Source organism: Mastacembelus armatus, chromosome 4, assembly GCF_900324485.2.
Source record: "Mastacembelus armatus chromosome 4, fMasArm1.2, whole genome shotgun sequence".
Lineage (NCBI taxonomy): Eukaryota > Metazoa > Chordata > Actinopteri > Synbranchiformes > Mastacembelidae > Mastacembelus > Mastacembelus armatus.
Window position 1 is genome coordinate 1,161,944 of NC_046636.1, and position 121,154 is coordinate 1,283,097.

The following is a 121,154-nucleotide window of genomic DNA, read 5'->3' on the forward strand; positions in this document are numbered from 1 at the left end:
TGCCATAATAAAGGCAGTAAAAAGCTCCTCATTAAACTATTTTAGGCCCAGGAGTTGGTGACTGGGACGGGGCGCTAACATTTAGCAGAGGCAGTGGCTGCCAGTGATTCAGTGCCAGGGCACCTCTGTGTCGCTGCTGGCTGCACACGCTTGTTAGCGCCCTGAGCAGACCTGTGTGACGAGACAGGCAGAAAGACACAGAGTGAAGGTGTGAATGAGAAGGAGGTCTACCAATATCCAAATTAGGAAAATTAGGATCCTCTTTGTTTTTGGCCTTCTGTGATACCCTCACCTGCTCTGACTCTTCTGTAGGTACAGAGGACCAAATGTGGACACCAGAGGCTGCTAGTTTCTTTCAACCACGTTTCCCATATGGAAAATGACACTATGCTAAAAACCATCGTACAGGCTGCGTTGGCATGTTGCTTCAGGTGTTTTGTCCTCAGTCTCAGTGATTTCCAGGTAAACACAATCAGGCTGGTACCATTACAAAGTAATCTGGCCTCTGTCACTCTGAGCTGCACTGAGCAGCATGTGTGCAGTGACAAGAAAACACACCTCAGGCTTTCATTCACCACTAAAAACTGTCCTACATGCAGAGACGAGTAAAAGCCTGATGCCTGATGCTTATTGCTGAGAGGATTCTGACATTTTACTGCGTTTGAAAGAACAAACCACTTTTTAAACTAAAATATGAGGATGGATTCGCTCAGATTCACTGAGGCTGTTTGTCACAGTAAAAGATGAGCTTCTGGAAATCGCTGATGCCACAGACGTGTCAGACGTTATGGACGACACCTGACTGAGTGACTGTCTGCACTGAAAGACTAAATAAAAGATCACAGAGGGGACACAGAACAGAGCTTCATTCTGCTGACAGAAAGCAACATGTTTGTGCCAGATGCTGCTGGAGGAATTTAGCTCTTTGGGTCGTTGGGACTGAAAATACAAAGTGTGGAAAATAAATGTGACACATAAAAGACATCTTTAACTGCATCTGCATTAGAGTGGACAAAGCCTGGTGAACAAAAGCATGTGCTGGAGTCAGCTCTGCTCACGTTGGCAGTGGACAGTGCAACGGGACAGAATAGCACCAGAACCAGCTCAGCACTTTGAGTGTTTGGATCCGCTGGAGAGGAGAACTGCTGAGTCAGGGGTTTTTGATTGACGGGAATAATAAGTGGCTGTTGCTGTGGTGGAAAGCAGAGTGTTGGGTAGTGGTTGAGCTGCCTGATAATGATGATGATAGGAAAGAAAGCGGGCACCGGCGGGCTGCTCCGCCAGCCTCTCCTCGGCAGCCGCCGGTGTTTACGTTACATGTGGGACATAACGGCGCTGCGGCTCTGATGTGGTGCCGTGGTGGCCATGTCACCAGGAGACAGACAGACAGACGAGAAGCTCCGAGCAGAGATCAACACCAACAAACACACTGGTGAAAGAGCCTGGCCCCACATTTGATGTCAAAATTTAGACGCTGAGGCGGCGACAGCAAACACGTTTATGAGGCTGCAGCTCAAATTAGATATACAAACAGCAGAAATCACATTACTCGGCTGTCTGTTGTGCTCCATGGGAAGATGGCAGGAGCTGTTCACACAAAGGGATCAGGGTCAGGTAGAAAACAGCAGCTTTACTGTTTCACTGTGGGCCACAAACAACTTCCTTCTCAGTTTGTGCAGCTTTATTTGCATACACCTGTCAGAGCCGAACCAAATAAACACATATATAACAATATTTCTCCAACCTGCAGTAACATGAAAAACCACTGAACCAAAAATAAAGGCAAACTATGTCAAAGACATTAGATCAAAGAAGTAAACGTAGGTGTAACATTAATACATAAAACCAGTCAATCATCAGCTACACATGTGGCGGCTTATTCATGCAAACAAACCATATTTGACGCCAAAGGGCACATCACCAAAGCCTGTGTGTGTATTTGTAGCATCTGACGCTGTGTGAATCTCAGATGTGCTGATCACCAGGTTCACTCTACCACTTTTATTCTTAAAGCCACCACCAAGGATCTGATTAGTCTTCCAACCAGGGACACATTCAATAATGAGCAGCGGAGCTAGTTGGATAAAAAGTGATAATGGCAGATATTTAGGAGTGACTTTAATCTCCAGTGCCACAGGTCTGGTTTAGACCCAGATTAGACCCAGATTAGATCCAAGTTAGATCCAGATTAGATCCAGATTTGAATGGCATGAGTGGCTCTTTGTGATGTTCATATCAACATGAAGAAACAAATTGACCTTTGGCGGTTTTTGACTCCTCCACCCACACGACTTCCATAACGAATCACCTTTAACAATATCCAGTAATAGAGGGTTTTATCCAGCTGTGGCCTTGAGACGCATTGAAATAGGATGAATCCATCATCACTTCCAGATCTGACACTGACAAATTCTTTGGTTTCAAACTCCATTTGTGTCGCTGTGCTTGTCTCTGAACTTCAACATGAGTGATGTGATTTTAGATGCTGCCTGATCAAACTTTTCCCTCCTGTTATCAGTTATTTAGCATCGTTTCTCTTGTCATCATGGATCTGAGGTGGATGTGGAGCCCAGACAGTAGTACACTACACTACACTACACTACACTACACTACAGTACACTACAGTACACTACAGTACCACGTGTTTATGCTTTATAGTAATCCCACAAACTGTACCTTTAAGTTTGACTTGAACCTGCATGTGCTGATGTTTCCACTTTAAGTCCAACCTGCACAGTCTGAAGTGGCCCAGCACCGATATCCACACGTGAACAAACCACGTGCCTCTGTCTATTTGTTATTTGGGTCTTTGTGTGTACGAATTTGTGTGAATGTTTCTGGTCTTTGTAACTGGTTCCCATGGTATCAGACCACCATGTTCCCAGTCCCCCAGTATCAGCTGACCCCGTTTGTGGTTTTAGATGCAGCTCAGGAATCTGTCACCCAGAGCGAAATGCACCGAGATGTTTGGAATCAGACCCACAAAATATGGAGGTGGTTTCTGAGGGGAAAAGCTCTGCGACTCTGTCCCTGGATCTGATTATCTGTGTGTTTGTGCCAGGATATCTTGATCAGTGTGTGTGTGTGTGTGTGTGGGACACTGTACCCCTTCATTTAACCATCTCCTCAGATACCCTTTTCTACTTTTTGCTCAGCATTAGCAGAGTTGGAAGCTGCAAGCAGCAAGAAGCTGCTGTGAAAACAACAAAACAAGAAAAACGACTTCAATATTTTATATTTTGTAAATTTTTTTAGCTTTCAGAGAAGTAGGAAAAAGTATGTAAGATGTGATAAAGGAAGGCTAAAAGGAAACAAGGAGAGAAAACAAGTGTCAAATTTTGACGCTGGGTTAGGGCTTCATGGGGTTTGTGTCCTTATGCCTCTCATGCGTCTCATGTTTTTATATGTTTACATGTTTTTATGGGGACAAAGTGAGGATGTTTAAGGAAAGTCACAACAGTTTAAGACCTTTTGGGATGTAAAGGTGTTTATATAATGTAAAGGTATTAAATTAGCAGCATTTTTTCAATGTCAAGACAAGCTCTGTGAAAGAAAGGACTCATTTATAGTGTTCATTTCTGGGACACATTTAAGACACTTAAAAAAATATGGTCTTTTTTGAATGTGAGCCCATTTTTAGAAAAGTGAAAAGTGATGATAATGGGAGAAAATAAGAACAGTTTGGGAAATGCAGAGACATTTTGATAATGAAGAACTTTGGGGAAATTGTTTCAAAAACAAAAGACAATTTGTAAAACTGCGGACATTTCTAGGAAATTGACAACATTTTGGAAAGTGCAAACATTTTTGGGAAAGGAAGGACTAAGGTTGAGCTGGGTCTAAGTTTGGACTGAATGAATGACTTATGTGTGTGATGGTGGTTTCGGTGTTGGTCACAGTGTGTGTGTGTATGTGTGTGTGTGTCGGGGGGGGGGGGGTTCATCACCATCAAAACTTTCGTTCTTTGGATTCAGTTCCTGAAGTCTCTGAATCATTTATTGAAAACATTTTCCACCCTGCTGATTCTCTCTGGGACAGATAAACAAGTTAAGACATTTTCACATCACAGCCGATTTTTTGGAGACTAAACAGCATCAGAGCTCTTGATATTTTAATAAAAGCTTGTTTACTTTCTTTGTTTTCCATCCATCTCTTTGGATTTCTCTTTAAAGTGCATGACTTCTTGTTTCCACCCACATTTGTATTGTTTTATGTCCCCAGTCCAGCGATCCTAACATTATTTGAGTTAGAAAATAATCAAATCAGTTTTATGTAATTGTTTATGACGAACATAAAAATGGTCTAACAAGGGAAGGTCATAAATTATCACAGCGTTTTGTTGTGAGGAACAATGGCTCCTTATTGCTTTGCATATCCACAAACACGACACATACTTGCTTTAATGTGATTAACTCACTGCAGTGTGGCTTCAGCTCAGGCTCTGCATTTCTGCACCATAAATCTCTAAACTCCGCTCTCAGCAGGGGCTCCCTACCTCCAGCACTGCCAAAAAAAACCCTCTCAAATCCACAGGTCCTGTTCATTAACTTCCCCTCACAATGACATCAGGTGATACGGGTGTGACAACACGACGATGGATGGACCCAGCACAGATAGCAGAGGCTCCAGGGCAGAGAGGGCACTGTTCATGGTGTACCTACCGTATGCCAGAGACTGCTAATAGGCATTTTCTCCCTCTCCCTTTCCTTGATTGGGACCAGATGTGTGTGTGTTACACTCTGGGAAATGACTCAGATGAGAGACAGCGAGGCCTCCAGAGCCACAATAAATCCGTGGAACGGCTAATGAATAAAACAACAGCGGATTAAATGTGCCATAGCTAAAAATAATTTGATTAAGAATCTGATCCAGAGGCCAAATAGTTCGAGGCCATGCTGGAGACAGCTGTATCTTTATTTGAGCTGTGGAGAAGACCACATTTTCCCTCTTAATGAGCTTCTATGAGACTCTGATCCGGGTCTTTTTATAGGGATTTCTGGGCACAGCTCAAGGCCTGATGAATCAGTTGTCATCATCTGTGATTGCCTGTTTAAAAAGTCCCAACCCTTCTGACTCAGTTTTGTCAGGTTCAGCCAGGGTTGGTCCAAAGTCAAAACATGTCCCGGTTCAACCCAATAGCCTGTATCAGCCTCCAGCTCCCTGTCTTTTTATTATTTACATATCTCAGAACCAACACAAGGCTTTTGGAGGCCTGTGCAAGACTTGATAACAAATGCGTAAATGAGTAAGAATGTGTGCTGACATAGAGAAAAAGTCTGAAATTGTTTTGGCTCTGAGAGTGAGAGAGGAAGGTCTGGTTAGCTTAGCTTAGCATAGAGACAAGCTGCATATATTCACTACTACATTTCACCACTAACCTCTGAAAAACTGGATGAACTGGTCCTAAATTCTTCTTCAGGTACTTTATACTTTGAATGCTTCAGTTTATATGGCGTGCCGCCCTTGCTATGCTTCATCTTCCCTGATGCCCCTTTGTTTCGCTGTCGTCTCTTTGTCTTGTCTAACTGCTTGTGTTTTCATCTCAACACAAAGTGACGGTCTGACTCCACACCCTCCTCGCTGCACCCAGGACCAGGCTGAATGTCTGACGCTGCCTGTCGAAGGGCCTGTTGAAATGCCGGTGAGGTCACGGGTGCATATAAAAGCACCCGCACATCGAAGCGGGTGCCAGAGGCAATAGAGCTGGGAGGCAGGTGACACAAGGGGCCATTGTCTGGTCGGGGTTCTACTGCTTACAGGTGGGACTGCTCAGAGTCTGCAGCACAGAGCTCTGTTCAGATGGACAGGGACGCTCTCCAAGAACATTTGGAGGACTTGGCACAAAGTTGGCAAGGCACAGAGCGAGAGCCGAGTCTGGAGGAAACAGTAATGACAGAGGATGATTCTTAGGGTTGATGGCCTTAAATCTTTGCAGAATTAATTGATGACATGAGGAGTCTTTGTTTAACAACTTGGACTGTTCAAACTTCAGGTGACGCTACACCTGCAGATTTTGCCCAGAGTTCAAGTTGGATCTTAAAAACAAAACAACACAAAACAAAAACATGTATTATTTTCTTAGAAAGGAAAAAAACCTTATTGAAACCACAAAGAATAATTTGATGCAGGGAGTATCTGAGCCGACCCGAGGTCACGGCTGCTGCAGTCACTTCGGTGGTGAGAGGAGTGGGTGTGTTTAGTCAAAGGATTTGACATCTGCACTTGATGTTCCACGTGTTGAATGTTGTTTTTGATTCAGAATAGAGGTTTTTTGCATTTCACATTTTAGGGTCAGACTGCATGTACAACAGCTGCGTGAGAACAATAATGAGATTTTGGAGAAGGCGCCTCAGGATCCTGGTTCTCCCAAACCGAGAGAAAGTTTTATTAAAGATCCCAAAGTTTTAACAAAGACCAACGTGTGAGCGGCTCAATAAATGATTATGAATCGTTCTGTGCAATAATGATGTATATATTTTTAATTTGAGGCTGGAAGGACATAATGTAAATGTGACATTGTTTTTCCTTTTCTTTGAGGGAAAATCACATTTGAGAGAGTAAAAACTGATCCTGATGAAAGGCTACAAAGAGGAAGCAGAACAGTTGAGAGGCTGAAGGTGAAACAGTCGACAGAGTCAAAGAAAGACTTTCTTTCCTGGGGGGCCACTGAGGGCAGAGAGGTGCAGAGAGACACTGAGAGCCAGGTTCTGAGGGCGAAGAGAAGGAGAGATAAAGGGAAACAGTGTGCGTGATGTCAGGCTGCTCTTTAGTGCTGCAAACCGGCTGCAGATGGTGGGACGAGAGGTCAGGGATGGAAATTAAGGGACAAATTCAGAACAGCAGCTGAGGGGGCGAGGTGCTGCAACCAGGCTGAGGGAAGAAGGCTGAGGGGTCAGCCTGCATACAAATTTTTTAAACAGCAATTAGAAACTCCTCCTGCTTCCAGCTCACAGCCACAGTGACGACCTGACCTCCAATCATCCTCAATTTCTTTTAGGCTCTGACTCGTCTCTGATTGGCTGTATATTATTCACAGAGCTTCCTGTTTGATCGAGCACCACGGGGCGGCGTGGCTTTATGGACAGCAGGGAGGCCAGAGGTGATGTGCACACTGACTGCACGTGGTTAATCATCCAGCACCACGAGCAAATATCTGTCCCAAACTCCCATCATTCCTGCTACAGAGCTGCGGACACCTGTCAGCGTAATGTCATTAACAACGCTTGTTAACATTACACGGATTTATTTAATGTTCATCATACATCATCTATGACAAACCATTTCAGTAAGACCCATGACTTTGAACACCACAGCACTCATGTGCTTTTACCATGAAGAAGTGAGTCAGAAATGTTTTCAAGCTGTTTCATCTGTAAAACAATTGCAAGGCCTTGTGTTAAGAGGAGCCATCAATAAAAAATAGAGTTTAATGGATTGTTGATTGAATTAAGTTGTACGACACTTAGTCAAGTTGACGTTTGCAGGTCTGACACGTTTGGCGAGCTGGCTCCCACACAGACAATACAGAGGGGAACGACTTCAGACTGATGTGCTGGAGCTTTCTCCAGAAAATGCACCTCGACACACGTGGACGACAGATCCGACACGCTGAACTTCTGAACTGAGCGCACTCATCCTGGTAACCTCCTTCTCCCCTATCAGTGCTGCTCATTCCTCCGGGGGATTTATATACTTCCCCCACCTCTAACCCTCATGCGCCTCCACAGGTCATCTCAGTAATGAGCCATGTGGTCCCCTCTGGCTCTCACTAATCAGGGATCCAAGGCCGTCCCATCCTCAGCCTGACGCCACAGCGGCAAAGCACTGAACCCAGAGTGGTTCTCTCTCTGCCATCTGGCCTCCATGCCTGGCCCTGTCTCCACTCTGCCGACGATTTATGCCCTCCTGAGGTGTTTCGCCTTTTAACTCGTACATAATTGGCCCCCAGATGCAAAAAAGATGTGGAGGCCAGTTTTTATTAGTTGCCAAGCAAAGGTCATTGTTTTTGCATTGCTCTGACTCCTCAGCATTGCCAAGGTTAGAAAGACACACTTAATGTCTGTATACCTCTACTTTAGTTACTGCAGGACAGAAAACATAAAGCTGCACATGACTGAGTGTAATCATGGAGCGCAGAGCTGAGTGAAAGCAGTGTGTGATGTGTGCAAACAAACCACATAGACTCTACTTTCTCCTACAAAGTCCTGAAATACCTTCAGTCCTGTTTTCTGTCCACAGAACCCACCTCCACCTCCGCCACCGGACATGATACGCCTGCTGCCAGGGTGCAAGAGTGAATAGGTGATATTCACAAGAAAAGCACAAGACATGACAGGAATAAGGAACTGTACGGCTTTCTGGTTGGCTGGAGCAGTCTGATTAAAGGTCTGATGTTGGTGTCAAAGTTAAAACCCAAACAGGTGATAAATACCTGTTTGGAAAGTTTGCTGCTGCTCCCTTATTCAGTACAATAGATCACTGCTTTAGTACAGCATGGTTACAGTTAAATATGTCCAATCCTACTTTTCTCATAAATCAAACAGTGTGATTCTGTACAGCTCTCAGTTATGAAGACAGATGATAAAATAACAAACTGTGTCAAGTTAAAAATATGTGTGTGGTTTTTAGCCTTTTAACTACACGTATCTATTCCTCATCTTCTCTCCTGTACCTGAAGCAGCATGACTGGCCAGGTTGTTCTTCACTTTCAACAGATGTTATTGTCATTGTTTCCTTTCAGCTGTGCACAGTTGTGCAGAGGTGTTGCTGGTGCTGCTGGTGCTGCTGCAAATGTAATTAATTCTTAATTAATAGTCTACATGATTCTGGTTCATCAAGGAACAGGTAAACACAGACAACAGGTGTATTTAATGAATTAATTCTCCACTTTGCAGGGCAGCCAGTTAAATTTCATGCTGCTTTCACACTGAGCAGTTTAATTAACCTCCGACCTCTCTGACCAACAGATGTGGAGGAGGCAGTGGATGAGAAATTAGTGGAAATTGGATGGAAAATTAAATCAGCTCAGTGAATAATTTGGCTAATCCATCACCCACTGTGTCTGGAAGTTATCAAAAGCTTGTAATCAGAGTGTGGGCTGCGTTATAAGCAAAGGACGATTTATCCTGACAGTGTTTGATCAAATCCTATAGAAATATGGTCTAAGAAAGTCCCAACGTGAGACACAGAAACACCAAAAACCTCATGGAAACCTGTCACATTAATTTGCAACTTACAAAAATGAATCGCATTAAGAAACAGAAAGTTGTGGTCTCTCATTTAATTGATTATTAGATTACAATATTAGATTGTTATTTAATTTTTTTAATCAGGCGATATCTGCAGCTTCCCCCACGCCGGTCTTTTTGGGTCCTTGACGTGGCGTTAATAAACAAAGATGGCGGAGGCATTTAGAGTTTGACTTGTTTTGAGCTTTATATTTATTTTTATCTGTAGTCAACAACCAGGATATCTCCTGTATGTATTTGATGTTGTTTTGTTTGGGATAGTTTAGATGTGAAGCTGTACCATGAGCGGCTGGGCCGGTTTTTCTGACGAGGAGTTGCGGAGGATGCAGCAGAAAGGTGACGTCTTATTGCTAATGCTAGCTAGTTAGCATGTGACGCTTCTTCGGTTAAAGTTATTCAAATTAACGTTTAGTTAATGTTTAAGCTGAATTATTTTATCTCAGATCTTTGGTAGTAATCATGACTATATGGATTCTCAGACTCAGCGGCGGCCCGCGGTCGCAAACCGGCTCCTGCCAACCGGAGCCGGCAGCAGCTACAGCGGGAGAGGGCGCTTCAGCTAGCCGCCCAGAAGAGCGCAGGACCCGCCGCACCTGCCCTTCCACCCGAGCAACAGCTCGCCAAGCCGCCGCCCAGAGAAGAGCCTCAGCCCGCGGCTCCGGCGGTGGCTCCGGCCGTCAAACAGGAGCTGAAGCAGCAACCGGGAGAGCTAAAGCAGACTGAGAAAACTCATCCCGCCGCAGAGGAGGAGGCCCCGGTGGTCAAAGAGCTGGAGAGACGTGAGGTGGAACTGTTAGTGTGGTTTGTTGTCTACACACCGCAGACTAAGTTTGGTCCTTAAATAACACGCAGACTTTCAGTAACTCAGGCTGCTTGTACACAACACTGGTCTCTGACTGGCCTTAATGTTGAGTCCCCCTGTTAATAACAGTAAGAACAGCTGCTGGTCCAGTCCAGCTGTTGCTTTCACTTTAACCTTGTTGTGTTTTCATCCATGACCCCAGACTGAACACTGCTCTGTAACCTGGCTGTGTTTAATCTGTCATTGTATTATTGAAAAGGTGTTTCTCCAATCGTATCTGGACAGACAGGCAGTGATTTAAAAGACAGTTTATTATCTGTGACCTTGTTTATTTGCTGGTTTGTCATACTCTAAAATGCATATATGTACAGACATAATTGACATTCTACAGATGCTTCACCCTTTCTTCTCTAGAACATGAGTATGATGTTATGTTCATACCTTTAAATCAAACTGCCTTTAAAATAGATCAACTTTATTAATCATCAAGTTTGTTTGTTTTTAATGTGTCTTTGAGCATAAATCTGAATGATTTTAGATCCACAGCTGTTTTCATTGAGTCATTTTGAACTAACAATGTATTTATACGTTAAATTTGTCTGATTACAGTCGAGAAAAGACACGTCTAGAGCAACTGCAGCAAGAGCAAAGAATAATCGAAGAGCAGAATAAGCGCAAGAAAGCTCTACTGGCAAAAACTATTGCTGAGAAGTAAGTACAGATGGCTTGGTATTGTTTTGAGAAACACAATAGGACCAAAACTATGAAAAAAGACAGTGAATTTAATTTATTTAAAAGTTCAATCTCCGCAGGTCCAAACAGACTCAGGCAGAGGCTGTGAAGCTCAAGAAAATCCAGAAGGAGCTGCAGGCCCTCGATGACTTGGTGTCCAATGATATCGGCATCCTGAGAGGAAAGATCGAACAGGCCAGCTGGGACTACAGTGCTGCAAGGTAGAGACACGCAGTGAGGAAATAAAATGAGAGAAGGTGATTCTGACAGGTAAATGTTGTTAGTGAGAATCGACTAGTGTGTACAGGTCTGACAGGTGTGCCAGGTTAGTATGAACCAATCCTGGTAGTATTAAAATCTGGAACTTAACAAATTAGTTTCATCTGTGCTTTTTCTTACTGTCACATTCAGCTATCTTCTCTCTGTTTTGTTGTAAGATTAGAACTTTTACACACCTCAGTTTTGGTGCTGGGGGTGGGGAAGCAGTGTTCTTCCTGGAGCCTCCTTGAAAATGGTTTTTGTTCAGTCCTGTGAAGGTAGTTTGTTCAGCCACTGTGCCTCCAGCTTTATTTTCAATAACAGGCCTGCAGTAAACAAAACCGTGAGAAGTTGTTTTGTTAACGAGACTCCAGGTAATATCCAGGATATTTACTGTAATTACTCTCATTGCAAACCCTGGAAACACTGCCCCCTGCAGGTGGTTTCCAGTTCTAAAACACAGGTTTGCTGTGTGACTCTGCTCCACCATACAGAGGTGAGACATTAATGTACTCATTTTATAATACTAGGAATGATTGGCTGAACTTCCTCAACGGGGAATCTTGAAACTTATTTTTCTGCAGCTGTTTTAAACCAGTATGTGTTAAACCTTCACAGCAGGTAGGTACAAAGATCCAGAAGGAGCTGCAGGCCCTCGATGACTTGGTGTCCAGTGTTTTAGTACGAACCAGGATCTGTGCTCACAGTGATCCAGTGAAACTCTGTGTGTGTGCGTGTGTGTTTGTGTGCGTGTGTGTGCGTGCTCCTTGTCATTACAGATGTTTGTATAATGGGAAGAAGACCTGGCCTTCACACACTCATTACACTGGACTCTGTTTTGATTATGTTGATTTCATCAGTTGTTGAGATTTCACTGAGGTACAACATGAAACCCCAAGGTGAAATTCAGCTTTTAGAAATGTTTGACATCATCTGGTTTATTGCCACACTTTCCAAACAGCATGTGGAATTCTTCACAATGAAAACAGTGTTTCTGTGTTCGGACGTTTTGTATCCTCGATGGGGCTGTGTTTCACAAGTGCCAATACTATATCTTATCCTAACAGGCAGATACCAAGATTTTATGAATTCAAAAGATGTTTTCTATTTAAAAATACATGTTTTACATTGAATAACAGGAGTTTTATCATGGTTCTGCTCAGGCAGAGCCTCCAATTGTTCATTATTGCCATTAATTAATCATTTAATTTTTCAGCTGTTTAGAAAATGCTGCACATCCCAGGTTGTCAGTCAACTTTAACATATTCATGTGCGGCTAAAAATATTTGATTTTAAAAAAGTATGAAACTCAGCAAATTAGAAAATCCTCAGATTTTAGAAGCTGGAACCATAGAACAGATTTAAACAGGTGTTGAGTTTTGTGATTTCTCTTCTTATTTATTTATCTATGTATTTGGCCTTAGAACTGTCATGTCATTGAATTTGCCTGTTCTCTTTAATACATGTCTTGGATTTGTTCTGTCTTGACTTCGTTTCTGCTGGAAGGTGCTGACATTTTGACAAGAAGCAGGTGTGACCAGATGAACATGTTTCAGAATGTGCACTCAGCATATTTGTCACATTGCTTATTATGAACAATCAAAGAATGCCCATGGGAGCACTCGGGTTTGTTACTGTAAATATTCTAAATGAAATAAAACAACCAGCAGCTTTGTTCAGCGACAGAATCAAAACAGGAGTAGACACAGTATTGTTCAGAGGGTCTGTGACAAGTTCTTTTTCATTTTATTTCATTTTTTCTTCACGTTTTGTCACAGGAAACGTTACGAGAGGGCCGAGGCAGAGTACGTGATGGCCAAGATGGACCTGCACAAGAAGACGGAGGTGAAGGAGCAGCTGACGGAGCATCTCTGTGCCATCATCCAGCAGAACGAGCTGCGTAAGGCCCACAAGCTGGAGGAGCTGATGCAGCAGCTGCAGCTTCAGGCCACTGAGGAGGAGGAGGAGGAAGAGGAGGAGAGGAGGAGAAGCTGCGTGGAGGTGCAGAAAGATGGAACAGAGGGAAAGAGTTCAGTGCAGTCATCCAAAGACTGTGCCCCCACAGAGGAAGAGACGGTGAAGGAGCAACAGGGAGGGGACGTCCAGCAGCAGGAGCAGCAGGAGCACCAGGAGCACAGCGCTGTGACTGAACAAGACTGTAAAACACTAGAAAACGGTGTTCAGAGCGAGGCTGTGGCCTCCTGATGCTCAGTCAGCTCTACAATATCTGCACAGTCACAGTTTCTCCACTGTAGGGACCAATAGAAAACACTAACAGTTCTAACAAGGAGCCCTGTCAGCCACAACTTCCTGGTTGGCACCTGTGCTGGATGTTCAGGGCTGGGTGTCTAACACCCACAGGTTTTTGGTACGGGGCATAGTGAGTGTATCCATCACTCCTGCATTTTTCAAGGTTAACCCAATTCAAACCAGTCTTCTCCAGGACATTAACACTGTTCGTCATGCTGTAGTTGCTGTGGTCGAGCATGAAGCATCGTGACTCTGCTGGTTGGCTCATTGGAAACAATCCCTCACGTGTTGTTTTAAACAAATCAGTAGTAGCTTCAGTAACGTATCAGGTGATGCTGCTAACCCCAGCTGGTGTGTTCACTGATGTGTGCACGTGGCAGCTACAGTTGGGTTTATGTTGGAGAAGGGCTGTGGTCATGGCAAACAAACAATGGTTAGAGTTGCACCACTAAAACTAGTCAGATGGGAAGATTGTGGTTCTGGTTAATAAAAAGGCCAATGTTATTAACACAACCACACACACACTCCACAGTTTCTCCATATAGAGCACAACATCCTGTGTAGGTCTGAGTGTGAATTTGTCTAATGAGGCTGTAAGTCCTACAAAACCAGATTTATGGAAACCATCAGCTACTAAAAGTTGTTGTCAAATGTCTGGTGAGATTTGTCTCATCAGTTTCCGCTTTAAATCCCAGTTGTGGGAGTTTTAGCCTGTTTTTTTTTTTTTTTTTTTTTTTTTTTTTTAGATTTTTCTGTGGACATTTCACATTTTTATTACATGAAAAAAGACGAAGGGGTAAAGGATATGGGGAAAGTATTGTTCGGACCATGGTCTTGAACCTGGAGTTAGTACTGAGCCCAGCCCTCGACACGTCTGTACCTGCAGGATCAGCAAGTATGTGGCAGCTGTTGTCCTCTAAGACACAACTCCTCTCGCAAACATGTGGTTTAACACTGAATGTAAATGATCTCACGGCAAAGGTTGAATTCTAAAGATGACTGGTTTTGATTGTTGTTGCTTTGTGGCAGGAATGAAAGATGTGTCCTGTTTACTTCCTGGCAGAAAGTCTGAGCTTCCTGCAGACAGAGCAGAGCTCCACTGGGTTTCTGTGCTGAGCGTAAATCCTGCTGTCTACAGGGCCTGGACGATCATGCGAGCTGGTGCTGGGCTTGTTCCACAAAGCTAATTCTCATCTTGTCAGTGCAGCTGAGGAGCAGCGGGCCTCCCGCGGGGTAAGATGATATCTGTTACTGTATGTAGGGATGTTTCTGCAGAGTCACACACTTTACTTTCTCCCGCTGCACATGGGACGCTGACGGCAATAATAATCTGAAGGTAAACTCCATGTGAGGCCCTGACCAAAGTCTGAGTTATTAGTTTGAGAGTTCTGAAGCTGAGTTTATTCAAATGGAGGAAATCTTTTTCAAAGGTGATATTTAGCGACACACTACATATGATGTTTTACTAAAATAAACTTTCAAACCAGCAGATTGGGTCCTCGCTTTGTTGTTGGGGGATTTGGTGAATGAGTGATGTGCAGGACTGAAGCTTGTGGTCCTGGAAGGAATTTCCACAGGAGAACACTGTGGGACTCCCGTTGCTTTTTCAAGTCGTTTTTAAAAGTGCAGTAAGTGTTTGTGTAAACCGCTCTGAGGTTTTACAGCGCTCCGGTCACATCTGGCCGTCTGAAGCAGCGGCCGTAAAAGCAGCTTTTTCAATTAGAGGGGAGGTAGAAGCTCGGAGAGGGAGAGTGACCACCGTCCCGTCTGTCGCTGCACAAGCTCCAGGGCAGCGTTTGTCCTCATGAATTTCAAATCAAGGATTTGTGTCATTAGCACTCAGCTGCACTATGAAAATAAATTCACAGGTAAAATGTTTTCAATTACATTTGTTCAGGGACAGTTTTCCTCTTTCGTGTTTCACTAATTTATCCTGCTCTCAGAAAAATGTGTAGTCCGTTTATTCAGCAGCTGTGATTACTTTACCAACAAGAAGTAAATAAGGGATTACTCTATATTTTTTTAATTTAATGCGTTTATGCACTGATGCAGTTTGAAAACACACTGATCAAATCATTTTAGTCCTGAGAGTAAAATAAATCTGCAGATCAATTTGTCAAATATTTTCTAAACTCCAGTTTCATGTTTCAGGACCGTCTCTTGGTTTAAAGACACTTGTTGGTTTAGATTTTAAAGACGAAGCTGAAATAATTCAGTTTTTTCACTCGGACTCTGTTGACTCTACTCTGCATCAGTATTTATTACCCTCTAATGTCATTTAGCCACGGAACACTGACCCGGGCCATGAAGATAATTCCACTCCTGATACTCAGAGGACATAAGAGTCGTGTTCAGGCACAGAAGCAGGTTTTCAGTCTCGGTGTGGATCTTCAGTGAAACGTTCATCGAGCTTCATTTAGCCACAGAAACTGTGTGTGCGTGTCTGTGTTTAACTGGGAATGGTAATAAGGGTCCCGGTCCTCAGAGAGAACTCCCCGGGCTGCCTGTGAAGAGAAATGTGCTCTGCATTATGGCGAAGAAAAATGAGAAGATACTGGATGCGGAGATTAACGTGTGTGCGTGAGTGTGCGTGAGTGTGCGCGCATGTGTGGAGGGTTTATAAAGTAAAGTGTGATTTATGTGGCGCTGGCGTTGCCCGACGGCTCCGCAGACCCTGAAACCCGAGAGGTCCGAGAGAGAAAAAGCAAAAAAAAAAAACAAATCTAGTTTTGCTGAAACTCTGGCCTGAACCCTGAACCCTGAACCCAGACTCGGTAGCTCCGACTGGGAACCAGAGAAAAGGATGGAGTCAGAGTCCAGGTTCAGCATTCAGGTGGTAAAAACACTGTCGAGCAAGTTGTATTTTATTTTATTTTATTTTATTTTATTTTATTTTGGGGACGAAACAATTTTTTGTCCGGGTTATTTTAGCTGCGGGATAATTAACCAAATCTCATTTAAGTTCTCAACGAGATTCAAAATTAATCTGGGCCAAAAACAGAAAATCTGATTCTTTCATCGGAAATTTTAAAGGAACTGATCGAGTTTGGCTTCAGGAAAATAAATTCAGTTTGAGTAAAATGTTTTTCTCGACGACATAAATAAAAATATTACAGTTGAACTTTTTTAAATATAAAATAATTATAATTATAATTAAAATTCAGGAATCCGCTGAATTAAAACCACTAACAAATGGCTCGACGGATCTCCACAGTCCAGCTGGATCCTGTGGTTCTGGTTCTGTTCTGCGTAAACTGCGTCTTGTTCTAACCAGGAGCAGGTTTGCAGTTTCATGTCAGACACTTCTACCTGCTTCACAGTCACAAACATCCACGTCAACTTTTCAGCAGCTTCGACTCAAACTGTCCGCTGACGCTCATGCGTCATTAGGGCGCAGAGCTGCGCCAAAACCGCAGAACGGGAGCGAAAGAGTAGGACGTTTATTTTTCCAGGCGCTTTAGGATGAAACGTCTTATCTTCGGTTCTGCCCATAATTATTTTTAAATTGTCTGATTTTTATTGGAGGCTCCTTGGACAAACGCTTTAATTGGACATTGAAAAAACACCGTCTAGGCCGTTCACCCTTTTGTTATTGTGTTATAATATTTTAGAATCAGCTTTAATTAACAAGTTTAGATGCAGGAAATTACTGATTTATGAAAAAAGAGAAAATGAAGCGTCAAGAAGGAAAATTTAACACCGGAGCCGCTCAACAGAAAATATGCCGGACGCGTGTAACTGCGATGCATTTTTAAATTAAAGTGCGCGTATTAGAAATATCCCGTATAAAGGAGGCCCAGGCCTGTATGTAAAATATTTATCTCCATAGAATATTTGGAGTAGGCCTATTTATGTGGTTCTGATAGCAGCAGGATGCAAGAGAAGCATTTGCAGCTTGAGGCGGTGGTCTGTGATCAGCTCCGGGTCCTGGAGTCCGAGATCAGACCCGCTGCAATCAGGCGCAGCGCAGGGGGAGCGTGTGTGCAGCCTGTGCTTCCCTGCACAGGATGTTAGGAGTCAACAACGAGGCCATTTACTCCCAATCAGGGAAATAAAAGAGGACAGGGGCCAAAGCGCTGCTCCGCTCAGCACCAGGGGTCAGTGGACAGCGGCCCGGCCCGGGACCAGCTTCGTCCTCGTCCTCCTCAGCCCGGGGCCACGACTACACAGAAAGAAAACACATTAGAGCAAGAGGTAGTTTTTTATTTAAATGTGACTGAGTGAAGTATTCCGACCCTCATACCACAGAAGGACTGCGTCATAATTCATATATCAGCATGTTGGACATGTTTGTTATTATTTCTGATGAGTTTAATGCTGCGCTGGTTGGAGGTTTTCATCCGAACCACTTGGTGCGGTTTGATGGGAGTTTAATGTCTCACCAAACATTTAGTGACGCATCTTATGGGTCTGATGTGAGAAACTGATTGACTGGAGCTTCAACACGCGCTCCCTCACCTGTAGGTCAGTGCTAACCAGTTTCAAGTCATATCTCAGGACACGACATATATCAACAAACTGTATATATATATATATATATATATATATATATATATATATATATATATATATATATATATATGTATCTTTCATATATCAATGAAAGATCCAGGAATAGCAGGTAATAAAACCAGAATTAGTTTATTTATTAAACAGTTGCTTTGAAAATATTTACACAAAAACAATGTGACTCTATATTTTATGTCATGATGACAGTAAATTACAGTAATCACATTGTTGGAATACTAACATGATTTGTTGTTGTTGTTGTTGTGACTTGTAGTGAATTTATTGCTCATGTTTTGATCTGGTATTGGTTGTCGGGACGTTAAAGAGCTGCCTGGTGTGTTGTGTCTTCAGGTGTAAGAAGCTCTGGTTCTTTCATCATCTTATCTGGAAACACAGTCAGAGTCAACAGTAATAATAATAATCAGGATTATTTATCCATGTCAGCGCTCAGTTCATATCTGTAGTTCAGGGTTTTGGCTCCATCTCTTCCTGAAATCCAAACCAGAGTAAAGACAGAACAGCCCTGTGCTGATTTTGTTTGTGTGTTCTCTGGAAAACGCTCAGTCCCACCTGCATGTTGACTTATTGTGATTTCCATATCACCCCAGTCCTGTTGTTTCAGCAGGTTTATCTGTGGCTTCAGTGTCCAGCCCTGAATTATTCCCGGTTCGTGGCCCTGTGACCAAGTTCCACATCTCAAAGTCACCAAATCAAGTGAGTGAAGCTCCGTGTTCATTTATCATCTTTCCTGTTTTTGGCTCATGCGGTTTAATATTGTATCTGAGAGAAATGGATCAGTGTGTGATTAATGGGCCTCACTTTATGGAAGTTAGAGCTGAGCCCAGACCGGGCCTGTCAGGCTCAGCCTTTAATAAACAGTTGGTTTAGATTTAGGGGTGAAATGCAGTCACACACTTTATGTTGCAGTTCAGTAACACAACAGCGTCTCCTAAAACATTTTGTTTCAATGCTGCAGAAACAACAGTTGGCATCAAGTGCATAAACTCTGCAAACACTCAGGGTGTTTATCTCCGTTACACATCTTGTTCACATTTAAACACATGCATGAAACATGGACTTTTATTTATGACATTATTCTCTTAATTATGACCCTTCAGTTTCGTCTTATCTGCTCAGAATTACAGATTTTCTGTATTTTGTTTGGAAAATTGATTGTCAGTGTAATAGTCAGCATTTGGTTTAGTCAGTGTTCTTTGAGAAATGCTGTCACATGCCACAGGTTGTAAAAATGCTAAAACTCATTTATTCAGTTAATATATTCAAGCTTAAATGTTTAACAGAGACTGAAGAAGATGTGAGATGTAGTTCGAATCCCTAGACCTCCTGCCTGCCCTGAAACATGGCTCCTTCTCTGCAGTTTGAAGCCATGTCAGCAGCCGTGAGTCTGCAGAGCACGGTGCACACACCAACTGCAGCGAGAAAAGGACTAACGCTCCCAAACTGGATGTTTGTGCTGCAGGGTGGACTCTGGGCCGTGTCGGTGCCCTGCAGACTGTGTCCCGGCTCAGAGACCGAGCAGCTGTGACTCTGGGCTGGGTCGGTCTGCAGCAGTTGTTCCCAGAGACTGAGATGATCCCGAGGTCTTTGTTCATGACTCTGCTTTGAGAGTGAGTGATATTTTTATATGAATGCTGTCATTATTGGGATGTTTCTGATTTTTATGAATTACCCTTCACTGTCATGTTTGTGTTTTTGTCTGAAACGTCTGTTGTTTCTATAATTGATTGGACTCAAGCTCTGAGTTCATGTTTCATTCATTACAGTCCAACTTTGCTGATACAATAACAGCAAAGATTCTGATGATCTTTTATATCCGCTCTTTGTTGTGAAGTTTACAAAGCTTTTTTTATTTATCCCTTCTGCTTTTATTTGGCCATAAACATCCACTCACAAAAAGCTTTTCTGAGAAATGACAGACTTGTTTCTGAGTCCACGCCAGCTTTGATTTTAGTCTTTAGAGTTTTAGCACCAGTTCGTGCACAGACTCTTCCTGCGAACGTCAGCTCTGCAGGATGGCGTTTCGCTCTCCGAGATGTTTGGACGTTTCCATTCGCCACAGACAAACTGTAGCAGCCGGAGCAAACAGGCACTTTCACATGGATCTTGGAATAAAGAGCAGAGGCCCTGGAGGAGAAGACTGAGAGTCTGAGACGTGGGGAGGCCTTTTTTTTCCTTCTTCTTCTTCTTCTTTTTTTTTTGCCCTAGCTGGCACCGGAATGGACTTGTAGGCAGGAAAAGAGAATCTGGGGGGAAAACTAATGATGAAAAAGTCTACTCTATCCCTGCGCCTTCATTAAATACATGGAAAGAACCAGAGAGCCACATCTGGATTCAATCCGCGTCCCTTTGATGGCATCAAGTGTTCTTTTCCCAGATCGGGGGGCTGGAAGCTATGGGATGTCTATGGCAGCTCAGATCCCAGAGTCGACTCCTACCATCTCCCAGCCCCCCATCACCTCCACTATCCAGCTCCTTCCAGTCCTCCACCCCCACCACCTCTGCAGCTCAGTTCAGTGCCAGCAGTTTGGTGGAAAGGGACAGTTCAGACTTCTGTACTTTCATTTTGAGGGACTTTCTACTTTCTGTGCGTTTGAATTCACAGAGAAATATGTGCTCCAAAAATATGGCACAAAACATTTCAAACATGCTCTAGGCAGAGGTGTCACAAAGCTGAACTTAGAATTTCTGCTGATCTGAAACCATGAAAATTCCCCCAAATCCCAGAAAGTCCCAGACTGGGACTTTCCAGCAGTTCCTCAGTTTTAGGGATTTTTGCTTCCCTGTCAGTTTGACTCAAACTAAAACCAATTGTTCACTTTCTCTACCACCACCTGCCAAGTCTCACCAGCTCAGATGAAGCCAGGATTGTTCTGATTGGCTGATTTTTGGTAAAGCACCTGAGAATCACACACATTGGCCGGTTACGCTAATTTCACCATCACAGACCTGCAAGGTGCAGTTGAACAGTTTCATTTTGCAGAAGAATCTAAATCATTTACAGACTGAACAGCAGAAGGTGTTTAACAGGTCAGCTCAAAGTTGTTAAGGCAAACTTCTTACCAAGCTGCTGCATATTTACATCTTCCCGTTTAGCTCTGGTTTTGGTCTCCACCTCCTCCTGAGGAAAACATGTTCCTTTAGCTGCTTAATGTTCAGCAGTGCGTCTGAAATGGCGTTTGGTGCTGGGTGGGAGTTCACGGTGGGTTTATCAGAGTCCGATACTTGAAAACTGCAGCTGCTGGAAACACTTTTGCAGCAAGACAAGGAGCTAAAACAGGCTAAAAGGTTCTGTAAAGGTTCTGTAAAGGTTCTGTAAAGCTGCAGAGAATATGTGTGTGAACTGAGCGTCTGTGTCTGTGCACCCACAACATCAGGGTCCATTAACAAGTTAACATGACCCGTTTAATTCAGATGTGCCTTCCTGTTGTTTCATGATTAGTCACCTTAAGCAGCACCTCCATGCTTCCAGATGAAGCTTTTTTAAATCACTTGGTGTGATGATGCTACAAGAATCAGCGTGAACAATTATTTCCACAGTAAAAAGACATTTTGCTGATACAGTGACTCGTAACTGGCACATCTGGGGGCTCTAAACAGCTGCTTTGTTTGTTTACATTCACTGTTTCCGAGGCTGTTTCGGATTCAGCTGAGTCCAGGGCTGCTCTTTTCCTGTTCGGAGCTCTTGAGGACAGAAGGACTGGTGGCAGACCACAGGGCAGTTAGACCGGGTTCGTCTCCCTGCAGCCCCTCACCCACATTCATAGGCTGAAGGTTTTCCAGTCTGCGCAGGGTGTTGGTGGTGCTGATGGTGCTGATGGTGGTGTTTGGCTGATGGGTGGGGGGGTGTCAAACGTCAGACACAGTATAAAGGCTTTGCCACGTAATTACGGGACTCCTATTAAGAGTTAGTGTCCGCCCTCACAGGGGCCGCAAACACACACACAACACACAACACACAGAGACAGAGACAGAGGGAGAGAGAGAGAGAGAGAGAGAGAGAGAGAGAGCGAGAGAGAGAGAGAGAGAGAGAGAGAGAGAGAGAGAGAGAGAGCGAGCCTGAAGGCGCGGCGATAACGTCCTGCCTCCCTCGCTGCCGCTGAGCGAGCTTTGCGCACACACGGAGCTTTGCGCATCTGGTCGTCATCAGCAGCAGCAGCTCTTCCTGCTCAGATGTGACTCAGCCAGAGTGGGAAGAGAGCTCTTCTTCTTCTTCTCCTTCTCCTTCTTCTTCTTCTTCTCGGGACTTCTCTAATCTCTGTGAATGTCGCTGTGAGGCAGCGCAGGACCCAGAGAAGAAGACACCTCTTCTGGCGATCGTGTTTCCCGCTGACGCGCAGCGCTGGATGGATTGGCTCTAGGGTTTTCTCTTTCAGGAAAACTTTGCTGAAGTTTGTTCGAGCCTCCGCGGCTCATCTGGATGTGAACAGACCCGCTCTCTGCTCGGAAGAGCCGAGGTTCCCTCCGCCTGCGTTGAGGAGACGCTGCTTTGTGCGTTCTGCATGCACGGATCTACTTCGCTCGCTTGTTTTTCTTCTCCTTCTCCTAATTACCGCTCCGCTTTTCCCGCTGTTGCCCACTTGCGTCATGACTTCTAGCTATGCGCATGTAATGGACAGGCAAGCTACAATATCCAACCGCCTGGAGAGCCCGATCACGTCTAACCTGGACAACCTTCAAGCCAAAAAGAACTTCTCGGTCAGCCACCTGTTGGATCTGGAAGAAGCCGGGGAAATGGTCGGGACCCAGGCGGAAGAGAGCGTCGGGGAGGCGGGGAGGAGTATGCTGGAGTCCCCAGGGCTGACCAGCGGGAGCGACACGACCCAGCAGGAGAGTAAGTGAAAAGCAGATGAGCACAGGCTGGGACTGAGCAGAAACCAGTCCTCACCCCGCTGTTAACACAGTGAAATCAGTCTCTGGGGTGATTTAGCTCCCCTGTGGAAAGAAACACGTCATTATGCTGGAAAATAGTCGATTTTCACACAGACGTAGCTCGAGCTCATTTATTTTCATTATGTTCTGGCGCGTGTCTGCGCGCAGGGCGCATGAATGGAGCCGTGCAGAAAGCAGCGCGCACGGAAGGAATCCGCAGTGCATCATGTGTGACGGCCATTAATTTAGCCTTAACACTTTGATGTCAGTGAGCTCTGGAGATGTTGGTGGACACGGCCAGTGAAGCAGCCTGACGAGTCAGACCCGGGGCTCATAAATCTCTTCCTCATGACTGTTGACCCAAATGAGGCCACGGGTTTGGATCGCAGCGGTTTGTCTGTCAGACTAAAAACGAAACGGTTCGAACATATTTAGAGGGTGAGTCAGACGATGTCTGCTCACACTGCGGTGATTAGTTCTTATTAATCACCCGGTAATGACAGAAGCCACTTCGCTCACTGCTCGGAGCCGAGTGTGAAGGCTGGAGAGGCGGGTCCTGGTGTCTGAGCTGCCGCTGACAATCCGGCCTCAAACCCAGACCCGATGTTTCCGACTTTACTGTGTTAAAATGCGGAGCAGACTAAAATGTGGATACACCCCGGTGAAAGCGAGGAAACCCGCCGCTCGTCCTCTCCGGCGCTCCATTGAGAGAGTAAATAAACGCTCCCTCCCTCCTCCTCCTCCTCTGAGCGCACAGGGCCATCTGTGGAGGCCGACAGAGACGTTAGAGGCTTTAATGAGTGTTATTGTTATTTTTTAAGGCGAAAAATGGCGCCGGCTGTGAGAAATAGGCGAGCGGAAGTGGCCCGGTCACGTCGTTAATTCACGCTTATTTTGGGCCTGTCAAACACTCTCAGAATATCTGGGCCGAACCATTTGTCTTCATTACCGCGCGTGTCTTCGCTCCAACAATTAGGGAATCGAATAACAAGTGAGCGGATCTGAAACACAGCACAAGGAATCAGAAAACAAATGTTGGTTTGATGAGTCCTGGCTCTTCGTCGTTGCGGGGCCAGATTAAGGCGAGATCCAGCCTGAAATCCTCGCTAATTACACGCTCAGTGTTTTACTGCTCCGCTTTAGGGGCAGACACATCCACGGGCCTGTTTCAGCTCCACAAATGGGCCTTTTTATTCCACATTACAAAACCTCCACCTTATCCTCGGACAGGACGAGGTCACCTCAATTAACTTCCACTGATTTCTGCTAATGAGCTCAGTCTAATGACGCGTTGGCCGCAGGAGGATGAGGATGATGAGGATGATGATTTGCTGGTTTAAATGACGCCCAGGCTTTAATTAAAAGTTTCTGAGCCAAACCGCCGCTGTCTCCACTGTCAAAGGAAACTCAGCGCGGTTTGAACAGGATTTAGACGCTTTTCTCTCACTGCAGAAAAATGACAGAAAATATCTGGAAACGGAACGAAACACAAATTATTCCAATATTTAAAATGATTTTTAAACGTGTTTTAATAGAATTAAAAAAAATCATTAGCAGAGTAAATAATTTGTCAAACCACAGTTTCTCAGTTTTAAATAATAAAACCATTTAAATAAAATATTCAGTAGCTCTACTATTATTATCTGATAGAATTATTATTATTATGAATATATTTATTTTATTGTAAAATTTATTTCAGCAGGTAAATTGTAACTAATTTTAATCACATTCAATAACCGACTCCGTGTGATTTTAATATTTATCTCCGCTCCTCTGACGGTGCTCAAACCAAACTAACCCCGTGTTGCTGCTGCTGCTGCTGCTGCTGTGTCGCACCGGTGAATAATTTGACCTCGGCCTGTAAAACTGCTGCTTTCGCCGGTTTGACATCAGGTCTACGGCCGCACTTCACCGCGTCCCACGCATCATCCCGCATCATCCCGCATTATCCCGCATTATCCGGGTGAAACAGCAAACTGACGCGTCACAGCAACAAAGTCAGAGGGAACCAGATGGGAAAATAGTATTTTGGGTGATAAAATGCGTCCCCATCAACCTCTAATTGCAGAATGTAATATATTTACCACAGCTCACTGTAAAGTCAGTCTAACTCGGCGCAGAGGCCACAGGCACTTTAGCCAAATATTTATTTTCTAAAAATGGCTTTATATTTATTAAATCTGTGTTTAGCACATTTCATTCTCTCCAATCTACCGACAGTCAACAGGCTCAGTTTTAGCATTTTGTTGTAAATTCATACTTTACCTCAAAAATGTTCAGTGAAAACATTTGTGATTGTGACTTTTTGCTAGTTTATTCTGCTGGTTTTCAGCCTGGGGGGTCAGGGCCCCCACAGACTGGCGGTGATGTGAATCTGACAGGTCACAGGATGATTAACTGGACTGTGCAGAAAAAATTCTTCTCCACAAAACTTTTTTTTTTTTTTTACCCTGAACATAATGATTGATTTTCACAATGTCGCCGGGCAGAAAACAGAGCAACACAAAACATGTGTGAACCCACACGAGGAGAAAAGAGAGAATCAAATGTGGCTTTTTCTTTATTTTTTTTGTGAAGTCTGGACTTTTCTGAAACAATCTGTTAAACGGTGTAAAATCCTCAGCAGGGTCTGGTACCTGAACACATCAGACATTTTATATATTTACACGTTAAGGCGCAGTGGCCTGAGAGTGTTTTTAACTTCACAACCAAAACTACCTTTACCTGCACATTTAAGAAAATCACTAAGGTTAAAGGTCAGAATATTGTTTACTGCTCCTGGACATTACTAAGGTTCACAGCTGTGACGGTTTCCAATCTGTGGCTCTGGATCTCCACATGGGCCCTGAGATAAATGTGAAGGTTCCCACTTTTCAGCCAAATGATTTTAGTGTCCAATTTCTCTACTTTTTGCTTTTTATCCGGTCAAAAACTGAATGTGTTTTATTGTTCAGGCCTGTAAAAATTAGAATTTCTTTTATTTGTAAAGTGCCAAGTCACAATCCATCTAATGAAACTGTGAGAAGCTGCTGTTTGGTCAAACTGTTCCAAAGCTGAAGTTAAACAGAAGAAAAGCAGGTGTCGCTCTGTGTTACAGGGTCACAAGGCCAAAAGCTGGAAACAAGGATTAATTTTATCAGATAAAAAAGCCGAGTTTACCTTTAGTTTAGTTTTGTCCTGATGGGCCGAGTCTGCAGGGGGACGTCTGGGTCATTAGAAAACCTGGTGCTGACACACTGCAGCATCTTCTGCAAAGCATGAAAACCATAAATGATCAATTTAAAGCCACATTGAGAATAAAACCTAAAGCTGACAGGACGTTTATATCCAGGGCTTTGAACGCTGACCATGTAATCTCATGTGTCACCTCGTCCAGTTCGGCCTGGATCGTTTCTCCTTTAATTTCATGTCAGGTCTCCAACAAAGGACAAAACACACTTCCAAAATAAAATTCTCACACATACACACAAAACTTTAACAGTATTAAAAGTACAGTTTTTCCTACGTATGAGAAGTTACTCAGTGTAAATAATGTTCGGGCCTTCTGGTCACATCCTCCTCTGTGTGCAGGGTAAATGATCTAAAACCTGAGGAACACAGGCTGACTGAATGAAATATTGCAGCATCAATAATAATCAAACAATACAAGTCTTACTTTGAAAATTTGACTTAAAACATTTAAGGAATCAATAATTTTCACATGAATATTTATATTTTACAGAATATTTTATGTTGTCACCAGCTCACCATTGGCTTTGACTAAATACTAAGGAGGTTCATTCTAGTTGGTATGAACTTTAATTTAAATAACCCGTTAAATAAAACGCCACTAGTCGCACTATGTAAAAAAGACTTAAATAAATTCAGACTATTGGTGCCCTGTTCTCAATGAGCAGCAGTATTTTTGCAGTTAGAGTTACAGTGTGTGTGTGTGTGTGTGTTTCTGGAGAGAAAAGATTTTAACCCAACAACATTAGTTCGTTCAAAAAACAAAACAAAACATAAGACCGATGTGAAACAACTGAAAGTACGACAGTTGCCTGAGGACACAGGAAAGTCCAGTGTCTCCCAAAGTGTCACAGTTTAGTTTAGTAGCCGCAAACCTGAATGTAGGTGTGTGTAGCTGCAGGCTGTGTGTGTGTGTGTGTGTAGCTACAGGCTGTGTGTGTGTAGCTATAGGCTGTGCATGTGTGTGTATAGCTGCAGGCTATATGTGTGTGTAGCTACGGGTAGGCTGTGTGTGTGTAGCTGCAGGCTGTGTGTGTGTGTAGCTGCAGGCTGTGTGTGTGTCTGTTTGCATGTAGCTGCAGGCTGCGTGTGTGTGTAGCTACGGGTAGGCTGTGTGTGTGTAGCTGCAGGCTGTGTGTGTGTGTAGCTGCAGGCTGTGTGTGTGTCTGTTTGCATGTAGCTACAGGCTGTGTGTGTGTAGCTATAGGCTGTGCATGTGTGTGTATAGCTGCAGGCTATATGTGTGTGTAGCTAAGGGTAGGCTGTGTGTGTGTAGCTGCAGGCTGTGTGTGTGTGTGTAGCTACAGGCTGTGTGTGTGTAGCTATAGGCTGTGCATGTGTGTGTATAGCTGCAGGCTATATGTGTGTGTAGCTACGGGTAGGCTGTGTGTGTGTGTAGCTGCAGGCTGTATGTGTAGCTGTAGGCTGTGTGTGTGTGTGTGTGTGTGTAGCTGCAGGCTATGAGTGTGTAGCTGCAGGCTGCGTGTGTGTAGCTGTAGGCTATGAGTGTGTAGCTGCAGGCTGTGTGTGTGTGTAGCTGCGTGTGTGTGTAGCTGTAGGCTGTGTGTGTGTAGCTGCAGGCTGTGTGTGTGTAGCTGTAGGCTATGATTGTGTAGCTGTAGGCTGCGTGTGTGTGTAGCTGCAGGCTGTGTGTGTGTAGCTGTAGGCTATGATTGTGTAGCTGTAGGCTGCGTGTGTGTGTAGCTGCAGGCTGTGTGTGTGTAGCTGTAGGCTATGAGTGTGTAGCTGTAGGCTATGAGTGTGTAGCTGTAGGCTATGAGTGTGTAGCTGTAGGCTATGATTGTGTAGCTGTAGGCTGCGTGTGTGTGTAGCTGCAGGCTGTGTGTGTGTAGCTGTAGGCTATGAGTGTGTAGCTGTAGGCTGCGTGTGTGTAGCTGTAGGCTATGAGTGTGTAGCTGTAGGCTATGAGTGTGTAGCTGTAGGCTGCGTGTGTGTGTAGCTGCAGGCTGTGTGTGTGTAGCTGTAGGCTATGAGTGTGTAGCTGTAGGCTGTGTGTGTGTAGCTGCAGGCTATGAGTGTGTAGCTGCAGGCTGTATGTGTGTGTAGCTGCGTGTGTGTGTAGCTGTAGGCTGTGTGTGTGTAGCTGCAGGCTGTGTGTGTGTAGCTGTAGGCTATGATTGTGTAGCTGTAGGCTGCGTGTGTGTGTAGCTGCAGGCTGTGTGTGTGTAGCTGTAGGCTATGAGTGTGTAGCTGTAGGCTGCGTGTGTGTAGCTGTAGGCTATGAGTGTGTAGCTGTAGGCTATGAGTGTGTAGCTGTAGGCTGCGTGTGTGTGTAGCTGCAGGCTGTGTGTGTGTAGCTGTAGGCTATGAGTGTGTAGCTGTAGGCTGTGTGTGTGTGTAGCTGTAGGCTATGAGTGTGTAGCTGTAGGCTATGAGTGTGTAGCTGTAGGCTGTGTGTGTGTGTAGCTGCAGGCTATGAGTGTGTAGCTGTAGGCTGCGTGTGTGTGTAGCTGTAGGCTGCGTGTGTGTGTAGCTGCAGGCTGCGTGTGTGTGTAGCTGTAGGCTATGAGTGTGTAGCTGCAGGCTATGAGTGTGTAGCTGTAGGCTATGAGTGTGTAGCTGCAGGCTGCGTGTGTGTGTAGCTGCAGGCTGTTTGTGTGTAGCTGTGTGTGTGTGTGTGTAGCTGCAGGCTGTGTGTGTGTGTTGTGGTCCTGGTGCAGCCTCAGGGCAGCGGCGCTGATCCGGCTGAGCTGGGTGTCTCTGTGTAGGTGACATGTTGATCTGTGCCGGGGGGCTGCAGTTTGTTTGTGTGTTCACTTGTGTGTTTGTTTGTTAGTCGGCTCTGGGCCAAGGAGGAAGTGGTTTGTGTCGGTGCGATCAGCATCGGTCCAGCCCTCACAGATACGAAGGAGGTGGGTGGGATTTGATTTGTGCCGCTCACAACGTTCAGCAGCTCCGTCCTTCCTCTCCTGCAAAAAACATCTTAATATTTAACTTTTGTAAATTTACCGTTTTCATGTTTTCAGGCTGTGACCACCAGCAGGTTTTTGTCTGGGTGAAGCGAGTCTTTGACATGGGACAGTTTTTGCACATTTTCTGACGTGAATGAATCTGGCAGGTTTAATGTGGTGCCCTGGTGCCTGTTTGCCTCAGTGCTCACAGGCAGAGGAGAGGGTCCCAGTCCTCGCTGCAGTTTTCACTTTGATTCTGTGCTTCCTGTCTCTGTGGGTATTTTGATGCATATTCCACGTTCAGACCAAACATTTCTTAACTTTTCCTCCTGATTGTGCAGTTTTAGCTTTAAATTGACAGTTTTCACCTCTTTTTACTTTTAGATAGAAAAAGTACATTTTACAGAAGTACCAGGGTCTTGTAGTAATGGTAGTAGTAGTCTGTAGTAGTAATAGTACTCAGTAGCAGCTGTCGGTCGGAGCAGGCTGAACATGGCGGGGTCATGTTTGGTAAAAAGGTCAGATATTTCTGTCAGATAAACAAAATGTCAGCAGCCTCGTGTGTTTTTGACTCTCAGTCTAGAGACCAGTCTGCAGCAGAGTAGCTGAAACTAAAAAGGCTGTTTCCTAAACTGTGGATTCATAACAACGATATATCATGTCATGTGACATCTTTTCTTTTCAGTGCTTCTTACTTTAAAAAACTCACTCTACTCTAAAATCCTCCTGTAGTCGCGTCTGTAGCTAAAGCTGAAGCAGCTGTGGCAGAGCTGAAGGTTCCCGCCTTATCGTTTCTTCTTCTCTGTAGATGAACAGATGAACACGGAGGAGAAGAAGAAGAGGAAGCAGCGCAGGAACAGGACCACCTTCAACAGCAGCCAGCTCCAGGCCCTGGAGAGAGTCTTTGAACGGACACACTACCCCGACGCCTTCGTCAGAGAGGACCTCGCTCGCCGGGTCAACCTCACCGAGGCCAGAGTCCAGGTAGGGTCCTGGTCCTGCCGTCTGATGTTTCTTTCACACGTTCGCAGAGTTTTATTTTGACGCAGTTTCCTCTGGCAGCGGTGATTATCAGAAAGGTTCAGCTTTGAGAAACCGTAAAACTGTCCAGATTGTGAAGTCTGTGCAGTCTGTGCAGTCATGCAGCAGGAAGAGGCCTGTGGGCGTTACACCTCGAGCCTCTCACACAAACAGATCTCTGTAAGCACACAGACACAGAAACTTCAAACTTCTGGAAGATTTGACCGACCTGTGGGGCCTTCTCAGGAATGTCTGACTGAACTCAGGCTTTTTAAAGATTCATTAACTGTGTTGTTTGTTTAATCAACACAGGGCAGCAGAAACAGGCTTTTATTGGACGGAGGTTTTATACGACACCGAAGGAGCTGCAGTCCCAAAACAGACCGAACAGCAGGGAGTCCAGTTTCTCTGCAGCTTCTCGTCATCTGTTAGCTCTTACACTAATAGATTTACTTAATAATCCTACTTAGCGGCTAGTTCTTATCAGGGGCCATTAGCGTGTTTAGATTTCTCATTATGCACTTTCAAAAGAACTGATAAGAACTTGTCAGCCCTCACAAAGGCCTTCTGTCATATTTGCAAATAATCAGTGATGGCTCGGAGTCTGTGAGCAGTTTGAGAGCTCCCCAGAGGACTGGATGTGATCAGCAAAGTGGATGTAATGATTCTAATTTCCTCAGCAGTTTACAGATCAGTGATAAAGTGCAAATGTGCAGCACATGAGGGCGGCAGTGGAACAGGAGCTAAATATGACGATGCAGTTGGCTAAATGAATGTCACACGTCCAGACGCGATCAGTCAACGGCAGAACGTCAGCTCAGCGTCAGGAAACTGACCTTTAACCCCAACTAGCGGCTCACAAGTGAAGCAAATTCATTGCACAAAGACTAAAATAACAAATGTAATAGTGTCTTGGATCATAAAAATCTGTTTTTGTCATGAACGCCCTCCTCTGCTGCTTCATGATTTGTTTAAAATGTATTAAAATTGTTGGAGCGTCTCAGTGTTTGGACATAACTCCAGTCTCTGTTTCCGTCGCTCACAAGGACAGAAAAGAAACTGTTACCTGGAAATGTGAATATTAAGGGATTATTTTCCAAACACATACATGAATTATCTCTTGAGTCCTGTCTGCAGAACGTTCCCTCAGTCTGTGCACATCTCACCACGGGGCAGCGTGACTGCAGCCTGACAGACCAAACCCAGGGCAGAATGAGATCTGCATGTTTATGCTCTAAGAGCTTCTCTTGTGCCAAAGAGATTTAAAGATTTACTGCAACTGCAGCTGTAAACACGTTGGGACTGGACATGTCGCTGCTGTCAGCGGTGTAGAGGAGTATCTGGACAAAAACTGAACTGTGAGCTTGTTTTCTCTGCAGCAACTGTTGTTGTAAATGCAGGTCTTAGCTTGACGTGTTTTCTGCATGTGTGACACAAACTATAAGGACATCCAGTGCAGCGTCTGCAGATCAAGAAGTTCTCTCTGCATTTTTCTGCCCTCTCTTTAATCAGCGCGGGGTTAGGCTTAGTTGAAAGTATTTGCGCTGTGGGCAGAGTGAGAGGGGAAAGAGGAAATAGTGATGTTGGAGGGAGAAGAACAAGCACATCTGTGATTAATGTGTAGCAGAGAGCGATGCAGAAATCCTTTGATAAAAGAGACTTTGTGCTCATTCCTGAGGCTGTGCGTCAGCGGGCTCCTAATAATGGATTTGATTTCACAGAGAGGAACATTAGCACTCCCCCCCCCCCCCAGAGTCACATCTTGATCTGTTTGGGGGGGTGGTCTGTCCTGAGGGGAGGGGGCTGGACGGTGGGACGGTGGGTGCTTCAGGTCGGTCAGGTTGTCTTTGTTTGTTCTACACAGAGCAGGTGGTGACGTCCGACTGGTCTCACGTCAGAACGAAATAAAAGTCACCACCATCAGTGTGTTGTTCTTCTGTCAGTTCTGTTTATGTGACTGTCAGTACTGCTGTTAATAAAACAGCTAATATTAGGAGTTACTGGGAGGATTAAAGAAATCAAAACCTTTGATAACTTTAGATAAATATTGATTATTGTTATGGGGAAAACTATTGGAAACAAAATCAGCCAAACATTTAATAGATGCTGCTGGAAATAAATTATATAGTTTATTACCAATAAAAACCAACATCTGTCAGGTTGAATGTCAAATACTAAACAGTCTCCTGGAATAAGCTCAAAACTCAAAAGTCCAGTTTCCATCATTTCTGTATATTTTATCCACATCTCATGGTCCGACTCTTCTCATTTCCCTTTCATCTGTCGACAGGTTTTTAGATAGACAGCCTCACTTTTACTCTCAGAATCACCTCCTACACTTCACAGAGCTAAATTCTCCCTGTAACAGAAATATTCAAACCAGGCTTCATATTGTTTTTATGGCACTGTCATTTAATTCACCAGGAACCGTCCTAATAATTTCAGACATTCAGCCTGAACATTCAGCCTGAACATTCAGCCTGAACATTCAGCCTGAACAATCAGCCTGAACATTCAGCCTGAACATTCAGCCTGAACATTCAGCCTGAACATTCAGCCTGAACATTCAGCCTGAACAATCAGCCTGAACAATCAGCCTGAACAATCAGCCTGAACATTCAGCCTGAACATTCAGCCTGAACAATCAGCCTGAACATTCAGCCTGAACATTCAGCCTGAACATTCAGCCTGAACATTCAGCCTGAACAATCAGCCTGAATGTTCAGCCTGAACAATCAGCCTGAACAATCAGCCTGAACAATCAGCCTGAACATTCAGCCTGAACATTCAGCCTGAACATTCAGCCTGAACATTCAGCCTGAACAATCAGCCTGAACATTCAGCCTGAACATTCAGCCTGAACATTCAGCCTGAACAATCAGCCTGAACATTCAGCCTGAACATTCAGCCTGGCATGTTGGTGCTTTGGAGTGTGTTTCTATCAGATTCGTGTATGTGAAGGTGTTGGCTCTCACAGTCCTGAGCAGGTGAAATGAACAGGAAGTGACATCATTCATCTTGTTCCAGGTTTGGTTTCAGAACAGGAGAGCTAAGTTCCGCAGGAACGAGCGCGCCATGCTGGCCAGCAAAAACGCCTCGCTGCTCAAGTCCTACTCAGGAGACGTGACAGCGGTGGAGCAGCCGATCGTACCGCGCCCTGCACCGCGCCCTAATGACTACCTGTCCTGGGGCAGCGCTGCCCCCTACAGGTAGGAGTCTCCTCTGTCTTCTGATTGTGACACATTAACGCACAATGTGCTGCTGCTTTACTGCCACTCTCACACTAATGTGTACTAAAATACTGTGCAACACGTGCACACTCAGTCTGGTATGGGAGAAGGCTGAGGGTCAGGGACATCCTCAGGTGGATCTAGTGCACAGCAAACACTGCTGACCTGCTGCAGTGCAAGAAGCAGAACCCAAGTCCCTTTTCTCACATGTACACGACTAAAGTAAGAAATCACACGAGTGTCTCCAGCAGAAAGAAGCACGAACTGATGCCACAATAACCACATGTTAACACCATAGTAACACACACACACACACACACATACACTGCTCTGTTATTGTTTCATTTCCTTCTTCCACCTGCACATTCTCCTCATAGCTCCTCTGACTGTCTTCATCTCCTCTGATCCACCGCAGCTCAGACTGAATGACAAACTGCAGCTCAGCCTCATGTTGGATTCAACAGGGACGGTGCACGGCGTAACACACGTTGAAGATGTGATCATATAAAACACTGTTACACTTCCTGTTCTCAGCAAAAGGCCACGTGATAAACACAATAATATATGAGGCTGTTGCAAAGATGCAAATATTCATCCGACACATGTCGTCCTGAGTGAGCAGGACAATAGAAGCACAAATGTTTCTTCTGTCAGCCTGATGCTTCATCTGCCCATTTTGTCCAGGAAGTCTTAAACACTCATTAGTGACAACACTACACTAAGGAACAAATGTGGATTCATCCACCGCTGAAAATAGTCCCTAACCAATGACGTGTGCCTCCTGTGTGTTTGCTGAAAGTTACAGTGAGCAGCTATTTTTGGAGCTAACTGGTTTAAAAATGAAACCAGATATTTGTGACGCACAGACACAGAAACACACCAGACTGATTCTCCAGGTCACGGCTCAGTCCGGCCTAAGCTCAGGTACAGGTGTAGTCTCCTCAGTTCAAACCAGCTGACCTGAGGTCGTGTTGCAGTTTGTTCAGGCAGAGACAACAATGAGCTGGTTTCCTGAATCCAGATTTGCATCAGATCAAACTGGGGAACTGAGCTGCTGTAGATCGGCGGGTCCTTCTAAACAAACTGGTCTCTGGACTGGTCTTCTCTTCTCTCTGTTGAGCTGATCTCACGTTGAGGCTGGCCTGTGCTGCAGCCTCCACTGACACCTTTTTCCATAACTGCTTGTTTTGTTTTGCACAATTTTCCAACTTTTCATCCCAGTGCATCTCCGACTCCCTCTGCATGGTAAACTTTGACCATTTCTAAGATAAATCGACCTGTTGTCCAGTGAAATCCCCGAAAGGCTCAACTTCTTATCTATAAAACAACCTTGTTGCAGTTTGCTGCCACAGAGACTTTCACACAACCTCAGCATAAACCTCAGTATTTGGATTTTGGAAACATTAGGCCATCCTGCATTCGTTTTCCCACAGAATATTTTGTCGCTGATGCAGGGTAATTGTGCATGAACAGAATCCCTCAGAGAAACAGCTGTAAGCAGTTTACATGGCTAAAAACTGTTACTTGTAAAAAGAGTATTTGTCTACTGTCGTATCACAGTATTTTCTGCTTGTGTTGGCCTAACCGTTACAACAACAAGCGCTTGGTGCCAAAAAGCCATGTCAAATTATCACTGTGCACTACAGTGAATTACAGTTTACGGTTTCACGCTTCCCAGCGCTGTAGTATTACAGTACTGGCCTGTAATTTCACTGATTGTTGCTGTGGTTGGGAACAGAAAAATTCACTAATGCTTTGAAATACGTTCACAGTCACTCAGGAATTAGGAAGTCAGTATTTCATGTTTGATATATCATATGCAGTCTTTCACAGATGATAAACCGTAGTACGCTGCGTTTCTGAAATATTGTGTGTGTCTGAGTCCGACTTCAGAGTAACTGCTGCGTCCACACGGGACAAAGTGTGTGACGGTGACAACAAATGTTCTTGTGTAAGTTGAAATGATCACTCCAAACTTTGAGCATGTTGTGGCAGCATCATTTGATCAGGTTTGATTTGAAAACACTCCACTGTTCTGTTTTACTCCACATACAGCACTTCAGTCCTGCTCATATCTAACTCCAGGCTAATTGTGTTGAATCAAAACAGGCCTTTCGTCGCCAGCTCTCCCATCGCTCCCCTCTGTCAGCGTGAGTGGGGCGGAGCCTGTGACCCTCCTGACGAGGTGATAATGTGAAAACAAACCGTATTAAATCCACCGCTGACCCCTGTGACCCCACACTGCTACACTACACCAGATAATGAACAGTACGCACACAGGCTGGGCTCTACTGGGCAGCATTTTTGGTGACTCTGGTTACACTGGGCATGATTTATGGTAATCCTTCATTGTGAAACTTGGTATAAAATGTCAGAGCGTGCAGCCGCGGCTCAGCCTCACTGGGAGCCTTTGGCTGGGGAGACAATGCGAACACTTCACTGTGTTCGATTTTTAAGCTGGTACCACAGAAAATGCTGCCCTCAGAGAACAAGTAGGCTTCCTCTATACTGCATCCACTTCTGCTCCTGTTGTTAAAGGATCAAACTGCTGTTTTCACACATTTTACCACACTTGCTGCTTTCTAAGGCCTTTCTTCTAAGCAGGTTGTGATTTGTTGTCTTTAAAGGGCTGTAGCAGTGTTTTTGCATGTGTGCTGCAGAGTTACTGACTTCCTGTGACTAATAACGGTGCTTTAACCATGTTTAAGATGTCAAATCCATCATTCAGCGTCATGTCTGCTTTAATGTTTGTTAGTGTTCTGTGAATTGATCTCTGCTCACCACAATAATCCAACAGTGTTTAGCACTTTGCACAGAAAACAGCTGATCCACAGGCTTTTAGAGCAACAACAACAAAAGTCACTCAGGACAGGATAAGAAAGAAAAGGCTAATTGTGAGGACAAGATGTGTTTTAGGTTTAATCTGCAGGAGAAGAAGAAAAGGCAGCGGCCTGTACTATATATATGAAATAAATCCTAAAACAGAAGCAACTTCAGGTTATTGTGAAGGTTTATTTATTGACTCTGGAATTAGCAGCTTGACACAGTCCAGTCCATCTCAGGGTTACAGGGTTAGTTTGACAATAAGCTGACGTCTGTCCGTAATGCATTCTGGGACTGGCCGTTCCCAAAGATTAAATTGAAAGAAAGAAAATTCAAATTTGTCACAGGCGTTTCATTAGCAGACGACCACTGTCCTGGCTCACGTATCCTCCTTGACAAATTTAGCAAAGAGAGTGGTTTTTAGCAGGATTGTGGATCCTGTCCAAAGAATATTGTTTAACAAAACCAAACCATGTGGATAAGAGTTGTTTTCATCCACGAACCACAGCTACGCCCGATAACAGTAACATGCAGGTAGACGTGCCTGGAGACGAGGTGACATCCAGTCAATGTTCCTGTGGGCTCTTCTGTTTTCCTGAGGGTCTTAGGGTCAGATTTAGTTTCAATCACATGACCAGTGACTCCACAGCTGCAGCTCCTGCTGAGCGTTAGCCTGCTGTTAGCCACCGGTGTGTAACCTTTTCTTCTCCCCCCCCCCCCCCCCCTTGTCTCTCAGCGCCATGGCCACCTACCCGCCCACCTGCTCCAACACCAACACGTCCCAGGGAATGAACATGGCCAACAGCATCGCCAACCTGCGGCTCAAAGCCAAAGAGTACAGCTTGAACCAGGTGCCCACGGTCAACTGAGAGGAGGAGCAGCCGGGGGCCCGCACAGGAGGTGGGGGGGGCCCTGTGTGCCACTGGACCCCCGTCTCTGAGATGAGTATCATCTCGCATAATCTGGATTGTTAAGTGTCCTGTCCTCTGTGGAGCAGTGATGGCGCACTCCTACACCTATACGCAAAATGAAGAAGTGATGGCAGGATTTGCCTTTTTTTATTCTCCTGAGCGTCACTGAACTCGTGTTTGTACAAAAAGACATCCAGCCTGGATGCTGTAGCTGAAGATCTGCATAGTTTTCCATCTGTAGCTGGGACTGAAATGGAGGGCGAGTTCTCAAAGATCTTGTTTTGTTTTAACCAGAGATCCCGTTCACCACGGAGACTCATGTATGGACTACATGGACTTGTCCCGTCGTCCTGCGGTGTCGGATAAAATCACACACTAAAACTGGGATCGACAACTTTTTTTTTTTTTTTCCCCCTTTTAAAATCATCAACGAACTGACAAGGACTTCCTCTGACCTTTGCAATTTTTATAAAAGATAGTTTTGTTTTTTCACATTACTTTCCATGTTATACCACTGACAACATTTTTGATGCATTTCGATTTTTATGTAATAGTCCAGTATAAAGGAGAGGCTAATGTAATTCTGAATCCACAACCAGTAGATTCTCTTAATTTCCTACAATATGCTTTATTTGTAACAGAATAAAAACTTGTATATTAATAAAAATGCATTTCAAGCAATGCAGTGGCACAGTGTCCAATTCCCCCAGATCTTAGAAAACAGACCTTTTCCAGTTTTTGAGTATTTTTCCAACTGTGTCCTCAAACCAACTCATGGTTGAAAGATTATCGTAACACAACATGTATGATTGCTATAAGGCAGCGTGGCTTAGACTCTGTTTCAAAGCCTGTCAGAAATCAGTATGTTCATAGCTGAGGCCTTTTGGAAAGCAAAGCGATCTTGCACGGCCCATAAAAGTGAGATTTACAACTCGAGAACAGATTCTCTTCAGACAAAACCTCAAACTGTTCCTGCTTTGTGTGTTTTCTTTTTCCTGATCACCACAACCTGAAATTTCCATCTTAAAAACTGGATATTTATGAGCAGGGAAATCCTCTCCTTAATATGCTGGGCCCCTGGGCCTCGTTTAACTTTGTGGCTGTCATACAAGGTGTTTCTTCTCCGTGGTCCCTCGTAACCTTCGCCGTCAACGGACACATGTCGACCGTCGTCCCCGCACGACGCACACGGGTCGTAAAAGTGGGGTCATTTGAAACCGCATTTGAGGACTAGTACGAACTCTTCTAAGAATGCTAGTTTATTGTTCGCAACTAAACACATGCCCAAAGAAGGTGGTTTCTTTGTCATAGACCAAACTCCATTCACAAAATGTTAGATTTAATTTTGCTTTGACAGTGACAGACATCATGTGCATTTTGAAAGAGTTTCTGCAGCACATTTTGGATTCCTGCAGTCGTCTGCTAAATTCATCATAAAAGCAACTTCAGGAAAATCCAGGAAATTTAAGTCTTTAATGGTTTAATAGTTGTAGTTCATTGCTTCTGCTCTTCAGCTTCCATCATCAGTGTGTCAGTGTCCTGTCTTAGTTTTCCTTGCTGTGAGGGACATATGACACATATGATGTGAAGATTTTTTTATCTTATGTTTGCAGACTCAGATTTTACATTCAAAATCTAATAGGCCATAAATTATTCCAACTGCTCCATAAAAGCTTTGCAGCAGCTGCTGTTGTTGCCTGATGAAAGTCAGTTTCAGACATTTTTTATTGAAATGAGTCTGAGAATGTTTCTCACTTGTGACCCTTCAGCTGTTTGAGAGCAGGAAACCTTTTCATCATTTCATTATCTCCAGTTTGGACAGTTTTACTGCGATGAATTAGGTTATTCTCAGCGTAGGACTTTTACTTGTAAGGGAGCGTTTTCGACTTGTGGCTCTGCCATATTTAATTGAGTCAAAGCTTTAAGGACCTTTTCAGCCTGTTGAAACGGTTGGTGGTGATATTGACGTGGTTTGCTGAGAACTGAGGGTTTTTCCTGCCTTCTATGCCACATTAAAAAAGGATGTTTGTGTTTTCTTTAGGCCATTTTATTTTCTGCTGTTGGCTGTTTTCCTGATCACTGATCCCTGACTGTGGTATGTCCAGTGTCAGACCCCTGTACCCCCCTCCCCTGCCAGGCGCCCGGTCTCACCTTTCACGGCCACAGCCTGGGCTGACCTGAAGTGATTCCAGATGTGGAGATCTCTCTGACCCCCCTCCCCATCACCACCCTTCACCCTCCTCCTCCTCCTCGTCCTCCCCCTGCCTTAGCGCCCCCAGGCCCAGGCCAGCCACTCCATCAGGGCTGACAGCGTCCCCTCGGACAGCGTCTCTCCTCGCCTTTTGACATACAAGGCAGCTCCCCCAGCACCACCACTCCTCCTCCTCCTCCTCCTCCTCCCCCTCCTCCTCCTCTCTCACCCACCCACCCCCATCCTCAGCAGCACATCTGGAGGTCATTACAGAGGAGACAGTAAGAGTGAGGGAGGGGTGGGGAGTCTGCGTGCAGAGTGTGTGTGTGCAAGCGAGCGGGAAAGAGAGCGTTTCTTAACCCTTCTGCCTGCAAACATCCAGTTTTCTCTCTTTTATCCTTTTCCTCTTTCGGGTTTTTTTTTTTTTTTTCCTCCTGATTCTCATTTTTCACCGCCTGTCCCGCGCCGTGCGCCCCCTCCCTGTCCGGGCTGCAGAGATCTTTGTCCTGCTGTCAGTGCCACATGATCACAAATACTTTATTAATGAGTGGTTTTGGAAAAGAGCTCGGCGCACACAAAAAGAGAGAACCTCGGCGCAGCCAGAGTGAAATACTGCACAGCTGTTAACAGTGTGTGGTTTGGGGGAACGACCAGAAGAATGTCTCGAGATGTGGCGTTTCCACGCAAAGTCAAGTTGACTGAGAGGTTGCACTGTTTGTGTGATTAAGTCACTATTATGACACGCTCTTCGTAAACACAGATGCAGGCTCCGATGCAGCCATCTCAAGGTTAACGCTGACGACCATTTCACGGTGGTTTGACGGCCGTGAAGGTCCCTCGCTGGTCGGAGCAGGAGCAGCGTGCAGAATAAAGCTTTTCACGCTGTAGCTAACAATCTGACCATCTGTCCCACTTTTCAGGCTGTGCTCGCTCCTGTGGTCTCCATCTGACTCACTTTTCTTCTGGCTCCACCAGCACGGTGACATTTGGGCTTCTCAGTGAGATGTCAGTGCCACTGCTGGCTGGATTAGCATCAAACTCTTTCATGGTTTTGGGATCTTCAGTGATTCCCTGGCTTCTCTCCTCTGCTCTAGCACATTTGTCCAAATGTTTGGTTGAGCCATTAGAGCCTCGTAGAGATCTTTCACCAAACCCGTCCTTTAGCTGGAGCTCGTTTGCCTTTTCCTGGATATCCTGCTGTTGTCAGGCAGGCGAGCGGGAGACAAACCGTTTATCCAGATCATCATGTCTGTTTTGTTTTTTTTGGAAAAAGGAAACAACGACGGACAAAGTTTTGCTGCTGACACTGCAGGAACAAAAGCTGATGGGACGACGGTGAAAACCTAGAGCATGATCCTTTAAAGATCTGGGCTGATTCATTTGGATGGTTTGACATTTTGATGAATGTCTCACTGTCTTTGCACAGATTCTGCTTCTCGCCACAAATGGCAGTCATACTGCGTTGGTTTCAAAGTACAGGTTGTCAGTACAACCTAAATGTCACATGCAGTATTTTCCCATGCTGCATGTAACACAGTGACAAAGATAGTTTTTTGTCTCGTCCTGGAAGTAACCTAATTATGGTGTGATAAAAACTTCTGGCTCGACTTAAATGGCTGTTGAGACTATTCTGGTCCCGGGTGAATTTGCATTTCAAATCTCTCGGCTCTGCTGAGGTCCAGCATCGCAGCAACCAAAACAACAATTATGGTGACTGACGTGACGTGAGCTCTGAGACACCATCACTATATAATCACCGCCAGGGTTCATATTTCCCTATGGCACAGGAGCTATTTTAAGGAAGAGCTAGTGGAGCTCAGACTCTCAGCAGTGAAAACACACAGTCACATCATACGTCCAGCAGGACTTATCTCTGGACTTAGCTCTTTGTCATAGTCAGTGAAAGTGCTTTAAAATGTGTCCTCAGTCTGTCAAAACCTGAACTGAGGCTCCTTCCACTCCTACTGGTCCAGCTGCAGTGACGCGACTAACAGAGAAACCGAATCAGGAAGCAGAGTGAGTCCGATGATCCGACGGCCGGGCCTGTCCCAGTGTCCATGTGTCACCGCTACAGGAGCTCTTCCCTGATTATCAGCTGTCTCACTCCCTCTGCTGGACACTGGCTGTCCACACAGGAGCAGCTGCTGACCCCCAGTCTGAGGCAAGTGTCAAAAACCCTTCACATCTTCCTCCGATAATCAAACCTGATGCTGCAGAAAACCCAGAAACTCCTTCTTCCCAATTGATTTTTGACTCTGAGTGTGTCCTAGAGCCTCATAGTCGTCAAAGAAGAAGCAATAAAAACAGTAGAGCAGCAGTAAAATCTCACCTGATTCTCTTCTAAATGAGCCTCTTGCTGCAAAATGAACAAAAAGCAGTGATTTCATCACATTCGGGGTCGTTTCTGGAGCTTTTCACCTCAACAGATTCTCACAGCATGAATTTATTTAGACTTTATAGATTCAATTAGGGGCAAAACTGATATAAAGTCAATTTTAAAGTTTCTATACATGTCTGACTTTTAGAGACTTGTCAGAGTCTCTACTTCTCACACTGTGATGCCACATATTTGCGTCAGCATGGATAGTACTGAGGCTTCATGTGTGGCTCTAATTATTGATTATTGATGGGTCCAGCCAAGAAGAGCTGACACAAACACACATTTGAAGGATCACAGTGAAAATGCTGCCTCCTGCAGCTGCTCCATGTGCTTTCCCTGTGATGAATGATGCTCGTGCGTCTTTGTCTCTGACACTTTCCTCCTCACAGCCCACGTCCCACTGACTGACGCCCAGTGTTCTCTAATGGGCTCCATACCGGCCAGTTGGACACCATTATCTGCAGAAACATGACACTGGGCTTGGATCAAATCGCCCCATGTGGGCACGTTACAGGTCTGGGCATGCATGTGGATGTCCGAACAAGGCATACAGAAGTGTGTGTGTCTGTGTCTGTGTGTGTGTGTGTGTGTGTGTGTGTGTGTGTGTGTGAGACAGTTTATGCGTGTGTCTTTTGATCAGTGCTTAAACTTGTGGCTATGAGGAATGTTTGAGTTGGCAGTTTGAGTTTTCTATAATAGTTTTGGCTCAGCTAGGGCTGGTGTGTGTGTGTGTGTGTGTGTGTGTGTGTGTGTGTGTTTGTCTTGAGCTTGGTATAAATAGGGGTGAGCTCTGAAATGAATATCATTGTCACATCTCGTGCCAGAGCAAATTCTCCGTCCAAAACGAGCAATTTGGAGCCGACGCCTGCCGTGGAAAATCTGCCTTCAATTTTCCCCCACTGGTGGCTGTGTGCTCTGACTCTTTTTCTCTCATTCACACACACACTGAGCAAACCAAAGGCCAAGCCTTCCCTCACACACACACACACACACACACACACTAACCTGTGGATCTATCTGGCCTGCAGCAAGTGGACCCCACAGTTTATTTTTTTTTCAATTATCCATTTAGTGTAAGTGGCAGGCGCCTGACGGCTCCACGCCGACAGGAAGTGTTTGTGTTGTCCTTACTGAACTAATACCTGGTTATCAGGTGTGAGTCACCACGGAGAAGTCATCCGGCTCGGATGCTGCTCCTTTGCTTTGTTGTTCTGGTTCCACTAATCATCAGCTCCCACTGTCCCACAGACCGTCTTGACTTCAGTTAACTGTTGGAGCGTTTGTACAGAAACACGACTTCTCATAAATTCTGAGCATGGAGAGTCTTGGCTGGTTTACTGTGAGCTAGAGCCCAGTTAGACACCGTGGACATGTTCTCTCTGCCTGACTCATGTAGTGGAATTAGTGGAGATTTGTCCCAACAAGGATTCGATGATTTTATCATTACAGTGTTTGTTTGTTGGTCCTGATCTTATGGACCTGAGGGACCAAACCTGCGTATTATTTTCACTTCACTTCTAAACTTTGCAGCATTAAAAGTCTAATTGCATCTCAAATGATTCCCGTGTCCTCAGAGGTGCCGTCTCAACATGGGAACATTTGATGAAGATCTTACCAAATGCAAAACTGTGTAAAAACACAGCAGGAGATCCGTTGTTCTCAATTACTGCAGACTGATGCAGAACAGGGACAACTCTCAGTGCTAAACTGACAAGTCTCGTACTGACGTTATCACCACGACAGATCTGACAAATGAAATGACAGATTTAGGTTCTTCAAACCCATTAATATATCTAAATGACTGACAATAAACTCCTGCAGCTGTGCTTTCAAACACCTCTCTGGCCTCTCTGGCCTCAGCAAAATGTCATTTCATTTAAACGTGACATGCCTTAGTATTAAAGAGTCGAGTCAGCCTGTAACAAACCCACCATGTGCACGTTTTAAACACCCAGAGAAACCACAGTGACACCACCTCGTTGTCCTCAGTGGTTGTTTTGTTCTTCCCAAACAGACTATCTGGACCCTTCATGTGATCCAGCATCTGTTCATGGTCTGCCGCACAAGCACAGGAAAGCACAGATGATTTCAGTCCACATGCAGCATGATCAACCAAGCTGAGCTCCAAGTTGAAGCCCAGCAGCCAAAAAAAGCTCTGATGCAGCAGTTTCCAGATTTTCTCTGTTCTGATCTGCTGTAATTACGACTCTGAGTTTCCACGACAGAGACCGACCCGGCAGAGCAGAGACAATGCCACGATAATACATCCGGACACCGTCCAAATCTCTTAGCCGGACGCCCACTCCTCAGCTCTGCAGCGTTTGTTCTGAGGAATTCTGTTTTTCTTGTTCTCGTGACTCATCGTCAGCCTGAACAGGCCTCGTGAAATCTGTTGAGGCCTCACTTCCCCTGCGGAGCGGCTCTTCTTCATCTTTATTTTCCCCTCTCCGCTCATTATCTGTGTTCTTGGACTATTGTGCTGTGGAGAAGCTGTTTCTTCTAGGCGAGGTGGGCCGCCTGCCCTGCGAACATATTAAATCTACAGAGACAGCAGGAATGATGGGAGTGGGAGAGACTGAGGTGGAGACAGAAGGAAGAGAGGAACCGAGAGAAAAACAGCAACAAAACAACTCGGACCTGCAGTGTTTATTAAAAACGTGTCCTGGCTTGATGTGTATTAGATTTAACAGGAGCTGCAGCGTTTTGCGTGATGACACACACAACTTGGCAGTCTTGTTTCTGCAGCACATTTTTATAAAATGAGTGATTTAGCTTCAGGTATTTATTCTAAAGTAAACTGTTTCTCAGTGTTTTTATATGGGACCTTGGAGTCTGGGATTTAGCTTAGCATGTAGCCGAGCCTGGACCAGGAGCGTGGGGACTGTTGGCTCCAGTAAAAGTGAAGCTGAACACCAACATGCTTACGATTAGCACAGGTTCACACTCTGACATGTAACATGTAACATTTAGCTAAAGGGCACAGCTGCTGGACGTGTCACATCTCTCAGAGTTATTATGAGCAGCCAGTGGGAAAAGCTGGTCACCAAGATTCACCATGGGGGGAATAGAAGCTGGTCCTGTTGGTGTGAGATGCGTTTGTGATGCTGCTGTAAACAAAGTGTGTGGGTCGGGAAGCTTCTTCTGCAGCAGCTGGATCAACTGTATTGGTGTTACCATTCGAGTTGATTTACACTGAACCGCTGGTGAAAGTGTCTGTGCAGACACTGTGGACCAGTAATTACCACAGATCCAGACCATTAGCACTGGTGGCTGTTAAAGGTGGAACCTGCCCCGTCTCACCTCCACGAATCCTCATGTTCTTTCCTTATTGTTCAGGTATAGCCCCGCCCACCTGCCAAGGTCACCTGACCCTCCCCTCCTCCTTTAGTCACCTGTGCTACATCTGCAATCACTGACAGTATAAAAGGTGTTTGCTGAGGTTCACCAGCAGATCTAGTTTGGACCAGGATTTTGTTGTCTGTGGAGAACCTGTTTTTTTTTTTTTTTTTTAACTTCACTGTGGGTCATGGAAGGCATAGCAGCTTTTTGTTCTGGGATGACCTTTGGACATGTTCTGATCCTTCATCGCCATCAACATCAAGACTAAGCAAAGACCGCAGACCCCTTTAAACAGTGAGTAAGTCAACAAACACTCTGACCCAGTTACGTTAGAAAACATGAAGGTCTATCGGTGAATAGGTAAAAGCTGAAAACGCCAACAATCAGCACATCAGATTATCCAGTAGCTGAACAGATGTGTAACACCTGTTTGCAACGGTAGAGATCAGTGCCAGGCTGGGCCAGCTGAGGTGTGTTTCGTCTGGTGATGAAGGTTTTGATCAGTACGTCAGTGCTGGAATCAGCTTTTGTTACCAGCTGAAGTGTCCTGATGCACAGGAGGAAGGTGAAGGGAGTGCAGCTTTCAGTTTAAAGACACACATGTATGAGTCTGGACTCTGATGCACGTGTGCAGTGACCTTTCACCTAATGTGCTCATATTCACCAACAGATGCCCCTAACACACAAACCGCCCCACATCTACAAACTGTTCTGCTACAGTTTCAGGGAACTTCAGAGAAGTTGGCATGTGTATGTGTATTTCTGAGGCCTGGTCAAAGTCAGACTCCTGCTTCCAGAACTACCCCCTGAGTCCAGCTCCTCTCTGAGTCCAGCTCCTTACTGGACACACAACCTAAGATTTCTGAACATTTCCTCAGAAAGAAACAAATAAAAGAACTTCCCAAAATATTGAACTATTCCTTTAAATGAAGACGGTTCAAAGATCAGCCTGCATGATGAGGCTTTGCGGGAAGTGTGTGTGTCAGTGTGTGAGTGTGTATACGAGTGTGTACTGGGCAGAAACATCTGGACTCATCATGAGTCACTGCATCGTCTTACACAGAAAATGCACTGGGTCCACATGCATCAGACTGATCATCTCACACACACACACACACACACACACACACACACACACACTCACACTCACACTCACACTCACACACGCACACTGTGTGATTAAAATGTGCACACACACCTGTGCAGCAATAACCATGAGCTGTAGTTCAGCTTTTGGCCACCAGGGGACATAAATGCAAAGGTTGGCTCAGCTGCTTTGGGAAGAAGTAGTTTTAGTGTGTGTGTGTGTGTGTGTGTGAGAAACATCAGATAAATGCTGAAACATATTTAAAGCAACACACACACACACACATACACACACAGGGCTGTGATTAAATCACCTGATACCATATAGGCAGGAACAGGACAAGCAGACCACAAAACTAACTCCCCCTATTGGTTTTCTGAAGATCAATCTATCAGTCCATTGATTAACTGCTCCCTTTATTTTGTACAGATACACAATCAGACCTGCTGGATTATCACACTACATCATATTACATTATATTGTTTCCCCATGTTTGTATAACAGAGTGAAACCCAGTGAAATACAGTGCAGCTGTGTTACACATCACTGTGCACCATCATCATCATTATCATCACCACCATCATCACCATCATCACCATCAAAATCATCACCATCATCATCATCACCATCATCACCATCATCACCATCATCATCACCATCATCATCATCATCACCACCATCATCACCATCATCATCACCATCATCATCACCATCATCATCACCATCACATCCCAGTGGACGTTGTTCTGGTACAAGTGACTGTAGATCTGTAGATAATGTAAATACTCTGAGATGTCTGTGTTTGGAGCTCGGTCTGTGCCAGGTCTAGTTCCCTCATTAGTCTTTGTTTACTCCTGCACAGTGACTTCCCTCTGACCCCCCCCCCCCCAACGTGTTATTCACGGACAGATGAGCATGAGCACCCCCCCCCATCACGAGGCTCTTCCTTTGATGGTCGGGCACACCGCGCCGCGGGGGGAGCATCTGACGCGTGAACATCCAGTCTGCCGTTTATTGGGTCGCGCAGGGTGGGGGTCCCTCTCTGCTACCGACCAATGAGCTGAAACGGGAGCAGCAGCATCAGCAGCATCAGCAGCAGCAGCAGCAGCAGCAGCATCTCTCTGACTCCGGGCTGATGCGGACCGCATCCGGACCCATCTAACCGGACTGCAGGACGGACGGTTCTTTACAGGACACCGGAGGTCAGGTGATGCGCGCGGAGGATCCCGTGGACCTGATTAGAAGAAGATGGACTGGGGGCCGCGGTCGCTCCCACGCACAGAACCAGTGAGGGAGTGAGAGGTAAGCGGGCATCAGCGGGTCCACGGCGAGCTACTGAATTTGAGGCGGACTGTGTGCGCACTCTGCTGTGTTGTAGTTCTCTGTAAACCAGGATCCAGGGTGCTGATGTGGTCTCGGGGGGAGGAGGGGCGGCAGCTGTCTGAGGGTTCAGACTGTCCCGAGCCAATAAGTGCTTCCTGTTAATTTAGGGAGTTATTGATTTCTGAGCTGTGTATGTGAGGGGGTCTAGGACTGTGGGGTTTTTAGGTGGATTTTCTTATATCAAGTCCGATTCAAACTGTTGTATTGATGAGTAGAGGCAGGTCAGCACATTGATCAGTCTGATCATGGTTTGGGAAAAGGTGCAGACACAGACTGGTAGGAAACCTGAACCACAATAACTGTGGCTGTGTTCAAATTAGGTTACAGCATGTTGGGACAATCCAATACATCATCAAGTACAAGTACTTCACCTGAGTATTTCCACGTGCTACTTCATCCTTGGACTACGCTACATGTCAGAGCCAAGTAGTTAACATCAGCTACCCAGCGGTACATGAAGTACTTCAAATTAGAAGTATATAAGGTAGTTAACGTCAGGTACCCAGCAGTATATGTGTATGTCTGTACTTTGACCTGATCCTGTACCACACAGTCTCTACCACTCAGCACCAACCAGAACCACAACACCAGAGTCCACTCTGGGCCTGATAGGAGGGTTCACGTTCTAAAATCATTAGTCGTTGAGCATCAGTTTAAGAACAGTGTGTAGAACAGGTGCAGTGTTGTAGCAGGTTTTAGCTCATTCTGGATATTCTCAGTGGTTTTCAGCCTACAATTAAAAACTGACTCCTGTCCTCTGAAGACGTACTCACTAAATGTTAAGATGTTTTCACTGGACAAAACTTTTCCATTGTGGTATTTTCAAATCATTTGGACACATTAGTGTCATTGAGGCAGGACATCACAGCACATCAGTGATTATTTGTCAGAGTGTTGTTTGGTAATATGACCCCGGGCTGTGACGCGTATTAATAATAAATGCATTGGACTGTTGACTTTAACACATGCAGGACAGAAATAACGGCCACGTGCTCACACTGAAGTCACACTGGAAGCTTTAAAAAAAGGAAACTCTTGTTGTTGTTGCTGTTTGGGCACCAATAAGTGCAGGTAGAGAATGTTCTTCAATTTAAAAGCGATAATAAGATCGGAAATATTAATTATCCACAAGATTCCTGCAGCTGAGGATGACTCAAGGAAAACCAAACCGTATGAGGCTGAGCATGCTAATGATGCTAATGATGCTAATGATGCTAACAGAAGGTGATTAGCATTGAATGTCTGCAAAAAGAAAAGTCAGGGTCATTTCTAAAGTTACTGAAATGAATTTCTTCGTACTTCTTATGGCGAACAGACAGTAGTTTTTAAAGTATTATAAATCCTTAAATACTGAGTGCTGGGCTGGCTGCCATGCATGTGTGGTAATATCTGCTAATGTCAGCTATGTTGGTGCTGGTTTACCTGGTTGGGATTTCTCACATTTTCATTTCATTTTGTGCTTTGAGGCTCAGGTGTGAGATGTCGACTGTGTCTCCGTCTTTAAAAATAAATCTGACCTTGTTTAAACTTGCAGATCAGATTTACCTCTGGGTAACTTAAAGCTGGACTTTAAGGAAGTTACGTTTTGAAAGCTTTCGGTTCGGGTGACAAAGCCTCAGTCCTTGACGGAGGAGGAGGAAAAGGAGGAGGAGGAAAGAAGGTGTGAGCAGGATAATTACAGGGTGTAGTCTGGAGTCAGGAGCCTCCCCCTCTTCTCTGTCATTTCACGTCCGTCTCCCTGGTGATTTTCCCTCTTTGCTTACTGGAACTCGCTGTTCCCATGATGTGGGAGCTGATAGAGGCCTGTCACCACTGCGGACTGAAATAACAACCTCTGCTAACATCACCCGTCTCCGTTACCTACACCATGAACTGAATGTGTGAGAAACTCAGCGGGACATGAAGCAGCTCACACTCAACTCCAGTGATTCTAAATCCTGAACAAACTGACCCTCGGTTTTCTCTGACCCTGTTCAGAGAATCTGGAGCTCAGGTTAGCAAGCAGCCAGCCCAGAAATAAAGCTGTGATCTCACATTTTCTGACCACACAACCACAAAGGTCACGTCCGAATGACGTCACATGCACACAGCAACAACTAGTCAGAAATCCATCCTGTAAATTACAGTTTAGTTCTCATGAGTGAGCAGCTGTAGCTGTGGGAGCCAAGCTGGACGTGCTGGACGTAAATAAACAAGAGTTACTGGATCTATATAACCTGGATCTAATGTGGACTTGTGATTCTAGAAATGAAGCGCCATCTTAAAAGGCTCAGGTCTGTGGAGCCTGCAAATAAAACCCAAAGAGTAAGACGTGCATGAATCGTAGGGCAGTGATATGTCTCTGAACTGACTCTCTGGGTCCTTCATAATCCTTTTCACTTGGACCCTCTTTAAAGCAAAGTTTGATCCACTTTCAGCCCCTTTGTTGAAGGTTTCACATGTCAGTGAGAAGTTCAACCAAACCACATGTTTATTTCTCAGATTGTTTCATTTGAAAGTTGTAGTTTAGTTTCACAATAAGATTATAGAAAACTTTCAAAAACGTCATCTCACCGTTGACCAGACTTTACGCTGTGACTTGGCTGGTTTTCTTAGACCACCACATAAGGAAGGTTTGCAATAACGCACATCCAAGACTCCACGTGACCAAGTGTTCAGACCTGAGGCCTGCGCTCGGGTGAACAGGCTCATGGTCTGGAATGTGAGGCAGGTATTCAGTGATGCCTCTGCCCTGCTCGGCTCGAGGACTGAGGGAGAGAGAGTCCAACAAGTACATGTTGTGCAAACACACGATGTCCTGAATCTGGAATGTATTTTGTAAAAACGTTACTCCCTCCTGCTGCAGGTGTTCAGACTCATCTAGTGTGAGACGTTTAAAGGGCCGTGTCACAGTTTTTGCAACTTTAATGCCTTGACTCTCATGAGTCTCTACCTGACTTTACCATGGAGGTGAAGCAGGATATGGGACCTGTTTTTTGGCCCACCTCTGTGGTACTTTGGCATTAAGCACAGAGCCCACGGTGCACAGGTGGAAGGAGAGCTGCAAACAGACGTAAATAACAGTCCCAGAGAAGTCATGACAGTTTAGTGTTTTCAGTAATGACCCTCAGAAACATAGAGCAGAGTTTGTGGTGACAACAAGACCTCATTAGTAAAATATGATCAAGTGAGTCCAGTCTAGTGTTCCTGTTTCTGAAAAGACTATTTGATCATTCATGCTAATGGAGCATTGCTCCCAAAGTCACCAGTGGGATCGTTCAAGTTCAAACCAGGTGCTGATTTGGAATCAGGCTTTTCTAACAGACCACGCACACACACCCAGCAGACTACACCCTGTTTGGAGAAGCGCTGAGGAGGAATGTCCGTGGACGTTGATCCAGACCTCTGCTGCTGACTCCAGGCCCGACTGCCGCCGTCTGGCTTTGATCCTGAGCTCCCTCCACCGGCCTCAATGTGCTGCCTGTCTGTTTGAATCTAGTCAGCACAGCTGCACCGGGAGGCTGTTCAGCTGCCTTTCTAGCCGACCGATAATAGACTAATGTGATGTGGCTTCATAAGACAGAGCTGCTGTCTGTGTGCAGGGCCTGCAGACAGAGATGTACAGCAGCGTGGTGAGTGTTTTGTGTTCGGGGAGATTAGCTCCTGGATTCATACCTTGTCTTACCTGCTCCAACTTGTCACACACACCTGCAGAGGGAGGAGGGGTGTATAAACACACACACACACACACACATGGGTGCCCTTGTGCTCCACCCTGCTTTCAGAAAATACCAGAGGCAAATAGTCAATTGACAGTTTGGTGTTTTACAAGTAATGTCAGGAAGACGTTGGTGTGGTTTGCACACATGCTGACACACACTCACCTAGTGCAGCATGCTGGAACAGATCGTGCTTTCATGCTGAACCAGGCAGCCTGTGTGTACCTTTGCTCCCCAGTGGTGTTTACCTCCTCTCTCTGCTGCTGTCTGCCACGTCAAATGACTGCCTGGGCGCTTGGCTCGCTTCTCCGGGAGCCTCGCGGCCGAACAGCCTGACTGTGGTCACTGCGCTCTGGGGCTGTGGAGACAGAAACAACATAAGTGAAAGCTTCGGCTCACAACTTCGATTTTTCCGCCGGTGTCTTGGCCAGGTCCGACTGTTTACTGGAGCTCTACTGGAGATAAACGGATGTGTGCATGTCTGTGGAGGCAGTCAGACTGAGGAGTCCTGCTCGCCTGATGGTCGAGGAGACACTGGGAGAGGCTGCTGCAATCTGAAGTGTGTTTTTATTCAAACGACTGAAAGATGAGTGGATTTCTCTACAGGGGAAGGTAAGGCTTCTGGGTGATAGTGGCTCTTGTGATGAGTTGGGGGGGGTTTGGTTTAGTGTGTATTTGTGTGTGTGGTTTGGTGAACAGTGGTCCCCTGTGTGTGTGTGTGTGTGTGTGTGTGTGTGTGTGTGCATGTGCTTTTATGAGTGTAACGTGAATAGGGAAGCCTCTTCTCTGCAGCGACTGGAGAAGCAGAGAACAGGACTTTGTGCCAGTGTTACATAAGAACCCAGTGCTGGATAACAGGCAGCTATTGGCTGAGCTCTAACAGCCACATTATCTGCTGACTGTCAGTTTAACATCTTCCAGCCTGACAGACACAACAATGGGTCCATTATAAATGTTCTTAAAGCCACACTCATATTTGACATGTCATGTTCAGTTACATTACAAAAAGTCATGTAAATGGATGTGGTTTGAAAGTTTGCCTGAACACTTTACAATTCCTGATCCGTGCGGCCGGACAGCCGGGTTAAAGGAGACGCTCGGGTTCATGTGAAACGTCGTCAGAAACCTCAAGCACAGACAGCAAATGATTTTCCAGATATGTGGAATATTTCCTTTGGATGGGAAGTTGCAGCTATTTCAAACACGACTTCTTGGGTTTTATTGTCAGTCAGTGAACAGTAGCTTACAGCCAGAACAAACTCAACAGGACTACATTTTCACTGAGTGCTCGAAAAATCAACAGCAATTACAAGTTTCTGCAGCTCCAGCTGATGTCTCACTAAACACCACAGACCCTTACTGGTCATATAGTTGGTCCATATCATGGAGCTGAAGTGTTTTTCACTATCTGGGAGCGTTTTACGCCTCAGGGACTCAACAGCACAGAGATGAAGGAGGCGAAGCAAACGTGTGACACTGCAGTTGGCGTCTTTATCCCCAGTTCACAGGAGCAGGTTGGTCAGTGAGACGGAGCAATGTGATTGGCTGTTCATCTGTGATCTTAACCACTCGTGGTTTCTGTTTAAGGAGCATCTTTTCTGCTTCCACAATGAAAAGGCCACAGTTTCTGTCAGAGCTCTAGTCAGTTTGTAGTCTGACCCCATTCATTACTTTGTCCTCGGAGTGTGTTTACCACTTTGTCCTTCAGAGCACAGAGAACTGCTCTTTTAACTGCACATGTGCATCAGGCTGTGTTGGCACATGTTGAGCAGCACAGCCCTGGAGCTGAAAACATGTTTGTTTTTCTGACAAACATGCAAATTGTTTTCAATAAGACGCTAAAACCACCAACTTCTTAATAAAAGACACTATTTCCAACCTGCTTTACTACATGCAGCTCTGCTTAACGCCTGCTCACTTCTCTGGAAGAGCTTGTGTTTAATGATGGCGTGTCCTTTCAGAAAACCTGGGCCGGGTCAGGGGTGTGTTGCAAGCTCTCATTGTTGAAACATTAGTTAACAGGAAGTTGATGTGTAGAGGCTTGATGACGAGCACCACCACCTGACAGCACAAATGTTGATCCTGGACCTGGGGGGCTCTGGGTGCCCTGGTGGTCTGCGGCCACGCTGCCACTGGATCCTGTTTGAGGTCTGCTCGGCCTCTCCGCTCCCCCAGCTGTCGTCACCAAGTCTCACTTGTTCAGGCCAGTTTGGTGGTTGTCCTGGTATTGACGGCCCCTCACGCCCAGGTGGCCGAGGTGTCGTAAAACAGCCTTTGATTCCTGCACTGGGCTCATTAGATCCTCACCCTGGTGTGAAGCTCCCTCGTCTCCCTGATCCTCACTTTAGTTAACAAGTAAGACTTTTACAGCTTTGACCTAATCTCTCTCATTTGTTATTCAGGGAGGGCTCAGTGATGTGCTAATGAGGAGGAAGTCCAGCCCACGTTCCTCTCATGCTAAAAGAAAATCCTCCTTATTGACATTTACTTCACTTTCAGATACTGGAGTGAGTCTCAGGCACCAACATGTTCTTATTTATTATACAACTTTATCTATTAACCAATGAAGGTACTAGAAGATGCTAACCTAAGGCTGTAATTAGCAATAATCGGTTAATCAGTAATTACTCATAGGAAGCTTCGTTTGTTGTTAAGATCTGGAGCAGTTGGACCTCATGCATTCTTCCAGTCTTTGTTTACTGTGTGTGTGTCGGTGAGTGATGTCTGCGTGACTTGAAGCATGCGCTGACTCAGTTTCCACCCATGTGTGAGTGTCTGAGCCTGCTGTCCTGACATGTCAGTGGGAAGCTCCCCCGCCAGTTCTGCTCACCCTGGACTATTTTTGGCCCTTGGGACAATTTAACACATTTTCAGTGACCAGGTAGTGCAGAGCAGGAAAACACTCCCCACAAACCTGGAAAAACAGGGTTAGATGCAGCCAAAAGGATCAGTGTGTGGCTGCTGGTGAAGACTCATGGGAAGGTGAGGAAATGGGCTGATATTTGTCTCTTGTTTCAGGCACTGTGGTGCAGAGAAACGGGCCAGGCCGAAGAGCATTGGACCTATGATGGGTAAGTGTGTCCTCAGATTGTTTTTCTGTGTTTCTCTAATATGTTGTCCAGGTTTCTACAGCGTAAACACCTCATTACAGATTTTATCGCCCTCAGCCTGATGCATGCTCCTGTGTTGACTAATGAGCTTTTTGTAGGAGCTGTTGCAACTGTGGCTGCATGAATGACTGTTTTTATAGGTGTGTGTGTGTGTGTGTGTGTGTGTGTGTGTGTGTGTGCGTGTGTGTGTGTGTGTGTGTGTGTGTGTGTGTGTGTGTGTGTGTGTGTGTGTTAGGAGCTTTCAGGCCTCACAGAGAGAATCAAAAAAGTGGAAAGTTTATTTTCAGTATTGACTTGATCTAAGCCTGTAGACAAATTTGACGCTGTATGTTCAGCTGACATGTTAAACCAACTCTGAGCAGCAATAAATTAGACTTAATCAGTTTGAATTGTACTAATTCAACATTTAGCAGCAGGTGACAGGAACCTACTTAAGAATGTGTTTGTTTTAGGAGTTTGGATCACACCGAGGATTTTGGTGTTTGTCTTTTGTCGCAGCAAAACCGAATAACAACACACATGTGATGGAGATTGTTCCCTGTTCAGATCGCACCTCCAGTTCAGAGGCCATTGTTTCAGGTTTGGAGAGAAAGTTTGTCAAGCTGTCAGCTCCTCTTCATAACTGATTTGTTTGGCTGATGAGAGAGGTCAGGAGGTGACAGTCGCTGATCTGACCCCAAAGTCCTTGTCCAATAATTATAACCATGAAGGAACAGCATGTTAGATACGGAGCTGGGGTCAGGATGTGGTTAGCCTAGCTTAGCATAAAGACTGGGAGCAGATGGAAACTGCTAGCCTGGCTCTGTCCAAACACCCCTAACATGCAATGTTAGTTTGTGCACAGGTTAAAGCAGTGAGATGTTCATTTGTGAGCTCTACAGGTGTTGGTGGGGTTGCTGCTGAACCTTGAACCCTGTGCTAAACTGAAGTAACAGCGTCCTGACAGCAGCTCAGCCTGAACTCATGGACTCAAATCTCTCTCTTGGAAAGAAAAGGAACAAACATGTTTTTTCAATCCTTAAATGATCCATTTAACCCCAGTTTGGTTTGGATGAAGGAAACACATTATGTCACCGAGGGTCCTCATAAGTACAGTAACGCAGCAGCTGAATGTTTGTGTGGCTGCGTGTTTGCATCAGCGCGTCATCGAGTCAGAGTTGTGTAATATTTGTACCCTGGCCTGCTGCAGAGGTTCACGCCTCAGGACTCAATCCAGAATACCTTCTAGCTCCATGTTACTGAGAGGCTTTTAATAATATTTAATGTGCTGCAATTTTAAAGAACCGTCAGAAGCATGAACGCTGCCAAAGCCGCCTTGATTACGCCCCTCGAGACCTGGCCCTCCACCACCCCCACCCCTTCTCTACTGCAAACCGATTGGCTGTGCTTTTAAAGAAATAAAACTTATTGTACAGACTCCTCCTGTGTGGAGCTTTCTGGGAACTCTCCAGGCCTTTTAAAGAGGGTAGGTTTGGCTTTCAGAGGGTTCGTTGGAGCACTGGAAGTGTTTCAGCTGGATTAGAGTACACCGTGTTGGTCCTGGTGTGTGTGGACACGGTCCATATATATCCCGGTTTAATAGGGTTATAATGAGGCAGGTTGATCAGAACATTTCAGAGATGCTGCTCTGAGAGCCCAGAGCTGTTTAGATTTCAGCTCCGTGCTATTAGACTGATGGTTCCCAGTGACAGTGGAACAGTTTTAACGTCATCTAGATTTATGAGGATTTTTAAAGAGTCCACAGATGAAATGGACAGTCTACTATTGTGTTTCTGCTCTTCTGAAAAAGCTCATGACCTTCCAGTGAAGAACAGATGATTTATTTTCTTATTCCAGACACCTGTGTGTTATTCACATGAGCTTCACCAGGAAAAAACTATAAGTATCATTTAAAGGTCCGAATGGTTCCAGGATTTCCAGACTAATGCTCAGTTCTGCCTCTATCATCTCTATCATCACATGCTGATGAAGACCATTTGATACGGTCAGAAGCTGAGGTTGTTCTGTCAGCTGCTGTTTGAATTAACTGTCAGGATGAATATGGATCTGAAAACCTTTCTAAGACGTCTGGACAGTGGAGGACGTGGCTGTCGTCTGTCGACAGACTGGATCCACTGACATGACTCTGAGGAGTCTCTGTTCTGTGAGGTCAGGATCCCTGAAATATTACTGACAGAAATCTGGAAAATACAGTGGAAGAACCTAAAGACACTGTTCCTCAACATTCAGGGAAAGCCCAGGTCACAGATTGAGTTCCTTCAGTGGCCTATGTAGAGAAAGATGAAGCACGTGTTTGATTTGATGTACTGACCCCCCCCCCCCTCTGTCTGTGCAGACTTCTCATGTGGTGAAACGGACAAAGGCCCACCTGTACAGATGCACAGCCTCAGGGAGTTTGAGCAGGTAAGAGCTTGACACTCTGGTTCTACTCACATCCTATCGGACCTGATGTGTGTGTGTGTGTGTGTGTGTGTGTGTGTGTGTGTGCGTGTGCGTGTGTGTGTGTGTGTGTGTGTGCTCTTGGTAATGACTGTGTAGGCGTCTTTGGGAAGAAGATGTGGAAAATGAAACTCTGCATGCGTCAGAGGTTGATTCTCCACAATCCTGGTCTCACATCCTGTCGTAGTATTTCTATTCTATTCTATCTTTCCCCTCGTGTTCCTGATCAGGCTGATACCAAATCCCCTGCTCATTTCCATGTTTCCCGCCTCACAGCTGCTCAGTGCACAGTTAGAGCTCTACGTTAAAATGGAAAGGAAGAAAATCTAATCTGCTCCAGGTTTTCTTCAGTGTTTCCTGTAGTTTTGTGTGATGGAAGTTGATTTTCATTTAGTTATTGTGTGTGTACAGCTTTTACTGGGCTTAGATGTGTGATTCACCTGAAATAGACGCTAAGAAACATTTGTTATTGAATCTGACGTGTCTGTGCTCACATTACTCACTGTCAGCTCTTTGAGTTTTCATGCTGCTTCCATTTCTGGGTGGTCGGAAAGAGCCGGAGCGTTTGAACGGAGTCAGATCTCACTGTTCGCTGACGGTGACATAAATAACAAACATTAAACAATGACAAGGCCTTTTTGCTGGTCACGTGACCACCGCACTGATGTGAAAGTATATTCTTGTCTTCGTGTTGTCATTGTGTCCACATCGCTCTCATGATGTATTTGGTTTCCCCTCAGACGCCTCACTAGTCCTGCCCAGATAATGCAAACTGTTCATTTAGCGACACGCTGTCCAGCTGGGCCAGAAACATGGCTGAGGTGTCACTGACATGTTTCTCCCTGTTGTTCCATTTACACATGATGATTCCTCCTCTGTGACGCTGAATCACCATATTGGAAAGATGAACCGTGCTGTGTCCAACAGATCTGAGTTATATCTGCAGTTGGATTCAGCAGTGTTGTTGTCATCAGCCCCTTTAAGGCTCATTATTTGTAGAGTCACTACAGTCCCAGCATGGGGGGGTCAATGCTGGTCCTCCAATAATAAACAGAATGAGGTTGAATGGGGACCTGGTTCCAATAAGGGTGACTGGTATCTGGCAGCAGGATGGTGGCAGCTGTGTCAAATGACCATGAGGCGGCAGGTTCCCGGCCTGTTTGAGTTTAGTGTAGATTTAAAAAATTTTTTAAAAAGTCTCCTTGACTAAATAAATATGACTCAGTAAATGAAGCCTACACATGCAGATGTATTTTTAGACGTGGGAATAAAGCGTCCTGTATGAGGAGCCACACAGCTCACTTCACAGGAAGAGATGAGAGGCATCGTTTTCCTCTGGTTCTGGTTTTGTGCCAGAGTAATGGATTCTGGGAGCTCTGCCAGGTGCATTATGGGCCTGATATAACTCTGGAGGTATAATTACCCTGCTCCCCTTTTAGTGAAGGACAGAGCTGGGCGGGGGGGGGGGCTGGTCGTAATGATGTGGAGTGAATGAGAGTTTGGGTGGCAGTGGAAGAGAAAGGTCAGAGGATGTGAAATATGAAGAGATCAAATCCACTTTTCCTGTAGAACAAACAGTCGGATTGATTCTGGGTCAGAGACACAGCAGAGTGTATGTTTGACTTTTTCACAGGCAGAAATATATTTGGCATCACTTGATCTTTTCCTTTGCGGACTCAGACAAAAGACGAGACCAAAGTGAAGAAAGATGGCGTCTGCAGTGAGACAAAGCAGAGGGTTTGTGTACGAGGGATGTTCTTTTACTTAGTTCAGAAAACATCAGCACAGGGAGAAACTACACGTCTTCCAGAGTCTTTTTGCTTCCCAGAAATAAATACCTGACTCCAGAGAGTCGAGTGGATCCAACATTAGTCAGTCTCGACTCTGATCCTCAGCACAGGGGTTCTTCTGACCCTCAGGTCTTTTGAGATTCTGTCTAGTTTTTGAATATTGATTTCTGCACATTGATGCATTTATTAATTTTGGGTTAGGTTATTCATGAGTCTGTTTGATGGATACAAAAACCTGTAGTTGCTGCAGGGTCCTGGGGTTGGGCCACCCCTAAGAGGAGCTGTGAGGTGTTTAACAGGATGAAATGGTTTGTATTGTTCTCCAAGTCTTAGCATGTTAGCGGCTGTTACTAGAAAATGTACTTATTTACTCTTTACCACAGGTGTAGCTGTCTGTTTGTGGTGCGGTGCCCACGGGTGTCGTGGCCTCTGCTCAGTCTAGAAATCTTTGTCCTTGTGGCTGCCAGGTTATTTAACCTGTACTCTCCATACAGTTTGGTGCCGCTTGCAGAGTAAAGTACAACAACATTAGGGGTAAGTCAGGGAACAAACGTCTCCTGTGCACAGTAAACGCCACACGTTACGTTAAAGATTAGAACAGGTGGCTGCAGCTTTTCTCTGCAAGACCCTGATCTGGGTTTCTGGTTATTTTGATGTAGATTTACAGTGAGTCCCCCTGCCCAGAGGTGGGACTAGTGCAAGTGTCTACATAACAAGTAAGAAAATAAAGGATAATTAACTTGCAGACGTACTGTAGTATAATATAATGTTCAGATATATTAGTGAAAAGCACATCATTAGGAGTTAGAGCTGGTTGTTGCATGTGGCTGCAGCTGGATATTCTGTAATGTGGATATGAAACTAAAATCAGTAACTTTCCACACGTCTCCCTCTGGCACTGAGAGCTATCAAACCTATTTTTGGAACAACAGCAAAGATGGCAGGGTTGTTGCAGGAATGTAGGAGAAGAGGGATTTTCTGTAACATGTGGAAACCTGCTGGTGCTTTAAATCAGCCTGCACAGTGTGCCATATGTAACTGAGCTGTACGTTTAGATGCACGAAGGACCAGGCGCTTCTAACACAAAGATGTTTTATTAATGAAATGACATTCTGGGTGTCGGTGTTAACTGGGTACAAACGTTATAGAAGCTTTAAGGAAGCAGCCGTAGCTTTGTTTCTTCACACTGAAGGTATATTTCCTCCAGAGCAACAAGCAGAGGCAGAGAGCTGAACTCTGGCTGCATGAGAGCAGCTTTGCTTTCAAGTTTTCCTCTGACTTTCCCAGTGTGGGATGAAGGGATGAGTCATGCTATATGCAGACATTCACCACAGACAGCAGACTGGGAGACAACCTGAACACTGGCTTTGCATGGAGCGATGAGGGAACGGCCTGAGGTTTCTGATGAAGTCTGTTGGACTTGTAGTAAATGTGTTGCAGGCCTACAGAAAACTTTTGAAGGAGCAAACCAGTGTTTTTTCCATGTTTTAGATCAATTAATAGAAATTAGTGTGGCACATTGGTGAAGTGGTTTGCATTGTCTCACATTAGCAGGTTGTGAGTCTGAACCCAGGTGGACCCGGGGCCTTTCTGTGTGGAGTCTGCATGTTGTCCCTGTGTCTGTGTGGGTTTTCTCCTCCCACAGTCCAAACACATGCAGGTCAGGATTAGGGTCTGAACCCAGGTGGACCCGGGGCCTTTCTGTGTGGAGTCTGCATGTTGTCCCTGTGTCTGTGTGGGTTTTCTCCTCCCACAGTCCAAACACATGCAGGTCAGGATTAGGGTCTGAACCCAGGTGGACCCGGGGCCGTTCTGTGTGGAGTCTGCATGTTGTCCCTGTGTCTGTGTGGGTTTTCTCCTCCCACAGTCCAAACACATGCAGGTCAGGATTAGGGTCTGAACCCAGGTGGACCCGGGGCCTTTCTGTGTGGAGTCTGCATGTTGTCCCTGTGTCTGTGTGGGTTTTCTCCTCCCACAGTCCAAACACATGCAGGTCAGGATTAGGGTCTGAACCCAGGTGGACCCGGGGCCTTTCAGTGTGGAGTCTGCATGTTGTCCCTGTGTCTGTGTGGGTTTTCTCCTCCCACAGTCCAAACACATGCAGGTCAGGATTAGGGTCTGAACCCAGGTGGACCAGGGGCCTTTCTGTGTGGAGTCTGCATGTTGTCCCTGTGTCTGTGTGGGTTTTCTCCTCCCACAGTCCAAACACATGCAGGTCAGGATTAGGGTCTGAACCCAGGTGGACCCGGGGCCTTTCTGTGTGGAGTCTGCATGTTGTCCCTGTGTCTGTGTGGGTTTTCTCCTCCCACAGTCCAAACACATGCAGGTCAGGATTAGGGTCTGAACCCAGGTGGACCCGGGGCCTTTCTGTGTGGAGTCTGCATGTTGTCCCTGTGTCTGTGTGGGTTTTCTCCTCCCACAGTCCAAACACATGCAGGTCAGGATTAGGGTCTGAACCCAGGTGGACCCGGGGCCTTAATAATTATCCTTCTTGCTGCACTGTGAGAAGGCAAACCAGAGGATGATCAACAGTTTCAGTCATTAATCTTCTGCCACCTGCAAAGCAAAAATTCAACATGAATCCATATCCTTTGCAACGACTCTGATCCTTGTCCTCTTCCTGCTGATCAAGCATTTATAGCTTTTTGGTTGTGACTCTAAAGCAGAAGTGACATATTCATATCACTGTGGCTGTGAGAGTGTGCAGTACAGAACACAGATGTTAAATCAGTCCGGTCTAACTAATCCACTAACAAAGGACAATGAACTTGGAGTGTGGATGGACATGAATGCAGAAAATTCAGAATCCAGGCATGGAAAGTGGCGTTACCAGAGATCAGAATGTGATTTTCCATCAGCAGCCTGGACTATTCGCAGCTCAAAGTAAAACATACGGAAACAACTGATTTTCAGTATAGAGCAGAGACATAACAGTCAGGATCTTGTCTGAAAAATTTCCACGTTCTGACAGAGCAGATTAAAGTTTGTTGACCTTCCTTTGCCACTGTAGCTTTATATTAAGTTTTTCTGACAGTGGCAGCATGTGTTGGTCCTCTCATCTCAACTGGGTTATTGAATCCAGGTTATGGCAGGCACTGTGCGTGTGTGTGTGTGTGTGTGTGTGTGCGTGTGTACAGTTTGTCCTCCCTCCACATTTGTGTCAGTTTAAAGAATCAGTCCTCCTGCCGGCTGCTTAGAAGAAACATGAACCTGCCAGAGCAGCGTTTGTAGCTGTCAAACATCCACGCTCTGCAGTCCCGAGGTTTGCGAGGAAAAAGAAAAATCACCCAATCAAAATGCCCCTTTCTCAAATGGCCTTTATTAGTCCACAGGAGAAATTGAAAGCACATGGCTGCTTATAAACGTGAATTCAAACCGACCACAGAGACACTTAGATTGATAGAAGAAGGGGGAGGATTGTGTATAATTTTGGCCATTAAAACCTCAGGACAAATTAGGGTCGTTAATCTGTTATTTTGCCCTTGGTCTCAGTGTTCACTTCTAAAAAACCGCATATGCTGCGAAAGGTCTGGATTAGCATTACCAGAGTGGCAGTAATGGACCGTAGTCGGTGTTGTACAAAGACCAAGACACAGAGAGAACACCCGATCCTGCAGCTGACAGCAGGGATGAAGCGAGTGTGTGATTAAAATGGCACATTTATCTCCAGAGTCTTTTATCTCCTCCTCGCTTCTGCTGCTCTCCTAGTTTTTGTTTTGCATTTGAAAATAGGTCAGAATCCTACTTGTGTGTGTGTGTGTGTGTGTTCAGGCCTCAAGCCGTTGGCTCTGAATCACTGCTTTATGCAGCTGGTATCTCCAGCTCTGCATGGAAACACTGGAAACACTGGAAACACTGGAAACACTGGAGCGGTGATGTCTGGATGAAAAGGCAGAGGGAACACAGAAATGTCCCGTCGGCTCACAGATGATTGAGAACATCAACTCTGACGTCCTGTCTTAATCAGCTGTCTGTGAGCTGTCTGTGAGCTGTCTGTGAGCTGTCTGTGAGCTTGTTGCTGGTGCTGTGTGGGCAGTAAAGTTAATGCTATAGGGTGTCAGTGTGTTTACCAGCGGCTCCAATAGTTTCTGTGGGTTTCCAGGGATAAACGAACAGACGTCTCTGCTTGTATTTAAAGTTTGACTGGTGACAGGAAGTGAGGGGAAAATGGAGGGATGACGTGCAGTAAGGGCCCCGGCTTGTAATCAAACCGGGGACAATATGGTTTGCATCTTACCCGCTTGGCCACTGCAGCGCTCCAGGCTGCACTGGTTGCTGTGGCTTCCCGGGCCATGGCGGTGCAGACTTGTTTTGTTTGTTTTTTTTCATGTGCACATGTTGGCGACACTGTGAGATGAGGTTTATGGCGACAGCGCTCATGGAAGAATAAGAAAGGGTAGATAATTGACAACATATGTTTGTCTGCTGTGTTCCCAGCTTCACATCAGATCCTCAACCTTAACTGATCTTCAGCATCTCCTTGGTCTTAAACGTCGTCCGACAGACATCTATTCTTTTCAGACTGAGCTAATGTTGTACAAAAACAAATATTCTGCTTATTATTTTAATAAATACAAGCTTTTTATCAGCAGAGGGGAACAGAACAGGAACACAACATATTTATTTATTGCAGGAATCATATCCACACTAGGTCAGTGGTACTGAAGAACTGAAGACGTTCTGCCTCACATCTTCTCAAATCTCCCACAGGGAGTACAGTAGACATGGATGCCAGCCTGTCTGCCTGCACCCTGACTGAGCTGCACTGCAAAACATCTGGAGCTAAATGTAGTTTGACTGACTCTTCATTTAAATGAGCTTTTTTATATCTCGTTTTCTTCTTGTACCTGTTATAAGTGAAAGAAATCTAAAAACTGTTCTCTGATCTGGTTTCTTTGAAGAAAACATCTGAGGAATAAACGATGTTACACGCAGAACAGTTTCTGACTTGTTTGGGTCTGAAAGAACCAAATGTTTGAATGCATCTTGGCACCGTCTCCACTGAGCTAAGGTGTTTTTGGCGTGATGGCACAGTGTTACGGTGCAGAGCGTATTTTTGCAGTGCGTCCGGTGGATGAGCTGATGAGCGTTAATGGACCCGCTGACAGCACAGGAGTCACTTTTCACCGCAGAAGCACTTAGACAGGCTGCAGATCAATACACAGGAGCTCAGCTTTCAGCTCGGCCAGCCAGCAGATCTGCTCAAATTAGCTCTCACACACACACACACACACACACACACACACACACACACACACACACACACACACACACACACACACACACACACACACACACACACAATGTTCTTTTATCAGAAAAGTGGTACTCAGGATCAGTTGCTGAGTGGAAACGTCAGAGTGTGAGACCTGACACTGTCTGGGATTGTGATTATGTGGTGACGTAGACTTGATTTCAACTGTGAAACCTTCAAAATGTTAAACTGGACAATGACGGGTTTGCTCTGCACTTATTCCTGTTTCCTTCTCAGTCTGGAGGTGAGGACTTTGTAAACACCAACTGCTCTGTGACCTCAAACCACCAGTGGCTCCTGGAGTGTGTTAGTTTACTGTCTGTAAGAAAATAACCTGAGCTCAAAGATTCAGCAGACGAATCAAACAAAGTGTGAAACTGTGGGATCCAACAGCTGTTTTTCAGCCTCAGGGCCCTTTAATAGATGAGTCAGTCCCAGCTCTCAGATATTCTTAACGTTTTCTAAAAGTTAAATGTGTTTAATCCCAGTATCCACAGAGGGATTGTTGATGAAAACTGCAATGCTGGATTTGGATCATAATCATCTTGACTTGCATAGAAAATCTACTTTACAGTGTGGATTGTGTGGCTTCGCTGGGCCTCCTGAGGACTCTTTTAGGGACCGCTGCTGAGTCCAGACGGGTGTCTTGTACTGCACCAGCGCCGCCGCCTGGAGAGAAACAGACAGTGAGTGAGTGGTGCATTAGCAGTCCAAGCTTGACTTAGTTAATTGCTCCCAGACATGTGCAATAAATTCACGCTCCTCTCCAGCGGGTCAGAGAAGACATATTGACTTGATCACGGTGTCGGTCATGGACGATAATTGTTCAGTTAAAGTGCAGAGTAATCTGCTCCCAGCACACTCCGGGGCTAACAGCCGCCGTGCTGCGAGCGCCTCACTGACACTTCATCTGTGTCGGACCTGGGACAAGTTCGTGTCTTATTTCATTCCTTGAAAGTAACACGCAGGTTTATGTTCACGTACCTCAACGTGACAGTGTTTTCTCCTCTCTCTTGCACATATTTGTGTGTGTGTGTGTGTGTGTGTTTGTTCTGTAATGTTTACAGAAAGCTCCATTGTGTTTTTGTTATTTAGAAAGCATTTATGTATTATATCCCCACATCCCCCTGCCCAGAGCGCACACACCACATGGAAACAGTTACAAACAAAAAGGCAAAAGAAGAAAAAAACTGTATTTTCATGAATCAGTCTTGTGCTTAGCGTCGGGCCGGATCCTGCAATTACCCTGAGTCAGGTTTTAATACTGAGGTCGGCCACGTCCTGAGGTGTCCAGCACATTACAGCAGCGCTCACTACTGAAACCACAGCTCAGGGCATAAACCCTGACAGAATATTAGTTAAAAGCAAAATGGTTTCTGTCGCGGTGTGGGCTCTATCAGTTCTAATCACATTTTAGTCATTGCTGGGCCCACATGGCAAAATATCGGCTCCAGCTTTCAGTTACTGCATCCAGACCGTCTGCGTTAATCACTGCAGGATGCACAGACAAGAAGCTGCCATAATGTTAAAGTAACCTTTACACAGAGACTCAGTCCATGATGAATCTCATGTCTGACCCTCTGAAGATCCAGGTAAATGCTCACACACTCAGCTGCTCTTAGAGCTGAATAAGATCAAATAAGGTAATAATTAAAAATATGAAATTATAATGAAATTATATCAAAGCTGAGTTTCAGGCTCACACACATCCCTCGTACAGTCTCAAGTCATATGTACAAATAAACACATTCAGTTTAAAGACTTCAGCACTGAAGGCACTGACTCATGGCTACTGCTTGTAGTTTATTCTTTTAATGTAAATATGTTTTTTATTTGCTAAGTATTTCCAAGTGCTTTAGTGTAACGCAACAGCAGTGAGACAAAGTGTTGCTGTGTATTTTCCAAATTAAAAGCCTGCTAGGAAAGAGTGGGACTATGCCATGAGAGGGCCTTTAATGTGAAAGTATTGTACTGGTGTTGCAATAATTAGACAGGAAACAGGCTTCTTATTAAAACACCATCAAATATTAAAGAGGAGGATTAAAAACCTGATCAGGCTCTGATGTGAGTTCTGTTTCTCCGCAGCTAAAGAACAAAGGGAATAAAAGCCTCTCCTGCCATTTACTGAACCTTTGCACATCTGCAGTGCCATCGAACCACAAACATCTGTACAGTTACAACTGGAGAAACTTTCTCAGCCAATAAATAAAGAGAAATACTGTAATACTTCAAATATTTAAGCAAATATCAAATGCCAACTTTCAGTACTTTTTTATTTGGTTAAAAATACACATTTTGGTCAGTGTGTGTGTGTGTGTGTGTGTGTGTGTGTGTGTGTGTGTGTGTGTTGCAGACAGACAGCTTTGTCTTTTCTGTCTTCTGGTGCTTTTTTTTTCAAGTCATAAACTCCATGGGCCCTAACGCTGCACGAATCAGACCCGACACTTAGACTTTTATGTCAGGAAGACTCGGTGACACACAGCAGATAAAAGTCGTCACGTATCACGTCCGGCGGCCTCAGGTCCAGTGAGGGCCGCCTGGTTGGGCAGAATGTGACACTTTTCCATCAGAAACACCTACTGAGGAAATTGAATATAGATTTTTACAGGGTTCCCTTTGTATCTTTTCAGCCTGGCGTCTCAGACTGTTAGTAGGTGTGTTTCCCATCAGCCAGCTGGTCGCTGTGGTGCATTACTGATGGACTGACTGATGGTCTCCATTTGTTATTGTTTTATAGAGTTTCTCTGTGGGCTGGTAATGGCCAGATCTGTGTGTAATCAAAGCCATCTAGTCTCCTCCACCCTTCGCTGCCTTTTCTCTCTGCAGATTCGCTCTTTGTCTCTCTTCCTTCTTTCCCTCCTTTAAGTCTCTGACTGTTTCTCTCTGCTGGGATAAAGGTTGTGAAAGAGCAACATGTGCAGAGCAGACCTCCTTTTTCCTCCCTCCTCACATACCAGAGAAAACTCACCCACTCGCCAGAGAAACGGGGAGGAAAAATTTATGTTTGAAAAAAAAAAAAATCCTAAGTTGGAGCTGGTCTGTACGCGCCCATGTGTCATCATTTATTTCCAATGCAGGGTTCCTGGAATCAGCGCATTAGAATGGGGTGTTGAAACTGAGACCTTTTCTGCTGCGCTTTAGGGACAGGTGCTTTTTGGTAAAACCCTCTGACTTATCTGTGACTGAACGAGCCTTTAAATGGAATAATTGCAAGCAGAGGGGAAAAGGAAGACCAGGAGCAGGGAGAGAAAATCCTGATTTTCATCAGCCACTTGCTTTTCTGTTTGAGCTCTTCTTCCATTTTGTCTCTTACAGTCTCTCTCTCTGGTCTGTGGCTCAGTTTCTCCTTAACACTCAGCTACGTCTCCTCTTATGTGACCACTGGGCCCAAACCTGGTCCTGTTCTGGTGTCCAACATGACTCAGACTCATGTTTCTTACTGTAAGATGAGTACGATAGATCCCACTAACAAGTTTAAAGTACAGCCTGTTTTATTATATAAGGTAGTTAAGGTCAGCTACCCAGCGGTATATAAAGTACTTCAAATTAGAAGTAAATAAGGTAGTTAAGGTCAGCTACCCAGCAGTATATAAAGTACTTCAAATTAGAAGTATATAAGGTAGTTAACGTCAGCTACCCAGCGGTATATAAAGTACTTCAAATTAGAAGTATATAAGGTAGTTAACGTCAGCTACCCAGCGGTATATAAAGTACTTCAAATTAGAAGTAAATAAGGTAGTTAAGGTCAGCTACCCAGCAGTATATAAAGTACTTCAAATTAGAAGTATATAAGGTAGTTAACATCAGCTACCCAGCGGTATATAAAGTACTTCAAATTAGAGGTATATAAGGTAGTTAACGTCAGCTACCCAGCGGTACATAAAGTACTTCAAATTAGAAGTATATAAGGTAGTTAACGTCAGCTACCCAGCGGTATATAAAGTACTTCAAATTAGAAGTATATAAGGTAGTTAACATCAGCTACCCAGCGGTATATAAAGTACTTCAAATTAGAGGTATATAAGGTAGTTAACGTCAGCTACCCAGGAGTATATAAAGTACTTCAAATTAGAGGTATATAAGGTAGTTAACGTCAGCTACCCAGCGGTACATAAAGTACTTCAAATTAGAAGTATATAAGGTAGTTAACGTCAGCTACCCAGCGGTACATAAAGTACTTCAAATTAGAAGTATATAAGGTAGTTAACGTCAGCTACCCAGCGGTACATAAAGTACTTCAAATTAGAAGTATATAAGGTAGTTAACGTCAGCTACCCAGCAGTATATAAAGTACTTCAGATTAGAGGTATATAAGGTAGTTAACGTCAGCTACCCAGCGGTATATAAAGTACTTCAGATTAGAGGTATATAAGGTAGTTAACGTCAGCTACCCAGCAGTATATAAAGTACTTCAAATTAGAGGTATATAAGGTAGTTAACGTCAGCTACCCAGCGGTATATAAAGTACTTCAAATTAGAGGTATATAAGGTAGTTAACGTCAGCTACCCAGCGGTATATAAAGTACTTCAAATTAGAAGTATATAAGGTAGTTAACGTCAGCTACCCAGCGGTATATAAAGTACTTCAGATTAGAGGTATATAAGGTAGTTAACGTCAGCTACCCAGCGGTATATAAAGTACTTCAGATTAGAGGTATATAAGGTAGTTAACGTCAGCTACCCAGCGATATATAAAGTACTTCAAATTAGAAGTATATAAGGTAGTTAACGTCAGCTACCCAGCGGTATATAAAGTACTTCAAATTAGAAGTATATAAGGTAGTTAACGTCAGCTACCCAGCAGTATATAAAGTACTTCAAATTAGAAGTATATAAGGTAGTTAACATCAGCTACCCAGCAGTATATAAAGTACTTCAAATTAGAAGTATATAAGGTAGTTAACGTCAGCTACCCAGCGGTATATAAAGTACTTCAAATTAGAGGTATATAAGGTAGTTAACGTCAGCTACCCAGCGGTATATAAAGTACTTCAAATTAGAAGTATATAAGGTAGTTAACGTCAGCTACCCAGCGGTACATAAAGTACTTCAAATTAGAAGTATATAAGGTAGTTAACGTCAGCTACCCAGCGGTACATAAAGTACTTCAAATTAGAAGTATATAAGGTAGTTAACGTCAGCTACCCAGCGGTACATAAAGTACTTCAAATTAGAAGTATATAAGGTAGTTAACGTCAGCTACCCAGCGGTACATAAAGTACTTCAAATTAAAAGTATATAAGGTAGTTAACGTCAGCTACCCAGCGGTACATAAAGTACTTCAAATTAGAAGTATATAAGGTAGTTAACGTCAGCTACCCAGCGGTACATAAAGTACTTCAAATTAGAAGTATATAAGGTAGTTAACGTCAGCTACCCAGCGGTACATAAAGTACTTCAAATTAGAAGTATATAAGGTAGTTACTAGAGAACCAAAGTATAGTCCTATATACTATATAATATATAATATAGGCGCCAACAAATGCACCTTTTTCCTGCTGTTTGTTGACAAAGAGACTGTTTCATGGCTTCAGTGGGTCAGAGGTCAGAACCACAGTCAGAGAGATGGGCTGTGGTGACAGGTCTACAGAGAAGATGGCCTGACTTGTTCTCCCACAACTACACAACTAACAAAATGTGATATTTCTTGGAATACGCTCAATACAAACTACAAACTAGTGAAAGCTTTATAGGTCACAGTCGTTTCAGCTTCCTGTCCTTCCCTAGCTCATTCTGCAGTGACCTGGTGATATGTAAAGGGGTTAAAAGAGAGAAAGCGTCTTTCTTTGCCCAAACTCCTTCTCTTTTGGTCACATTGCAGAGAAATGGCAGTAATCCCAGTTTTCAAAGGTGTCAGCAGTTGGTTCTCTTCCATCTTGCAGCTCCTGCCTCAGTCCCCTCTCCACCCTGTGAAAATATTGTTTCTCGCTGGTGAAACATTAGAATTGAACCATCAAATTGTTCAGTAAAGAGCCCGCTAGCTGCCTTCGCCCCCGCTGAGTGAGGCTGAGTGGAACGGGTCATCGGGGTCCCCCAAAAACCCAAATCTGCAACACAACCCCTGTCCAACATCTGTGGACCTCCTGAAGACTCCCCTTCACTTTAAGCAGTTTTCCACATTTATTGTCCCAGCGTCACAGATACATTCTCCATCAGCTCATTCAAACTCATGATGGACGTTATCCTGAGCTCAACATTCAGACCGTCGTTGTTTTTTATGGCGGCATCTTTCCATCAGTGGAAACTATTCTAGTGTACACAGAGTCCACGGTTCAGTGCTCGGCCCGTATGAGCTCATGGCTGAGTGTGGCCAAAGCAGCTGATGGAGCGGTGGATAATTCCTGCAGGACTGTGGTTTGGGCTTTTTTCTACAGGTTCTCAAAGGAACCTCGGGTTTACGCAGCAATCAAAGTAGATGCATGTGATGATGCTGGTGTTGTGCAAGTCCACACCTCAGGAGATCTGGCTCACAGCTCAGTTCACACACATCACAATCAGCCAGTTCAGTTCTCCTGTTCGGATGTTTTGAAACCAGCCCAGTCACTCCTGCACTCATAGGGTCATCGCGACTGCAGCTTCTCTCTTTGCTTCACAGAATATCAGCAATAAATCGAGCGGACGAGGCCTTTGCTGCTCACCCTCACATTCTTTAGTTGCAGACTGACGTGTTCAGGTCACTGCTCCTTTAACGCGGTCTGGCTTTATCTTAAATACGCCCATGTCTGATCCATAACTCTGTCCAGTGCTGGAGCCGAAAGCTAGATCCAGGCTCGTCCTGTTCTGTTTTCTGTGAGTGAAACATGTCGTTGGATTTGTTGTTCAGGACCAGGACCAGGGTCCTGTTCAACTGAATTAGATTTGAGACTTCAGGATTCTGTTCTTTAAACTAGCTTAACAAATGAGCTTCTGTCAGAGCTAGTGGTTTTAACCCCAGACCTGAAGGAGAATATAGAAAGTCAATAATAGGATGTAAGTGTAGGTACCATGGCTGCCTCCTGTGTTCTGGTTCCTTACATGTCCTCAGATTGTTAATGTTAACTGTGGTGTGGTTCGGGGCTGGTGGGGACAGAAAGTGGCAGCAGGTTCTGATCAACCAAAACAAAAAGATCTTGTCCAGCTGACAAACCATCTGTTGTTTTCTCTGCCGTGACGTCGACATCAACAACAGATATTCAGTTTTCTGCCAGGGAGGATCAGGTCCTCATCTGCCCCCCAGTGGAAACACTTTTTAATTCTCCTATAAGTGTGTGAACAATGACGCTGGCATTGTTGTCAACTAATGGATTGGTCCACACTAGGTCTGTGTAACACAAACTGATGAGAGTATGGTGCTTCCTTGTTTTTGCCCCTTGTTTTTGCGTGGCTCTGGTCACGCTCTTGGTGCTTCCTGCCCAGTTCATGCAGACTGGAGGTGGTTTCAGCGTGCTCAGCCCAAACAAAACAGATTTAGAGGAAAAGTGTTGCATGTGAAAAAAACAAATGCAGTGTGGAAAAGTGGAGAAAATCATCCAGGGATCTCCAGCAGTGAAAAGTTGACCTTTGGTAGGGAGCAGGTTCCTGCAGGGCACAGCCGACTGGCAGGTAACTAACAATCCCAGAAGCCTGAGCGCAGCCTGGCTCAGATCAGACCGGCCCTGCCTGCGCCAGCCAGTGTTGAGTAATGCTGTTAGTAAATACCAGGCCAATTATTGCTAACGAGAGCCTAATTGGAACCAGATGAGCATTTATTGAATTTGTCAGAGAAAGGTAGAGTGGAGATAGCTAATGAAGTGCAGCCGCTGGGCCAGGCAGCCAGGCACTGGGGAATGCATAATTCATCTGGCAGTGCCACACTGTTTTCCCATGTTTGTGGTTTTATACCCATTTAATTCTGCACAGACATTTTCAGCTGAAGGTAACAAGTCAGGAGGGGAAAAATCTGCTTCATTTGCCAACCAATATAATAATGCACTTCATTTCAACTCCACAAACGGTTTGACTCATGGGAAGGGAGCAGTCGAGGTGTCCCTCAGCGTGAAGTCCATCCAAAACGTTTGTGAAACGTCTCAAGTCTTCACTCGAGTCGAAGCCACGAAGTGTTGAACTGCTGTGCCGACGTCCTGCTGTGCTCACACAGATCTGAGCCACTAGTGGCTCAGGCCGACACTGGTGGCTCGGGCCGACACTAGTGTCTCAGCCTGACACTAGTGGCTCAGCCTGACACTAGTGTCTCAGCCTGACACTAGTGGCTCAGCCTGACACTACTAGCCTGACACTAGTGTCTCAGCCTGACACTAGTGGCTCAGCCTGACACTAGTGGCTCAGCCTGACACTAGTAGCCTGACACTAGTGGCTCAGCCTGACACTAGTGTCTCAGCCTGACACCAGTAGCCTGACACTAGTGTCTCAGCCTGACACTAGTGGCTCAGCCTGACACTAGTGGCTCAGCCTGACACTAGTGTCTCAGCCTGACACTAGTGGCTCAGCCTGACACTAGTGGCTCAGCCTGACACTAGTAGCCTGACACTAGTGTCTCAGCCTGACACTAGTGGCTCAGCCTGACACTAGTGTCTCAGCCTGACACTAGTAGCCTGACACTAGTGTCTCAGCCTGACACTAGTGGCTCAGCCTGACACTAGTAGCCTGACACTAGTGTCTCAGCCTGACACTAGTGGCTCAGCCTGACACTAGTGTCTCAGCCTGACACTAGTGGCTCAGCCTGACACTAGTGGCTCAGCCTGACACTAGTGTCTCAGCCTGACACTAGTGGCTCAGCCTGACACTAGTAGCCTGACACTAGTGGCTCAGCCTGACACTAGTGGCTCAGCCTGACACTAGTGTCTCAGCCTGACACTAGTAGCCTGACACTAGTGTCTCAGCCTGACACTAGTGGCTCAGCCTGACACTAGTAGCCTGACACTAGTGTCTCAGCCTGACACTAGTGGCTCAGCCTGACACTAGTAGCCTGACACTAGTGGCTCAGCCTGACACTAGTAGCCTGACACTAGTGTCTCAGCCTGACACTAGTGGCTCAGCCTGACACTAGTGTCTCAGCCTGACACTAGTGGCTCAGCCTGACACTAGTAGCCTGACACTAGTGTCTCAGCCTGACACTAGTAGCCTGACACTAGTGGCTCAGCCTGACACTAGTGGCTCAGCCTGACACTAGTGGCTCAGCCTGACACTAGTGGCTCAGCCTGACACTAGTGTCTCAGCCTGACACTAGTGTCTCAGCCTGACACTAGTAGCCTGACACTAGTGTCTCAGCCTGACACTAGTGGCTCAGCCTGACACTAGTAGCCTGACACTAGTGTCTCAGCCTGACACTAGTGGCTCAGCCTGACACTAGTAGCCTGACACTAGTGTCTCAGCCTGACACTAGTGGCTCAGCCTGACACTAGTGTCTCAGCCTGACACTAGTGTCTCAGCCTGACACTAGTGGCTCAGCCTGACACTAGTGTCTCAGCCTGACACTAGTAGCCTGACACTAGTGTCTCAGCCTGACACTAGTGTCTCAGCCTGACACTAGTGTCTCAGCCTGACACTAGTGGCTCAGCCTGACACTGGTGTCTCAGCCTGACACTGGTGGCTCAGCCTGACACTGGTGGCTCAGCCTGACACTGGTGGCTCAGCCTGACACTGGTGGTTCTGGTCACGCTCTTGGTGCTTATGTAAGAAGAGTGACATAACTACTCAAGGCCTGAAGAAGATGCACTGTAAAGTCATTTTACAGGAAGTTAAGTTTCATCTGCACAGAAAAACCTTTACCCATGTACTACAACTTTTAAGTACTTCTAATTTTCTGCCACAGGAACCAGGTCCAGGTTTTACAAACAAATTCATGGTCAGTTTAGAAAATATAGATTTAACCACGTGAATAATATCAGAAATCATTTTCCGATCATTTAAACTCTGGCTTTTATTTTTATACTTTACATATATTTTTCTCATAATACTTTTACTTTGATAAAATGTTCACTGCCAGTGTTTTAAAAGCTCAGTAACACAGCGTGTACTGTAATGTTAACCTGTGGACCTGATGAAGGATCGTTTTAAGTGACGAAGTTAGTAGAACTAAGACTTGAATGCTGCAGGAACAGCAGACAGAGTCGAGCTGGTGAAGGAGTTCACGGAGGCCGAGCTGAGCACAAACTGCTCCATATGTCGTCTCCGCTGCCAAACATCTTTAAACTGTATAGTCCGAAAATCGACATCGGCACATAAAGCATGATTAAGGCCTGTAACATGTAATCCTGAAGGTGAAGGAATATTTTCCAAACAAAAAAACAATCTCCCTGTCAGTGCTGCAGTCCAAGTGTTCTTTAAAAACCATCTACCAGAGTGAGAGAACCGTGAACCCACAGCCAGAGCACTGGGGTCGGCTCTGATTCACTCACTTTCTGAGGCGAGGTTGATGTGACCTCCGGACGACGCGCTCCTTCATCTCCCTTTTTACTTGTCCTCCCTCCATCCCATCATTTATTTGTGCTTCTGCCCCCGTTGCCCCAGGTCCGCCCCACCCCCACCCTCAACCCCCCTCAGAGCCACCTCCTTGTCTCATTACACAGTCACTTCTCTTGCTGATGGTTCAGTGCAGCGACTCCCTGGGGCTGCGCTCCCTGTCCCTTTGATTTCCAGACAACAGAAAGGAGGGCACACGTCCAGACTGCGAGCCATGTCGGCCCAGCGGTGCATTCATGTGCACGCTGTGCTTTACATGATATACGTGCACTGTACAATGTGCTGTGTGAGCTCATCCAACGTCTGCTCAGCCATGTGCACATTAATGCACAGAATAACTGTGTGTGTGTGTGTGTGTGTGTGTGTGTGTGTGCAGCTAATTCACAGCAACATGGCTGACGGTGAACACGTGCACACTTGGATTATATCGGCCCTGGATGCATAAACTTCATAATCTGATGAAGTTCAGCTGAAATGTTTGCGTCATAGTCCACGTCAACGTTCACACAGTGTTTTACATTTTCTCTGATTGCTGTCAAACACAGCACAGACGTTAGTTCGACCCTGACAGAAAGACAGAACCGTGCAGTCTGACATTGCTGACCAGCGACTGGCCGAAGCCAAAACTCTCTCCAACTCTTCTGTTTTTCCTGTGTGAACTACTGAAATTCAGTCCCATCAGTTTCTGGTTATAATGTCATATTGTTAAAAACATTATTTTAGTCAGATCTTCCAGGCATCGTTGTGGATTTGAGGGGCAGATGTTTATATATTTAGAGTCCAAGTGTTAAAAGTGCACAGACTGAAGCTTGTAAGATACGTAGGCTGGACTGTGTTTATTCCAGCATGTATGTAGAACACGCTTGTGTAATTAATCAGGAGGTGGAGTGGGTGGAGATTAACATCACATTCATCAGTTTTTAGGCTCATTAGCAGCAGCGTGTACACAATTCGTCACTTTGCTAAAATAATTCCATTGGGTTTTTCACCATTTGTTCCTCTACAGGAAGCAGTGCCTTCTTCAGTGACAGCAGCTGCCGTGTTTAGATTGTAGTATGTATCCTGATATATTTGTCTTTACATGGGAGGCACCGGAGAACAGTGTCCTCTGAAAAATCCTTTTATTTCCATCGCTGAGTCCTGACCTACAGGCTCAGTGTGGCGCCGACTCTCTTTTGTAACATCGCCATCTGTTGGACACATTGTGCATCACAAACTCAGGAGAAATAACAGGACACAGGTTAACAACAGATTCTAAAAACACAGATTTATCACTGAGATGCTGACTGTGTGTGTGTGTGTGTATGGAGTGTGTGTTAGTGTTTTATAAAGCTGTGTAAATTCAGACAGGCGTCCTCTTCTGCTTGTCATCTGGGCTTCATTCACAAACTGCGGCATTTCCTCTGCTAAAATGAAAAAGAACCACAAACTTTGTTCTGATGGTCTGTGTTTGTTGATCCAGCTCTGTCTCTCACCGTGAGCAGCAACAGCAAATCCGAGCGCAGGGCGAGAGATTAGGTTACACTGCTTCCCAGACACGGCAGTGGCCTCTATGGGAGGGTCGGCCATGACAGTTGGCAGTTGGTTCAGATTGGGACGAACTCGATACCGTAATTTAGATCTCCCATAAACACAGAAATGAGACCCAGGCCTACGCTCCCTCTGAAAAACAGCCTTGGGAAAACTGGGCATTCTGGCTGCAAAAGCCCTGCCCCGACTGCAACATGAAATCCATGCTCTCATGATTAGATGTAACGTGTTTGTCATTGCTTACACAAACTGATGGAAAGTATTTGCTTGGCCTTGCCCGTGCTGCCTGCATGTGCACAGAGCAGAGGCCTGGGAACAGGTAATGACTCGCTGTTTAGACACGCAGATGGTGCTGACTCCCTCTGCTCTCCTTGTTGTCTCTAAGCTCCAGCATGTGCCTTGATCTCAAGATGAATGAATTGTCATAATCAGGGTTTTCAACTGTTTGGGTGTGCGGTGGGGGATTTGTGCATATTTACGTGTACTGTTTCTGCGTTGGCTCATTACTGTGTGTGTTGACATCTCCTGATTAGCTCTGGCATCGGTGCCGAGCGAGAGGAGGTTTGTGGAAGATTAGCTTAGCATGATGGTTTCCTGTCCGATCTGCAGAAATCAAGTCTTTCCAGTCTGAGCGCCAACAGTCAGCAAACACGTGCACTGCATGAAAGATGTTTGAAAGTTCGGACACGACTTTTCTGCCAAATCTGCAGAAGAAAAAATGTGTTGTTGTGAAACGGCCAACACCAGGGCCAGAGGTGAAAGCAGTGCAGAGGATGCACAGTCACCAGCAGTCACTAGGAGCTTTAGACTCAAAGGCCTGTGGAATTAAACATCAGCTCCTGTCCATCTCCCAGGCTGCTGAACTAATACTCACACTCCACAGAAACCTGATAAAACACTGAGCACTTTAAATCAGCCCTCATTCTCATTCTGGACCCGTTTGGGGTCCATTGAGAGACTGTTCACTAAAACACTGACAGTCCAGGCTCATGGCTCATAAAGACAAGAATGGAAGTGGAGGAGCACCAGTCTGACTTATATCTGATGAGTTCTCATACACATGAAGGTTTTAAATGTGTGTCTGCTAAACCTCCTGCCTGACTGATGACCGACTGTACGAATCACACAGGAGAGGACGAGAAAGTTCAGTCAGACGTCTTCGTGACTGACAGAGATCATTGAGAAATGTTTCACCCTGTTTGTTCAGTCTGGTCTTGTGTTGTCACTGATGAGTGAGAGCAGGTGGAATAAGAACCAAACAGTGTGTTTGCTGTCATTCATTGTCCATCCATCATCTAGACCCACTTAGTCCTAACCAGGGTCTCAGGGATCAGCTGGAGCCTATCCCAGCTCTCTTTGGGTGAAAGGCAGGGGTCCACCCTGGACAGGTCCCCAGTCCATCACAGGGCCACATAGAGACAAACAACCTCACACACTCACACTCACTCCTATGGGCAATTTAGAGTCACCAATCAACCTGACATACATGTTTTTGGACTGTGGGAGGAAACCAGAGTACCTGGAGAAAACCCACACAAGCTCAGGGAGAACATGCAGACTCCACACAGAAAGGCCCCTGATGGGTTTCAAACCAGGAACCTTCTTGATGTGAGGCAACAGGGCTAACCACTAAGCCACCGTGTTGCCCTCATTTTCTGTCCTTGGACTAATTAATTAACGATTAATCATGATTGCACAGTGTTTTGGCCCCATGCTGCTGCATGCTCCACCTTCTCTGTTGACCTCAGCTCTAGTTTTACCCTCTAACCAACTCACTTTCATCTTTGTGGCGTTCCCCCCTCCCTCAGGCCCCAGATGAGGTCATTTCCTGTCTGGCTGACTCTCGGCGCTCACACCTCTGAATGAGGGACGATGGGGAGATGAAGCAGAGTTGGAAGGGCTGCTGTAAAGGAGTGCTGGGTGTCAGATTCCTGTCCAGAAAAAGCTGTTTGTTGGCTCAGATTGTGCTGCCTCTCACCTTTGCAGTTATTACTGAGGTACACATGCAGAGGTGAGGACTGTGTGTGCACGGCGCTGCACTCAGACACAGATATATGCATATGAAGACACACGGTGGCCCTGGTGGAAATCAATAAACGTGGGCATTAACACACAGGTTCCAGTGGCTTGGACGTGCAGCCATTAGCAGCTGCTGTGGTAACAGCCCCAGGAGCTGCCTGGGTCCAGGCCCTGCTCCCCTCTCTCCATCCTCCCCCTCTGGGAGTATCAGACTGCATCATCAGCTCAAAGTCTGGGCTGCGGGCCATCCGTCACAGCCTGTGCTCACTTCCGGGGGTCAGGTATCGCATGCAACCTGGGTCAGGAGGGGAACTGGTGCTGGAACATCTGATTCTCTTCCAGTGACTGAGCTCCCACAGTCCTGGAGTCACTTCCACCCTTTTAAAGTCAACCATCCAGGACACTTGGAACTGTCCGGCTCAGGTTGCACCTGAGTTTTTCTTCGTATGTCTGCTGAAGGTGCACTGTGGGATATAAAATACAGTCCCTGCAGTGATGGATGGGCCTGCTCGCTGATCAGCCTCAGAAAGCCTTTCAGTCAGGCAGCAGGGATAAATGACCCACCCAGACTGCACCAGATACAGGATTTATGACTGTCTGCGCCCCATGACACAGCTACGTGACATCAGTTGTGGTTAAAGCTGAAATAGACGGTTAATTCCACATAATCTTGTAGCTGTAACCTTTTACCATATGACTCTCCAAGAACAGAAAACCAAGCCAAGGCTGCTGCATTCAATCTGTTTGCTTTGTGTAACAAACAGCTGGGCTTAAGTCTTGGTCATTCAATTAAAAAAGGTCTTTAAATAGCTGTTTGTGTTGACGTGCATAGATAGTAGTGGTGCAGTAATAGGCTGGTGACCTGGAGAAACAGGCAGAATTAGGAAGGAGAGCGTCAGAGCCAGAACACTGGGAAAACAAAATGAGCCCGTACAGCTCGCTCTATGCTGATTTACAGAATAATCTGGGCTCCAAGACAAAAACGGTTGAAGGCCATGTTCTGCCTTTGATTATGAAGAGTTTTCAGGACAGGGGGACTCGGGGAGAGGTCTGTGCATGGACTGCTGAGAGGGGATGGGTTGGTGAGTGGAGACATGTGAGGCAAACAGGAGAGGATGGGGTGAGCTGTGTGTAACTACACTTGACAGGTGATTAGAGATGTTTCTAAACCCTGGATCTTCTCCCAACATCTACTTAACTTCATTAGTTGTGCAGGGTGGTTGAAAACTCAGTTTCAGTGCAGACATTTTCTGGTTTCCTCATGAAAGTGCGCTGACATGTCTCCTAAACGCTCCCTGCGATTTACCCGTAGAGTAAAAATTGGGTTTACTTGTTATTTATGCCTGCTGCTTCCTCCCAAACAGCCTTTAATGTGATTCCATTCAGAACTCCACGTCAGCCCGGATGATTTGCCGACAGGCTTCGGTTTCATACAAATGGAGGGTGCGTTTGATCCTGTGTTAGAAAGGAGAGTTGGCTCAGGCTGCGGCTCGTCCCCGCTGTGGAGAGGAGGCGAATAATCCACTTCCAGCTCGGGCCTCGCTCTGCAGCCACAGTCCTTATCTGAACGTCTGGAGTCAGTGTGTGTGTTAAAGAGGGTCAGATCCTGTTTTGCTTCATGCCTCTTGTCCTCTTGGCATCATTAAAGCAAAACAACATGGAAACACGGAGAGGGCTGCAGCTAAACACTGAGGCCAGCCAGGGTTTTTTCAGCTGTGTGACCAGTGAAACCACCGCCGCAGGCTGCGTGCTACACACTCGCCTTGACCTCCTCTTGACGTGCAACACGTTGAGTCTTTGCTGGTGTACGGTTTGCTTTTGGACATCATCAAACGGATCTTAGAGGGGTGGAAAATAAGCGTTGGTGTGCGCAGATCCATTTGGACTGAATGTGTCGATTTGTTGGAGTGTCCCAGTCAAAGCGTCGCACAGTTGGGAGAGTTTTGTTTGTTTTGCTGGGGTTTTCCACCGTATTGACGTTGGCAGACAGGCTGGAAAAGCCATCGAGGGCCTTCATACCAAAACCCTCCATCCATCGGTGCCGTTCCATCCCAGAAAACCCTGATGGGAGGCTGGCAGCGAGCGAACCGACCCTCCACTGCTGCCTCCTTCACACCACACCATCCTTCACTCAGTACAGCTGCTGCCACCACATCTGGGAATGATTTGATCAAAACCAAAGAGAAGGAAAGCGAGAGCAGGGAGACGAGGAGATGAGGCCTCCATTCGGTATCTTCCACTCTCTGTCATGTCTTCGTCTTTTTCCATCCTCTGCAGTGCCCATTGGACTCATTTACCAGTGAAGACTAAGGATTAGTCCTCTTTTGTTTTGTTGCCTGGTGGATTGAACAAACTGAGTCCACTGCCTGCACATTGTTGGATTTGACAAGTTGCTTTATCAGACACATTGTTGGTGCTCACTCAACATAAATAGATGGATAGTACCACAATCAGAGCTGAGCATCAACAAGCAGAACTGTTTCATAACAATATATTAATGGGATATTAACTGGAAGTTTTGCTCCCAGTCCAGGCTGATGTCATCCAGTAGTTGATGACATCACTTGGTGTCTTGGACCAGTTGGGTTGTTCCCTGTGTTTCCTCTCTGCAGCTTTCCAGGCTTTAGATTTTCTGCTTGATAAATTTCCCTAATAAATAAATCTCAAACAGGGAGCTGTGTTTTCTCTGAACGTCAGCCCACCTGTTCTGTGCATCATTATGAGCCTTGTGGTGTGAGGAGAAATGATTATTCACTGGAAAATAAGATGAAAATAAATACGGCTCCATCTCTGAAAATAAATTGGGTTATTTTACACGCTTGTTAAAAGTTTCTTGATGTATTTAGCTTCAGTTTTTGTGTGAGAACAGTAGCACGTGGCCTCCTCTCTCTTGTTGATCTATTTAAAGGGTGCAGTAACGTAATCTGTCGTAGGCAGTTTGGCATCAAGGATCATTTTATTATGAAAATTTGCAGTGATCCACAATTATATAGATTTAGTGTGTGTGTGAGTGTGTGTGTGTGGTCAGATTTAATGTGGCTCAGTCTCTGCCAAACGGACTAATAACAGGAGTGTGACCTCTGCAGTCTGCATTCACCAGCAGTGATTTAATGCTCATAATGCTATTGTGTTACAGTCAATATAGAAACAGTGGGTTTGTATTTGCAGCTACACACTCAGCTTGTCTACACACACACACACACAAGCACACAGGCACACACACCAGTGCAGTGTCACCAGTTACACGACCTTTAAATGTGCAGGTTTAAAGCAAATGTCTGAAAATAGAGCAACAGAAAATGTATGAAGGTTGAAGCTGCTGACTCCTCAGGACCTTCATTACTGCCTGCTGAGGTTTGGAGCATGTCTAGTGACCAACACGTTCTTCCTCTGTGTGTGTGTGTGTGTGTGTGTGTGTGTGTTGGGGGGGGGGTCGGCTCCAACTGACCTACAGGACCCAGAACATTCATGGCCTAGATCAGTCTTTGCCGCCCTGTGTAAATACAGATACACCAGCTCCTTCTTAGACAAAATGAAATTATTTGAGATTATTATTTAAGAATCAAGTATTTGTTGGCCCTTAGTGTCAGTAAACAGGTCTCTATGTTAGGTCTCTGTACAGACCTGATGCTCACACTAGTTATTTCCCCAGTATCCAGGTGTAGAGCGTAAAGAATGCTAAGCCAAGCTAACCACATCCTGATCGTGATTTTTATCTCACAAAGTGCTGAAACATACAATTAGGCCATTACAGAATATTTCAAGGTGACCTGGCTTTAAAGTGTATTTACCTTTAGCAGCATCTGGTTGCTCTGCTGTGTTCAGTGCATTAGTTTTCCTTCTTCTGTCCCTGATTCTAATTAGCTCCCAGGGATATTTTTAGTGGCTCTTGACGATTTAATTAGGTTTACAAATGATCATTTCTAAGCGCCGTGTCTACCGTGGAGCGTAGCAGCACAATAAACACAATCAGACATTCTCCCTGCAGAATTTCATTAGGGCCTTGGCACTACCAGAGAGCAGGGCTGGAAAATGTCGACTTAGCTGGCATCAAGGAGCTCCTGTTACCGGTAAAGGGGGAAAACTCCCAGCGCTCTGCCAATCCGGAGCGCGCGCACACACACACACACACACACACACACACACACACACACACACACACACACACACACACACACACACACAAACACAAACACACACACACTCACACACTCACATGCAAACTCCCAATTACACTCATACTCCTGCAGAGCTGGTTGTGAAACCTTTCTCGACACAAAGACGAAGCAGAAGGCAGGGCTGAGTAAACTGTAATGGTGGCCGCCTGCTGTGCTGCCCCAGCAACAAAACAGGAGTCAATGGTGCATGTGAATGGGCAGAAATATGGGAAGGGATAGTGGAAAATATCCTCATTTATTTCAGGCCTTAATAATTTCTGATTCTAATAACAGGGATCAGAGTTTGTCCATGAGTAACGAGATGCAGTGGGGTGGAAGTTAGAGCGGCGAGAGCCTGGAAAAATGTCCTAATGCTCCTTCTTTTCCTACTTTTCTAGTATTGGATGATGCTGCGAAGCTGGAAAAGTCCTGCAGAATTAGGATGATTTCATTTCAGGGGCATGTTGTGCTGTAATGGACTCAGTTGTTTCTCTGTGTGACCTCTGGATGAGCGGCTGCGGTCGGCGTCTCTTTTCCAGCTCTTGTCGGCTTCAGCCTGGTCTTTGGTTTTCGGTGTGGGAGATGAACGTTCTGGCTTATTATCACGTGTGTGTGTGTGTGTGTGTGTGTGTGTGTGTGTGTGTGTGTGTGTCTGTCCACTTCAGTCATTCATCACCTCTTACAAAACACACCCCAAAGCAGATGACAGCCCAGAAATGTCTTCTAGGTGATTTTTGGAGAACTGTTCTGGTTCTGTGTTTGCAGACTCTGTCAAATTGAGGTTGTTGTAATATTTTGTCATCAGCAGTGTATTTCTGGTTCTTTCTCCGCTCTCACTAGCGGTTATAGCTGTGGATAATGTCTTCAGGAGTCAGTCAGTGCGGCTTTAATGGGTTCTCTCTATACTGGTTCCAGTCCATACAGGCGGTGTCGATGGGGCTGAGGTTGCAGATTGGTAGGAGGTTGCAGGCTCAGTTTACAAATGCACAAGTTTCCCAGTAACGTCAGTGTTTGTGGGTCGGGTCAGGTCGGGTCGGGTCGGGTCGGGTCGGGTCGGGTCGGGTCGGGTCGGTGTTGTGTGGTGCAGCATCGTGTCACTGCAAAGTCAGACTGGTGAAGAGAGTCCTGATGCTGTGAGCATGAGAATATCAATAAGACCGTTCTTTTTCAATTGCCGTCAGTTTTCATGAATGATCACTAGTTAAAGTCGTTTATCAGGCAGAAATGTCCAAGTGTCTCTGGGTCCAGCTCCTCAGATGTGACGGTTTGTTTTGGTTTTGATCCTTGTAACTGAACATCTGTGGCTTTGGGACTAGTAGTGGTATCGGCAACAAACCAAGACGTCTGAATATGTCACCAAATAATGATGGACTCCTCTGTGCTATTTTCTGTAAAAATAAACATCTGATTTATTGATAATGGATCAGAAGTTTGCCTGGATCTTTTTCCCACAGCTTCACTTCTGATCAGTCTGAAAACCTGCCGTGTAAATCTCAAGTATTTAGGTTTTTTTATGTCAAACAAAACATGTCAGAACTACCACAGGGTAACTTAACGCTTTTCTTCACTGGCAAATTACATGTCCAGTCACTTTTATACTATCAGTTAATTCAGGTCACAGTCTGTGGTGTTTTCTTACCACAGCAGTTCCAGAGAACATCAAGAAACGCTGCTCTAGACCAAAGAAAGCAACAAATGGTTTCGAAAATGGGCTTGAATATATTGTGATTGCGCTAAAACTGGGCATTACGCTGCTCTTTAAAGGTTTGTTCCTCATTTTCCAAGACAAGGTTCTGCACCAGTGCTGATTTTTCTCCAAAATCCTTCTGTAATTCATCTGTCTGAAGAGTCCAGTGTAGCCAGGTTATTAGATTTAAATCCCTACTTTTCACAAATTTTACCTTCTTGTTGCCATGTCTCATGAGCTGTAATTTATTTGTTAGCATATGGGATAAAATGATGGAAAAAAAAAACTCTCTCGTAAGAAAAATGACAGCTATCGTTGTTTTATTGATGGATATGGGCCCTATGAGAAACAGATGTGTGGTTATTTTACACACATCCACAGTTGTAATTTTGCGGTTTATATTAGTGTTGCACAAGCTTTTAAAGGAAACACCAAAAAACGTGATAGACAGGGGACACACAAACCAAAGTGAGTTTAAACTCCATGCAGGTTTGAATCTTAGCACAGGGTGTGTGTGTGTGTGTGTGTGTGTGTGTCTTTATTTCTCTGTAGAGGCTCCACATCTGCAGCAGAGTAGCTCTGCATGTATGTGAATACAACATGTTTTCCTGCGTTCAGACACTTCTCGTGTGCAGCTGTAATCTGCAGTCGGTCTCACGCTGTGTGCCAGCACGTTGGACGGGCCTGCCTGTGCGCTCAGCGGCTCCCAGCGCAGCATTCCTCACTAACGGACGCAGGCCAGCGCTTCTTTAAATAGCTGCTGGATCGCTGCATTTCTGCCCGAGAGCTGCAAAGACGTTTGGAGTCTGGGCTCAGGTGGAGCGTTAGTGCCTCTCTGTGGTCTGCACCAGTCTCAGCTCATATGGGTTCAGAAACAGGAATCACAGAGTGGTCTCATTGCCCTGGATCTGCTTCATGTTCTTCAGGAGAGGTCTGCAAGGAGTTTCTAACTTTCTAACACAAATTTGAAATCTTTAAATGCACAGTAAAGGAGCCTTTTGTTAGGTTAATGAAACGTCTTTAGACATTCAGCTTACATAAAGACATTATTATTGTGCAGTTAGGATCCACCAATGGGTGTCAGGACCCTACAGGCCTTAGAAGAGCCTAATTTAACCCAGAGATGTGTCCCCCTCCCACAAAATACAAAGATCAACACTTTGGAGGTGCACGTCTTCTGTTTAATGTATGTTCATTCAGATGTTTCCAAACACTTTCTGAGTTAGAAACCACTCGATACTATGATATTTTCCATCAAGGACAAATGGAGGCGGTGAAAGGGAACTATTCTGGGACCACTGTTCCACCCTGTCCTCCTTTAACAGGAGATTAGTGATGTTTTCAGCAGCTGCCCTCTATAGGCCTCGCTCTCATCGAATCGTTAGCTCATACGCTGATGGGCTCTGTTAGTTTTGTATAACAACACTCCACTGGTCCGTCTTCTTTAATGGTCTTATAGTCAACATCCATGCAGCTTGGTGCTGTCAGTGGTCGAGGACTGGCTGCTCAAGCTTCTGATAAAAACCTAAAAAATAAAAGCACAAGAACAAAATGCCTTTCAGAATAAAGACATTTTCTTCATTTCATAATTTATTCATAACGCACATTTAAAAACAACCCAAGGTTGACCGAAGTGCTGTACAGATCACAGAAATAAAAAATAAAACATACAACATACAACAAATATAAAGTACAAAGTAGTAAGATAAGAACCCGAAGTGAGAAAGTGTGTTTTAGGTTTGGATTTAAAGCAGGAGAGTGAGGACTTTCTGATTCTGATTTGAACCGTCACCGTCATGTTCAAGAACTAAACGACTACAAGTATTTGAGGATGGAGAGGGAAAACTTATGGTCATGGTCCAAAGAAAGGAAGGCATGCAAACATCCAAACACTCACTTCCTGTGAGGTGTTGAAGCAGCATCACACCACACTCTTCTCCTTTCCTGCTCGGAGACATTATGGGGTCATTTGTCAGGAAAACAGCCCTGGTCAAGTCTCCCACACATTTATGAGTCTGAATGTTAAGGGGCTTGCACAGCAGCTCAGCACTGCTTATCAACACACACACACACACACACACACACACACACACACACCTCTCCTGGCTCAGATTCTTGGCATGACTTCCTCAGGGTAAAAAAGGAAACATCCCCCTGCCCCTCCCAGCTCCCAGAATCCCCTGCTGGCTGCCTGTGTGCCAAACGTGACCCTCCTGTACCAAACCCACAGTGCGAGAAGCTCACGTCCAGTTTGTGTTCTGCCCACTGTTCTGTTCTTGTTCCTGCCTGCAGCAGGAGAGATCAGAGACCTGGGTGTGTTCTGTCCCTTCAGCACAGCACTCTGCTCCTCTTCAGCCCTGTCCTTTCACATACTAGGCCGAACTAAATGGGGGGCCGCCATGCCCCCTGCGAAAGAGCCACCTATCATCATGTCTAACTCTGGTTTCCGTGGTTACCGCACTATCTCGCAGCACCTGAACGACCTGAAGAAGGAGAACTTCAGCCTGAAGCTCAGGATCTACTTCCTGGAGGAGAAGATCCAGCAGAAGTTTGAGGAGAGCGGCGATGACGTGCACAAGAGGGTGAGTGAAAAATCCCTGTATGAATGAAGAAACTAATGACACATGCAGGAAGTTATTCAGAAACAGCTGTGCATGAACTGCCTTGTGTGTGATTTGCTGTTGTACTGCAGCTGCAACACAGAGGTGCAGGTTTGTGTTCCGCAGTAACTCCTTCTGTCATCGGCTGCTCTGCAACACTTCACGCAAACCGTCACTCAGAAGTTTCTGCTGAGTCTGTAGCACAGTTAAGGTTTTACTCAGTGCTGAGCAGGTGCTGCGCCTCTCGGCCTCCGGGGGCCCAGGTGAACCGGAGACCTGAACCGTATTTGGTTTCCTGTTTACATGTCGTCTCGTTTTACAGCAAACTGTCAGAGTGCATGGGCTTCGTTACAGCAAGAGCAGAAAGCTGTTCTGGATGTTCTGTACATGTGTGGTGTGTTTACAGGGTGAGCTCATGCTGATGAGCTTGTCAAGTCATTTAGGGGATGTTTGTTTTCAGTGCTAAACAGCAGAAAATCAGACGGAAAATAATCCTTGTGTGGTTTTAGCAGTTTTCTCTTTTTGTTTTCTAATTCATCTGTGGCCCCACTGCCTGAAACAAAGCCCACAGTGTATTTGGGTGCTTTTAATTTTCCTTGAGCCGCAGCACCTGTTTACTGTAAGCTCCCCACAGTCTCATCTGCACCTTAAATATGCTGCTGTCAGGACACACACTGGCCCCTGCAGTCTGACCTGTTTTCCACTGGCCACTACACTGACCCACATTAAGTTACCCTGCATGCCTGTGTGCACAGGTACTTTCTCCCTGTAGGCACGTTCACATGTGGACTATGTGTACAGTATGAGTAGGAGCAGCTCTGTGCACCTGTGTCGTCTGTCAGTAACTCACTCAGGCTGATTTATAGAAAAATAAATGAGCGACTGGCGGCCAGTTCGCCCAGTTCAGCCCAGTTTGTTGCTGCCTTCAGAGCCAAGAGTTAAAAGTGGAGGTGTTGCTGGGTGCAGGGGGACAGGGGGAGGGGAGAGTGCTGGATTTGACCCTGGGCTGCATGAGGAGACAGATACAGCAGGTGCTCAATCCCCAGCAGATATTTATAAACCTACTGGGCTCCCAGAGATACAGGTCAGCACGTGCAGGAGTCCAGAAGGAAAAAAAACTCTGACAAGGGTTTACTTTATGCTGAAATGCCTCGAGGTGCATTCTTATGCTAATAGCACACTGTCTTTAAACCATCAGCTCCTTGATTGATTGCCAAAGTCGTCACGATTAACAAATGTGTGATTCTGTATTTCACTTCTGATTAGTTTGTCCTGATTGATGCAGTAGGTGCATGTAGAGTCTGGACTGGACTGTGGGTTAGTTGATCCTCTGGGTTTGTCTCTTTAATTATGTGTAAGTCTGACAGTCTATATTAATTCTGTGTGTAAATACATCTGTATATGTAAAACTACAGGCTTAATGAAAACTTTTGTCACCATCATCCAGTCGTTTTAATCTAGAATCACCTGATTCTCTGAACAAAACACTCGGAGAAGTTTACAATGTGCTTTTCCTTTTAATCTGTGGCGGCTTGTCCTGTTAATCTTGTTCTGTTTGGATCTGTTTTTCAGAACATTGAGCTGAAGGTCAAAGTGGAGAGTCTGAAAAAGGAGCTTGAGGACAAAGAGCAGCTTTTGGAGAAAGCACTGTGAGTATGTGACGTCCTGCTGCACAGACGACTGTTGTGTCTGCAGCAAATCGCTCACTCAGAGTGTAATGAATCTGTAGAGCAGGCGAAAAAATATATTCAGAAGTGGTTTCAAATATTCAGCTGCTCGGTCTGCACAGAGTTGGTGCCTTTAGGGAAAAGTGCCTGAGAAGTACAAAAACAGCTTTTCACTGCTGGTTTGATTATTTTTAATGAGTCCATCAGTACATCAGAGCCCGGTCGCCCCTGGGACCAAGCCTTCACTCACCTGGCCCTCACCACACGGACTGAGCTCTGAGGAACGCCGTGTAGGAGCTCGGTGCTAAAACGGGACACAGGATGAAGGGGTGAGGAGGTGAAGAGGGGGTGAGGGACCCAGGGTGGGTTTGTTTTGAAGGGGGACGGTGTGCAGGGCAGTGGTGCCTTTTGGTTTGTTGTGTTGCTGAGTCTGGAACTATTTGAGCTCCGGCACCTGTCTGGTTGGCAGCTGTCCCCCCTCAGTGGATCGGTTTCTTCAGCTCCTCTGCTCTGCCAACCAGGGTGTGGACTCTGGCTTATCCTCTGCCAGTATGTTTCAACTGATTATCCACAAATATCTAAGGCGAAGACCCCAGTATTTACAGTGTGCTTAGGTGGGTTGTTGGTTCTTGCAGGAGCAGGACATTAATGACTGTAAATGTACGGCGTTAGCTAAAAGGCTAATGGGGAACTAGGTCATGGCCAGATAAACAACTTCAGGAGGTAAAATCATCATGTGGACAATGCAAACTGTGTAAAAGTAGTGAGAATGATTCTGCCTGAAACATGTCACACACACACTGACACACACACACACACACACACACTGACTATTGCACAGAATCTCCACACTCATGTTGCTCTATCCCCTGGATGTGTTAACAGGCACAACACAACTGCTTTAAAACCTGGACTAGGATCCAGACTTCAGGTTGTTTTCAGGCTAAAGCTCCTGCTACACTTCTGTACGTGAAAACTGTTAAAAAAAAAACTGATCTGACTGAATATTTACCTGCAGGATCCACACAGGAACAACACCATCAGCCTCATTTCAGTGTTATTATTGACTACAGGCTGTAATTAGTTCAGTCAGTCACTTTAGCACTTTGTCAAAACTAGGAGAAGGGCCAGAAGTCTGAGTCTCTGTGGAGAGGACATGTGGAGGATGGAGTGGAGTTTGGGGTCAGTGCTGAGGCGTTTCCCTCCGTCTGTGCCCTGTTTCATAAATAAACTCTGTGTCCACAGTTTATCGTCAGAGTTATTAACAGAGCCTGACTGATAGATGTGAGTGTGAGCCTCTGGCTGTCGGAGCTGCTGAGCGGTGGAGCAGTGACAGACTGGCTTCATAATAACCTGCGCCCCGTCACTCTCAGGGCGTCCAGAGACATTTTTTTCTCCTGAGGTTCACTCTTTCATTTCCTGTTCCAGGTGTTTCTTTGTCTTTCAGTGTGAAATTTCAAAAACACGTCAACACATTTCAACTCAGGTTCAAATGTGGTGCAAACAGAGTCGGACAACGAGCTGTTTGTTTTTACTGCGGATGCAGATCTGTGGCATCAGTACGGGGCCATTTCTAACCTGGTTTTACAGGAGAAAACCTGGTCTGGAATCCAAAGGGCCTCTGCTAACATCATATTAACCTGAACATACTGTTGTGCACACAAACAGCACTTATTTAAAGTGAGGCTGCTGACCAGACTGGCTCCTCCTCACCACCTTTATCACGGCCCAGCAGCAAACCCTCGGCAGCACTTAGTGTTTGGACAATCTGAGTTCTCTCTAGTTCGGTTTGTTCCAGTGGGTCTTCAGTCCAGAGAACGGAGGAGTTTTACAAACCAGCTGGTGCCAGACGCAAAACGTGTAAGATGAGTCTGTGATGAAACCAAGGCCGAACCAAAGTGCTCTGTGCAGGGATGTGTGACCTGACAGAGAACAGAGAGGTCAGAGTGTTTCAACACAGGAGGAGCGACACTTTCCGACCTCGTGAGCTGGAGGATTTCTGTATTTAGTCGTCTTTGAAGGTTCTTTGTGGACGTGGAGCAGACATCAGTCACTGCTTTAAATAACACCTGGCAGCTTGTCTTGTGTTTTGAGACCAGATGTTTTGTGCTTGAACTGTGCATTTTATTTTGTGGCTTCCTGTGTACAGTAATTACTCTCCACACACTGGCGTCCCATAGGTCAACAGCAGATAGCCTGTCCAATCAGAATGAAGCAGAGCTGCAGCGTCGCCTGGCGGAGCGGCAGGAGGAGATCAGCCACATGCAAGAAATCCTGGAAACCAAAGTTCAGCTGCTGCAAGAGGTGCACACAGAGACCCCCACTGACGCTGACAGAAATCAAAACCATCTGCAGTTGTTTGTTAGTCAAGATGCGCAACATTATCTCTGACACAGTTTTGCGTTGGTTGGGTGTAAACCAGCAGTGACCAGCTTTTCCTCCCTGTGCTCAGGAGGCCTCGCTGGCGAGAGCTGAGGCTGAACGGATGGCCTCGCTGGCGGACTCTGAGGCCCAGCGCTGCCTGGCTCTGGAGAGAGAGATGGTGGAGAGGATGGAGGAGAGCGGAGGCTCAGGTGGACCGATCAGCCAGCAGGCCCTGGCCGACAAAGACAGGTGGATTCAACCGGCACTTACAGGGAAAAGGTCACAGTGGAAACGTTCATGTTTTAAACACTTTAAACAAACTCTGGGTCCAGATTCTGAAACACTTTGATTAGTTTATTATTGAGAAGTCGCTTTGGGCGATTGTTGTAGAATGACTGTTACTCTTATTACTCTGACAGTCGTAACTCTGTAACAGGCAGAGCTCTCTCTCCTCCTTTCCCTCAGGGTGATCGAGGAGCTGACACAGCAGAAACATTCACTGGGTCTCCGGGTCGAGGAGCTCGAGGTCAAAGTTCACAACCTCTCCTCGCCTGCCAAGAAGAAAGAACGGGGAGCTGAGGTATTTCTGCCCCGTCTACACCTCTGCTGCATTTACAAACCAAAGCCAATCAGTAACACATCTCAGACTGAGCTACAGGACAACGGGGCCTGTGTTTATGAACAGGGAGAACCTCGTGTCTAAGGAACCACTTGACATCTGAATGGGAAGAACAGATCAGGTGCTCATAGCTCAAATGACATGTCCAGTGTCCACATCAGGGGCAGCAGGATTTAACCTACAGTCTGTCAGTGACATTATTCTCTAAGGTCTTTGCAGTTTTCACATATTTTTCTAAGTTACAGTTTAAACCTCCTGTAGATATTTAACATGAAAATGGGGATGTAGTGACAGGGAACTGGTCAGAATGGAAACAGAAAGAAAAGTGATCTGAAACAGGAAGGAGGGAAGTGGAGCAGCCACGTCCGACACACGCAGACTGTAATGAAGGCGGTGCAGCACCTCAGACAGAAAGTGCAAACAGAATCAGGGGCAGCTTTGCTCCTGACGGGTGAGGCCTGGTTCAGAAAACACTTCATCGTTCACTGTTGATCCAAACGTCTGATTCTGTGTGGCTGTCACCCCCACACACAGTCACCAGACACAGTGTAGAGTCAGAGGACAGGCAGAGACCTCAGTGACCAGGTGAGCCAGAGTCCCCCCCCAAACACACACACACACACACACACACATCCCTGCCCTTCTCATGCTGGCTCAGACCCCAGACTGGACTCAGATATCGGGCTGTTTTTAAATCCACATGTGGGTCAGTGGATCTCTGGCAGAGCAGGAGAGCTGCACATGACAACATGTGCACATGGGGCCGACATGAACTTCCCTCTATGGTTATTTCTTCAGTCACTAGAGAGGATTACTGCCAGGAGGACAGTACTACTGTCAAACATACTCTGAACGCCACTGTAGCTCATTTATTTTTAGCTTTAATGAGCACTCCCCTCACCTGACACTTGTTTTTATTATAAACCCACATGTTAATAAAAACAATGGAGGTCGGGGCTGAAAGAATAAAAGTCCAAAGAGCCTTTACTGCAGTAACAGTAGAAATACCACGGTGTAAAATCCTTTGTTTCATGTTAAAGTCCTGCATTCAAAATATTTACTGCAGTATCAGTATCCAAACCTCGTTTTCTGTGTAAAGTGTGTTTCCTCCTGTTTCTGCAGAGCGCTGAGGAGAGGCTGGTCCAAGCACAGATGCAGGTAAGGAAAATATTCACTGACCTGTAGTGTATCTGTGTATTAGCAGTACTGCATGTGTGTTTAAGGTGGAATGCCTCTCTGAATTCCTCCTCTCTGTTCATAGAGAGAGAGCGCCACCTAGTGTCACCTACACTGCACAATCTGACAAACCAGGACAATCAGGGACTTTTCAATATGTCACAGTTTAAAATCAGCATGAAATGAAATCATCATGTTTGGAACTGAACTAATTCAGACTGAGCTGTTTCTGCAGTAACTGTAGAAATACCACAGAGTAATATCCTCTGTTCCAAGTAAAAGTACTGCACTCTGAATGTTAACTACCTTATATACTTCTAGTTTGAAGTACTTTTTTTACTGCTAATCCTTTATTACTTTTACTTATGCTACATATTCTAAAATACATTAGCACAAACCAGCTAAAGCCTGGGGTTTTGGGGGCCCTGGACTCTGCCTGATAGGCCCCACAGCTCCTGCCCTCGTATCGCTGCTGCTCGTGTTGCTGTCTCTAATATCAGGTCAGGATCAGGGTCGATGCAGAGTCAGCTCACATGTACAGTACAGTCCTGTGAACGCAGCCTCCCTTTCTCCGTTGATGCCATTTCTCATTACAATCAGCTCCCTGGCTGCTGCACAGAGGCTGGTTTCAGGCGGCCGCAGCAGGAATCGGTTGTTTACTTGGCAACCCAACAAGTGAGACGTTTGAGAAGAAAATCAGTGGAGACATCTCTCCTTTCTGCGGTCCTTTCTGTCACACTCGGCTATTTCTGCCACTCTGAGGAAAAATAAACAGCCGCCGCAGTCTGTCGGCAGTGTTTGGCCCGTATCTCAGATTAGGATTAATTGATCTTTGATTGCGTGCCTCGTTTGGACGATCAGTGTTTTGGTGTCATGTCTCCAGAGGCCTGCAGGGTGACAAATGTAGACACAGAGGGCCAGACGAGTGTCAGGGAGTCCTGCGGTGGTCCACACACACACACACACACACACACACACACACACACACAGACAGGGAAAAACAAATCGCACTGAGAGACGTGTGTGTCAACAGTCCAGCCAGCCTGCTGCCATAATGAAAGGCTGATGAAGACTCATGTATCTGTGGGAAACAGGTCTCTGTGGAGAATGACATCAGCTTTTTAAGAGCTCAGTCCTGCTGCTTGATGAAAGTGTCATGTGATCCCTTCCTCCCTCCTCACTCTCACTTTCTGTGCGACACGCATGTGAAGGCCCCAGGGAGAAGCATGAACTCATTCCAGTATTTAATGGACCTGATGGAAAACACTCTGACCTGTTAGTCCTGCAGTTCACACCCTGCTCACACACACAAACGTGCAGGGACACGAGAAGCTTCACGGCCGTGGGAGGAGTTGCGCTCTGAATTAAACACGTTGTCACAAAATGTTTTGACGTTAATGACCTGCGAGAACAGAGAAATGAACTGGATTTCAGCACATGCTCTGTGAGACCGCTTTAACTGAGCAAAGTCGTGTCATGTGATGCTGGACGTTGTTTCACCAGGTACCAAACATCATATTGAGAGAACAGCAGAGGTACGATCACCCACGGGTGGGAGAAAGTGCAAAACATCCTAAATATGGCAACTGGTGTTTAATGTAACGTATTTAAATAAAATGACTCTTATTTTTGAAAGTGGTTTTTAAACATACGTTTTCTCATTTTAAAGCCACAATGATCTGTTCAGAAGAACAGATTGTAGATTCTAATATAGAGTGAAACTTCACAATGACTCAAAGTTACAATCTTAGATTTGGGTTCACAGACTAATAACAGATAATAACAGAAACATTAATGTTTGGGAAAGGAAACATAAAGGAAACCATGATGTTTCTTAGAGGAGGCCAGGGCTCAAAGATCCTCCTGTTTTCAGCGAAAAGGTTCAGTCTATCCAGCAGCGAGAGGTCTCACTCATGCACTGATGTCTGAGACTGGAAAACAGATTAGAAACATGAGCCTCTTCTTCAGGTCCGAGTTTCAGTGAACAGTCAAAAGAGATGTCTGAATATTCAAACTTAATAATTCCCCAAAAGGTAAATATAAATAGATTCAAATAAAGACATTACGGAATGAAAACATTTCGCTTCATGATTTCGTGTTTTCAATGAATCCTTGAGCTAATTAATGATTATATATTTATTTATATTAAAATATAAGATGCTTATTGTGAGTAAAATTATTGTCGTTATAGAGAATATAGAAATATAGTGATGACTTTTTAGACAATCCATGTAAATAAAAATGCTATAATTAATTCAAAACGACTAGATTCATGGCTTTTCTAAGAAAATGATATCGGTGTGTGAAACACTGGAGCAGGTGATCGATAATAATTTTAGGATGATTTTAGGATGGCACGTTAGGCTGCAATACAAACACCTTTTGAACTCAGAGTGAGACCTCTCTGCAGCAGAGTGAGACCTCTCTGCAGCAGAGACGATCTTCGTTGTGTTGCCTCGCTGTCTCGCCGTGAACGCGCCCGGTCGGCTGTCAAACCTCCTCCATCCTCAGCCGGTGAAGCCTCCGCCGGTGGACCCCAGCCCGGACAGGGGACCCAGAGAGGATCCGGTGCATCCACAGACCCGAGAACCGTCGACGGAGGAATCGTCCGCCGCGTTTTCCGTGTTCGTGTCGGGGCAAACCGGGCGATGCTGTCACGACAAGAGGCGTCGGCGATTTAAAGGAAACAGCGGTGACATCAGCTGCGGGTCGGTTCTGCACAGGGACCGATTCTTCCTCGGGTTCAACGACCGGATCAGAACACGGATCGATGACAGCGCGTGACATCCGCTCTGCTGGGAACTCTTCTTCGCTGAATCCGCGGTGATCACGTTGTCATGTCAGCGTGATCTGACGAGATTTGCCTTCCTGGATCACAAACGTGGACGGATGTTCCTGATCTGGTTCTCATCACCAGGAGACCGGGTCTTAGTCCTTCTGATCGAACTGACCCGTCTGTTCCCGCAGAGACTCGGGTTCATTCGGTAGAATGTGCAGCAGATAAATCATTTCCCTTCAGATTTGAGATTCTCGGTCCCAGTGCAGGGTCCATTTAGTGGCTGTTGTGGAGGTTTTGAAGGACGCTGTGCTCCTCCAAACTGCTTTCATTTAAATCTGTAATAAAGCAGATGGAGGGGAGCTGAAGAGGGACACATCACATCAAAGCATCACAAAAACTCTTTAATGGGATTTTAAAATCTGCATCAGATTCTTTTACTTTGGGGGCTTGAGACTGTGTTTCTGACCAGAACCCCAGGCAGAACTTCAACACGGTTTCTCTGAACGCTTCCGGTTTCGTCCCCCAACCAGAGGAGCGTCCCGTTCGTGCTTCTGAGAGAAGCAGCTCGGTCACGTGTTGTTGTGATGCTGGACGTGCCCAAGATGAAGGAGGCCTGCAGGATCTGTGCCCGTGAGCTCTGCGGGAACCAGCGCAGGTGGATTTTCCACCCGGCGGCAAAGCTCAACCTGCAGGTGCTGCTGTCTCACGCTCTGGGCCGGGAGCTGACCAGAGATGGTCGCGGGGAGTTTGCCTGCTCCAAGTGCGCCTTCATGCTGGACCGCATGTACCGCTTCGATACGGTGATCGCTCGTGTGGAGGCGCTGTCTCTGGAGCGCCTCCACAAGCTGCTGCTGGAGAAAGACCGGCTGAGGCAGTGTATCGGGGGTCTGTACCGGAAGAACAACACAGACGATGGGAATGTGGCTTCAGCCGGGTCCGGTGTGGTGGTCGTTGGGTCTGAGGTGGGATCTGAAGACTCTCTGGTGGTGGATTTGTCCACCCTGCCCGATGTGAGATACGCTGATATGATCCAGGATGACCTGACTTACTCTGTCTACGAGTCATGGGCTGATAAAGACGATCCCGCTCTGGACCACACACATCATCAGTTCCACCTCCCCAACTGCCCAGGAGCAGACTCCCTCTCTGGGCAGAAGCCAAGGCGGTGCAGGGGTTGTGCGGCGCTGCGTGTGGCGGATTCTGACTATGAAGCGGTGTGCAAGGTACCTCGAAAGGTTGGGCGCAGAAGCACATCCTGTGGTCCATCTACCCGCTACTCCACAACCACTCTAGGGGTTGAAGACTCCACCAAAGTCTCTGGACAGTCTGAGGCAGCAGCTCTTGCCTTTGAGCCCCCGTCGGCTGGGTTGGAGACCGATAAAACCATGTGTGACCAAAGTCCCAGCCCGGCGTCATCTGTAGAATCCCTCAACACCGCTGTGGATGTGAGCTGCCCTCCTGCAAACCTCAACGACAGAGAGGAACCTGAAACCAACAAAGATGCGGAGGAGGCTCCAGTGAGTAGAGAGGCATCATGGGACAAAGCCCCAAGTGAGAGCTCTGTCTCTGGGCTTCAGATGATGCTGAGCCTCCTGAGGGGGTGGGAGTACCAGCCAGTGAAGCCTCACAGGGGCAGCAAGCTCCCAGTTCTGGTCAAAGCCAAACTGGAGCAAAGCCTGTCGCTGTCCCTCCCACTGAGGTCGCCCTGTGCAGGGGCAGCAGACTGTGAGCTGTACCCCCACCAGCCCGTGCCAGAGGTCGTGACCCCGTGTGCCGAGCAGGAGCTGCGGGCGGAGCTGGCGGAGATGGAGGAGCAGTGGCTGGATGATTATGTTCAGTGTGGGCCGTTCCACTTTCAGCAGGTAGTTCGTCCACCATGCTCACTTAGCGCTGTTGAGTTGCATTATGGGTACTGTAGGATCCAGGGTTACTGAAAACACCCACCAGGACCAACGTAGAGTTGTTCACTGTCCATTAGTGCAGACACACTCTGAGCTGGAAACAGGACTAGTATGGGTCCAGACCGAAGTCAGTATCTCAGACGTTACTGCAGATAAAATCAATAAGTGAACACCCAGACTGACAAACTGGGACAAACGAGTGACGTGTGGGAACATTGGAACCGATTTAAAACCTGGATCTGCTCATTTCCAATCAGGATTCATTTGCAGCATTAGACTCGGGATCAGGTTTGTGTGGCTGCCATCCGGCCTCGTTCACGCTGACAAAGCTGCACACAGTCGCTGCCTCGGTTTCCCTCTCAGGGAGCATAAATACCCCTTCTCGCTGGTACCCTAGCAACGCCCACGTTGCCATGGGAACAGTCTCCAGGGGCTCCATCGGTCGGCCCGTGTGCAGGCGGCCCTGCTCAGTCAGATCCAGCTTCATATCTCCTATTGTTATGTTAATGATTAGACTGAGTGTGGCCCAGTAAATACAGTCTGTGATGCAGCAACACACCAGGCTGCTCCTGTCAGTCACGCTCAGATTAAAGCTCTGACAGTTTAAAACCAGACCACTGAGGTTTATCTGTGCACTTGGCATCTAAGTGTTTTAACTGCAGGTGTTTTTATGATTCGACAGTAGCAGGGATTTCTCAGAAACACGCATTAAGATCCGTCTTGGAGGCTTATTGCTTATTGCTAGTTTAATGCTCCAGCTGGTTGTTGCACATAAGCAGGTTGCAGATTCAGCTGTTTACCTTAAACCTAACCTGTGGTACTAGTTTGACTTTGTGGCTCAGTAGCTAAAGCATTTATAGTTTATCTTAAATAACAGAGGCCAACTGTCACTTCTAAAATTACATCTTTTTTTATCAAATTTGATTTTATGACTCAAATAGTTTGCTAATAATAATAAGAAGAAGCGTTTATTTGTCTGCCATGAAGAATAAGATCAAAAATATAGTTAGAGGTCAGTTTGTGTTTAAATGGAGCTTCGTATAAACTCAACACAGTCGTCCATCTGTTTCAGTGTCTTTGTAGGAAACTATCAGGTAATCCCCTGGTTCTGTGCTGTAGCACCACAATACACGGACTAGTCCTACATTATGAGCCTGTGGTGCTGTTTAAAAGTATCAAATGTCAAATCCAGTATTTGACAGATATTTATGGATACTGGTCAATGATCTGTTCCATCGTCTCATGATCTCCTGCCATGTTTCTTTTGTGTCGTCCTGTGTTTTTCAGCGGCTGATTGACGAGCAGCAGGTTCAGCTGAGTCAGTATCAGAGCGCTGCAGGTCAGTGTGTCACTGAGCTGCAGAAGGCCCAGGACCAGGTCCGCTCTCTGCAGGCCAAGATCAGAGAGAGCGAGACCAGAAACCAGGTAGGAGCATGTCACCAATCCCAGCCGCTGCCCTGTGCTTCGTTCAGCTCAATCTGCTTTTCCACAAGTCAAAACAGAAAACGTATTAAATTAATGAGGAGCTTTGATGCTTAATGTGTGTGTGTGTAGAAGCTGCAGCAGCGTCTTGGTGAGATGGAGCTGGAGCTGCGGTCGGCCCAGGAGGAAGCCCAGCGGCAGGAGCGAAACATCCAGAGCATCTCTGATAGCGTCGGCTCCAAGGAGGCCGAGGTAGTGATGGATGGAGAGGAGGAAGTAGAGAGGACGTGTTCAAGTGGAAACAAACAAGAGAGTCACAGTTTCAGTCTTGAACTCTGTGTGTGTGTGTGTGTGTGTGTGTGTGTGTGTGTGCGCGCAGGCTGCAGAACTGTACAGGGTGATTGAGGAGCAAAAGAAGATGCTGTGTTCTCTTAAAGAGCTCGCCAACCGTCACCAGCTGCAGCAGCTGCAGGTCTGTCCTCCATCCTGACACTGACTCAGCCTCATACACACAACTGCACACAAACGACTTCCTTCTCATGGCTACTTTCATATTACGCTTCTACGGCTTTAACACAGTGTTTAAGCTCAGGTTTAAACCAGAGCTCATGGTCCTTTTTCAGTGTTTTCACTCCGTCCTTCATACACGTGTGTCCTCACCTTCCCACCTGCTGTGGCTGCAGGTGTCTGGGGCAGAGAGTGTCCGAAGTCAGAGTGAAGTCCTGGCTCTGCAGGCGTCTTTCTTCCAGTCTCAGCTGGAGGTCCAGGCCAGCCAGCGGTCACAGCAGCAGGCAGCCAGAGCACAGGAGGACCTGAGCCGGGCCCTGCAGAGGCTGGAGAAAGACCTGCAGGGGGCGCTGCAGCACAGGAGGGACACGCAGAGACACAGCCAGGTGAGAAAAGCATTGGCAGCATATTTAGTCTCTGATTTGAATGAGAGAAATCTCCTTGCTTTATGGTGTCGTGTGATGTTCAGGAGTTGCAGCTGGCTCTGGAGAAGGCTCGGCTGGCCCTGCAGGAGAGAGAGGAGCAGCTGAGAGAGGGAGAGCTCCAGAGACAAAGGCAGCAGGAGGAGAAAGAGAAGACCATTAGGGAGCTGAGGACGTCTCTGCAGGTTAAAGACCGGCTGCTGGAGGTCAGACATACACTCTCAGACATGCTTCAGTCTGCATGCTCGTAAACAGCAGCCAGATGCTGCATGAAAACTAAACCTAGAGAAGACTAAACCAGAGTCCTCAGAAACACACTCTCTGCTGCCCCCAGGACTACAGCGAGCTGCTGGAGGATCCAAAGGAGAAGAGGGACTCTGTGCTTCACAAACTCCGCCAGCGCATTAAAGAGAGAGATCGAGCTCTGGAGGTAAAACACACACACACACCCACACACACACACTAGTGCTTGAGTATTTAGTCATGACACCCGCTCTGTCCTGTGAGCTATGTCTCACCTGTCTGGTGGAGTTTCTCACCTATACTGTGAAGCCATCACATCAACATGAGCGTCAGCCTCTGTGACTGTGGTTTTTGTGGCCGACCTGCAGCGAGCGGTGGACGAGAGGTTTCGTTGTCTGGAGGAGAAAGAGGAGGAGACTCGTCGTCTTCAGCTGCTGCTCAGAGAGAAGGAGAGAGACCTGGAGCGACAGCGCTGTGTCCTGACCAACAACGAGGAGACTATTGCTGTAAGAAAACACACTTTCTTTTGGCTGCTCACACCACCACCTGCACCGCCTCTTCATTGGCCGTTTGTGTGTGTGTCAGAGCCTGGAGGTGCTGGTGAGGGGCAAAGCTCTGGAGCTGGAACAGGTGTGTGACGGGTGGAGGAACGTCCAGCGGCAGCAGCAGGAGAGCGAGGAGAGGCAGAGCCGCGTCCTGAGAGAGAGAGACGGCATCATCGGCCAGCTGCAGGCAGCCCTGCACAACCGCACGCAGGAGGCTCAGGTACACCTGGAGATCACCTGGAGATCACCTGGATTCACTGCCTCTGCTTTAAGCTTCACAGCTGCAGGATAAATGTTCTCTGTCTAGTCACAGGCGGTGTAAGACAATGAATTTTAAAATATGTGCACGCGGCCTTTCAAATACGCTAAAATACAATTTTATACAAATACCTTTGTAATACTGAAACAATAGTGAAGAGCAGGTAGGAAACAGATGAACTGTCTGGTTGACAGTTGTACAAACACCATAAATCCTCAGATGGTTGTGGTTGTTGATTTTCTCCCTGTGTTTTCATGGTTCTTCCCTGCGCTGTAGGACCTGCGCTGCTCTCTGCTGACTCAGATCCAATCAGCTCCGGTCGAGGTGCTGGAGGAGCTGAAGGTCCGCCTCCAGCTCAAAGACCGCCTCTTCCAGGAGGTGCTCGCTGACCGAACGCGTCAAGCCCAAGAGCACCAAGAGCAGGTCCAGGATCTGCTCAGAGCCATCGGTGCCAGGGACCAGTATATCCAGGTACTGCAACAAAACTCAGCTGAAACACTAAAGCACCACATGCAGAAAAAAAACTTACATCGATCTCCCTGCAGGACTCTGCGAGCCGGCTCGGCGAGGTGATGACCGAGCAGACGTCGAGGCTGCAGGAGCTCCGCCGACAGCTGAACTCAGGCTGCGGCTCCAGGTCTGACTCTGGACCAGACTCAGGTGTGGAGCTGCAGGCGCTGCAGGAGGAGCTGCATCTGGCTCTGAGGAGGGAGAAGGAGAACCAGGAGCTGAGCAGGAGTCAGGCCGCCCAGCTGGACTCCCTCAGCAGGACGCTGCATGTGAAGGAGGAGACGATCAGGGTCAGTGGGAGACAGGGAGCACGTCCAGTACAGTAACATACGGAAATACAGATCAGGTCATACTCTGATCTGAGCTGCTTCTTCTTTCCTAGTGGTTCTACTCTTTCTAGTTCTATGTTAAAAGCTGGTCAGGGAGCCACTGGAGGGCTTTTAATTTGAAACATGAAGGAAGTGTTGAGCTTCAGTTGACAGAAACATCAAAACGAAATGTTGGAGTGAATGATTGAAGTTTATTTTATGGTCCTGTGTGTGTGTATGTGTGTGTGCACGTGCTGTAGGACCTGCAGAGGCAGATGGTGGACCCTTCGGGCCTCCCGCTAGTTGAGCAACTGACTCGGGAGGTCGAGGAGCTGAGGGAGAGCCTGGTGCAGCGAGACGGGCCCCCACCCAGGGGCCCCATCCTGGGTCGTGACCGAGCCAACAGCAGGCAGCCCGAGTTTGGAGGTGGGCATCAGAGAAGCATGGGACAGTATCTGTGACTGCGGTGTGGGGACCGAGTGGACTCTGAGGGTCTTTGTACTAATTTACCTTAAACCAAACCTGTGGTACTGGAGGGGGGGTGTTAAATACTAACCCTGAACATTGTTGGTGTGACCAGTGGGGGTGGTGGTGTTTGAACCTCTAACTCCAAGCTCTTTGAAACAGTTGTTTCTCCTGTTTGTTTTATTAATGAGACATATGTAGAACAGATCATTAACATTTTGCACAGTGCATGTTCTGTAAATTTGGTTTGGATTAATTCTGACTTTTATTCTCTAAATCTGGGAAACCATCATGTCTGGAATCTAAGAGGCTAAAAACCAGTAGAAAGTTGTTTTGTGTCATTTTGAGGTTTGTGCACACAAACAACGAGCTAAGAAAGAGCCTCAAATATGAAATACACACACACACACACACACACACAGCAGGTGGAAACACCTGAAAAGATGTTTGAATTCACAGCTTTGTTAATGTTTAGTGCCGTTATTGTGACTTTGCATCTGTTTCTGCTTCCTGTGATATTTTATATTTTGTATGAAGGTCAGCACAGCTTCATTTAGTAAAGCTAAAGGTTTGGATGTTTTATATTTTGGCAGAATATTAATACCAGTCCTAACATACGACTGTGTGTGTGTGTGTGTGTGTGTGTGTGTGCGTGTGTGTGTGCGTGCGTGTGTGCGTGCGTGTGTGTGTGTGTGTCTTTGCATGAATGAGCTGCAGTGATGCCATAAATGTGTGACTGAACAAAAGATAAGCACAGCCACATGCTTGTTATTATTGTATTCGCTGTTTACAGCTGTCTTTATGGAGAAAACACACGGATCTTTCAAATGTGTCTTTGCTTCTGTGACTGGATTAGACTTTGTGCAGTTCAGCAGCCATCAGCTCTATTACTCTGTGGTTCAATATAAGTGAATATCCTCAGTGTGACACTGGAGCAGAGTATGTACCAATGTCTCTTTTCTTAATCGTCCCATTAAAGTGAAGAATGTAAAGTCCGTGTCTGCACAGACTGAAGTTCACCCACGTTTGTTTCAGATATTCCTGCACCTTTAGTCGACTCTATAAACGTCCTGAGCCCAACATGTTTCCAGCAGTTCAATAAATAAACCTGAATGCTAACTTGTATTATGGGTTTGTGATTTCAGGAGGTTTGTCTGCTTTAAGGCACTGCTTTTCATTTCCCTCCATATTGAACGCTTTTCTCTGTCTTCATGAATAAAAACCACATACTTTCCACACTCAGTCACTTTAGCACAGAGTCCAGTTTCAGAGGAACCCAGTCCAGCCCTGTTCTCCCCACTGTCAAACCAAAGCACCACGACAACACACAACTAATTATACTTACACAATGTGAGTTTCAGTCCATAGCAGTGGCCATGGGAGTCTGACTAGACTTCAGTAAAATAATAATTTGTCGTCTAAGTAAAGATTCTTTACACTTACAAAAACAGTTCAGCCCCATTATCTTATTTTAAAGTTTGTTGGCTGAAACGTTTAAATGATGAACTTTTAAAACCCACCAGGTGTAATTCACCTGCTATTGTGGAATAAAAGATGCAGGTTGTTAAAAGTTTAAAATTGTACAGATATGAGGAAAAATCCCAGGAGTCATTTATGAACCTAGAAATAAACCTTTAAACAGGATATTTGTGATGATAAGAAGAGCCAGTCCTTCACCAGTGAACGCAGGTAGAAACAGGGTGTGTTAAGGCCAAGGTTTACTTTCTCAGCTATATGTCAAATTTCACAGATCACCCATAATTCTGTGCTGTCATGGCAAATCCATCCCTGCTGGTCCCTACTGGTCCCTAACACCTTTTAGTGGACATGTGATTAGATATTGTTAATTGATTTCAGAGTGTTTTTAGTTCAGTCTGTGAACCACAGGCTGTTTATCTGTACGTAAACAGCTGTAACAGCTGGGTGAGGGGGGGGGCAGGTGTTTCCAACAGGTCCTGAATTAACCAAAGACAAAAGTGTAAGTGAAAAACTATGAAAGAAGTTAATTTAATGGTGTAAAATTGTATCTTGTTCTTGTAGAACTGAGCTCAGAGGATGAAGATGAGGCTGATGATGATCTGAACAGCGAGTACACTGAGAGCGTTGATGAAGAGGAGAACAGACTGAGGGTCCAGACCAACACCAAGGTACAAACATCTGGAACATCTGCTGTGAATCAGGGGCATTTATCTTGGATGTCTGGTCTGTTTACATGGCGAGACTCCTTCAAAACAGACGTAATGCTGTGATTGTGTTGTGTGGTGAGAACAGCTCGGGGGCTTGTTTCTAATTCAGCGTGTGTGCTCAGGGTTCAGGAGGTCCAGGTATGGCACCGGCCCAGGATCTGTTGTTTGAGGGGCAGGGCCTGATGGAGGTCAAACAGCTGGTGGAGCAGAAGAGGGCGGTGGAGAGAGAGCTGGGAGAGCTGAAGGCTCAGCTGGAGAAGGCCGGCTTCTCCTCACTGTCACAGATGAGGTCAGAGCATTTACTAAACGACTGGAAGGAATTTGTGTTTTTATGGTTTAATCGACCTCGTCTCCCTCTGTTTCACAGGAGAGCTCTGTTCAGCCTGCAAGACGAGAACCAAGGCTTAAAGCATCAGCTGCATGAGGGCGTGCAGGCTGACAGTAAACACAGTGACCAGCAGGAGGTGCTGGAGGGTGAAGAGGAGGATGAGGAGGATGAGTTGGATGTGACTATAGAGGGCGTGGAGGAGGATGAAGAGGAGGAGGAGGAAAGCTCTGAGCTGTGGGACGCCTGGGATGACGACACCGGGATCAGTGATGAGCAGAGGAAGAGGAGTGGCTCCTCACAGGTAGGGGATCATATCGTACCTGTTTAAAGGAGATTTTATTTAAACGCTGGTTGTCTCAGTACAAAGTCCCCGTTCCCAACCATCACAGTCTCTCCTGCTCTTCCTGTATCCAGGCCGGTGACCTGGGCGGTGAGGCGGCGTGCGGCAGACAACGGGTCACCGAGTCCTCTGGGATCTGTGAGAAGACGCTTCATCGGCAGCAGAGGAGCAAAGAGCTGAAGGAGAGACTGATGGTTTCTGAGGCCACGGTGCAGGCTCAGGCCGAGCAGCTCAAAGCCTGCAGGGATCTGCTCAGTGAGTGTTGTCAGTCTGCACAAACGTAGGACTGACCCACCCAGAGTCACTGTGAAAATACCCTGGATGTGTAAAACTAATGTGGATCCGAAAAGCTGGGGGCAACCGTGCTGACTCTTTCCTGTTGTGTGTCTGTGCAGCAGAGACAGCAGTTCAGCAAGACAGTAAACTGATCCAGGTGGACCTGCAGGATCTGGGCTACGAGACCTGCGGCCGCAGTGAGAACGAGGCCGAGAGGGAAGACACCAGCAGCCCAGGTATGATCCCGATACTCCCACTGTCTGAGGAGCCCGGGGCTGCTCCGGGTCTCTGAGGACACACTTTTCCACCATAAACATCATGAAACCAACTATGGGGTCGAACCACCAGAGGGCAGCAAAGGAAAGTCCTGACAGGAATCAGAACCACTTTGTATTTCTGCTCAGCAGTTTCTTTGAATTGTTAACAACAACAACAACAACAACTATAATAATAATAATGATAATAGTAATAATAATAATAATAACAATAACAATAATAACAACAATAATAATAATAATAATAATAATAATGCTGTGTAACGCTGTGTAAAGGGACTTTCAGCCTAAACCCGAAGCTGCTGTGTTTCCTGACAGAGTTCGATGACCTGGAGATGTGCACGTCTCTGGACTGTGGATCCCAGTGGTGGCCTGCCGACAGCAGCAGCTCCACAATCACTAAATGCACCACGCTGAGGTCCGGTTATGGAGACGAGGTGTTGTCTCTGCAGCGCCTCGTCGAGGACCTTCGTTCCCAGCTGTCCCGTTCTCAGGGGGTGATCCGTGGGCTCCAGAGCCGCCTCCGCTCCCACTCCACCTCCAGCGACTATGGACCCGCCACACCCCGCAAGGTCAACTGGTCCTTCCAAGCTTCGCCCTCCCAGAGCGGGGCGGAGGACGATGAGGGCTGGCAGTCATCTGATGGAGGGCCACTGGCGTCACCCCGTCACCCTCACCCAGACAAGGGTCTCCAGGAGCTGGTGTCCCGCGTGGACGCGCTGGAGGACCAGCTGAGGAAAGGAGGCAAGAAGTCTGTGGACCAGGATGGAAAGTCTGTCACCTGGCCTGGGTGAGTGACAGGCGCATATATTTATAGACGTGAGCGTATAAATGATTTGTGATAAACAGGCAAATCCTTTCATTTGAAGATCACAGTCCAAGACAGTAATTCCTCTACAGTAGGAGTCTCCTGCTGCTGTGGCTCAGTCTGGTCAGAGATGGTCCGACCAGTCCGTGTTAATCAAGTGTAACCACAGATGTTTTCATGTAAACTCTGCTGCCTGACAGACCGAGGGGATTAACTGACACCAGGTCGGGAACATGTTGTTCCATGTGTGACCAATCTGTAGCTGCAGTGAAGCTGAATCTGGTCCTAAAATGGCCAAACATGAGTCTTAGGGATCACTGAGTCCTGAGCCCAGGGTTTAGAGACCAGGCAGCAGACAGGACTGAGTTTTTGTTTTTAACTGACAACGTGCAGGTGTTAAAGAAAACCAGAGAGTTTACGTGTTAGTTGGTCTCAATACTATTAATTTCTTGTTTTTGAGTAGTAAGTTCGACACGCTGATCCAGGCTCAGGCCCGAGAGCTGTCTCACCTGCGTCAGCGGCTGAGGGAGGGCCGGGGCGTGTGCAACATCCTCACCCAGCACCTGGGCGACACCACCAAGGCCTTCGAGGAGCTGCTGAGGGCCAACGACATCGACTACTACATGGGCCAGAGCTTCAGGGAGCAGCTGGCTCAGAGCAGCGCCCTGGCACAGCGAGTCAGCGCGAAGATCAGCGGACGTGAGTCTTTATTCATTTTGTCCTACAGAGACTGAGACGTTTCTGAGAAATGTCTGATCGGCTTCAGGTTTAATTATGTGTGTGATTAAGTTAACGACGTCCGTGCTCTCTGTTTGTTTCCTGCAGGAGAACATCCTGAGGATCCAGATGAGAAGACTGAGCTGCTCGCCATCCGGTCAGTGCTCATTTCCACCATCTTCCTGTTTGCTGTGTGTGATCTGAGCCCGTCAGTGTGTTCTGTCTTTGTGTGGACGAGCAGCAGGCTCGTGTCGGTCAGTGGAAAGTTTCGTGTCTGACGCTGTGGCTGCTGTTTGTTCCTCAGGGCAGGATAATCAGATGCTCACTCGATAATGAGGCTGATTAATGACAGAGCTAATTGGGTAATGAATGAGGAAGGAAGGGCCGGTGGGCTGGATGGAAACATGAGCAGATCTCCCTGTGGATGTTTACAAAACAGCAACATTTTCAGAGTACACTTTATTTTAAAGGCCATTTTCCACATCAGCCAGTGGTAAACTGGGATAAAACACAAACTGGGTCGTGTCTTATTTAAGTTGACCTGTATATTATTAAGTTCAGTCTTGTGTTGCAGTATGAAACATCTTTTTTTAAATTTCCCAGCAGTGAATTGTTGATTTTTACCTCCACAGTATATCTGGTTGTCATTTAGGAACATCTGAGCTAATAGTTGTTTAACACATGCCCAAACACAAAACATCATGAATCATTGCAACAGAGAAAAACTAGTCAACATATGTTGGGCCTGTCAAAACATACAAGTCTTTTCTAACTGGTGAGAATAAATCCCAAACTTTCTATCACATCTTACCTCCTCTGAGTCACACGCAGCCTTATTTAATTTAACTGAGAACCACTTCATTACAAAACCTCCAAGTGGTTTGACATCACAGCACTGAAGGGCAGAATCCACGACCGGGCCTCCGCCTCCAGCACCCGTTCATCCAGACTCATTAATTCTCCCTGGGACAGCAGGGCACAGTCCGAGCATGAACCCGAACTGTCCGGTGGATCTGTCAGCTAATTAGTCAGAGAGCGATGATGAGAGATAAACAACAGGGTTGGCAGCACAAGTGAGAGCAGGACAAGTTACACAAGAGCAGCACAAAAGTCCCAACCTCCTGCTGCAGGGCTTTTTCTTGATGACGGTCACTATGATGGTAGTGGGTCTGCAGGGCGAGCACTAGAGAAAATGTTGTGTAATTATTAAGGCTTAGTGTAATCAATATCAAGATGTGGCTCAGAGCGACGAACTCTCATCATTGTGCATTTGTGCAGAGCTTTTTAGCCTCTTTTAGCTCCTAGTTTTGGTTTTCTGGCACAGTCCCTTTTCACCAAAGCTACCGACCCGGGTCCTTTCTGTGTGGAGCCTGCATGTTGTTCCTGTGTCCTGGGTGGACCCGCCTCTCACTTGCTGCATGCTGGGATTGGCTCCTGGCCCCCCACCCTGTAGGATGAACAATATAGAGAATGACTGGATGGTTTAATCACATCATGAACTCCACATATTGAGTAAAGGGTCTGGAACACTTTCACCTGTTTGCCTGTGGTATCTGGAAGAAAAGTGCTGCAGATATTCTGTGTCTAGTGGATTTTATGAATATTGCATGTGCAGCCTGGTCTGTTGTAACCAACAGCTGGATGGCCTCTGGATAAATGATGGGTGATGTCCTGGATGTTCAGTCACTTGTAACCTGCTTTCATTACACATCCCTTTGATTTTCGTACCTGAGTGAGATGAACAGAATCAAACAGATAAATCCATCACCAGAGATTAGCAGCTGCTGTGTGACACATACACATGTAGTCAATGAAAACATGCAGTAACGTCGGTGTGGTCCTCTCAGCTCGACCGCTGTTGTTGGGTAGAAAAGGGTGAGTGCTGGGTTAGACTGCGACTGTGAGTGATTAGAGAGAGGCGGCCCTGCAGTAATCTAACTTCACGCTGTTGCAGCACAGATGGTCGACCACATGCGAGTTTTCTGTTGACACTGATTCTGAGTCTACATGCAGTGTGTGGGGGGCTCTCCACGTTAGCAGGCAGCAACAAGGTGCCTGATACCAGGAAATAACTGGAACCTAATTCCACCGACGTGACAACATGATTCCTTTCTGTTTCCCTTCTCTCTCAGTAACTAAAGGTTTGCATTCTTATATTCAGGCTCTCAAACCACCTGGTTGAGGGAAGGATTGTGGAGGCGTGTTCACTTTGCAATATCTGACTAAAACCCATGATCTGCTCTAAGCTTAGCCTCTGTGTTTTAACAAGTACCAGGATGTAGGGTTTTACCCCCTGACCCTGAAAAAGGGACGAATCTGTTCATTAATAGAAGGTGAATAAATAATGATAATGATCAGTTGAAGTCAAATATATTGATAGAGCTCATTTTAAAACAACAGGTGCAGAGAGAAACTAAAGTACAGGTCAGAGATTACAACAAGACCAGGCAGATTTGTTAAAGTAACACAAATAACAGGTGATGCAGGTGTTACAGACAATTTGGAACAAATATATCATTAAGTTATTTATCAAGTGGAGTCAGCAGGAACTCAGGATTTGAGAATGGGAGCAGGTGGGGAGGATCAGGCACCGAGGGGGGGAGGACAGACTGGTACTGATGAGTCACCTGATGTAATATTACACAGTGTTACACTGACACTGAGTTTGGTTGATAACCAGGTTCATTAAGTTGAAACAGCACATACACTATGAGGTAATGTGGAACAGAAGTATGCAAACAATAAACAATAAAAAGATTTCTTCAACCTTAAAGCTACTGTGGCCACGGTGAAATATGCGTAAAGTAAAGTGCATGGACGCACGTCGACGGTGTGATGCTGCTGAGGGTTTTGCTCGGAGCGTGTTGACATGGCTTCTAATCAGGTTAAGTTATTAAACCCCGAACAGGGAGGGAAATAGGTCAGGAGCAGCTCCGTGCAGAGAGAGGGAGGGAGCGTTAGAGCGAGGGGAAACGTGAGGGGAAGCAGCAGAGCCATGAAGCTCGACAGAGAGGGCATCACTTCAGTGTGGCAGGAGCAGCACATGGTGCTGGACCTACAGCAGGGCTCGGATCTCTGTCATGTACAGTGAGACTCACACTCCCTAAACCAGGATATTCTGTTGGTGGACTGAGGACGACGCAGGTCTGACTTGTGTTTTGTCTGCTGGGGAGTCTGTTCTTGGATTTTTAAGCAGCTGATTTTCCTGTAGTGGGAATCATCCTGGAGCTTCTTTCAGTGTGGGACACATTAGTGCAACTCTTCAGCACGTCCTAAAAGCAAAAGCCCCACTTTTAGTTTGATGCATGCACTCTTGCATCACAGAGGAAGCTTGCGTGTGGACACGCAAAGAAAGAGGAAGTGCAGCTTTGTGGCTGGTCATCGACTCAGCTTCTGTTCTCTCTGATGGTCGGCGGAGCGTGAACACACGAGCCCTCGGGATCCGGACATCGTTTATATGCACATCCCTCCTTCCCTCTCCTCCCTGTTCGTGTTGCTCTTTCGTCACTGCTTCTCTCCCTCAGGCCTCCTGCTGCTGGTGGGATGTCGGCTTGTGTCCAGAGCAGTAATATGAGGCTTTTATTTGTGGGCACCGTTCAGGACGTCAGTGTAAAAACAGGAACAAGCATCAGTACAAAACAGAAGATTTAGCAGATTTCAGATAAAAAAAAGAGAAGGGGGCAGCCCGGAGAGCATCTGCAACACTATTCAAATTCATTTCATGCTTCCTCACCTGCTGCTGAAACGGAGCCTTTATTTGAGTGCCCCGGATAAGTTTTCCTGATCTGTGCTGGCAGCTGCCATCAAACCATCTGACTCATCTGTGGCTGGATCTAAAACGTCTGGATTTTAGCAACAAATCCTTTAAATCCTCTGTAAGATTCTGAGAGTTTTTAGTTTTCTGGCTTGAGTCGGTGTTTTTAACAGCCTGTCGGTCTGGTTTGGGATCTGACAGCCCACACACTCCCAGGATCTGTGCTGGGGGTCACCAAAATCCTTCTCCCTGGGAAGCTCAATCCTAATCAGGATTTGTTCTGCTTTTCTCCTGATCTGCCACACGCTCAGACATCCCTCCATCCCTTTATCCCCACTCACGCTGTGCCTGTCCACTGTGCCCGCTCTCACATACACTCGGAGGTCAGGACCTCAGCTGCTGAGCTAATGAGCCACACTCAGCTCCCTGTGGACACACGGCCAGGAGGGAAACCTGCGGCAGCTTAAACCAGCCAGGAGTCTGAGACAGAGAGGGGAGCCATGGCCCGACAGTAGCCGGGCAGAGAGCCTTCAGCCAGGGCAGCAGAGGGGGATGAAGGTGGGTGATGGCTCCTCTGTGGAAGGCCATGCTGTCGAAGAGCAGCCCGCTGTACAGAGACTCTCTGTTCTCCTTCTCTCTGTGGGAGTGGAAGGCCCAGGAGAGAGAGCTGCTGCTGCTGAAGAAACACACCGACCGGGAGAGGAGGGCGCTGCTCGCACAACTCGACAAGTAAGACGGACACACCACAAAGAAGCCGAGGTCTCATGTCTCATTAAGTGCAGGGGCTGAGAGAGGAGGGCGGAGGCAGTTAGCTTAGCTTAGCATAAAGACTGAAGCTCCACAGCTGGTCTGGCTCTGCACTTAAGATGTTAGATTGAAAATACTCCTCTGGGTTCACTGTCAGAGAAAGTAGAAGTTAGATTTAGTTAGATTAAAATGTGTCTGTTTGCTGCACCTGTGCTGTATTACTTATGTGTCTGACAGTGACCTTCACCTCAGGGTCTGTGTGAGTGAAGTCAGCTGCAGGTGTTTGTCCTGCTGTAGCTCCACCTCCTCGTCTGTGCGTCTGTCATTCGGGTCTTTTCAGTCAGTCGTTAGACGTGAATGTGTTAGTGGTGATCGAGTGTTTTCACCCGTGGGGTGTGATGCGGCGTCGTGCATGTGTCCGTCATTAAGCAGAACGCTGCAGTCAGCAAAGCCTCTGAGGGACACGGCAGCTCAGCGGGCAGGTGACCCATACACCTGGTACACTAACAACGTGTGTTATCCTTTAAATCTGCAGCTCGCCTCACATTCCCCTTCCTTTGTCTTATTTTGACCGTTTTTACATTTAAATCATTTTTAATTGACTTACACTTGGATTAACTAATTAAAATGGGTCTGTATGAATAAGCTGTTCCTCACAGAGTCATTACTACAAATCTAAAGAGGATTTAAGGAAACCATTTCAATTTCTAAAGTTTGATCATGCAAATCATTTATGTAATTAATTGAACTGCTTCCTGTAAACTAACTTGTGTTTAATTCTTACAGTTCAGTAGCTTTCTACAGTTTTGAATCCTTTCAGAAACTATGAATCACAGCACATCACAATAGTTCAATCATCATCTTTAAACTGTAATTATGTCTATTTGCCATGGTTAAAATAAGGCTCTTTGAATTAAAAATAAAAACGTTGTGCTGTGACTTTGCTGTATAGAATAAGGATTATTTATTCTACGTGACCGATAAGACACATACTGATTGTTTGTGTGTGTGTGTGTGTGTGTGTGTGTGTGTGTGTGCGTGTGTGTGTGAACAGGCTCAGTAAGGAGCTGCAGCAGAAAGACAAAGTCATCGAGTCTCTTCGTGCCAAACTAAACCAGCATCACCATCATCATCATCCTCACCGTTCTGACACACCCTGCAGCAGCCACGCCCTCTCCGACACCACCGACCAATCAGATCGCATCTCCTACGTGTCCGACGAGCATGGGTCCACGAACGAGGACCTGGAGCTTTGCTCTGATGTGGACGCTGCCAGTGAGCTCGGCCAGGAGGAAACACGGACTTCAACCAGAGTCAGCACAGGTGAGAACACGACACCAGCCTCCCATTGTTTTATGCACTGCTGCAGAAAACATCAGGACCTGGAGCTGATGGAGACAGTTATCAGCACAGTCACGATGTAACAAATCCCATGAAAAGCCCAAATCAAACATGTTGGTCCATCTGAGAACCTCCTGTCATCGTACCCATTCTTTATGTCCTGTGTTTGTTATAAATAACCAACATGTCCCGGAGTGATCCGATGCTTTTTAGTACAGGAATAATTAAAGGGGAAACTCAGACACGTCGGTCTGTTTTGGTGTTTGGGTTCCATCCATCGTGTCCTCAGCAGACTCTTCTCATTTCCAGATTCCCCCTCTCACGGTGGCTCCATGTCACGCCATCCATCGGCCCCTCCATCCATCACCTCATCCCACACAACCCAGTCCTGCCTCAGCTGCCCCAGCTCAGCACACAAACCTGCAGACTTGCAGAGTCAGACAGGTAGGAAGGGGCTCAAGAGCCAGACCCCAGGTGTAGAAATCTGAAAAAGCTGAATTTGACTTTATGTTGTCTGCTGTGTTATTACACTTTGACCTCACAGCTCTGAACTGCTGCTCTGCTGCTCTTTGCTGATTTTCTGTTTGACTTTCCTGTAGTTATTTTTCATTGTTGTCCTTTTTATCATGTTTCCATCTTTTTACTTTATGCTTTTGTTTTATACTTCCATTTTAATTTTCCTTCTCCTCCTCCTCCTCCTCCTTCTCCCAGCTCCAGCCTCAGTCTCAGTCTCCACCTCTGTTCCCTTCCACCTTCCCTCCTCCTCCACCCAGACAGCCCCTCTGCCATTCAGCGCCCAGCCCACAACCCTACGAACCCGCTACCAAGGCAGTGGGGGGGTGGGTTTCTCCCTGGCTGAGGTGCACCAGGAGCTGCAGATGTTGCAGAGGCAGCTGGGACACAGTGACCGTGCGTTTGGCTGTATATGCATGTGTATGGGAGTGTGTTAACTAACTAGTTGAAGCCTGAAAGTACTGAGCACCAAAACAGACTAACTCACTGGAGAAAAACAAAGAAACTTTTCAGGATATTTTTATTTGTACATTTATGAGGAAGTGTAGTTTGCAGATTCCTTATGATATTCTGTTGCAGTCTGACAGCAACTAATAGTGTGACAAGAAAGTGGAAAATAACTTTTCACGTACGAGATGGCCCCATGATCGTACCCATCATGCTTCTTGACCTCACTGAGAGCTGTCCTACACGCTTCAGCAGTTTTCAGATGTTTGATTTTATTTGATTGTAGTCAGAAACACGATGCCTCTGCAGATAAGTCTGGGAGGGTTTACATGATACCACCACTGGAGGGCGCCAGAGTTTGAAGTTGGCCATATATTTTTAATCCACTGTGTTAAGGAGGGATGATTTATAACCTTTAATCTCAGCGTGTAGCCGCCTCGCGTCAGTATGAGGATCAGTGACCTAAAGCTGCTGCATGTAGAAACACAGGGTGTGAACTGGAGTTGACCAGCTTTAATAATCCACTTCCCCCCAACTGCCTGAGCGTCCTTTTTTTGTTTCTTCTTCTTTCCTGCTGTCTTTCTTCTTCATTTGCTCGTACTTTCTTTCTCAATAAATAACCAGTTTTCACTGGATGTGTAATGATCAGAGCTGGAGGAGGATCTGCTGTGATCTTAACACACTGATCTTCATCCCTTTTCCAGTCGCTCCACTAAAATCAGTCAGTCACTCATCAGTGTTTTTGTTTTTTATAATTACCTCAGTTTTTCATCCTCTCCAGGGTTCTCCACTCCCCAGTCCAAACCCCTCCATGGTTTCCCATTTGCCCACCAGCAGCCGGACTCTTCTGCCTTCCTGCCTCCCTCCTACCACGGATATCAGCCTTCTCCTTTTAGCAGTGCCACTAGCAGCAGCAGTCTGGACGCCAGCCTGGCAATGAAAGCTGGGGCCAGCCTGTTGGAGAGCAGTGCATTGTGGGACATAGCCTACGGTACCCGACCGGCGAGACTCGGAGCTGACCTGTCATCAGGATCATCAGGGTACCAGTCAGGCCCCAGCCACACAGGTACAAACACGTTGAATGACTGACTAATTAAAGAATCATTAAGGCTATAGATTATCTCCAAATACTGAGGAGGATAATCTATAGGCCAAGGCGACAGGTCACAGTTCACTGATTCACTGAGCGTCAGATCTGATCCTGTTGGTGCCTTGTTCTATTGTAGGTTCAGACCTGATGAAGGAGCATTTGCAAGAGATCAGGAGCCTGCGACAGAGACTGGAGGACTCCATCCACACCAACGACCGCCTCCGACAGCAGCTGGAGGAGAGGCTGGCCCGCACCGCCACGGAGAAAGGTAACACACACACACACACACACACACACACACACACACACACACAGTATGTAGTCTGTAGTCTGTAGTCTGTAATTGGCTCAATAAAGACTGTATTGATCTCTGAGTTCACTCTTGTGGCTCCCTCTCCTCTCCAGGCGCTCCTACCAACATCTACATCCAGGGTCTGGACTCGGTCGGGCAGCTGTCCAGTGAGATCAGGCTGCTGAAGGAGGAGAACGTGAGTCTGCAGAAGCAGCTGAAGCACGCCACCACAGGTAACATCTGATATCCAGCCTGTAGAAACAACACTGCCCTGAGACTTGTGGCTCTTTTTGTGTTTCTGGAGGAATGTGATTCATTAATAACATTATTGGAGCTGGACATTATTAACCCTTTGGCTCAGTCCACCTGCTCACCTCTGGACTGACACCTGTCCCTTGCAGAGGGCAGTAAGGAAGTGGAGCAGCTGAAGGAGGCGGTGCTCCTGGAGCGTGCCAGGCTGAAGGAGGCGGAGCTAGAATCTGAGCGATGGGGGGAGCAAAACAGAAAGTTGCAAACTGAGGCTGAAGCCCACATCCAGGAGATCACACAGCTGAGGCAGGACAGACAGAGGAACCAGGAAACCATCAACAGGTGTGTGTGTGTGTGTGTGTGTGTTTAAAGCGACGTGAGGCATTCTTCATCTGAAATGTCCAGTCACCAAGTGAGACGTGTCAGTGCTTGTATGTCAGTCCTCATGGCTCCTCCAGGCAGCCTCCTCACTCCTCAGCTCAGGAATAGGAGCTCTGGGGCAACCAGGAAGGATTTCTGGGTTGCACAGGGACTGAGGAATGATGGATAATCAAATAGGAGTTAGGATGCACCTTTATCTTGGTGAGGACCAGTTTGACATTTTTAGAAAGTCATGGCATCTTGTCTGATCCTCACATTTTCAAAAAGGCTATTTGAGATTTAAGATTTGTTTCTAAGGAGGAGATCAGCTTAACAAATTCTCATCCTGCTGCCGTGATGGAGAAGTGTTCTCCAGGCTGAGGGCCAGGGCATGTATTATGCCAGTCAGAGTCCTTACAAGCATAAAAGTGCAAGGGAGCTGGGATTTACTTTAGTCCCATCCATGCTCCACTTAAGTCAAACTGGACCCAGCAATAATAACCAGCATGCTATTTCACGTGTGTGCTGGCAGGCTGCAGCACGAGCTGAGCATCCTCCAGCAGCAGCTGAGCGAGAGCCGCAGTTTGGTCCAGTCTCTTCAGTGTGAGCTGCAGGTGTATCACAGAGTGGGTGGAGTCTCCACCAGCACACACTCAGGTAAGACTCATCGTGTTCATGAACGCAGGTTTCCGGTCACACATTGGACGATTTGTCATCTTGGTTTTTGTGTTTCTACCAGGCCAGGTAAGTGCCACTGCCCGGTCAGGACACAGCACTGCAACCTTTGACCCCAAAGAGCTTCATACTCAGTTGGAGCAGCAGCTGAGGGCAGGGGTGGACACGCAGCCTGGAGCCAGGAGACAGCTCTTCAATGGTCAGTGTTTCTTCAGTCTCTCTGACCTGTTGCTTAGATACAATGATGGATAAAGTGATTCCTGAATGAGCAGTTCAGTGCTGATGGAAATATTCCTCCACAGATGTTCCCTCTCCACCCGTAAGAGACACAGGGCTCATCAGTCCCTCTTCTCCTCTCCGTTCTGTGCAGAAACAGCCAGAACCTGGAGCTGTTGACCAAGGTCAGAATTCCACCTATGAAAGCAGTATTTGTCCTTTTGTTCCAGTTATGTGACGCAGGTGTTGTCCCACAGCGAGCTCCGTAAACCACAAGGGAGCACATTATTGCACATGGAGCTCAGGTGCTTCCCTCCTGTGTTTCTGTTCCTCCCCAGCAGCCTCGACACGGCAGGGCCAAGCTCCAGACGGCTCCTTCGCCAACCGTCATGGTCGCCACGTGATCGGCCACATCGACGACTTCAAGGCTCTGCAGCAGCAGATCCTGGAGGGCAGCGCTCTACTCTGCAAGACGGAGGCCGCCCTTTATTCCCTGAGCACCACCCAGGACATCAGCCTTCACCAGGTGGGACCACAGACCAGGTGATCCCTGGGGCGTCACAGTGTCACCTGCTCTACTTTGTGTTGACATGCTGTGTTTTGTGTGTCTCAGCCTTCAGACTCAGGTTCTGTGAGGAAGCTGCTGTCCGACACTAAAATCCTCAGACAGATCCTGGAGGAGGCCGACTCCCTGCTCCGGATGTTCTGGAGAGCAGCTCTGCCCAATTCTGAGGAAGCCAAACAGGTCAGAACCAACACCAGAGGAAAACCACACAGCAGGGTCTGATGTGAAGGAACCAAGACCACACCAGGAGTTTTGAGAGATTGCTCTCATTGACCCGTATTAGTCACCATGTCCCTGAAGTCAGAGCAGCTTCTGTTCTCTAAACATTTTAGGAAAGAAGAATCTGCTCAGTATTTCTCAGTAGGAAACGTAGTTCCAGGAAGGAGTGGCTGAAGGAGACTTAAAAATCTAAAGCACCTGCTGTTAAACCACTGAAAAACAAAACGGCTGCAGGAATTAATCTAAGTTTATATTCACTCATCTAGACGTCGAGTATTATTGGATTTTCCTAAAGGAAGTAGCTTCCAAAAAGTCGAACTACTCCTTTTTATATCAGGCTGTGAGCTTCAGCTTTGATCCAATGTGTTTTTAGCTGTGACTGCATGTGTGTTTTCAGGATCAGTCTCTGAAGGAGGAGGTCTCTTCTCTCCGACTGAGGCTCTCAGAACAAGAACAGGCTCTAAAGGACGCCATGGAGAGAGTGAAGAGCTCCAACCGCACCAAAGATAGCATGGAGCACTTTATAGTCAGCCAACGTGAGTCGCTGATGTTCCCACGACTTTCTACTAGAACAAATAAAAGCAAAAACCAGATCTGTTTCTGTTCCTGCTGAAGTTAACTCTCAGGTGTGTTTACAGTGTCGAGAACACGCGATGTGTTGCAGAAAGCCAAGATGAACTTACAGGTGAGTTCATAAGTTTTCACATGTTAATATTTCTTTGATTCTATTGGCTGAGAATAACTGAGGCGTTGTGTGATGAAGATTGACAGCAGAGAGTAGGAAGTCGTAACGCCCCCTCTCCTCCTGCTGTGTCTCTTTCCTGACTCCTGCTGAGTTTCCTCAGGAGAACGAGCTCAGAATTTCCTCCCTCCGCCAAGCCTCTTTCTCTCTTCCTCCTCCCTCCCCCTCTCCCTCGTCTGCCTCCTCTTCCTCACTCCCATGGTCGTGTAAAGGTACAGTCCCCTGGCTTTACTGTTGTTGGTTCTTGGATAACGTGATGAAGCTGCTTGTTTTTGGCATTAAAACTATTTTTGCATGTGGCCCATCAACTCATTTCATTTGAATCTTACTTGTGTGAAAGCAAACCATCAGTTTGATTCCAGTCTGACTTGGACCCTCAGAGCAGGAGCCTCATTGGTCGGTTCAGGGGCCAAATTCTAACAACATCCAGGGGCCGGCTGAGCTGTCAATCAAAGACGTGCATTGACCTGCCCATGCTAAAGGAGCATTTCTTTATGGCTTATGTCTTCTGCACTGCTCTGCATGCCTTAAATTGCCCCCTGGGGATAAATAAAGTTTTTTGAATTGAATTTCTGAAACACTAATGAATTAATAAAAAACAGCCTCATGATGTTTCACTGTGACAGAGCTAACTCTTATGATTCAGTTGCACTTTTGTACCACTAATGGTGCTGTGGAGTAATATTGTTTAGTTTAGTGTTTAGTTTCTGTATTTTGCTGTAATAGTGCATCCACCTGGTTATGGTGCAGGTAGAGACAAAGTAAGAAGTGACTGAGTTAACATGTAAACGCCTTTATTGGAAGTTACCGCTGCTGTTTGTGTTTTAGTGTTTGAAACTTAATTACGAGGCGTGTCGTGAAGTTACCGAAGCATTTTCTCTAATTACTAACTGCTGTGAGAAGAATCATTTCTGCCCCTTTTCATTCCGAAACAACTCGACTGCTGAAATTACTTTCAATCTCCTGCACTTGTCCCTTGTGTTCAGGGTGTTTGATGTTTGTGTGTCCTGTGATCTGCTGCAGAACATGCAAACAGGTGTAGTGTGTGTCATGGTGCTGAGGAGAACAGTGTAGGGTGTGTTGAGGACAACAGTGAAACACTAATGAAATAACAGGTTCTACACTGATACCATAACCCTGAGGTCTCTGAATATCTCTCCTCCTCCTCCTCCTCCTCCTCATCTTCGTCATCTGCCTTCCAGGTGAAAACACAGGACGATTCAGTGAGCTCACCTTCTCTCCTGGTTGGGGTGTCGTGATGCCCCAGGCTTTCTCTTCCATCTCCCCCCCTGCTGTCCCGATTCCAGCTCACCATCGGCGCCCCCCGCAGACGGCCTTCCTGTAGTGCACCAGCTCCACGTTCCTCATGTCTGTCATCTCATGTTCAGACAGAATTTCTGGCTCTTGTCTCGGATAGAGAAACGTTTCACTGAGCGTCTGAGTGTTTAAGAGTCTTTGTGTTAGATTTCTGTTGGTCGATGATGGTTTAGGAATGTGAGTGGGAGTCATTGTTTTAGTTTTGGTATTTATGTGTCTAGATGCTGGTTTTCTCCTTTTTCTGAGACCAGGCTGAGCTTGGCTGAAGTTGAGCTGACTCACAGCTTGTGATGAAACATTTTTTCCATAGTCACATAAACACTCACTTAAAACAAATACAAAAATAAACAGGTTTAAAACTATTTGGGCAACTGACGTTTAATAAGTCTGATGAAGGTTTTTGTCATAGACATGGTCTCATGAGGTTGTCAGGCTGAAACTGGGTCTGTCTAGTCCATGTTCTACGTCAGGAGCTCACAATCGGTCTCATAAGTCAGCGGAGATTCAAGGAACAAAAATAATCCACTTGATGCCAGCAGGAAAAAGGGGGTTTTGAAAAAGCCAAAACCAAACTGCAAAGTGCTTCCCCTCAGCTTCTGTTGAAGCTCATTTTGTAGTTAGTGTGTAGAATAGCTGCATGTGGTTTGAGTAGCTTGTGGAAACAAAGCCATACTCTCAGACGGTACATTAGAAATGTATGTTTTGTCTTAACTGTACGAAATGTCATAAAAACAACCAGCTACCGATATAAAGGAAAACCACGTAGAGCTACAGTGACATTTGCTCAGATAGTTGGTAGATGATGTTCTCTTGCATTTACACTCAAATACAACCTTTTGCTCGTTCTCCTCAAACCTCAGAGAATCACAGTTAAACACAGTCAGTCCTCTGCACTTATTTAAAAAATATAACCAGTGATGAAAGCCTCGTGCCGAAGCTGCTGTGTGCAGCGACTTAGTAAATCAGTGTTATTAAAAACAATATATTACAGACTATTGAACATGGAAACAAAGTTGTTTTTAATACATGGTCCAAGAAAGATGACACACACTTTGTAATCAGAAAATGGACCACACTTTTATCTTTTTTATCCTTCAGGTGTTTTTACTTTTTTCTCTAAATTTGTGAATGTGTTTAATGTTTGAATTGCCCTTAAAATGACAATCACTTTTGAACAATCAATACCAAAACTGCATCTATACAGGAAGATATTTTCTTCAAAACGTCAGCAGGATTGGTGACAGTCACTGTGCAAATGAACTTTTCTGCTACAGGGTGTTTCACACTGGCTTCTTCCTTCTCATTTTTCCTTGATTTCTCTGTTTTGTGTTTCTTTTTGTGCATGAACTGTAGCTTCACTGGCCACCTGTACTATTCCTGAAATATGCAAATTTTTTGGGTTACTGTGCAATACCAGCCTTCATGTTTGTTTTGTGTTGACGTATTAGACCTAGGCATTAAAGTGTCGTGCCATCTGTTTTCGTTCAACAGCTGAAGTGATGTAAACATTTCTGGAGGAATAAGTCCAGTTTTTTGACAATCAGTCTGAAGCAGTGTAATAATGGCCCAGTCACGTGATACGAATATGAGATTTAACAGCATAACAAAAGCACTGTAATAAATAGATTTCTGAAGCAATAAGCTCAACCAAAGTTAACAACATGTATGTTGTCAAATCAGGTGTAAAATGATAAAGTTTAGATATTTTTTTCTGTCATTTCCAAAAGGTCAAAGGTCAAACGTTGTGTGCTTCTTAGTGTCTGTGGTTTTAGGAACCACATCTCATGTATGTACATATTAAGGGAGTGTGTACATCAGTGCCGGTTTGTTATTGCTGTGAGAGAAAATATGGTCTTTGGTTTAAGACCATCTGTATTTTTATGCATGTTTTCCTTATTTTACTATGTTTTTGGCTAATAAGAAAAGAACCTTTTCAATAAAAGGGAACAAAACAGCGTCTGTCTTGTTTATTATCCTTCCTGGACCTAGTTTCATTTTTCTGGAAAATACAAGTTAAAAGCAGCACCAGCAACACTTATGACTGCACATCGCAAAGAACACTGAATTATTATACATGACAGTGTGATCCTAAAATAAAAATGCAAATATGTTAATAGGTCTAAAACAAGGTAACTTTTTTTATATAGCACAATCCATATCCTCTAAGCAAGTATAAAAAACATTTAAATAAAATTACACAGGTACAGTGTTTAGGTACAGCAAAAAATATAATTTAATTATATAATTTTATATTTTTTATATTTTATGATGAACATAAACCTCCCCGAGGATAAATCATTAATTTAATTTCATTATTAATATTTATTATTTTGGGGTCATGAAAATACAATTTCTACATCTTTTTTCATCGTTAATCAGCAGGTGGCAGCACACACCAACCAAACTGTCCTGACACCTTCTCCCACAACACACACACACACACACACACACGATACACAATTTCTGGATTATGTGTGTGTGTGTGTGTGCAGGTGTTCAAAATAAATGAAAATAGATAAAATAATATGCTCCATCTAAATATTTTAGTTTTTAGCACATTTCTTGCATGTAATGAGTGTGTGGAAATGTGCAT

General features: G+C 45.9%; 3 protein-coding genes across 10 annotated transcripts; all 3 read left to right on the forward strand.

Moving 5' to 3' along the window:
- Window positions 1–9,388: 9,388 nt before the first annotated feature.
- On the forward strand, window positions 9,389–14,779 carry gorab (golgin, rab6-interacting). Its single transcript, XM_026323793.1, has 5 exons — window positions 9,389–9,584; window positions 9,728–10,040; window positions 10,660–10,761; window positions 10,863–11,003; window positions 12,819–14,779. The coding sequence occupies exons 1-5, from the start codon at window positions 9,530–9,532 to the stop codon at window positions 13,243–13,245; spliced, it is 1,038 nt and encodes a 345-aa protein (XP_026179578.1). The 5' UTR covers window positions 9,389–9,529; the 3' UTR covers window positions 13,246–14,779.
- Window positions 14,780–19,218: 4,439 nt separating this feature from the next.
- On the forward strand, window positions 19,219–37,423 carry prrx1b (paired related homeobox 1b). 3 transcript variants are annotated; one of them, XM_026323766.2, is made up of 5 exons: window positions 19,219–19,427; window positions 29,638–29,813; window positions 32,877–33,058; window positions 35,189–35,264; window positions 36,639–37,423. In XM_026323766.2, the coding sequence occupies exons 2-5, from the start codon at window positions 29,646–29,648 to the stop codon at window positions 36,840–36,842; spliced, it is 630 nt and encodes a 209-aa protein (XP_026179551.1). In that variant the 5' UTR covers window positions 19,219–19,427; window positions 29,638–29,645; the 3' UTR covers window positions 36,843–37,423. The 3 variants fall into 3 exon arrangements, with proteins under 3 accessions (XP_026179551.1, XP_026179549.1, XP_026179550.1); XM_026323764.2 differs by lacking the exon at window positions 19,219–19,427 and adding an exon at window positions 21,939–22,651 and having other exon boundaries at window positions 36,639–37,421; XM_026323765.2 differs by lacking the exons at window positions 19,219–19,427; window positions 35,189–35,264 and adding an exon at window positions 21,939–22,651 and having other exon boundaries at window positions 36,639–37,419.
- A 13,611-nt stretch (window positions 37,424–51,034) lies between these two features.
- On the forward strand, window positions 51,035–120,515 carry pde4dip (phosphodiesterase 4D interacting protein). Of its 6 annotated transcripts, none has more exons than XM_026323172.2 (44): window positions 51,035–51,503; window positions 53,910–53,962; window positions 56,337–56,404; window positions 85,789–85,899; window positions 87,490–87,566; window positions 89,765–89,945; window positions 90,037–90,197; window positions 90,414–90,528; window positions 91,690–91,725; window positions 97,711–97,848; window positions 97,978–98,097; window positions 98,225–98,317; window positions 98,529–98,738; window positions 98,822–98,980; window positions 99,109–99,204; window positions 99,386–99,523; window positions 99,603–99,782; window positions 100,098–100,292; window positions 100,367–100,621; window positions 100,900–101,065; window positions 103,145–103,251; window positions 103,413–103,579; window positions 103,658–103,919; window positions 104,033–104,213; window positions 104,354–104,470; window positions 104,828–105,299; window positions 105,781–106,016; window positions 106,143–106,191; window positions 111,590–111,858; window positions 112,186–112,320; window positions 112,588–112,785; window positions 113,618–113,902; window positions 114,063–114,194; window positions 114,332–114,451; window positions 114,620–114,809; window positions 115,360–115,484; window positions 115,567–115,701; window positions 115,805–115,903; window positions 116,057–116,244; window positions 116,332–116,463; window positions 116,900–117,038; window positions 117,141–117,187; window positions 117,348–117,456; window positions 118,447–120,515. In XM_026323172.2, the coding sequence occupies exons 1-44, from the start codon at window positions 51,478–51,480 to the stop codon at window positions 118,587–118,589; spliced, it is 6,615 nt and encodes a 2,204-aa protein (XP_026178957.1). In that variant the 5' UTR covers window positions 51,035–51,477; the 3' UTR covers window positions 118,590–120,515. The 6 variants fall into 6 exon arrangements, with proteins under 6 accessions (XP_026178957.1, XP_026178958.1, XP_026178952.1 ...); XM_026323173.2 differs by having other exon boundaries at window positions 51,036–51,503; window positions 89,765–89,888; XM_026323167.2 differs by lacking the exons at window positions 51,035–51,503; window positions 53,910–53,962; window positions 56,337–56,404; ... (4 more) ...; window positions 90,414–90,528; window positions 91,690–91,725 and adding an exon at window positions 94,215–96,384.
- Window positions 120,516–121,154: the final 639 nt, after the last annotated feature.

Bases quoted from the DNA above. Each gene is read 5' to 3' on its own strand.
- gorab (XM_026323793.1), top strand. From the start codon at position 9,530: ATGAGCGGCTGGGCCGGTTTTTCTGACGAGGAGTTGCGGAGGATGCAG. The intron at 10,041-10,659 runs GTTAGTGTGGTT...GTCTGATTACAG, and splicing joins GAGAGACGTGAGGTGGAACT to TCGAGAAAAGACACGTCTAG. The intron at 10,762-10,862 runs GTAAGTACAGAT...CAATCTCCGCAG, and splicing joins GCAAAAACTATTGCTGAGAA to GTCCAAACAGACTCAGGCAG.
- prrx1b (XM_026323764.2), top strand. From the start codon at position 22,405: ATGACTTCTAGCTATGCGCATGTAATGGACAGGCAAGCTACAATATCC. The intron at 22,652-29,637 runs GTAAGTGAAAAG...TCTTCTCTGTAG, and splicing joins CGACACGACCCAGCAGGAGA to ATGAACAGATGAACACGGAG. The intron at 29,814-32,876 runs GTAGGGTCCTGG...ATCTTGTTCCAG, and splicing joins TCACCGAGGCCAGAGTCCAG to GTTTGGTTTCAGAACAGGAG.
- pde4dip (XM_026323167.2), top strand. From the start codon at position 95,107: ATGCTGGACGTGCCCAAGATGAAGGAGGCCTGCAGGATCTGTGCCCGT. The intron at 112,786-113,617 runs GTGCGTTTGGCT...CATCCTCTCCAG, and splicing joins GCAGCTGGGACACAGTGACC to GGTTCTCCACTCCCCAGTCC. The intron at 114,810-115,359 runs GTGTGTGTGTGT...GTGTGCTGGCAG, and splicing joins AACCAGGAAACCATCAACAG to GCTGCAGCACGAGCTGAGCA.